General features: G+C 36.4%; 9 protein-coding genes, 1 non-coding gene and 3 pseudogenes across 20 annotated transcripts; 5 read left to right on the top strand and 8 right to left on the bottom strand.

Annotated features, from left to right (window-relative positions):
• Nucleotides 1-8894: 8894 nt before the first annotated feature.
• LOC149028228 (cytochrome P450 89A2 pseudogene) lies at nt 8895-10624 on the bottom strand (annotated as a pseudogene).
• A 10946-nt stretch (nt 10625-21570) lies between these two features.
• On the top strand, nt 21571-23396 carry LOC149028227 (phenylalanine N-monooxygenase-like; annotated as a pseudogene). The gene is made up of 2 exons (XR_016172129.1): nt 21571-22621; nt 22709-23396. The product of XR_016172129.1 is annotated as a phenylalanine N-monooxygenase-like (transcript).
• Nucleotides 23397-34564: 11168 nt separating this feature from the next.
• LOC149028226 (non-specific phospholipase C1-like) lies at nt 34565-40778 on the top strand. Its single transcript, XM_089169499.1, has 4 exons — nt 34565-35829; nt 38375-38551; nt 39058-39427; nt 40393-40778. The coding sequence occupies exons 1-3, from the start codon at nt 34701-34703 to the stop codon at nt 39378-39380; spliced, it is 1629 nt and encodes a 542-aa protein (XP_089025625.1). The 5' UTR covers nt 34565-34700; the 3' UTR covers nt 39381-39427; nt 40393-40778.
• A 105-nt stretch (nt 40779-40883) lies between these two features.
• Nucleotides 40884-52335, top strand: LOC149028225 (arginyl-tRNA--protein transferase 2-like). 4 transcript variants are annotated; one of them, XM_089169480.1, is made up of 8 exons: nt 41500-41551; nt 43463-43501; nt 44323-44483; nt 44573-44628; nt 46127-46277; nt 48013-49158; nt 49644-49962; nt 50958-52335. In XM_089169480.1, exons 5-8 carry the CDS (start codon nt 46180-46182, stop codon nt 51072-51074), a joined length of 1680 nt encoding a protein of 559 aa, XP_089025606.1. In that variant the 5' UTR covers nt 41500-41551; nt 43463-43501; nt 44323-44483; nt 44573-44628; nt 46127-46179; the 3' UTR covers nt 51075-52335. The 4 variants fall into 4 exon arrangements, with proteins under 4 accessions (XP_089025589.1, XP_089025606.1, XP_089025598.1 ...); XM_089169472.1 differs by having other exon boundaries at nt 41525-41551; nt 44101-44483; XM_089169489.1 differs by lacking the exon at nt 44573-44628 and having other exon boundaries at nt 41525-41551; nt 44101-44483.
• A 454-nt stretch (nt 52336-52789) lies between these two features.
• On the bottom strand, nt 52790-56535 carry LOC149028224 (protein yippee-like). The gene is made up of 5 exons (XM_089169452.1): nt 56098-56535; nt 55071-55114; nt 54189-54297; nt 54051-54106; nt 52790-53959 (listed from the first exon to the last, which is right to left on the bottom strand). The coding sequence occupies exons 1-5, from the start codon at nt 56191-56193 to the stop codon at nt 53875-53877; spliced, it is 390 nt and encodes a 129-aa protein (XP_089025578.1). The 5' UTR covers nt 56194-56535; the 3' UTR covers nt 52790-53874.
• A 3028-nt stretch (nt 56536-59563) lies between these two features.
• On the bottom strand, nt 59564-75267 carry LOC149028223 (Peptidase S24/S26A/S26B/S26C family protein). The gene is made up of 5 exons (XM_089169442.1): nt 75054-75267; nt 71380-71593; nt 71178-71250; nt 63521-63686; nt 59564-60453 (listed from the first exon to the last, which is right to left on the bottom strand). Exons 2-5 carry the CDS (start codon nt 71543-71545, stop codon nt 60349-60351), a joined length of 510 nt encoding a protein of 169 aa, XP_089025568.1. The 5' UTR covers nt 71546-71593; nt 75054-75267; the 3' UTR covers nt 59564-60348.
• Nucleotides 75268-79525: 4258 nt separating this feature from the next.
• On the bottom strand, nt 79526-80804 carry LOC149028222 (chlorophyll a-b binding protein CP29.2, chloroplastic-like). Its single transcript, XM_089169429.1, has 2 exons — nt 80219-80804; nt 79526-80037 (listed from the first exon to the last, which is right to left on the bottom strand). The coding sequence occupies exons 1-2, from the start codon at nt 80714-80716 to the stop codon at nt 79678-79680; spliced, it is 858 nt and encodes a 285-aa protein (XP_089025555.1). The 5' UTR covers nt 80717-80804; the 3' UTR covers nt 79526-79677.
• A 238-nt stretch (nt 80805-81042) lies between these two features.
• LOC149028221 (ammonium transporter 1 member 3-like) lies at nt 81043-83048 on the top strand. Its single transcript, XM_089169417.1, has one exon. The coding sequence runs from the start codon at nt 81400-81402 to the stop codon at nt 82789-82791; it is 1392 nt and encodes a 463-aa protein (XP_089025543.1). The 5' UTR covers nt 81043-81399; the 3' UTR covers nt 82792-83048.
• A 3885-nt stretch (nt 83049-86933) lies between these two features.
• Nucleotides 86934-90026, bottom strand: LOC149028220 (E3 ubiquitin-protein ligase AIRP2-like). Of its 2 annotated transcripts, XM_089147938.1 has the most exons (6): nt 89808-90026; nt 89594-89681; nt 88950-89100; nt 88745-88811; nt 88324-88558; nt 86934-87619 (listed from the first exon to the last, which is right to left on the bottom strand). In XM_089147938.1, the coding sequence occupies exons 2-6, from the start codon at nt 89656-89658 to the stop codon at nt 87388-87390; spliced, it is 750 nt and encodes a 249-aa protein (XP_089004064.1). In that variant the 5' UTR covers nt 89659-89681; nt 89808-90026; the 3' UTR covers nt 86934-87387. The 2 variants fall into 2 exon arrangements, with proteins under 2 accessions (XP_089004064.1, XP_089004072.1); XM_089147946.1 differs by lacking the exon at nt 89594-89681 and having other exon boundaries at nt 89808-89889.
• Nucleotides 90027-93694: 3668 nt separating this feature from the next.
• Nucleotides 93695-106241, bottom strand: RUS5 (root UVB sensitive protein (Protein of unknown function, DUF647)). 5 transcript variants are annotated; one of them, XM_089169379.1, is made up of 15 exons: nt 105777-106241; nt 105628-105690; nt 103686-103837; nt 103141-103241; nt 101252-101310; nt 100530-100576; nt 100371-100449; nt 100208-100280; nt 99715-99804; nt 96875-96934; nt 96641-96775; nt 95446-95506; nt 95208-95326; nt 94640-94744; nt 93695-94555 (listed from the first exon to the last, which is right to left on the bottom strand). In XM_089169379.1, the coding sequence occupies exons 1-15, from the start codon at nt 105923-105925 to the stop codon at nt 94304-94306; spliced, it is 1545 nt and encodes a 514-aa protein (XP_089025505.1). In that variant the 5' UTR covers nt 105926-106241; the 3' UTR covers nt 93695-94303. The 5 variants fall into 5 exon arrangements, with proteins under 5 accessions (XP_089025505.1, XP_089025518.1, XP_089025510.1 ...); XM_089169392.1 differs by having other exon boundaries at nt 96641-96763; XM_089169384.1 differs by having other exon boundaries at nt 105628-105687; nt 105777-106240.
• Nucleotides 106242-106796: 555 nt separating this feature from the next.
• Nucleotides 106797-106869, top strand: TRNAK-CUU (transfer RNA lysine (anticodon CUU)). Its single transcript has one exon. It is a non-coding gene; the product is annotated as a tRNA-Lys (tRNA).
• Nucleotides 106870-116894: 10025 nt separating this feature from the next.
• LOC149028217 ((S)-8-oxocitronellyl enol synthase CYC2 pseudogene) lies at nt 116895-118436 on the bottom strand (annotated as a pseudogene).
• Nucleotides 118437-133205: 14769 nt separating this feature from the next.
• LOC149028216 (vacuolar cation/proton exchanger 3-like) lies at nt 133206-136740 on the bottom strand. 2 transcript variants are annotated; one of them, XM_089169360.1, is made up of 12 exons: nt 136289-136740; nt 135995-136062; nt 135853-135881; nt 135566-135762; nt 135241-135453; nt 134996-135124; nt 134565-134681; nt 134411-134464; nt 134195-134311; nt 134025-134114; nt 133838-133902; nt 133206-133741 (listed from the first exon to the last, which is right to left on the bottom strand). In XM_089169360.1, exons 1-11 carry the CDS (start codon nt 136556-136558, stop codon nt 133894-133896), a joined length of 1293 nt encoding a protein of 430 aa, XP_089025486.1. In that variant the 5' UTR covers nt 136559-136740; the 3' UTR covers nt 133206-133741; nt 133838-133893. The 2 variants fall into 2 exon arrangements, with proteins under 2 accessions (XP_089025486.1, XP_089025495.1); XM_089169369.1 differs by having other exon boundaries at nt 133206-133738.
• Nucleotides 136741-144179: the final 7439 nt, after the last annotated feature.

The following is a 144179-nucleotide window of genomic DNA, read 5'->3' as shown; positions in this document are numbered from 1 at the left end:
CTTTGGAACCGGGATGATGACAAAACTATCTGTCTCAGAAAATCATATCATACTACTAGTATAAAAGCATGAATTAAAAAGACGTGGCTATATTTCTCTTTTCCAAAATACCCTTGCTTATTTAATTCATTAGATCTTTAAATTATTTCAGGAAGATGTCTAAAATTGTAATTAGCATTCATAAATATAATATGAATTAACAAAAAAGTAATTAATTATTAATTGAGCACAAACTCAAATGACATGATTATATTTCTCTTTCCCAAAATACCATTGTCCATTCAATTCATTAGATCTTTAAATCATTTAAGAATGATGTTCATAATTATAATTATCACTCATAACGCAATATTAATTAATAAAAATAATATAATAATTATCATTAATTGATTGTTAATATATTTCTTTATATTTAAAAATCCCAATGTTTAAAACTACTTGAAGAATAGAGAGAGATTTGTTAATGAAATCTCTTATGAGTATGAACTTTGAATGCATTTAATTTTGGGTTGAAATTAGTTAAAATTTTAACATGTGAATGGGAACAAGTTGATCTTTAGTCTCCTCATTCTACTCATAAATCTCTATTCAAATCTCCACCCATCACTCAGTTACCACCTCCAGATGGTTAAGTCATTGTTATCTATGGGTCGGCCTTGATGATCGCGAGGAGTATCATTTAGTAGTTTGAGATCATAGCTAGGGGAGGGGTTTTGTTCGAATTTTTAGCTGCAAGCAGCCAACAGTCAAGATTCTACCATGTCATCAAATTTATATTTAATCGTCCAGATTAAAAACTCAAGGGTATTATAAGAAATTATAATTATTTTGTTTGCATTTTAAGGGTTTTAGAATTTATAAATTTACAAACTCAACCCCTGGGAGGTAGCCGAATCTAAACCCCAACAAAAGACTGATTCTCGCAATCGAAATCTCCGCCGGCAGCTGATACCCGACAAATGAGAATGCATTCCTCGTGAAGACTATCCACTACTCAAATGTAGGGTTTACGTGGTTAACATAATTAAAATGCATTCTTCATTAGACTATCCACTACTCTATTAATTTGTGGATCTGGACATATTGGACCACCCCCATTGATGATCCTACCTAGCAAAACCTGAATATCCTCAATCACAGGGGAAAGAAGGTTGGCCACCAACTTGAGAAGACATGGTTGAGTCGGCTTTGGCTATCAAGGACTACACTTAAAATTTGAGATGATTGACTTCACTTCTAATTGCTAGCCTCATCAAACCTTGGATTTTGCTTTAGCCCTGCGCAATAAATGCATAGGACACAGCCCAAAAAGTGCATTCATCGGATTGATTTCGGATTCTCGGTCAAGATTTTTTTATCTCACTCGTTGAAAAACAAGCAGTTAGATCGAGATCTGACAACAACAAATGGGGTTGGACAAGTTTTGCACATTTATTGTGTAGGATTGAAGCTCGATCCTCAAACCTTCTCCAAGTACTACTGACAAAATTTGGATCACCGTCCATCTTTTACTCTTGTGGTTGGAATACCTACAACAATCAACGTCGTGGTTGTAAGTGCTATCCAACCTGGTGGTTCCAAGTTGCTTCCTTTAGCATTGCATATTGTACCTCTATACTATTATTAGAGTTAGGCATATAGAGTTAGAGTTAGGTACTTCTCTTTTTAATGTATCATTTCTAGAGAAGTAGTTTTTCATTTGGATTCCCGGAGGTTTGGTACGTTCAAGTCATTTTTTTTTTCTTTTTGATAAATAGTTTAAAAAATTAATTAAGGACATATTATTAATTTTAAGATTAAAATACCTTAATAAATTTTCAATTTTCTTTTTTAAGTAATAGTATGCTAAATTATTGATACCTCATATTTCTGTTCAAAATCCAGAAAAAGTAAAGGGAAAGAAAACCAAAAGAATGTAAAGATATTTTCCTCATGAAAATGAAATTGTGTCTTTAAATCAAAAGAATAACCTATATCCTATCTGTTTGCTCATCCACCACATACTTAGAAATATCAACAAGCAACTTTCCATCCACCCGTGAATCAGGTGCCATGAGATGACTTCTCGCAAGGACAACAACGTTGTCATGCTGAAATAACCTTTGCCTAGTTGCTTTTCTTTTTCTTCCAATTATTAACGTGTCAACTAATTGTTTTTCCTTGTACACCCCTCCGTTCATATTGCTTCTTAATTACCATCTTGTGAAAGAAAAACCAATTAAGGGATGTGCATGGCACCGTAGCCTATGCCGTGTCACAGGCACAAACCTTGCATGCAAAACACGTTTGAAGTTAGGTAAGCAGTTGGTCTTCCTGCTCGAGAGCCACAACCGCACCACGGCGTACGAGACTTACTTTTTCCCCCTCAATTTGTAAATTCAACTTGCCGCCAGAAATACAGCAAACAAGCTTGCCGCTCAGGCATTTTAGACCTAAAAAAGAGAGAAACAAACATAAAGGAGTTAGGGAAGAGAGAAACGGAACCAAACACATCAAAAAGGTGGAAATAAAAAAACACACCTCAGGCTTTAGAATGAAAGAGAGACCGAAGGGTAGCAAGAAAGGCTACCTACAGTCTGTACCCTTGGCACTTGTAACCCATAAATAAAACATGTTATTTATCAAAAAAAATACATGCTATGAACCCATCTGTGGATTATGGTAACCAGAAATCTTAAAAGCACACGTCAATTAGCTCACCCTATAACTTGGATGTTGCACAATAATGAACAGTGTCCTAAAGCCTACGGTCAAGATTGAAACTTGCAGCTGAAGTTCGTCTCAACCACAAGTTTCGATCTACGACAGCATTGAAGCAATTCTATGCTATATATAGGGCGATTCTCCTCCTTTCATCCCTCACCACCCAAAGACCATCTTCAAGCTTTAGCATCTCCTTTAGAGTCATGGAAAACAACACCTCTAACATCTCCCCATTCCTTACCCTTCCATGGAGTGTTATTCCTGATTTGTACTAGTTTGGATTCGGTTTCTTGTTGTCACTTTGAGCTCATGTTGTAACTATTTTATCTTCTTTTCCTTTCAAACACCAAAAGAATGTGTCATGCACCCCTCATAGTCATATATATTATTATTTAGTAAAACCAGAGTGACTCCCGATAAAACCATAATGCTAAACAGTAATAATGAACTAACTAACTAGGTTTAGCACTTCAGCTTTTTAGGAGTTAGATCGACATAATTAGTTTGTATCTGGTTGGGTTTACGTACCAGATTTACTTCTCTCTATCAGCATGTAATCTTCTAAGTGAAAAACTTTAAGAGCTCCCGCACCAGCCTCCTCAGTCTTAGGGTTTTTTTTTTTTTTTTTTTTTGGCAAACACAGAAAAATAAAAGCATTCAAAGAAATAAGTCTGGGGAAATACTTCCAGTAGGAACATAATACAAAAGATCAAGTCCTCAAGGTGGTCGGATCCACCAAACCTTAGACATACCCAAACAAAGGGGCCCCCCAACCAAAAAATCTGCTGCAGTATTCTCTGCTCTAGAAATATGGAATACAACATAGTTATCAAACCCCAATAAAGAGTTCTTAATAAACTAAATTAAGTTGGAATAGTGCCAATCTAGAGCACTAAAATGATCATGTAGACTGGAGACCACAGCCTTACAATCAGAAAAGAGATTGATATTCTTGATCCCTATAGTAAAAGCCACTTGAAGGATGTCATATATCGCTTCCAACTCCACTTGCTGTGCAGATAAAGCCCAACCTGCTTTCATGCGAGCAGCTATAAAAGACCCAAAGGATGTCTTGATAAGCCCTCCACGACCACTACGAGAAGTTGTTGAATCCCATGAACCATTTGAGAAAATATGAAAGAAATTGATGTCATCAATATCTATCGTTTACGTATGCAAATGATTAAATAAAAGACTTGAAGCATGCAACATATGAGAGTCAATCACTCCAGTTGTGGCCAATGTCGAAGTAGTTTCGAAAAAACGACCATGAATATCCTGCACCAAACCATTTAGGGACCATAGAAACGTACTTAAACTAGGTGCAAACCCTTCAAACCAATAAACATTCATTGCCTTCCAAATTAGCCAAACTACTACACTCCAAATAGTATGCACCCATAAATTACCAGTAGTCCGATAAAAAAAAGTCAATGAAGTTCCACCAGTCCACAATGTCATGGCCTTGAAATAAATCTTAGGGTATTGTTGTACGAGGAAAAACAATGATGCGAATCTCTCTCTATCCAAATCAATATAGGAATATTTGATTGAATGAGTTATTTTAGTTTGTCGGTGGCTATCAGTAATTTCTCATAATCTTGTGCCTAAGCTTCTGAATCTCTTACATTTACATCCTTTATGTTTATAAATAATATGTTTACACCCCTTAACATTTATTCAATTATATTTTCACTTCTTATGTCTTGAATCATATAACCACTAGTTGTGCCCCCTACTTTTAGAATAATAGGGTTAGGCGATGAGTCAGCATGTATTGTATTTTTCAACTTTTCAATTTTACCCTTCTCTATTTCAAACCTTTAAATAAAAAAAATTAAAAAAAAATAAAAAAACCAAAAGTCTCCAATCTTTTACCAAAAAATTTCTTTCTCTAAGCAATTTCTTAAAAATTCTTTGAAAAAGGTGATTCACCCCAAAAATACTAACTTTTATATATTTATTTAAAACTTACATCAAGATTCACTAATGAAAATATGTCTTTTTATATTTAAAATAAGGGTGCTAGGCACAAGGGACGTTTGTAATACAATAAATTTCAAAGGGTGTAAATGTAATTGTCTACAATCACAAGAGATGAAGATGTAAATTGTTATTTTCTTAATAATGGCAATGATAATAAAATTGTTCAAAACTTTGAAGTCAGAATTGTTTTAAATAAATACATATATCGTGTAGAGTCCAAATCCTTTGTCCATTCAAGGTAACCATCGACGCCTCTCATCATACTTTTCTACTACACATTAAGAGGGAGGTCCATGAAGGAAACTTCTGTTGTGATGGGTAAAAGATCTAAACTTATGATTCTTTCTTCTTCTTCTTCTTTTTTTCTTTTTATTTTTCTTTCTTTCTTTTTTTCTTTTTCTTTTTTTTTCTTTTTTCTTTTCTTTCTTTCTTTCTTTTTTTCTCTTTTCTTTTCTTTCTTTCTTTCTTTCTTTCTTTCTTTTTTTCTTTCTTCCTTTTTGGGAGCCAATAAGGTTCATTCGGGCCAGCTTGTGAGCACCTTGACAATATCCTTAGGGGAGACGCCTTGGCAAGAGTAGAACCTATAACCTCTTTACTAAGAGGCATGAAACTTACTATTAGAGCAACTCTGCAATGAATCTAAACTCACAATTTATCATAAAAGAAAAGGGAAGAAGCTGGCTAATGAAAACTCCTACAATTTTTAGTTTTGGATAATTAAAAACTTTAACAACTATGAGTTCAGGGTGTGATATCTCGGTGAAGTTCGCCGGTTCACCCATTGGCGAACTTGGCAAAACCGGCGAATTTCGCCAACTTGTCGCCAATATTTCAGGTGGGAAATTCGGTTCGAGTGCCTTCTTCAGTTTCGCCTCATGAGGAGTTTGATCTGCAACATCGGCAACGTGAAATTCCAGCCGTCTTCTTCAGCTCCGGTGGACAGACGACTGTATTGGAAGATGACTCATCTTGCCCCCCTCATTCCCTGATGCTCACAGTGTATGGATCTAAGTAAGGCAAACAGATCTAGCAGAACAAGTTGTGGAGCCGAAACGGTAAAATGGAAAACAAGAGGACAAGAAAGGAAAAAAAAGCAGAGAGAAGAAGCAATCTCTCACAGTTCTTTCTTCCTCAAGTTCAGAAGTTGAACCAATTCTAGAGTTGGATTCCTGGAATGCTTCAATTCTCTATTTGATACGCAAACAGTGGGTTCAACTTGGGCGTGCCTTGTGCCTAGTTCGTTGATCCTCTGAGCCTGTTGGCATTTCGGTTGCCTAAACCACCGATTCAGACTCTCTTCTTTTTCTCACGCAGGATCACATCTTCTGCTGAAATGCTAAACTGGCGATGGCAGATTGTGCCGCCATAGATGGGGCAGCAAAGAATAGCGGAGGACAGTTCTTCTACATATGGTCTTACTATTGGATATGGGAGGGTTTAAATAGGAGTATTCATATCATTTTACTGCCTAAAGACATTATGATCATTTCTCAACTCACTTAATAGAATCTTAATTTTTTTATTAAAAAAATTAATAAAAGAATCTTAATTTAAAAACTAGCTATGAATAGCTTGTAATTTAGTAAGTAGGTGGTGACATGTAATTTAAGCCACTATGGTAAGAAATTCAAGTTTCACCCCTATTACAGTGGGTGACATGTAAAAACCTCAAAAAGTAACCCTAAAGAAGTATAATATTTCATATCTAAATGCATAGAAACCCGCTAGTTTTGCAGCTTCTCAAATTCAAATCTAAGAACGCCAGCGACAGTTTTTTTTCTTTTCTTTTTTAAATCCATACCCATCCATCATTGAATTCCCAGCCATTGATCTAACTCTCACAGTGACAATCTTTAGTTATTTTATTTTTTTAAGTTGATTTCAGTGGTTGAGAATATACACAATAGTTTGGTAGTTTAAGGACACCAATAACAAGTTTTTTTTTCTTTTCTTTTTTGAATTCATACTCATCCATTATTGAATTCCCAATACTATTTATCTAATTCTCATGGTGGCAATCTTTAGTTATTTTAATTACTAAGTTGATGTCAGTGGTTGAGAAGATACACAATAGTTGGTTGGGTAGTTTAAGTAGTAGGTTTGAGCTGAATGTAAACCAACTCAACTCAAAAGAAAATTGACTTGGTTTTAAAAAAAAAATCAAAAGTTTGAATTTTTGGAGGGTTTATGTGGAAGTCTGAGTAGATAATTTAAATAAATAAAGTAAAGTACAAAAAAGTGATAAAAAAATTATTCAATTAGTACGCCTATGACTTTGTGATTGTGATTCAAGAATGGTTCAATTTCAGTTTTGAAATCGACAACAACTTCCAAGTTACATCACAAGATTGCATGCGGTGCGGCGGCATAACTGCAATGGAACCTGATTTCTTGCAGAAATTTCTTTCTTTCTTTTTATTTTGATTTATTTCTAGTTCAAAATCTTTGACTTAATTCGTTATTCAATTTTTTTTCTTTTCCAGGTCAAATATCAGTTGTACAATTGGAGACTAATAAAAGTGAGTTTGGGGTTTTTGTTGGTCTAACATTATATACACCAAGTCAATGGTAAAATCTTAAAGAATCTATTCGAAGAAGAGAGATAATGAAGAATACATACAACAATATAGTGAGCTTAACTCTCTCTCTTTTTCGCTTTTTGCATTTTTCATTTTCTTTTTCACTTATTCTAGTATCTACAATCCTTTTTTTTTTTTTTTTTCTTTTCTTTATTAGTTAAAAAGTAAGAAAAAAATACTCAAAATAAAATATAAAAAAAATTCACCATTCTTTCAAAAGAGATTATAAGCATTTTCATTAGAGTTGGGAGATATAATTTTCAAATTTATTAATTGTTTCATATAGCCTGCACTCTCCTTAGATCTACAACATCAAAAGATATTCAGAAACGTATTCTAATTTTCTCTTTCTTTGTTTTCTTTCTCATTCATCTTAAACTTGAAATTCTCACATATTTTACATACAAAACCAGTCAAAGATTATTATGAAATGGGCATAAGAGTATTATGTCAGCAAGAAATATTTTTGTAATAGCTTCAATGATTGTAGACTCACCTCTTGGAAATTATGATGAAGGAGATTTAATATCTTTTCTACCCTGAATTAGTTTTCCATGGTGCCTTATCCTATTTGCTTATGAATATGCATGGTCAATGATTTGAAAAGGATATCTTTCCTTGAAGAGCTAATGACAAAACAACATTAGTAATCTCCTACCTGGTGACTCTACGATCCCAAGAAAAAGGGTTTAATAATAATAATCATAGAAACTTCATGTAGGTTACTATCTATTTAGAACCTTGATTAATCATATGGGGTTGAAATTTGACCACCTTATGTATTGAGACCTATATAAGATTAACATGTCACTTAAGTTTTTACAAAAATAATCATGCCATTTAAATTTTGTCTTTCTTTCTACAAAATTTAACCTCTAGTACGAATTTGTTTGATCAACTAAAAACTCACTAAGTTTGAATTCTTCCTTTTGAGAGGTTCTTCCAGTGAGTGGTTAATGAGTTATAGGATTCAATTACGTGATATATTTTACTCTAAGAGTACTCACTAAATTTATCCTAATCTTTAAATCAAACTACTTCAGATCGATAATTGAATTAGGGAGAGAGTCAATTTGTAATTATCAGCAAAGATAGACTCAATCAATAAAGAGCGACTATTCTAAGCTGGAATCATTTTTCTTTAGGATTGTCAAAATTAATAAAATTTGTTTCAATTAAACATAAAATCTGATTTCAATATCACTTGAAATTAATGAAAGTAACACATGAATTTCTAATGGAAGTAACACATTGAATTTCTCTCTAATTCCTATAAAGAATTTATGACATTCAAGGCATATTTGTAAGAGTCAATTCTCCACCATCTATTGGGTACTATAGGTGACGTTGTGACATTGATTTTGATACATAAAATGTCATTGAAGAAAATCTAAATCCTTAGCACAGTTGTGTTCATATGTTCACTTGCTATCGAGTTTTTGTCTCTCTTGTAAGGTAGGGCCCTGTCTTTAGACAGATTTATAAAAATAAAATTGTTCAATTTATTTATTGAGTTTGAAAAACATGATACAGCTAAAGTACAGACTTGGAGAAAGAAAATGATGACACTTATCCTTATGACTAACACTAGTACTACTCATACAAATTAAATTTGCATGTTGTGAGTCTTGTGACTAATAAAAACATTTATTTTAGGGTTTTGATGATTATTTGGATGGATTACGTAGTCCTGCGAGACAGACGAGCTCGCAATGGGGTTCTCATCACAGCTGTGAACTCCTGCTTCTCTTCCATGTCAAGCTCCTCTCCCTCCACAGGTTCCCATTTGTAATTCCAGATCATGTTTGCCACAAAGTACTCCAGATGGAGGGTCCCTAACCCTAGCCCAGGACAAATCCTTCTCCCTGCACTGAACGGCATCATCTTAATTCCCCTGCTCCCTGTGATATCAATTGCTTCTGCTCCATCACCCAAGTGCCTCTCTGGAATAAACTCCATGGAATCTTTCCAAGCTTCTGGGTCACGTCCCATGGCTGCCACCATAAAATTCACGACTGCATTCTTGGGTATGAGATAGCCATCCAAAACAATGTCTTCCGTGACGCTATGTGGCAGCACGTAGGGGCTTGGTGGGTGTAGCCTCAGGCCTTCCATTATCACAGCCTTTAGATATCTCATCTTGGGTAGATCTTCTTCTCTAACCTCTCCTGTTGAACTCATCACAACCTCTTTGATCTCAGAGTAGAGCTTTTCTTGGATTCTTTGGTCCTTCACGAGGTACGCCATGGTCCATTGTAACACTGTTGCCGTTGTGTCACTGCCTGCATCAAGAATCTCAGAGATGAGAGTCACCATTTCTTCATCCGTCACCTTCCTTCCTCCCTCTTCTTTGATTTCAAAGTCCAACAGTGCATCCATGTAGCAGACGAAATTGTCATCACGGTTTTGCTTCTTAATCATCTCTTGTCGTCGTCTACGATCTTTGATGAGAGGAAGTAGAGCGGATTTTTGTTGACGACGCATGTCATGCATTTGACGAAAACGTTTTCTAAAGATGAACTTCCCCAATCTAGGGAACAGACCAAACACAACAAATCTTCTGAAATTTGCCAACTTTTCCCTCTCCATGTTTTCAATGTCTTTGATCACCTTGTCATCAAGTTTCTCACCAAAACAAATGAAGAGCAACAAGCAAAACATGGCATATCGGAAGTGATCAACAACAGGGACTGGCTCGCCAGATTCAACATGGGATTGGAGCAGCGTGTCTAGTGTCTGAAACACCCACTTGCGAGTATGACCGAAAGACTTGTATCGAGAAGGGGCAAGAACCTCGGAGGCGAGGTTGCGGCGGAGGTAGCGCCAGCGGTTGCCGGAGGAGGAACCGACATCGGTATGGGTGTCGTCGAGGATGGAGCTTGGGGTGACAGCTCCTGGGCGGAAGCTAAAAGCTGCACCATTTTGGATGAGAGCTTTATGGGCTAATGAAGGGCTTCTAATGAATATGTTGACGCTGGAGCCAACACGGAAGGTGATAATGGGGCCATATTTGTTCACAAGGTCACGGAGAAGTGTCTCAAAATCACATTTCATTAGCTTAATGAATATGAAGATGTTGCCCAGCATGGGAACTGCAAGAGGGCCTGGTGGCAATGAAGGGGGTTGGTTCTTCTTGGTTTTGGCCAATTTGTTTCGAGACAAGAACAATTTGGTGGCTAAGGTACAAATGCACAAAGAGAGAAGGATCATCATAAACCATGATAACTCCATATTGGACTCAACAGATCGAAGAACTAGGAAATGGAACTTGTGTTGACAAGAGTACGTAGAATTAAGTTTAAACTTAAGAAAACAACACAAGGCAAAGATGGAAGAAGCTACTGCAGTAAATTAAGCTTTCCTTTAGATTGGTTGTGCATGGAAGTGCATTTCGATCTCGAGCATATTTATAGAATTCCTGCATGATTTGCAGCTAACCTCATTGCCTCCGCTTCTTCTCTGTTCACAGGTTTTGACTCTTCACTGGTTTGAATTGAATTCCACTCTGACGTGCATGAGATGAAGAAAAGTCTTCTACCCCAAAAAACAAGAGAGATGAAGAAAAGTCATAGATAGGTTACCTTAGCTAGCTAATCAGGGCAACACCATCTGTCCTCGATGAATTTAATAAAATACTCTAATGGCAGAGAAAGAGGATATGGGTGATGCAATCATGCAACATCGATTCAAAATGTTTGATTTTTTTTGTGTTGAAGTCCAAGTTTGCAGTCTTTTGAAACCAACTATTGACGAAGAGAAACTCATGCATGCATGGTCCCAACTATCGCTAACGCTCTACATTTATGTTTGGCTCCTCATGTTTATCCAACTCGCTATTTTCATTTATTCTCATAACCAACGAATGCTTGCTTATTCATATAAGTTTATAAAATCATATAGAATTTATTAATAGAAACTCATGCATGCTCCTGGTTTTCATTTATTAATAGAAACCTATGCCTTTCTACTGTCCTACATTCATGTTTGGCTCCTCATATTTATGGAAGCCACCGTTTTCATTTATGCTCATACTCAACGAATGCTTACTCATTTAAAGAGTAGTTTATTTATTTAATCATATAAATGTTTAAAACCATATAGAATTCACTATATTAACTTTGTGAGTATTTGTTATGGGTCTCAAACTTAGGAATTAAGACGAGGGTTGGCAATATCATGTCTATAGTTGACGTATATAAAAAAAAATCTAGGTAAACCACTTGTATATGAATTCAACAATTGTGCATGATTTTCTATATCATTCATGAAATATTTAGTGATGGATTCTTGAAATGTCACAAACTCTGAATAGGCATCTAAGTAGCTAGCGTAGTCGAACCTCCGCCAGCCCCATCTTTGACCATACTATCCATATATATATATATAGAATCTTTAGACCTCAAGGTCCATGATACTCTTAAACCTTTTCACAACAAAAGAAGAGTCAAAACTCAGCATATCAGTCCCTTGATACATGAACCATGAGGAGAATGATTCTACTCTCATTACATTACCTAATAAGTTGCTGGTTAATTAACATCTATCTAGACCTTTGGGTTCATTCATAATAGATTGAAGTTTTAAAAAAAAAAAAAAAAATGAACGTAAGTGCACCAAATTCAAATTAGTGGGTAATATATATTCTTCTAAATACTTATAATTGAATTTGAATTTGGACCTTTTAACATAATTGGAACAATCGTCACCAATAAATGGATTCAGACTAACACATCTATCAATTGTAATTTATTGAAAAGAAGAAAAAAAATCTCCAATGTATGAATACATTTTCTTATGTTTTATGAATTGAAAGAGTCCTGATGACCTAATTCTATAGTCAATTCTACCAAAAATAATAAAAATTCTATAGTCAATCACACTTCTCAATAAATGATGTACTTTTGATATGGAAGATAATTTTTTTATAAAAAAATAAAAAATTAAAGAATCATGTTTTAAGAATAGTAGAAGAAAGTCTCCACTTTCTGCCATTGTAGAATTGCAGGTTGTTCCGTTATAAATAAAAAATTTCTGCCATTGTAGAATTGCAGGTTGTTCTGTTATAAATAAAAAAAAAATTCTCTACATAGTATGTATCTTTACATCTTGAATTAAAAGTCTACTATCCTGCTTCTCCTCTCCCGTTAATCTTTGTCTCTCCACCAGATCTGCCGACGCACACCAGATCCGATCTCCACAGATTGGGTGTTTTCCTTTCTTTTTTAATTTTTCTGGTTCCCTACCTCCACTACTCACTTTCTTTTCTTTTTTTTCTTTTCTTTTTGCTGTTTCTCTTTCCTGTCTTGGCTTCAATCCGGATCTAGGGTTTCCCCTTGTTCGTTTGTTTGTTTTGTAGTTTCGTTCGGTCTTCCATAACAACTCCTTTGGTTGCGGCATTTCTTTGGTCCCACGTACTCCAACCTGGGTCAAGTTCTTCTGTCGGCTGCGTCCCTGCGGCGGCCGGTGGGGGTTCAACCTTCTCCGCCTTCGTTGCTCCATTGCCACCTGTGGAGTTTTTGTCCGCCCTTGCGGCGTTTGTTGTCCTCCTTGTGGGTGTTGTGTCCCCCTTGTGGGTGTTTTTGTTCTGGGTTTGTGGGCGTGTCCTTTGGGCTTGCCCCCCTTCCCTGGCTGGCCCCGTCTTTGCTGTCCGGTTTGGTCTTTGCGTCGGTCCGCCTTGTGTACTCATGCTTGTGTTTGTATTTTTTCTTCGTGGTCTGGTTCCAAAAAAAAGTCTACTATTACTGAATTAAAAAATTGAAAAAATATTTGAACTTAGACATTTTTTTTTCTTCTTTTCATAAGAACTTGCCATAGATTCATATGAGGACGAAATGCATTAATTTAGGATTGAAATTTATTAACAATTTTTTTTGGACCAAGGTAAAAATATTATAATATTAGAATGGAAAATAAATACCTAGAAAACTACGTACGAAAAGCAGTACTAAAAAGTAGTTTTGAGGCCATCAACATCAAGATGGAACTCCAATTTTGATATGAATGCGAACAAGTTGACCATTAGTTTGTTACTCAGCTAATAATAAGTCTCTATTCAAATCTCTCTTTAGCCATTTACCAACTTTATTTGCATTTTATTATATAACATAATAAACTCATAACGTTGTGTATGTGATCAAATCAAACTGAACTGAATAGTACATAAAGCCTATTTACTAATTTTTTCTCTCAATTGTAGCTACTTAGCATCCTTCTATTTACAATTAGGAATTGTAGATAGATATTCTTTATTTTCTGCCCAATTTCTTGGCTCCTTTTGATATATCAATGGCAGATCTTACACTCTTAAGCTGTTGTATGCAATTCTTTATCGAACAATTTGAATGTCTTTGGCTCCACCAGGTTATTGTTGCATCTGTAACATGGAAGACATTGAAAGCCATAAAATTCAGGGAGATCTTTATTCTACTCACATTCAATCCATCCTCCCGCAAGGTGTGAGTCACATCTAATAACAACCCTGTTTGTCTATTGTGCACGAGTATAGCTTTACACCCTGTTAGCACCAAACAAAGACAACCCTTTTAGTATTCCATCCACGATACAAATCATTGTAAATTCTTAATTTGAAAGGCAATTTTTTTTAAATAAGACATGATTCCATTACCTTTGCTACTCTTTTTTTTCACTAAAATGATCATTTGTATTAGAAAGCGAAAAGAAAATTTACAAACATACAATGAAAGAGTCATCCCTCAAACCCACAACATCAGTTGCCCCCAAATACACCCAACCTCACTAGATCCAACTCACATAATTATAAATAACAAATCAAAATCTGAAACGAGAACAATCAAAAGCCTCTAAATCAAGTTTACTCCTTATCAATGATGTCCAGGGTATATTTACAGTTGAAGAACCCCGTCTTGCCGCCCGATTTGCCAAGAAATCAGCCGCCTAATTATTTTCCCTATAACAATGTGATATTTCCAAGGACTACTGTCAAGAAAAAAATCAACACCTCTCCAGTGCTGCAAGAAAAATCATAGAATCTTCCTTTGCTTAATTAAAACCACAACTGCCACTGAATCACATTCTATCCATAAACGTTGAATATCTAACTTTATTGCCCACTCTATACCTTGCATCAGGGCCTCCATTTCAGCCTCAAAATCATTTTTGATACTTAAATAAGTGCTGAAATTTAACAGATCAGCTCATGATTCATCCCTAAACAAACCACCTGCCCCAGCTATACCAGGATTGCCCAACGAACAACCATCAACATTTAACTTAACCCACCCTACAGAAGGAGAGACCTAGAAAATTTCTTTAGGAGGAGAAGTATTCTTAATAGAAAATTTCAAACCCATCACTTGCGATTTAGCAAACACCACTAGAGGGACCTTTCTGCTATCAAGAACATAATCATGATAACTGAGATCAAAGGAAATCTGATGCAAAACTCAATCTTTAGACAAACGCATCTCCTCATATCGATATTTACAAGCAAACCACAGATAATATAATAGCAAGAAGCATCCATGAAACCACATATTACCCAAAGGCAACGACTTACCCTGCAGACACCACCACTTATAACTATCTTGAAGAGAAGAGGAGGGCTTCCAACGGAAACCGAACGAAGAACACAAAGCCTCCCAACAGCTGTGAGCAAAAGAGCAAATAATAAAAATATGCGAAATAACTTTGGGATCCTCTAGACACATACCACATCGTGAAACCAAAGAGATTCCTTTGGACATAACAATTGCATCAACAGGGATCTTTCCATGGAAAACCTCCAACAAAAAATCTACTAGCTAGGAAATAATTTCAATTTCCAAATCTTCTTCACCCAATCCACAACCACACCCTTTTTCCTGTGCATATCCCAGGTTGATTTCATTGAAAACTCTCCCTGAATAGTATCAATCCAATGACAAATATCTTCGTGAAAACTAGCAGGAAGGTGGATAAGACTGACAGACTCTAGAATTTCTTTTAAACGAGGAGATTGCACCCCTATAAAACACCACTGTTGATCAAGAAAGCAATCCGCCACTTTAAGGTTCAACTTGTCTGCCAAAAAGAGAGGAACCTCCAAATGAGCAGCAGCAGTAAAGTCTCCTAACCAAAGATCTTTCCAAAAATTTATTTTTGTCCCATCACCCACTGTCCATCTCTCATGAGAAGCAACAAAATGCCAAACATTTTTCAAACCAAAAAGAATTGAAGAACGAACCCTAGATTTCGCAAATTTCCCATTGATCAACTTTCCTCTCAAAAATCTTGAAAAGAGAATTTTAATATGTTTTATTTGCCAGGCCAACCGATAGAGACAAGCAAAATTGACATCTCGCAAACGACGAAGACCCAACCTGCCTTCACATTTCGGATTACACACAGATTCCCATTTGACAATAATTTTCTTTACTGACTCTATATTATCAGTCTAGATAAAGTTACGCATACATGCTTCAGCTTGCTTTATAATAGTTCTTGGCCACCAATATACTGAAAAATTATGATTAGGCATATTAGAGACAACTGAGAGAACAAGTTGCACTCTTCCTGCCATAGATAGGAGCTTCCCTTTCCAACCAAGAAGGCAACTTTTGATTTTATCAAGCACAGGCAGCAGCCTAGATCAAGTCACTTTCCCTTTAAAAATATCAACACCAAGATACTTTATAAAGAAATAAGTTGTTGCGACATGAAGAAATTTTGAAATTTTTTGCCTCCTATGAGAAGCAATTTTGCCAAGAAAGAGTTTACTTTGTCAAAGTTGAAATGTTGATCAGAGAAATCTTGGTATTTTCCAAAAAATCCACTAATACCTTGACATATCGCAAAGAAGCATTTGCAAAAATAAAAATATCATCAACATATAATCAAAAGGAAGGCACTTCCAAACCCCTAGGACCAGGCAAAGCCTTAAGTTGCCCTAACTTCATCATCATGCGAAGACCTCTACACAACACTTCTTCTGCTAAAAAAAAGAGAAAAGGGGAGATGAGATCACCTTGACGCAACCCCCTCTCAACACCAAAAAAATCTCACAGGACCCCCATTCAATAGAATAGAAATTCTAGAAGAGCACAACATCTCATGAATCCTGATGAGCACATTTATGTGTGAAATCTTAGGGCATAAAGCATGCATTTTATACATTTAAAGAAATTGAATCCTAAGTGGCATATCTCTCTGAGATCGACCCGTTAGCTACACGATACTGTGCGCTTGCGGTTACTTTATTTTGCTTTCTTTCTTTTTATCTTTGTTCAATTCTAACCTCTTTCACTGCTTACAGAATAGCATTCTTTTTTGTTTCTGTTATTGCTTTCTTCTAATTTTCTCCTTAGGGTGTGGAATTTTTCGTTAGGGGCTTGTAGTGCATCTACTTTGTTTTGATTGAGGAACCCATATCTAATTAGGGTTTTTTATTGAGGACCTTCTGTTACCGCAAATTGCAGTAGTCGATCTTTGGGAGAACAAAAGAATAGAAAAAAAATCCCAATCCCATTATTTTTTTTTTTTTTATCGGCTTTAATGGAGTTCCAACTTGGGATTTAATTTTGTAAATTTGACATGTTCAGATTCTTGAATGTAAAATAAAAGGTCGTAATTATAAGTATATTCGATCTTTTTATTAGAGCCGTTCAATCTAAGTTTTCCTACATAACGCAATCAAGGATATAAGGGTACATTGGTCATAAAAATAATAATTTGTCCTTGGTTGTTTTTTTTTGAAAATTACAGAGAAGGCAAATGCAAAATGCCATTTTTTTTCTCTCCCTCTCTTTCTTTCTTTCTTTTCTTTTTCTTTTTTTTTTTTTTAATAATTTAAATCAAACCTTAAGGGCTCTAAATGAAAACTATCCAAGATATTAACTTGGTTTTCGAAATCTGAATAGGAATCTGCCATGGTTGGTCTAGACATGGTGGAAAATGATCCAAAAACTAAGTTGATATTTACTGGATGGATAAAGCTAGCAGGTCACAAAATTACCCCCAAACAAGTTTTTTGTTACCAATTTAAGTGCTCAAATGAAATTTATCACATAAGACCCATCTCTAGTGCAAAGTAGATAGGGCGTAAACACATGATATATATGGAATCCAAGCCAAGACCAGCTTATGCATACCTCGATGACATTCTCAGCATAACTTTTGATATAATATAATTTAAATATACCATTAGTAAGAGTTGAGTCCATGACTTTTTCTAAATGAACAACACTTTGATGGTAATTATTTTTTGTTGTGAAGTTCTAGATATAACTATCAAGTTTTTATCATAAAGAAAAGTTTTAGATATAATTATAGATCGAAGCACATTCTGTGCTACAAATCCTGAGTCTTCTATGATTTTTGGGTGAAGAAGCTTTTCGATTTGGAAGGCGGTTCATTCTCCACCTTAGCTGTTGTAAAGGAGATAGAACTATTCCGACTGGTGATTGTAGGACTCTCTTCCTTTGACTTTATAGGTTGAAATTTCTTCGTCTTTGGAACCGAAATGCTGACAAAACTATCCGTCTCAAAAAATCATATCATACTACTATTATAAAAGCATGAATTAAAAAGACATTGCTATATTTCTCTTTTTCATAATACCCTTGCCTATTTAATTCATTAGATCTTTAAATTATTTAAGGAAGATGTCTAAAATTGTAATTAGCATTCATAAATATAATATGAATTAACAAAAAAAATAATTAATTATTAATTGAGCACAAACTCAAAGGACATGGTTATATTTCTCTTTCCCAAAATACCATTGTCCATTCAATTCATTAGATCTTTAAATCATTTAAGAATGATCTTCTTAATTGTAAGTATCACTCATAACGGAATATTAATTAATTGAAATAATATAATAATTATCATTAAATGATTGTTAATATATTTCTTTATATTAAAAATCCCAATGTTTAAAACTACTTAAAAAATAGAGAGAGATTTGTTAAGGGCCTGTTTGTCTAGAGTCATGGTTCGTAAAATTAACTGTTTGGTTAGTTTGAATTTTTGGAATGAAATTTCTAGATTTATCCCAAAAAAATATTTATTGAATTATGGTTCAAATCTTTAGCGCTTTGATAGTATGGGTGAAATCTCTGGATTTCATCTCATACCCATAAATCTACAGATTCATGTTTTTAGTGTAAAAATGTGAATCTCTAGATTTCATGAATCTAGAGATTCACACAACCAAACAGGTAAAAATCTCCCATTTGTGAATTCAGAGATTTGAAATCTCTGGATTCGCGTAACCAAACAGGCCCTAATGAAACCTCTTATGAGTATGAACTTTGAATGCATTTAATTTTGGGTTGAAATTAGTTAAAATTTTAACATGTGAATGGGAACAAGTTGATCTTTAGTCTCCTCATTCTACTCATAAATCACTATTCAAATCTCCACCCATCACCCAGTTACCACCTCCAGATGGTTAAGTCATTGTTATCTATGGGTCGGCCTTGATGATCGCGAGGAGTATCATTTAGTAGTTTGAGATCATAGCTAGGGGAGGGGTTTTGTTTGAATTTTTATTTGCAGCTGCTGCTGCAAGCAGCCAACAATCGAGATTCTGCCATGTCATCAAATTTATATTTAACAGTCCAGATTAAAAACTCAAGGATATTATAAGAAATTATAATTATTTTGTTTGCATTTTTAAGGGTTTTAGAGTTTATAAATTTACAAACTCAACCCCTGGGAGCAGGAGGTAGCCAAATCTAAACCCCAACAAAAGACTGATTCTTGCGATCGAAATCTCCACCGGCAGCTGATACCCGACAAATTAGAATGCATTCCTCGTGAGAGTATCCACTACTCAAATGTTGGTTTACATGATTAACATAATTAAAATGCATTCTTCATTAGTCTATCCACTACTCTATTTGCGGATTTGGACACATTGGACCACCCCATTGATGATCCTACCTAGCAAAACCTGAATATCCTCAATCACAAGGGAAAGGAGGTTGGCCACCAACTTGAGAGGACATGGTTGAGTCGGCTTTGGCTGCCAAGGACTATACTTAAAATCTGAGATGATTGACTTCACTTCTAATTGCTAGCCTCATCAAACCTTGGATTTTGCTTTAGCCCTGCGCAATAAATGCGTAGGACTATTCAGCCCTAAGTGCATTCATCGGATTGATCTCAGTGGAGATTTTTTTATCTCACTCGTTGAAAAACAAGAAGTTAGATTGAGATTTGACAACAACAAATTGCATTGAGCAGGTCTTGCACATTTATTGTGTAGGACTGAAGGTCGATCCTCAAACCTTCTCCGCCAAGTACTACTAACAAAATTTGGTCCACCGTCCATCCTTTACTCTTGTGGTTGGAATACCCACAACAGTCAATGTCGTGGTTGTAAGTTCTATCCAACCTGGTGGTTCCAAGTTGCTTACTTTAGCATTGCATATTGTACCTCTACACTGTTATTAGAGTTAGGCATATAGAATTAGAGTTAGGTACTTCTCTTTTTAATGTATCATTTCTAGAGAAGCATTTTTCATTTGGATTCCCGGAGGTTTGGTACGTTCAAGTCATTTTTTTTTCTTTTTGATGAATAGTTTAAAAAACTAAGGACATATTGTTAATACTATGATCAAAATATCTTAATAAATTTTCGATTTTCTTTTTTAACTAAAAATAGTATGTTGAGTTAGAAACTTATTCTAATATTAAATTATTAATACCTCATATTTCTGTTCAGAATCTGGGAAAAATAAAGAGAGAAAAAACCGAAAGAATGTAAAGATCGATATTTTCCTCGTGAAATAACCTAGCTTCTTATCTGGTTTTGCTCATCCACCACATACTTGAAATATCAACAAGCAACTTTCCGTCCACCCGTGAATTAGGTGCCATGAGATGACTTTCGCTAGGACTTCACTGTTGTCATGCTCAAATGACCTTTGCCAACTAGATGGTTTTGTTGGTAGTTCTTCTGCTTTTTAATAAAATATCTATTTACCAAAAAATAAAAATTCAATACCTGGCTTTCAGCCAGAAAACTCGGTTCAATTCCCAGCAATGGAATCTTAAAAGAATAATTTATTACCCTATCCATCCAGAAAGAATATTAATTCATCCAACAAAAAAGATAGAAAAGAGTAAATACAAAGCCGATCGATACATAGGATTACTCTGATCTTCATCCGTGTTAGAGGACAGAGGTGGGTAGTTATATAGTTAATTGTTGGGTTACTATACATAGTTAATTAACAAGATTATACTGCAACTGAAACCGAGCATGCCTAGGTTGGTTGAGATCAAAAAAAAAAAGGTGGTTGGCCACCAACTTGTGTGCAATTTGAGCTAAATTTATGGATGCTCTTGGGTCTAAGGGTAAAGTCTTGTATTATATTTAAATTATATATAATGGTTAGGGAAGGGGTAACGGGACGGCCGTGTTAACATGTTGGTTGGGCGTCCTATATTTTCAACCCTTGATTTTTTCAGTTTTAATCTGGTACATCGAATAAAAGATTTTTATTTTAAGAATAAGACACTCACACTCAGTAATTTTGACCCCCATACTTTTTTGCCCTTTTATGGGGATTTTTTTTTTTTTTCATTCGTGAAAGAGAAGAAGAAAAAAAATACTCCTATTACATCCACAATTTGATCGCACCATGTAGTAATAAGTGGATCCTACAATGTGGGGGGTGGGGCTGAGGGTGAGGGTGTCGGTGGTGGCCCTGTGCCGTGCCATGCCACACAACCTTGCATGCAAAACACGTTTGAAGTTAGGTAAGCAGTAGGTCTTCCTGCTCGAGAGCCACAACCGCACCACGGCGTACAAGCTTGCCGCTCAGGCATTTTAGCAATTCTTTTCAGTTACTTCAAGACCTAAAAAAGAGAGAAACAAACAGAAATGAGTAAGGGAAGAGAGAAACGGAACCAAACACATCAAAAAGGAGGACATAAAGAAACACACCTGAGGCTTTAGAATGAAAGAGACACTGAAGGGTACTAAGAAAGGCTACCTAACCCTTGGCACTTGTAACCCATAAATAAAACGTGTTATTTATCAAAAAAGATTAAAGAAAACATGCTATGAACCCATCTGTGATTATGGTAAACAGAAATCTTAAAAGGAGACGTCAATTAGCTCACCATGTAACTTGGATGTTGCACAATAAATGAGCAGTGTCATAAAGCCTACGGTCAAGATTGAAACTTCGCGCTGAAATTCGTCTCGGCCACAAGTTTCGATCTGGATGTAGGCTGCACAGTGCTACGGCAGCATTGAAGCAATTCTATACTATATATAGGACAATTCTGCTCCCCCCTCCTTTCATCCCTCACCACCCAAAGACCACCTTCAAGCTTTAGCATCTCCTTTAGAGTCATGGAAAACAACACCTCTAACATCTCCCCATTCCTTACCTTTCCATGGAGTGTTATTCCTGATAGGGTAACCACCACCCTAAGTGGAACCCTAGTAAGCTTCACCCACCCAACTAATGCACTTCTCATCCTTGTTTCCCTTCTTTTCATCGCCCAAATTTTGTCTGAGATTCATAAGAAGTCTAGGCAAGCTCCACTCCCACGGGGTCCTATTGCATGGCCTATAGTTGGTAGTATTCCAGAATTGTTCCTTAAGAAGCCGATATTCCGGTGGATTCTTGGGTTCATGAAGGAGAAGAATATCGAAATCGCATGTTTTCGATTTGGTGAGGTGCATGTAATCCCAGTTACTTGCCCGGAAATTGCAAGAGAGTTCTTGAAAAGACACGACTCTACGTTTGCTTCAAGACCCATTACAATGGCAACCGAGCATGCAACCCGTGGGTTTTTGTCCACTGCTATTACACCATGGGGTGATCAATGGAAGAAGATGAGAAAGGTGGTGGCTTCTCAGCTTATCAATCCCATGAGAATTAGATGGCTTCTAGAGAAAAGAACTGAAGAAGCTGATAACCTTGTCCTCTATGTATACAACCAATGCATTAGTGGTTCCATTGTGGATGTAAGAGTTGCAGCCAGGCATTACTGTGGAAATGTCATTAGAAAGATGATGTTCAACAAGAGATATTTTGGGAAAAGGAAGGAAGGATGGAGGGCCTGGTGTTGAAGAAGAAGAACATGTTGATGCACTCTTCACTGTGCTTTCTCACTTTTTCGCGTTTTGTGTATCGGACTACATTCCTAGTCTGAGGGGCCTTGATTTGAATGGACATGAGAAGATCATAAAGGAAAGTACAGGGATTGTCGACAAGTACCATGACCCCATAATCGATGAGAGGATCCAAGAATGGAGAGATGGGAAGAAGAAGAAGGAGCCTCAAGATCTTCTTGATATCTTCGTTTCCATAGAAGATTCAAATGGAAACCCGTTGTTATCATCGGAAGAGATCAAAGCTCAAATTGCAGTATGATTCTTACTGCATCATTCATTCTTTATTTCCTTAGTGATGCAGATGTTGAATTTATTAAATGTGAAATCATTTTTTTGGCAGGAATTAATGTATGCAACGGTGGACAATCCATCAAATGCAGTTGAATGGGCATTGGCAGAGATGATTAACAAGCCCGAGATGCTTCAAAAAGCTACTGAAGAAATTGATCGAGTTGTTGGAAAGGAAAGGCTAGTTCAAGAATCGGACATACCGCAACTCACTTATGTCAAAGCGTGTGCTAGGGAAGCCTTTCGACTACACCCGATTGCGCCTTTTAATGTTCCACATGTCTCCAATGCTGATACGATGGTTGCTGGTTATTTCATTCCTAAGGGGAGCCATGTCCTATTAAGTAGAACTGGGCTGGGCCGAAACCCTAAAGTTTGGGATGACCCACTTGAGTTCAAGCCCGAGCGACATTTGAAGGACCCCTCCATGGTGGTTGATCTGGTCGAACCAGAATTACGATTCATCTCATTTAGCACTGGGAGGCGTGGATGCATAGGGGTTGAGCTTGGCTCATCTATGACTGTTATGCTATTGGCTAGGCTTCTCCAAGGCTTCAACTGGGGACCAACCCATGGTGAGTCAAAGATTGAGCTCAATGAGTCAAAAACTGATCTTTTCTTGGCCAAACCATTGCTTGCACATGTTAAGCCTCGTCTGCCTCCTCATTCTTATCCTACGGACTAGAATAACTCTTCGAGCCAGAGTTGATTTTTAAATATTTAAGTACATACCAAATGTAGGTAGGGGTGTTATTAATGGGTCAATTTAGTCTGGTTCTGGTTTGGTTTCCTCGTTTCATCTTGGTTCTTAAGAATAATTGAAACCAACCTATTATTAAGGGAAGGGTTATTTGGTTTCAGTTTGGGTTTAGTTCAGATAAGTTTGGTTCTACTATGGTTCAGATTGAGTTAATGATTTGTACTAGTTTGGAGTCTGTTTCTTGTCATCACTTTGGGCTCAGTTTATGACTACTTCATCTTCTTTTCCTTTCAAACACCAAAAGATTGTATGTCACCCCTTATATTTTTATTTAGTAAACGTGTGAAACCATACTAAAGTGACTCCTGATAAAACCATAATGCTGATCGAACAGTAATAATGAATAAACAGAACATATAACTGGGCTCATCCAAGCAACCAATTCCTTACTAGCTAGGTTTAGCACTTCAGCTTTTAGGGTTTAGATCGATAATAGTTTGTATCGGGTTGGGTTTACGTACCAGATTTACTTCTCTATTTCGGCATGAAATCCTCTGTAAGTGAGAAACTTTAAGAGCTCCTGCACCAGCCTCCTCAATCTTTTTGTTATTTATAAACCATGCATGCATGGCTTAGGGTAGTGTTGTACAAGGAAAACCTGTGACGCGAATCTCTCTCTATCCAAATCAATATAGGAATATTTGACTGAATTATGAGTTATTCTAGTTTATCGGTGGCTATTAGTAATTTCTCACAAACTTGTGCTTAAGCTTTTTAATCTATTTCTATGAAGACCAAATTACATTTCAACCTTTATGTTTATAAATAATATGTTTGCATCCCTTGAAATTTGTTCAATTATTTTTACACCTCTTACGTTTGAATCATATAACAACTGTATGCACTCCTATTCTTAGGATAATATGGTTAAGCAATGAGTTAGCATGTATTGTATTTTTTAAAAATTTTCAATATTAGCTTTCTTTATTTCAAATCATACTACTATATAAAAGTAAAACCTCATCAGTTACGGTATGTTTTTTCACTAGACCAAAATATCATTTCCTAACCATAAACACCCCTTTCTAAAGTATACATATCCTTTCAAACATCTCAAATTCATATTCATAATCCATCCCTTGAAAGTACATATTTTCAATAATGCATCTCTTTAGCAAAAAAACCCAAAAAAAAAAATACTTAATTCTACAAATCTAAACGCCCTACTTTTCTCAAACGTCACATCTTTTAATAATAATAATAATAATTACCTACCATTTATCCAAAAAAGATAGTATTGCTTCTCAAAAATTACACTACTACAAATAAATATTATCATTTCAATAGCATGACAAAAGAAATTCAAAAAGAAGAATTTGTACCACTTGATTTACGGTTCATGTCATGAAATCTAATTCTCATAAATACCCCTACTTATTACTCTTAAGAGGCATAACCCTTTAGAGTACCCCCTCTTCAACCGATACATCTTCCCTCCACTATAAAGTCATCCCCTATGGGAGGCAATGGCTAGTAATTGTATCAAGTGTTATGGCACAAGTTTGCCTTGCCTTATTAAATAAATACAATTCACTCGACATGTGTATGTTGATCATATATGTACCCAAAGCTACATCTGCCAAACACACAAAAGTATGTGCTCTTTATATTCTCTTACACACCCACACTATGGAGAGAAAGAGCAAGACAAGTGATAGAGTATTTTCCTTTATCTTCTCTCTATTTTAATGGTTTGATTTCTCTTCTTCTTATTGAGGAGTGGAAGGGCTACGAGTTTATGTAATATGAGTGGAATAAGTCACATTACTGAAAATAAATATTATCATTTCAATAGCATGACAAGAGAAATTCAAAAGAAGAATTTGAACCATTTGATTTACAGTCCATGTCATGAAATCAAATTCCCATAAATAACCCTACTTATTACTTTTAAGAAGCATAACCCTTCAAAATACTCCTCCTTCAACCGATATATCTCCCCTCCACTATAAAATCATCCTATGGGAGGCAGTGACTGATGATTGTATCAAGTGTTATAACGCAAGTTTGTCTTTCCTTATTAAATAAATCTAATTCACTCGACATGCGTATGTTGATCTATATATATATATCAAGAGTTGCATCTGCCAAACACACAAAAGTATGTGCTCTTTGAATTCTCTTAACATAGAAACCCATAATTGGTGTCTCTTACACAACAAACTCAGCCACAACAACTGCTGGGATGCTCTGGTTAACCTCCAAATCTAGTGACTTCCCTACATAATGTTGTCTTGCTAATTTCTCATATTACAGATTTATGTTCAACTCATTGTTTCCTTCAAGTTTTATATTGTTTCTGTAGATCATTCACCCACCCCTTACTTACCTTTTGCCAAAGGGAATGGTTTATCCACTTATGTACACTAATGATGTTTCATTGTGCACCTCATCATTAAAACTGCATGGATTTGAGTATTTTGTTGAAATCAGAGAATAAAGAATTGTGGCACATAACATCTAAATGGTACGTACTTTATATTATAGTTCTCTACATTTTCATATTTGAGTTTTAGTGTTTTGTCATTGTCTTGGGTGTAGTTTACTCATTGCCACCAGAATAGCTAGGCTTCATTTCAACCTTATGGATATGTCCCCACTTAAATCACTTTTCATTTCTTGTTCTTCTACCTGGGTCTTAGGCTTCCTCCAAGAGGTTTCAACAGTTCATATTGTCTGGTATTTTCCCCATTTAAATTGTTTCATTTGTTGGTTCTCCCCCTTTTAAAATTTTCTCTAAATTTCTCTCTTGATCTTTTTTCTACTCCATCTATTTTTTTACTAATTAATTGCACACAGAATATGACTCTTCATTAGTCTTTCCCACTCTCCATTTAAATCTCCTAGAATATTATTCCACTTAATCATTTGAAACCTCTCTTACATGGGGATTTTGGTATATGAAAAAACATATTTCCCTAAAGAACCCCAAGTACTATTCTTTTTTCCTTTTTTTTCCCCTGATATTGAACGAAAATTATAGAATGTACTCCAGGTACCTCACTCTAAGGGCATCAGTTGGTTTGGTACTAGGATATTTGGTTCACTTTCGGTTCAATCACAAACAATAATTATATAACCCAAATTCAATCCAAGATTCAAGTCCATCCTAGAATTGGATCCAAATCCTAATCAACTTGGTTCCAGTTTAGTGGCAGATCAAATTCGGCTCTACAGTTAGGCTCCAAATTTGTCCTAAACATGGTTATAATTCGGTTCATACACCTTAGATACTATATGGTATGGTTAACAGGTTGGAGCTTAATTTTAAATGTCAACAACTATTGATTTACCCAACTAAAGGAAACCAGCGGGAAAAAAAAATTCAATTGAAGGGTTCCAATAAATAAAAGAAAAACATCATTGGGTAGGGTCGATGTGGGTTAAACATTACACAATAAGTTAACTCATTTTCTTATTAACAAACAAGTAAAAGATAAACAAATAAATAGAAGTCATGGAACTATAGAAGTAAACTACTCAAACTAAAAGATAAAATGACAAGTTTCCTGCTAATTGTAAAATAAAAGATATATAGAGATTCGAACTGCCTTTGTTTTAGAGTAGTCTCGTTTAAAATTTATAAAAGCTAAAAAATTTAGAAAATTCACAATATACTAAATTAGAATTGTCTCAATATTTATCTAAAAAATATAATTCTCTCTCAATATGAAACAAACATTTAACCTCTCAGTTGGTATCTAAAAAATATAATCTCTCTCAGTATGAAACAAACATTTAACCTCTCAGTAACCAAACGATTGTTGGTCATTTTGAATTTTCTAAACTATAAAATCACCATAAATTATTTTACAATGAACTCTCAAACGGATGTTAAATTATTTCTGAAAATAGGAAAAAAATTAAAAAATTTAACCACGTGCGTAGTTTTCTGGTACTGGTGCTTTTTTAATACTGGAAATTAAATGCCCGCAAGAATCAAACCCAAGACCTCTCCACTAAGAAGCATGGTTTTTTTTTTTTTTTTTTTTTTTTTTTTTTGGTTTGCCAACCCCGGTTTTATAAACCGGTGGTTCGACTCGCGTCGCACACCTAGCTGTGGTGGGTGAGTCTCCCAACGGGGATTTTTTGCATCCACAAGGATTCGATACGGAACCTTGCTTAAGCGAACCAAGCTGCTTACCACTTGGACCAACCCCCGTTGGTAGAAGCATGGTTTTTACCACTTAACCACGTGCGTAGTTTTGCTAGTTGTGATAAAAAGTAACCGTTTGTTTGCTGGAATAAAGATGGGGTGGGGAAAAAGGGATGGGAAAATTCTTGAAAAAATTGTAGATTTCTCACTTTTCCTTTAAATCCCAAAATGGTAGATTGTTTGGTTGCTTGGGGTGGGAAAGTAGGAGACAAGTTTCCTTGAATCAAGGAAACTTGTCTGCTGATGTAGCAGCCCAACTTTCCCACCCCATGCCATTTTAAAACCCCATATATTTTGTGGGACTTTGTAGGAAAGTTGGGAAAAGTAAAAAGTGGGACCCACCCTATCACTTTTCCACAAAACCATTTCATTTCCTTCTCCCTCACCCCACTACACATGGGACCCACATGTTTTTTTTTCCCACCCCTTTTTTCCCCACCCCCACCTTTGCAAACAAACGCAGCTTTTTAAAGAAAAGAACCAAAAGTCTCCTATTTCTAGAAAAATTAAAATACTAACTTTAAAAAATAATATATATAATATATATTATAATATATATATAAATATATATATATATGTTTTTTTTTTTTTTTTTTTTTTTTTTTTATATATATATATATATATATATATATATATATATATATATATATATATATATATATATAAAATAAATTCCATTGTTTGCAAACATAAGAAATGTAAAAGTAAATTGTTCTTTTTTTAATATTGACAATGATAATAAAAATGTTCAAAAACTTTAAATTCAAAATTGTTTACATACACATAGAGTTTGGATCATCTCCTCTAACAGGAGCACTCTATGCTTTCCAAACAAAGTTACAACCACAAATTATGTGGGATCCACAAGTAAAAAAACATAAAAATATTAATTTAAAAAAAAAAAAAAAAACCATCACCCTAACCCTAGGGGGCCCTCTGTAATTCGTGGTCAACAACCGTCGGAGAAGCACAAAGTTCTTCCCCGTCAGGAGAGACGATTCGGACTCATATACATATATCATGTAGAGTCCAGATCCTTTACCCATCAAGATAGTTGTCTATGCTCTCATCATACTTTTCTATTCCATATTAAGAGAAGGGTCCAAGAAGGATCTACTTAAGTCCCACCTTCGATTCATTTTGTAAGAACTCAAAGGTAAGCCCCCCTTCTAGTATGTGGTGAAGATGTATGAAGAAAGGATAAACCTCTCTGTGACAGGTAGAAGATTTAGACTCACGATTTTTTTTATTTTTTTGGAGCTAAGGTTCATCTGGACCCGCTTGTGAGTACTTCGACTACATCCTCAGGTGAGACGCCTCGACGAGAGTCGAACCTACAATATCTTCACCATGAGGCATGGGTCTTACTACTAAAGCAACTCTACAATAAATCTAAATTTACATTTATCATAAAAATAAAAATAAAAATAGAAAGGTAGCTTATGAAAACTTCAACATTTTTTTTGGGTTAGTAAAAACTTCAATAACTATGAGTATTTAAGAATTGACTTTCTTTCTACCAAATAACAAAATACAACTACATGTAAAGTCAGCCGTTCTTTTTCCAGTGAATGCTTGTTACCTTTTCAGATAGTAAATTAAAGTGCATTCAAAACAAAACGATAGCCTGATTTCGTCTATGACTTATGGGATTTTGTTTTATATTAGTGAAAGGTTCATCACGGAGTCACTGCTGGTTTTTGAGTTCATCTATGATCTATGACCAAAAAAATTTAAGACAAATCGTTGACTTCCTAAAACCTTGTTTTTCTTCTCTTTTAGTCACCAATGACGGCTACACGAAGGCTACATTGTTGAATTTTGTACATGCATAAAATTGATGGTTACTGAAGTTTTTTTTTTTTTTTTATAAAAAGAAAAACTTGCATTTATGTTACGGTTGATAACAGTTACAGATATTGTGAATTATTCTATTACAGTTATCCTGTAAGGTGGCTGTTATACTAGCGGACAAACTTGGACTCTTCAGGGACTACCAATTCTAATAGAGTTGGCAACATCAACAAAACTGATGGAATATAAATTTTTCCCAAACCCAGTGCTCTAGGCATTTTTTGAGGGGTATGCTATGTTCGGATTGTTTGTCCATATTTCCTCTATTTTAAACCCTTCTCTTGCTGCATCTTTAATCTCCTGTTGCAAACCTATTATCATATTCTCCAGGATCCCAATTTTGTTTCCTCTTCCAAAAATGATCGACCTTAGATGTCCATCTTTGCATGTTCCCGTGCTCCATCCAACCGTTCCTAGGTGTCGGTTAAAAATCCCTACACATAGAAGAATATTTTTGGAGTTCTTACTGAAGTTTATTTGTATTAGTTTACTTGCACCTCAATTATATCTTCAAAGTATTTTTTATAACTACATAAATTATAAATATATGGCAAGACCACACCCTAGTTCTAAAGAAATTCTAACTCTTAGCCTCGTGCTAAAAGGAATGTTATTGCCAACTGAGTCAAACCTTTGAGGTTTGGATCGATGCATTGATTTTTTTTGTCTTTTTTCGTACAAAAGCGCTTTTTAAATTTTTATATGTAGGGAATTTTTTTATTTTTTTATTATTATTTTTTTTTTTTTGTAAGAAGAAAATCTTCATTCATTGAGCTTAAATGAATACATAAACACACAAAAAAAAATACAGAAACATAAATGCATGAAAACACAAGATTTAAATAGAAATATTCGAAACTAAGGAGAGGAATTTAACAAAATTGTCATACATACAATAGACAGGGTTGCTAGGCTAAGTATTTAACAATCCCAATAAGAAATAAAACTGTAAATACAATAGCAACAAATAAGTTCAAAAGATGTGAAATAAGCATTCTCCATCACAAGCACCCAAATAGGTGAAAACACGTGGTATTGGGCCTAAAGTCTTGTTTGTCCACTAAGTGACCAATATTATATGTTGTCCAATTTGATGAACTTGAAATGTTACAAAAAAAAGAAAAGAAAAAAATTCCAACGCTAGTTTTTAACATCTTGACTATAATTTTAAAATTGTTAAAACCTAAATGCCCCTTACTTATTAACAACCATCTGAAGACCACAGAGTGTGCTCTAATTCTCCTCCACTTGTGCTCCTAGAGAAGAATCAAGTGAGCATCCAAGTGGGTTCAGAGGATCAGAGATGGGTTATTCAGGTGAATCAAGTGAAAATAGAGTTTTTTTTAAATTTAAACATGAAATTTTGTAAATAAAAAAAATTATATTTTCCTTTACCCAATGGGCAAAATGATAATTTAAAAGTCAAAAGTTAACGAAAAACTAGTGTTAGATTTTTTTGTAATATTCCAACTTCACCAAATTAGACAACATGTAGTATTGGCCATTAAGTGGGTAAGCAAGATTTTAGGCCCAATTTCTTTGTTGGGTCCGAATTTTAGGCCCAACTTAACTGGACAAAATATAAAAAACTGTATATTTTAACAATAGTTTCTTCATGTGCAATAATAGGAGACTTTTTTTTTTTTTTTGTTGAATAATATTATGAGATACTTCCTCGCATGGTTGGTAGAGTGGTAAGATTCATACTTCTCAGTGAAGATGTCATGGGTTTAACCATTGCGGACAACAAAACTCCTTCTGAGAATGTAATCGAGGTGCGTGCAAATTGGCCTGAATGTACCTTAGACACCAAATGATTGCAATAAAGAAACCCTATAACTACAAAATAAGGATGGGTTGTGCCAAGCTTTTCAAACCTCAACCCCTGTCCTGAATACTCCTAGTTAACTCGGTTCTGACCCTGACTTATGGCCTAAAATTCTTGTTCCTAATCCTGAACCCTAACCAACCAATCCAACCTCAATCTTATCATGATTGTCCCTGATTAGGCCAAATCAGGACGTGTTGGCCCTTTCCTCTCCATCCAAAAAGAATATTAATTTCATCCAAAAAAAATCTGGTGCTTCATTTGAATAATTTGGGATAAAAAGATAAAGAAATGGATTTTTCTTTTAATGATAGAAAAAGAGTAAATACGAAGCCGTTCAATACATAGGATTATCCTGATCTTCATCCACGTTAGATGACAGATTTAGCTAGTTTTATAGTTAATTGTTGGGTTACACATTTAATTAACAAGATTAGATTGCAACTGAGGTTGGCCACCAACTTATGACCAATTTGAGCTAACTTTATGGGCTGGTCAAGGTTGGATTTTCCTGACCATGAGAATTAGAGTGAGATTTTGGATCCAGACCCAAGTAAAGAAAGTTAGGGCTGGACTAGAGTTCTACAAGTTTAGGCCCCATTCCCTATTTCAGCCCAACTGCCATATCTAATGGATAATTTTTCGAGTTAGTAAATTTTTATTGATAAGGTAAAGTGCCGAACATCGACGAGCTTCTACCGAAAGAAAAAGAACGTCGATGAAGACCCACTAAAGACTTGCGGTGCTGAAACTTTTGTGGATACTCTTGGGCCTAGGGGTAAAGTCTTCCGTTATTTAGGGAGGGGATAGCGAGAATATATATAAATGTAAACATGAAAGTTTTATTTTACATTCTATAATGTTAACGTTTTAAATTTACAACTTGGGACCCTAAAACTCAATGAAACCCCCTTGCCTCTTGTTCTTTCCTCATAATATCAATTACACATGCCTATATAATAAATCCAATTATCAGGACAACAATTCATCAATCAAGTAAATATTACAGTAAGGGATTAGTCTGTATTTCAAATAAGAAACCTAATCAATAAAACACAGAATCAATGTATACATTACAGATAAACTCACTTTTGGACAATCTATTTTCACTTGAAAATATAGATTTCAGAGTGGGGTGGGGCTTAGGGCATGAGGGGTGAGGGTGTGCGTGGTGGCCCTATGTCGTGTGTGTTGGGTGGGTGCTTAGCATGGTGTTCATAGAGGCATTTTATCGAGCACCATGCATGCACCAAGTGTGGGGTGCTAGCTTGCCTGATAATGCTCAACGTGGCCAACCATGGTGGTCAGAGAAGCTCATGAAGGTGTGATAAACATTTCAAAGCATTTGTGTGTGTGATTTGGCGTAACAAAAAAAAATAGTACTAATCTTATTGCGCTTTGATGTAGTGGTGGTGAGTGTTGCAAAGTTGAAGTGACGAATTATTCAGTGGATGCAATTCCTTCACTGAGTTGCATTAATGGAGTTGATGGAATCAAGACAAGTTGCAAGGGCTACGTTACTAGAGTCAATGGAATCGCACTAACTTTGGTGAGTGTTGTGAGATTTGCAGTGGTGGGTGTTGTGGCTGAAGAGATGTCTCGCACAATGGAGAGTTGTAGAGGAGCCATTGAAAAAGATGGGTTGCAGACAACACTATTTAGGGCCCTGATGAGTTAAGTTGGGGTATTTTGGTAATTTTTCTGTCAAAAAGTCATTTACGTAGTTTGAATTTATTTTGATTGGCTAAATTGGGGGTAAGGGTATTAATGTCATTTGCTTAATCAAATTTGGGGCAATATTGACATTTTCATGTCCAAAGGGCATTTGAGTAATTTGAATTTGAAATTTGAAATGATTTAAATAAGAGTGAAGACATTTAGGTAATTTTACTCATCATTTAACAACAAAACTTATCCGTAGATAACTTGTAATTATTCATATATATATATATGTCATATAATTTAGAAAATAATAATAAATGATCAACAGTTTTATCCAAAAAATAGTAGGTAACGAATAATTTTTTCAAGAAAAAAATACACTTGAAAGAGAGAATGTACCCATGATTTCTCATTGAAACTGTTCTTCAAATCGGCAATTTAAAAAATTTAGCACAACAATTACAAATGAGTAGAGAAGCATTTCAGAGTTGAAAAACTTTGATGGGCCAAGTTGAAAGGAGTGACTTGTGCCAAAAAATAAAGAAATAAGGGAAGTAAACAATAGAGAAAGTGAAACAGTTGCAACTAATTCCCCATAAAATTAAATGTCCAAACTATGTATGTGGTTGCAGTCAAAGCGTACATAAATGGAACATTTTTTTTTTTGTATCCGAGGTTCATCGGGGGGCCTTGATTACATTCTCAGGGAGATGCTTGTCGTCCGCAAGAGTCGAACCCATAACCTTTACACTAAAAAGTATGAATCTTACCACTCTACCAACCCTACATTAACATACATAAATGAAACTTAATCAACTTGATCATCTATTTTTTTCTGGATGAAAGACACATGTTTATATTTTTCATCGAGAAAGAAATGAATAGTCAATTTATTTGTCAGAAATGGACCTGATAAAATTTTGCACTTAAAAGCAAAAATATCAGATTGAAAAGAAAACAACAAACATTTACTGATGCCCACTTCACAAGTTTACCCTTAAACAAAAAAAAAAAAAAAAAAACTTTACAAATTTGCCACGTCTTCCTTCTTTGTCTGAACCCTTCCATTTGAAGCTTTGTTGTGCATCCAGGTATACGATTTTCTTGCTGCAAAGCGTTGCAACGTTGCATACCTCATTGAGTGATTTCTTACCAAGGACCACATTGATCTGAAACCTCTTACGATTATTTTGTTTTTTTTGTTTGTTTATTTATTTTTTTTTATCCATAAACACCTCCCACGATTGTTGTGGTGAAAAAAGGGTAATTTTCAATGCATGCTCTAAGTTACCTACAAAAAGACCACCCTTGAGTTATTTGATGTTAAAAATAAAAAGCAAATTTTTAGCATTATCCTCTAAGTTATCGATAAAATAAATATTAGTTTCTAAATTATCTAATTTATTAATCAAATTCACTATAAAAAAATATATCAATAACACTTTTTATTATTAAAAAAATTGCAAATAAGTACTGATATAAATAAATTAAATTTAAAAAAAATAAAAAAAATGTCCTTAAAGGAAAAACCCTATGAGCAACTTAAATCACCAACGTATATTTGCAGAAATGGACTTTATCCCAACATATAAAATCACCAATTTAAAAAAATAATAAAAAACAAATAAACAAACCAAAGGCGTTGGTTTTACTCTACCGTTGCCCTTCCGCGCTGATTCTTTTGAAGCTTTCCGTGACACAACAGCAAGAAGCTAAATTCTTCTTTGCGAGTAGATAAGGGAGCTTAATCTTTCTTGGATTCTCTGGTTTTCTTTCGCCGGCGAATGAGTTATCTCTCCTTACCGGCCAAGATGTTCGGCCGTCGACGTGTACTTGTTACACTCTTCCTCCTCCACCTACTGGTTTTCTCTGAATCCCACAGTTTCCAAAACCTCCACCGGAAGAAAAAAATCAAAGGCCCTATCAAAACCCTAGTGGTTCTAGTCATGGAAAATCGCTCCTTCGATCACATATTAGGCTGGCTGAAATCTGCTCGGCCGGAAATCGATGGTCTCACCGGTAAAGAGTCGAATCGTCTCTCCGTCAGTGATCCTAGTTCGCCGGAAATTTTCGTCTCTGATGATGCTCTCTTCGTCGATTCCGACCCCGGTCACTCGTTCCAAGCAATTCGAGAGCAGATTTTCGGGTCGGAGAACACCTCCGTCAACCCTGCTCCCATGAATGGCTTTGCTCAACAAGCAGCCAGTATGGGCCAAGACATGCCCAGAACGGTTATGAGTGGTTTCAAGCCCGAGCTTGTGCCGGTTACCACCGCTTTGGCCAACGAGTTTGCGGTGTTCGATCGGTGGTTCGCTTCTGTACCTACTTCCACACAGCCGAATCGGTTTTATGTCCACTCGGCCACTTCTCATGGATGCCAGAGCAATGTAAGGAAGGACCTGATCCATGGTTTCCCTCAGAAGACTATTTTCGACTCGTTGGAAGAGAATGGGCTTAGTTTTGGGATTTATTACCAGAATATCCCTGCAACGCTCTTCTTCAAGAGCTTGAGGAAACTTAAGCACGTAGTTAAGTTCCACGATTACAACTTGAAGTTCAAATTACATGCCAGGTTGGGTAGGCTTCCCAATTATGTGGTGTTGGAACAGAGGTACTTTGATGTGAACTTTTTCCCTGCTAACGATGATCATCCATCCCATGACGTTGCACTGGGGCAGAAGTTCGTGAAGGAGGTTTATGAGACGCTGAGGAAAAGTCCCCAGTGGAATGAATTGGCTCTGTTGATCACTTATGACGAGCATGGTGGCTTCTATGATCATGTGCCTACGCCGGTTACTGGTGTCCCCAGTCCTGATGGGATCCTTGGGCCTGACCCATTTTACTTCAGGTTCAATAGGCTGGGTGTTCGTGTACCAACGATACTAATCTCACCTTGGATTGATAAGGGAATGGGTCAGTTTCTGCTTCATGTTTTTTCCGTAGTTTTTGGCTTATGTGTTTTCGTTAACTGATGATGTTGCTCTTTTAATTACCTTAAATTTTGATCTCTGATGCATAATTCATTCTGAAATCAATAAATTTTGCAGCAATAGTCTATTAATTCATCAAATCATGAGCTTTTCCATTTTGTATTGAGTTAATAATGTTGACTGTTTTGAATTGATGGGTAACAGGAAGACCAGCCCTGTTTTGGCGTGATGGGTGTGCTTTATTGTTTATTTTCTTTCCTCATTTTTTATTTCTTAGATAGTTGTTGTTTCTATCTTGTTTTGGATTAACTGGCAAAGTTGTGATTGACGTTCGGTTTCCATAATATTGATTGTTACAAAAGAGTATGGTTGTGTTAGGTTTCTCATTTGCCAAGTCTGAATTGTAGCCTATTATTATTTTCATTGAAATAATGGGGAAGAAAAAGCAAAAGAAGCAAGTAGGAAAGAAAATAATTATTTACACAGTCTGAATTATAGCCTGTTATTATTCTCATTGAAATAATGGGGAAGAGAAAGCAAAGAAGCAAGTAGTAAAGAAAAAGAATTATGGCATGCATTATTGGTCATTTATCCAGTGCAGTTGCATTGGACTAGTTGGATAAATATGATCCTATATGGAGGTATAAGTGCAAGAGATGTTGGTGGTGGTCTGGTGGATGAAAGACAAGCTTTTGGGTTATATTATAGGCTGGCCTTCTATTTGCCTGGGTTTTTGCCTAATTTTTTTGCCCTACATATGGGAGTCCATTTCTGGGTACAGGATTACCAGTAGTGACTCTTGGTTTCCTAAGTTAAAACATTTGAGTTAGTTTAGGATAGTTAGTAGGCTTTCAGAGTTCTGTTTTGAGGCTCTTAGTCAGTACAAGAGAGTGGTTATGAGTCCTTTCATGAACCATTTTAAGAAATATAAAAGTTTTTTTTTGTATACAACCCCTATCAATTGGACATATTTTGAGATATGTCAACTTGATCAGGTTAGGTGTCTTTTATAGCTGGGCAGTGTTGAAATTTTGGTTGTACCAAAGATCTGGGTCCAAGATCTTGGCCTAACTGAGTCAGGGTAATGTTGCATTTTGACCAATATTTTGTCTCTACTATCTTGAAAAGGTGGGATATCTCCTGAAATCTTGGCAAGTTCAGTAACTCCTTGGATACATCAAGAAAACCTTAGTCTTCCCATCACAATCCAAAAGTTTGATAATGGAATGTCTTGTGGGTCCAGTTCAGTCATCACTCATCACACATCAGAAACTCTCCTGAATCTGACTGTGTCTCCTTGAGGGTATCTATGTACTTCTCTGGCTCCTTACTCTACTAAAGTAGAAAGGCATTCATCAACTCATAAGCTGCAGGTCCTTCACTCCCTCCCTAGTGTTGCATATAGTGTCTAGCATGTCTTAATGGTGAGATCTTCTTAGTAGCATGGGTTGGGATTTTGCGATAACCATTCTGGCACAGCATCTCCCACTTTACCTTTCCAATCATGCCACACTTACATCAACTTTTGTTGGTTGTTTGGTTAACCCTGTTCAAAGAAAAGTAAGAAGGGAAATGAGGTAATGGCACAAACAGATGAGGATTCTCTCCAACTCCCTGCCCAGCCTAAGTTAGGGCCCTAGGATCATGACGCGGAGGAGAGAGAAGGAATTGCCATGGCCACCTGCTGGTTTTTGAGTTATAAATAGGGGGGAGTGGTCAGGAGGCATCAGATGTTTTGTGAGTGGTTTTGGGCATTCTCTGGCTGAGGGCAGTATTTGCTGTGGGAGTGACTGGCACTATTGTAACCAGGTTTATCTGTCACTGAGTTTGTTCTTGCTTATTGGTAATTAAATCTTATTAATTTTCGTATTCAATTCGTGGGTTCCTAACACCGAACTCCACCCAACCTCACATAGGGGGAACTGACAGACCTGCCTAAGGTTGGGAGGAGTTGAGAGACAGGGAGTTGGATATTATCCAGATCCCCCCCCCCCTTCTCTTTCTCTCTCTCACACATACACACGCACACACATCTTGGGGAACCAATCTCAACTTCTATATTACCATTGTATTCTATCTTCAATCATTGGAAGGCCTTGCATATTTAGTGCTGTTAAAACATAAAGGAATCTGAGGCAACTCCAAAACAACGGTAGAGTTTGATACAAATTCTTTACCTATTGTCTATGGACTTGCTAAACGGACAAAAATTTAAAAATATTAAATGACGAATATAAGTGCAAAAATTAACCGTACCAACCCCTGTGACCATTAATCCCTTTGAGACCCATTTGTTGCAGTCTGGGTTTCCAGATTTACTCATGCCGGTCCAGCCAAGATATTGCTATTGCATCATGAATTGGTGTATCCTACTAGCCAGGATTTTTGGCTTATGTTAAACCGGGTTTTGGTTGATAAATTGTTTGATGACTCTTTTGTCTTTCAATGTTCTTTTATTATTTGGTTGATTGGTTCTTGCTTTCTGTCCTTTTCTTGTCTGTGGATTGATTCTTGAGTATCTGGTACAGTTATCCATGAGCCCAGTGGGCCAACCCAATATTCACAGTTTGAACATTCTTCTATCCCTGCAACTGTAAAGAAGCTCTTCGATCTGAAATCCAATTTCCTGACAAAAAGAGATGCATGGGCTGGGACTTTCGAGAATTATTTCCATCTCCGTGACAGTCCACGAGATGATTGTCCAGGTTTGTGTCTATTCCTTCGTTATTACTAAAAATAAATTGCATATCCTTAATTGTTTGTGGGAATTAATTCTTTTGCATTCATTCATGGTAATAAACATGCTTCGGATGGAGGGATGGTATAATGTATCAATTCTTGCCTCTCTAGACACCTGACTCTGGCTGTAGTTTTTTACTGGATGATTGTGCTTGGAGTCATTCATTTTGAGCTCTTACTGAGAATTGAAACATATTATTCTCTAGTTTGCTACAGGAGTCACCAATTTGAGACATGAAATCATTGACTTTCTTTTGGGTGGTCAATGGTTTGGTCTGTAAAATATTCTTTTAAGTCTATAGCCAGTCATCCAGCTGATGCAAATCGTGGGTGCATACTTGGTGTTGGAGTCTTGAGGGGGCAAGGCCCTTTTTATTGTCTTCTTCACTTTGGAGGAATCGTTTCTGAGTACCCCTGATTCATTTTTGAGTAATCGTTTCGAGTTCCCCTGAAATGTAATATTATTTTGCAGAAAAGTTGCCAGAAGTAAAGATTTCATTGAGGCCTGGGGGACCGAAGGAGGACAAGAGCCTTTCAGAGTTCCAGTTGGAGTTGATTCAACTTGCATCCCAGCTCAATGGTGACCACGTTTTGAATGGTTACCCAGACATTGGAAAAAGCATGACAGTAGCTGAAGCCAACCGGTATGCTGAGGATGCAGTGGCAAGGTTTTTGGAAGCTGGAAGAGCTGCCTTAGGGGCTGGAGCTAATGAATCTGCCATTGTTACAATGCGACCTTCCCTTACAAGTCGAGCTAGTGGAGGAGTCTATAGGTCACAGATTCAAAGTCATTGATGACCACACAATTACCACCTTTTATTGGATGCAGATATGATAGACAAGTAAGCACACAGTTCTGTGTTATATTTGAAAGTTCTTCTTTTGTGTTGCTATTGAATAAAGAGACTGCTCAGCTTGAGCGGCTAGCATCCTACTGTGTCTTCCACTGTAACGATGCTGTGGTTGATCAGCATATGGTCTGCTGCAATGGCCATGAGAACGGGTGAAAATTTTGTCATCAGAATGTTTTAGATTACTGCTGTGCCTCAACTTTTTCCACTTAGTTTCAGTGGAGTTGTCATCTCCAGCAATAACCATGCTAAGGGTTTCCACTGTTGATTTGAGTTCAACTTTTTTGCAATTGAAACACAAAAGAAGCACATTATCAGTTGCATAACCCTTAGCACTAGAGGAGATAGCACTACAAGCCAGGTTAGAGAAGAGGAACATTGTTAGCACATCTATGCCCACAATTTTTTTAAAGAGTATGCTCTTTCTCTTCAACCCAGTCCTTGCTTGTCCTTGTAAAGGATCCTCTCTCTTTTTTTTTCTCCCTGTTTTGGTTGAAGGTGTTTTTTTTGGATATTATTGTATGAAGGTCTACTGGTTGCCTCCATTTTTGGGAAAATGGATGAGTAACCAGTGTTAGTTTTTGTCAAAATAGTGGGTTTTCATCTATTTCTTGGATGCAGTTGGGTGCAGCAGTGTGGCTGGTCCTCTCGGGTTGAATGTCCATTTGCTCTGGATGAACTCTGTCATGGAGGTTGACCAAAAAAAAAACTCTGTCATGGATTTTTGTCTAAAATTGTGTAGGCAGCATAATTGGAACATCATAACTCTTGGGTTTTTTAATGCTGTCTTCATAACTTATCATCTTGTTTGGATTACATGTAATCAGGTTCCACTGGAACACATTACTCCCAATCCAACTAATCCCATCAAGTCTATTTTCTTTTGGGTGTCACAGATCGAACAAGCAGTTAAAGATGTTCAATCTAATCCAGGTCTTATGCCATTGTAATTGCAGGACTTTCGACTGGAAACTGACTCCTTAGTGGATGGATTTTTGGACTTGTACATGGAAGATGTTTGAAGATTCAAATGGGAGTAACGAGTTACCAGCAACAGGTGGAGGCAGCACCAAATTCCCCCCCCCCCCTCTGTTTTGTGGTTTCTAACTTCCCAGATTGGGATCTCTATCTTCTGGTTCCCAGGCATATATGGCCTCTTCTTCATCTAGTATCTCTTCTACTAAATGCATCTTAGACTATGTCTGAAGTCTAAAGATCTTGTTAACTTTTTGTAATTATCCCAGGATTGTATGTTTTCTTCTCAATCTGATACTCTTAGAACCACAAACAGGTTATAAACTCCGGTTGTAATCGAAGAACATCAGCAAATATGAACTCTGGATGACTTGATTTAAGTTTATTTTTTATATTTTATTTTTTTTCCTTCTTTATCAGAAATCAGAAAGAAAAAAAAAAGAGAAAACACTTTCAACTGATATTACCTCAAAAAATTCAAATTAAACATTTTATCTCTTCTTATGATATAATTAAACAAATTACCGCCGGTATTCTAGGCTATTTGGTTCCACCGAGGGAAAAGGTTCTTGTGTTCTTTTAATGAAAGGGTATGATAGGTATTTAACATTAGAGAAGGAGAAAGGTAAGGGTATCATAGTCACTTCACTTAACGGTGACGTTTACAGTTTACTCGTTTAGACAGTGTTTAGATTTAGAATATCGATCAAAGAAGAAAGAGAATTACGATAAAGCCTACGTTTTGCTGCAAAATCTAATTTCTGCTCAGCGTATTGCGTTTATTTATTTTCTTGAGATTTTTCGCATAAGCGTTTTGTCGTCGTTGTGTTGGTTGACGATTCTCAACTTTCTCTGAGACACTATAACCGAAGCGAGACCACGGAGAGCGATCAGCAGCTCTTCTTTTTTTCTCGGGCAATTAAATTCATCAAATCCAATACGGAAGTCTTCTTTTATTAACATTGAGTGCTGGTGAGCATTCGAATAAAGGCCTGAAAATGGCGAGGAACAACGAGGCCAGCAGTAGTGCCGGTGGAAGCCGAAGCAGCAATATAGGTGAAAGTATCGTTGCTGATGTTGGCAAGTGTAGGAGTTCTTGCGGTTATTGCAAATCTGGTGGACGAACCAGTGTTTCTCACGGTACCAGCTCATACTATTCCCTTTTTGATCGGCTGATTGATCAGAACCTGATTTTGTTCATTTGATTGCGAATTTGAACTGGGTTTCACTTGTTTATATGCTATTGCTCTAGGATTTCGATGGTATCTGAAAATCAATAGGGAGATTATTTTTGGTTCATTTCTTTTCGAATTTCATGATTGTTACCTAAGTTCAATGCGTGGTGGGGAACTAACTATATTTTCACTTTCTGTCAAGAAATTATGTTATGATCTGTTTAATAATATATCTGTATTTGCAATTGAATCTGAGCATAAGTGTATCCCTGAACATGATTCACCGATGTATGGAATTTGATCCTGGCCTCTAATTGAGTTCTCGTACTGCAAATTCGGTTTGTGGGTAACTCTATAATTTTAACCAGATGAACAGTTGTACTTGATAGCTATTCTTCCAATTACTAATCCCGACTTGCTTGTACAGAGGCGTCATTTGAGACATGTTGAAGATCTTATGTTTTACTTTACGGGGATGTCTTATATTTTTTCTGTTTTGCCGACAAATTGTGCTGCATCAGAGTGTTTCTTACATTTCTTTTCTGATAAGAGCACAATACACATTAGTTGTCATTTGTCAAAGGTCTTCGCTGGGCATCTCTAGTTACAGTACAACTAATTGGTGATTTCGTGGGGTTGCATCTTTAGATCCTCATCCGAAAGATGAACTGATGGAGTCCCAACTTGTATAAGATAGTCTATTGACTTTATGTCTGCATTTCTATCATCTCTAGCTCTCAATGTTGCCTAAAATACTCTAATCAGTTTTGTGCAAATTCAATGCTGAAAATTAATGTGAAGTTTCTGAGAAGCTGTTGAGAGATGTAACAGCTGTGATTGGCCCTAGTTGATTGTGATAATCTTATCTTCTGTTCCTCTTCTCTATCCTCTCACCTCTTTTTTCCCATCTCTCTCTGTCCCATTCTTTTTCTTTTCATTTTTCTTGTCAAAACTCAATTTCCCCTTCTATTACATGTTTAGGTCCAGGTAGCCTACCCTATTAAGTTGGTACAAGGCTGAGTTTGTTGTTGTATTTCTGTAGTTGTTCCATGTCCATTTACTGTCATATTGTGGATAATCTCTATTTGCCTTCCTCTGTCTCTTCCTCCCTGGTTAAGTTCCTGCCCTATTAGTTTTTGATAAATGCGATAATATACCTTGTCATTCACATAGCTCTTGACTCAAATCAATTAAATATTGAACTTCCCTTGATGCATTGACTTAGCTACTTTGATGGATTGGTCTTATGATGCAGCAGCTAAATAAGTGTGTTAATGGTCAGATAAACAACCTTAGTAAGCCTGAACCCAATCACTCATGATTAGCTAGATGAATGAGATTCAACTCTTTTGCTAAATTTCTGTCAAGTTATGATCTATTTTTCCCAACTATTTGTACCTACCACCAGTATTCTTTTTCTAACTAGGTTTAGGTGACCTTGCATCAATGTCCACCATACGCCCTTTCTCCTGCAAAGATAGTCCTCCTTCCTATCTTTGGCTGTCCCATATTTGTTTTCCATCAATGAATAACTATCACGATTGCTAGTTAAATAGATAATGGATATTCTTTCTTTCTTTCTTTCTTTTTTTTTTTTTTTTTTTTTTTGGGGGGGGGGGGGTGTGTGTTCTATTTGACTGAAAGGATGCAGGATGCTAACTAAACAGGTGCAACATTTCACATTTCATTGTCCACTAGGACACTAGAGGATGGGCATTTGAGATCTGATAGGACTTCCTTATCTCTAATTTTGTTCTATTTATATATTGCAGATAGACTTTAATCACCTTGACTTAGGATCAAATATTTACTTTTTTCATTTGGCTCTTTTTCTTTTTTTCCACTTATTTGTTCTTTCTGTTTGAAAAATTTTCAGGTTTATGGGCCCATAGCATTACTATTAATGACTACCAAGGTTGGTATTTTAAGGCTTCAATTTTTTTCCCCCGGGTGAATTAAAGCTGTGAGTTATTGCATTTGTATTATCAAAAAAAGAGTTTCTATTTATGCTCTATATGTACAGGCAATAAGATGTTTATTCTACTATTGCTGTTGCATTTGAATATAAATAAGAAAGAAGAGTATAACTGATCCATAAAGAAACTCATCAAACCCAACGTCGCTTAGTCATTAGATTTTTATCGTAGTGACATCAAAATGCTCTCTGATCAATATATATATATATATATATATATATATATATATATATATATATATATATATATATATATATATATATATATATATATTTTTCTGGGTCTTATCTTCTTCCTAAATTGTTTATTTAGTCTACTCTCTTTTAATAGATTATATTACTTAACCTAATTTTCTGAAATCTTTATCTATGATTGGAGTTTTATTGTCAAAATGCTTTTGTCTCTAATTTGAACGTGATTCACTGATGGTTGGGACAATATTTCATGGAGATCCACTAACTTGTGAATTCAAAACCAAATGAGTTTAGGAATGCATGGAATCAAAGACTTGCATTTGGACATTTTTAACTGGCTTCAGGTTGGTCCAGCAAGAAAAGTTGTGGTTGCATATGGAGTGATTTGGGAGGGAAGTTATGAAATTCACCAGTTTCTTACTGAGATCCCTTTTTAAATAGTACATTTGGGAATCTTCAGTTTCCTATCTTCTACTAATCTAACATTTGGTACATTATACTGGATGATGAATTAAGAATGAATCTTGATGGTGCTGCATTAACTAATAGAACAAACTTCTTCACAGTCTGAACAGGAATAACTCCTTAACCATCACCTAAAAGGACTAGGATCTTCATCAACTGAACAGGATCAGCTCCTTAACACCCATCATCTGTCTTCAGCATGACAGCATCACACAAATGATCCTCGCCTACTGCTGAGTTTCAATTGATTTTTCCATTGATGGTACTAGTCATATCTATTCTGATTCTATCTGATATGGTCTTTATGGTTGTCCATCCTCAACTGTTCTCATTTTATGTAATGTGATGCAGCACAGCTGCACAGCCTTGGACTGATCCAAACTCACCTGGCTATCCAGATGGAGATGGTGGGTCCAATTAATATTTGGGCATCATATGATATTTTATTATTATTTTATTGCGATAATTCTGTGAGCAGATTTTTAATTTGGGTAGGGTATGTTTTGGTTTTAGTTTAGTTTAAGTTGTCAAGAGTTCTAGTTTATTGAAGTGTGTCTCTTATATTATTTAATTGCTTGTAATCAGCCTACTGAGCATGGAGTAGAAAAGAATGAATTAAAGGTTGAGTTGATGCATGCATGTGCACTCTTCTGCCCTTGCCCCCTCCTCTGCTTCTTCTTCATCTCAGATTTCTTCTCTTTCTTCCCCTGAAACTCTGCTTATTTCTGGTTTCCTCTCTCTCCCCTTCATCTTCTCCTTTCCTTGTTCAATCACTTGTCCGTACCTCATTAATTTGTAATGTTTTTGGCAGGACAGTTGGTTCCATTTACCATTACTAATCTTTTTTCCACCTATAAAACTTGTCTTCTTATAAAATTATCCTTTTGTTTCAGTGGAATATGTCGGTGGCAGCACACTCCACAACCTCTTTCCACTATATTTTTCAAACAATGGAAATTTAAATTTTGACCAAATTTCCTTGGAAATAATTTGTTTCATAAAAAACAAGTGGATACACCAAAGAATTTATTGCGAAATACAATGTATTAGAGGTGTTAGTAATGTGGTTACAATGGAACGGCATCATTGGTGTACCCTTTTTTTTTTCTTTTCTTTTTCCCCAGTCATTAGTACATTATCTCTTACATTTTGCCGTAAATAGAAAGAACTATTCTATTAATGTTAAAAAACTGGAACCAGACTTGAAGATATAGAAGTAATGGATTCTCCTATTCCTCCCTACCCCCCCCCCCCCCTGATGATAAGTAAAAGTGAAGTGATCTTGTTTTTCGCAAAGATTTTCTTTAGAAACATCCTCCCAAAGAGTAAAAACAATATTGCTGTCTGCTAAATGTCTTGCTTTTAGATGACTTGGATCTTCATTATGTCACCTCTCCAAGGTGGTCTGTTGAAAATTGAGGTTTTAGTTTTTCTTGTTGAGGAGGGGGAGGGGGCAAGGTTGAGTCAGATTCCAATTAAGCATGCTAGCTTGAGAATTTGAGACGGTGAAATCAAACTGGAAACTAATTGGAAGATATTCTAATCTTGTGTAATTCTCACAGTTATTACTTGGCTAGTTCACTGACTTTCTGTAGTGCTTCTCTGGGTTGCACAAGTGATTTAGTTTTTCCCAAGTTATTTAGACTCATTTGAAAAGGTTTCGAGGAATTTTGGCGCTGGTTGCCATCTGTTGGCTTGAACCTAACCCTTAAGTTTGTTTGGACTTTTGACTAGCTATGAAAAGGCTGTTCTCGTTCATCTGGGCTTCAGTTTACAAATGGAAAAAGGCTAAAAGTTCAGAAAAGAAAAAATACAAGAAAGATTTCATATGCTTTGCTTTGTAGTATGATGATTCTTATCATTTCCCATAATTTGCATTCTCTGCTTTTATATGATATTTGGCAGATCTTCTTGATCGAGGCTGGAGAAGATCTGGTTGTTTTTTGTACAAACCTGAGATGGAAAGGACATGCTGCCCCTCCTATACTATCCGTCTGAAAACAGGTGACTTTGTTCCTACAAAAGAGCTCCGCAGGACATCTAGAAGAATGCAGAGGTACCTTGGTTTATACACTTCTTTTAACCTCGTAATGTAACCTCCTTTACTTATTATGGTAGTAAACTCTGTTCCACTTCTACACCCCACCTGTTATTTTAAGTGTTTCAGATAATCAAATGAAAATTCTGTGGTCATTTAGTTTAGATGTTTGTTGTTTTCCTGTTGGTTAGATGCTTTTTATAGTCTACCAATTTACACATTTTCTGCCTTGTGCAACCAGGAGATCTATATTGAAATCAATGTTGCGAGTCTTGTGACCATATCCCTCAGTGGGCCTTTTTCCCTAAAATTTTGTTACTTCTTAAGAATTACTGTAGAGACTGCTAATACTAGCATATGATGCTCTTCATACACGAAGGAAATAGTTAGGTTTATTACTGAACCAAATTTGAACCCAAGCCAAGCCATGATAACGAATTTTCTTTTTAACTTCGAAGTACTTGTTTTTTGTATACGAGGTTTAGACAGAGTCAGATACATAAGAGAGTATCTAATTTCCTGTTTGAGACAAGTTTTTAGTTTCCTAAATAGAGTAGTTTTCTACTATTTTGTTTGAAAATTGCTTTATATATGCATGTAGACTGATGGAAATATAGAATGAGAACATTGAAGTCTGAGTTTAGAGTTAGAGGTTCTTCTTTACTCTGGTGCGATAGTTGATAACTGCTTCTACTTCATTTTTCTTCAACTCATCTCAGGTGTGTTCTTTCTCAATCCTCTTCTGGTCCCTTTTTTTCACTATTATTTTGTTTCTATTCTATTTCAGTTCTTTTGAATTGTTTCTACGGTGGTGTTATTTGTGCCAATCTAGCAGCCCTTCACTGTTATTTCTTGATCTTATTCTCATAGTTTCCATTGCCCACTAGGCCACTACTATGTGACCCGTATCTTATTCCCTCCTTTCGTGCACCCAGTGTGGCCTGTTGAAAAGTCTGGTTAGTTTCCTGTTTGCCACTCCCATTACATATAATTTAGGTACCTGTTGGGCCCTTAAACATCCCAAAACTGGGTTTCTGAACCTGGGATTGCAGAATGAAGTATTACTTCAATTCATTTTCTTTGGAACTCTTGTGCCTAGCCAGTGAAAGTGTTGGGATTTGGGAGACCTAGAATTTTGCTTGCATTGGGATCATATAGAGTGAACTCTTTTTCCTTGAACTGGGGTGTGGGTTATTCTTCTTAGGAAGATTATCTTGAGGAAGAAGACAGAGACCTTTTCATTCCTATGTAAGACCTTATTCTTCCAATATTAGCTGAAACCCTTGATTCCTCAGTTTTATTTCTGCCCTGACCTATTTCTATATTAAACTCCAGAATTGTCCTGGTCCCTTTCAATTGAATTTCTTTTTTGTCCCCTTTTCTGTTACCTTTGCTGTTGAGGGGTGACTTGTCTGAAAATTACAAACTGACAGTTCCCTTGTATACTTTGGAATCAGCTTTTCCATTACTTTAGTTATTATACACATGGGTGGGCCCATAGGCTATCTGAGATTCTGAGCCGGGGGTCTTGTTCCACAGTTTGCTAGTATATGATTATGCCATTAGCATTGAATTGATTTTCAATGCAATAGATTTCGTGGGCGGGAAGTGAAAACTTTGGTTTTGCAACACTCATGTGATGTTAAATTGTGATAATTATATTTAATGCTGCTTCTCTTTCTTTTCTTCAATTGTTTTTATTTTTATTTTTTTTCAATTTTAGTTTTTGATAAGGTTTTAAATAAATGTCTAGGTTTCTTGATGGCACATTAGATCTGAAAAGACCTGTATTGATAGATGAGAAAAATACTGCCAAGGCTTCATGCAGCTTGGGCAGTGATGAAGCTTCAAGTTATATAACCAAGACATCTTCTGCAAGTAATTTCAAGGAGAATGGTAAAGAAGAACAGTACATGCAATTTTTGGCAGACCAAATTGATAATGTGGTGCGTGCATGCATGCTGGGTGGGGATTTTCCTTCTGATATTCAACTACCTAAGGCTTCTATCAAAAAGGTCACAGAAGTCAAAAAGAAGGTGATTGAAGGTTCTGAAAATTTGTTGTACACTAGCAACATTTCGTTTCAGATAGCAGCAACCTTGAAGCGGTCTATACCAGTCGAGAAAGATAATGAATCAGGACCAATGAGAAATAGCAAATACCAAAATGGATGTACTGATGACATTTCACCAAAAACTATTGCAGAAAAGCTGGCATGCTCTTTAAATCAACTTGGAGAATTTTGTGGTTTGTCAATCAAAGCTTGCAATGGACACCTTAACTTTTATTCTGGTACAAGGCAAGCTTCTTTCAGTGAGGAGGCTGTGGTGGATAATGCCATTGGCCAATCACCTAGAGTCGGTGGAAGTAAACGTAGTTGTACAGAGAAAAACAGGGAATGCCCCCAGCCAAGACGGAAGATTGAGATCAGAATGAAAAGGTCTAGTTTCGATCCGGAAGAATATGCTTTGTACAGAAGATATCAAATTGAAGTTCATAAAGATTCACCTGATCAACTCATCGAAAGTTCATACAGAAGGTTTCTGGTTGATTCTCCCTTGATATTTGTTCCACCGTCTAGTGATGGTACAGTTCCACCTTGTGGGTTTGGCTCTTTCCATCAACAATATGTTATTGATGGGCGCCTTGTTGCAGTTGGTGTAGTGGATATCCTTCCAAGGTGTCTATCAAGTAAATATTTATTCTGGGACCCTGATCTTGCCTTTCTATCATTAGGTAAATACTCAGCCTTACAAGAAATAGGTTGGGTAAACGAGAATCAGCGTTATTGTCCTAACCTTCAATATTATTATCTTGGCTATTATATTCATTCATGCAACAAGATGAGATACAAGGCAGGATATCGTCCATCAGAGCTTCTTTGCCCTCTGCGCTACCAGTAAGTTCCAAGAAAATACTTACCAGCTGTCACTGGCACTTAAAATTAGGCGACTAATGTCCCAATAATATACACAATTTGAAAGGAATTGCGAGACTACATTTTTGTTTTACATCTTCGTTCTATCAGCAAGATTTCACTCTTAAAAGAAGTGTATTGAGGCTGTGGCCAAGTGATTGTATAATATGCATGTCCCTCTCTTGTGAATTGTGGACATGCCATCCAAAATAGTGAGTATGCATTGGCCTTTTCTATGACTAAGGAATCGGAAGTCTACAATTAATGTAGTTTGGTGATCTTCAATAGTATTATCTTTATATTTTCAACAAATGAAATTATTGATCATGTGAAAGGACAGTGCAAAGGCATGGTATCCTTTCTAGAAGTTCCGATAAGAAACTATTTCTTCTTAGACAACTATGTAGTCTTGAGTAGTATAATATTTGTACAGGTGTTTGTGACGGAAACTCGAATATGTTGTGCAGGTGGGTTCCATTTGATGTTGCAAGACCATTACTTGATAAAAAGCCATACGTTGTGTTGTCAGATATTGATACTACACAAAATAATGGGTTTCGGCATCTTCTCCCAGAGAATTCTGTTGAACTACATCCAGATCTTGATAAAGAAAACCAGAGTGACATTGGCAGTGATGAAGATGTAGCAATGGCTGAACCTGCATTTGATGGCGCTGATAATGACACAGACCCTGAAGAAAATGAACTGACTTCAGATGATGAACTGAAAGATGCTGACCTCAGCAATGTTCTGTTAGGGTTGAAGGGGTCACGTCTGAGATTCAAGGTATCCATATCTGTCATATGTCCTACATGATGATGCCTGTAACTGGGAAAAATCAGTTACTGTTTCTGTAACCTTACTGATTGTAGTAGGGTTTTTCTTAGAACAGTAGGATGACCATACTAGAAGCTTATCTCAGTGCACTTGCACCACATGGTATCCCCCTATTTTGATTTCCTTCTTTTCAGTGACTTTTGATTCATTGAAGTTTAATCCAGAATGGAGTTCCTCTAGAGATGGCTGATTCAGGGTCATCAAAACATTGGCTCTCTTTCTGTTGGATAGATTTCTTGTTCATTACTTGCTTATTTTTTACCCTTGCTTCAAAACTTCCCTATCACAAAATTACAAGTCATACATGTTCTATTACTATGCTACAACTTCTACTACGAATCAGCCTTATCCCAACTAAATGGGGTCAGCTACATGGATCCTTGCCTTTCAACCAGATCTATTCAAGGTCATATTTGATATGTGGCTCAAGCCATTCATGTTTTTACTCACCACTTCTCCTAAAGTTATTTTAGGTTTACACCTTGCTCTTTTGGTTCCTAATCTAGATAAAATGACTCCTTTATGCTGGGACATTTAAAGGCATCCAATGAATATGGTTGTGCCACCTTATGACTTTTGTAACCTATCATGTGCCTAACCAACTCCCAAACCAATTCTAATATGATAATTCTTTACTTTATCCTTCCTAATGTTGCAACTCATTCTTCTCAACGCCCTCGTTTCTGCTAAACTTAGTTTATCATATAATGCATTTTTAACTGTCCGGCACTTTGCATCATACATGTTCCATCAGTCACGAGTCAAAAATGAAAAAGAAACCATAGTTTGATGAAAAGAACTGGGCTTCTTGTAGCTTGCCTAAGTAGTTATACTTGTTCTCATTGAATGTGTCGTCTAGAACCTTTTAACGAATTAAACTGAGATCATTAAGTCTGTGGGTTGTTATTCTAACTCTGACATTTGTCTCATTTCTTGCATGAAAGGATATTCAACGGGCATTGGATTCTGCTGATAAGAGATGCTTGGAGCTTGAGTTGCATAGATATGTGAGATTAGTAAGCCCCTCACTCTCGGAGCGAATGGTTTATTCACTTGGGTAACATGGCCTTCGTTTATACAGTGTACTGTTTTACAAGTTTAGGCGGAGACAGAGTGGATATGAGAGTGCTTCGGAATGTGATCATGCATGGGATCACTTTGAATGCTAAATGGTAAACATAGTAAAGATGTCATGTAACTTGAACTGTTGGGGATTCATTGTTTGATTTCACGTTTGAAATGAGGTATATATTCTCATCTATATTGGTGTCTGTTTTGATGACTAAAAGGTATCCTTATTTTCTTGTTTCTAGCCAATTCATGTCTGAATTGATTATGAGGGCTTGATCAGGATCAGGATCAGGATCAAGATCCATACCACATGACCCCCTCCAAGTTGATGGCCCGTGTGTATGTTTCATACAGGTTATCTGGTCATGTTTAGCCGAGTTTGCAGCAGTTCCTCAAGCCAAGGTAAATGGAGAATTTTCCTCATTGGTCGTATTAAAGGCGTTGCGAAGAATGTTACAGTTGGCAGACGAATATGTTTTTCTCCTTCCACCAGTGGAAGAGGGTGGTGGGAGAGTAATGAAGGCCTTGGATTTGCTGGTGAATTTACCTCCATGGGAGGTGGGAAATCTTTGTACTCCTCTGTGTAGCTGCTGTGCTATTTTCAATTGTTTCAGCTTGCCATGAGACCTCTTGGTTGACCAAGGAAAGTGTTGCAACATCAGAGCTTTGACACCCAAAAGGTTTTTCTTACGAAAACTGACCAGATGAAAGAGCATAGAGGTTTTATAAGATTTTCTGATCTCGATGTCAACTCAGTAACAATCGTATGGGTGAATATGAGTGTTCCCAAAGCAGGGTTCAGGAAAATGGTGTTGGAAGCGACTTCAGTGATGGTGCTTAATGAACCATGAACCATAAACCATATTGATTAATTTTCCCCTGTTTGCCAGGTACCCATCAACTATTTTCATTAACAGCCCCTGCAAATGTGGAATTTTTTAAACTTCCAAACAGTTAAGTTTCTGCTGGGTCAATACATATTTTCACACCTACCCAAGTTTTCCTGAATTGAACTCTCGAAAGCAGTTTTATTTAGCCAACTGAGGGGAGGTTGATCGATCGGGTTGAAATGAAAACATAAAACCATGAATTTGGGTTGAAGCCCAAAACTGCTAAATAATCATCCCATCGGTTTACCAAACCATTAAAATTCATGCAGATCAAGTTCTTAATTTTACTTGACTTAAAGCTGCAAAACCGACTAGTCTAGTCTATAAAGGTAAAGGAAAGATCTTGGAATGATATAGCCGTTACACCCTTCAATGCTGAGTGTTTCAGCTGTCTGATGCTTTTTTTTTTGCTTCTGTTTTCAGAGCCTCTGTTCTCTTTGGGAAGAGGAAGAGGGGGAGAGAGAAAGGTGACTTGTGGGTAGCCTCCAGCTTACATAGCAGTTGAAAGACTAGCAGTAATGTACTAAATTTTGTAAAATTTGCATTTTCTTAAGCCTACTACTGAGATGAAACATGATGATCTGAAACAAAATTAGAGTTACTTGACTGGATTGAAACAAAATTTCATCCAAGGGTATTTCATCACTATTTCAGTTAAATTTTGACAAAATTTCAGTAGGTTCGAAAATTTCAAGAGATTTTAATTGAGATATGATTATTTCTCAGTATTTGTTCTTGCATTTCAATGAAAATTATGATGTTCTATTATACATTCAAGATTAGAGTTGTGAAAATATATGATCCACTTTCTTCCACAAATAGCCGGACATGCGCAAGAAATCCAGTAAAAAAATGACACTGCCATTGGCTTTAAATTAGCTATGCACCAAGGGTCAGACAAAAAAACCATCTGAAATCCACAGATACATGGTACAACCGAAATTTTGAACTATGATAAAAAAAAATGTGACAAAGTCCATACATGGTGAGTCTAAATCCTTTACCGAAATTTTAAACTATGATAAGAGTATTGTGCTTCCGTCTCACCCTTCTACCATCCATTTAAGAGGAAATTAGGTGAATTAAGAATGAATCTTCTTCCTAAATATGTGGTGGAAAAAAATATGCGGAACGCACAGTTTCTTTTATCTGCGAGAATAAAAGATCCCTATTCATACTAGATGAGCCAAAAAAGAAAGAAGACCTATGTTTTGGGCTACATAAATTTCATTTTTCTTCCCTATTTCTGAGATGTCAATTCCATTACGTAGTTGGACTGCTGAGCTTCCCAACTTTCTCCGCGAGCCATAAAATTGAGACTAAAATTACAAACAAAACTAAAATACTAGAGGCAGCTTGTACAAGCAAACCCTGGATAAAGCAGAAGCGTTCTGTTCACACCTTCCTTGATGAAGATAGAGAACTATCAAATAATAAGATAAGAATGCCCAGAGCACATATTACTATTCAATTCATCAATTTAAATTACTCTCAAACAAAGATCTTCTCTTTTTAGTAATGGTGATTAAATGATGTTATCTTTAAACTGATTCACTAAAAAAAAGGATATCTTGCTTTAAGATTGGACACGTGTTGATAATCTAATCATGTAGATTGGAAAATTTCCTCTTCATGTGGATAGAAGATCCGGGACTCACAAATTAAATATCATAAGGGCCCCTAGCATGAAATGATCTCCACAATGGGACACAACATCTAATGCATCACTAGCTCAAATGAAACTTCATAATAACATTTGAGTGTAATAGAATTGTGTCACTAGACAGCTAAGATAGCTGCATTATCAGAAGTTGTCTAATTGAACATCGATTCAAGTTGAGAACTATGAGATATATACACATGTAACAACTGACCATTGCCTGTAAAATCATCGAAGCAATCACGCATCATCAGCATCACTTCCTCCAACCTGAGCTTCATGATTGACCCAATAATTGCTTCCATCAGGGCCTGATACTTTAAACCTGCAAAGCAACAAAGTCCCAACTTAAACTTTTGGGAACTTCACAATATCATGCCAGCAATCAAAATCTGAGAAACTTGTTCACTGCCTACCTCTCAAGGATAGATTTTCCTTCCTTGTACTTTTGACCCTTCTCATATGCAGCCTCCTGAAAAGCATCACCCCAATAGGTAACCAGTACAATATGAAAATGCACAAACCAGAAAGTCTTTAAGTCCTTCTGATCTTACATATTTCCATCCAACAATTGACCCACATCCTACACAGAAAATGTCAGCAACAGTGTGCAGTCCAGTCGTCATCATCCGATCTTCTTTCTCGCCAACTGTGATATTCACCCTGTCAAGAATTTTCACATGAAGACTAGTGTCAGTGCAATTTCCCATCAGTGTATATGTTAGTGCAATTTTTCCAAATATATAAAGAACAGGTGCTCTGTTAAAGATATGAGATGCGCTAATGCTAGTGAAGGAGAAGAAAAGTACACACTGATGGATATTCAAAACTCGACATCATCTTCAGCTCTATAAGCCTAGAAAACAAATCCTTCACTGGATTGGGTAGTGCTTGACATTCTAAATTTCACTGGGCAATAACTGAAAAGTTGTTCAAACCAGATCTGTAAATTCAAATTTATGTTTAGCACTGAGTAATAGTTCCAACAGTGAAAAAAAGCAAGCTGGTAACACCCTAGCAAGTGGCAACGGATAGGGTTCAAAAAGGCCGTCCCAGTACACAGGGCTCCTGCATTTAGCAGGGTCTGGGGAGGGTCAAATGTTTACAGCCTTGCCAATAATTCAGAGAGGCTGTTTTCCAATACTTGAACCCATGACCAAGCTTCAGCAAGTGAGCACCATCTCTAGCAACTGATAAGAGTTTATCCTCAAATAATGGTGTAGCCAGTAAATACAAACAAACACGGTCAAATTACTTAAGAAATATCTTGAACTTTTAATCGTTATCAAGACAATATCCTCCTTAGTCTTGTGCCTCTAGAAAATAAAGTGCAGTGGCAAAGTGATCCATGGACCAAAGTGAGAATAGCCATTATCCAAGATCCAAATTGCATGTTAATAGCTGGCGTAAAATTACAGAAAATAAAGAAAACTTACACCTTATTGAAGAGATAAGCTTTCCCATGCCTGCAGTGGAAAGACTGAATAAAAAAGTACATAAAGGCAAAATAATAAGTCAGAACAATTGCCCACAAACAGTCCTGACTAAATAAATTGTGACAACACAGAAAATTTTACAATTCAACATTTTGGAACCCTCATATTCTCAGCCTTTGTACATGAATAACTCAAACCAAAATTCAAAATTGAGTTAAATATAAAATTTTGCTCCAAAATATGTAGTCAAATTATTTTTAGTTAATACTAGAGAAGGATTTTGAAGTAGAAGAACGGACATTTGGTTGGTTAATAAGTGAAAAAGAATTCGTAGATTTTACTTCAATTTCATTCATTCATTTCTCACCATTTGGATAAAGAAAGAAACATTCCAGTTGAAAATAAACTTGACACTACCTATCACGAAGAAATAATTATTGGGTCGACTGTTTCAATTTCAGAACTAACAAGAAGCACTTGATTATCGAGTAGATTGATCCAACCAAAGTAAACAAACGTCAAGGATGCCCCTACTAACTGCTGCACCAGAAGATAAAATGAATCCACATTGATCATCTTAGAAAACATTAACAGTAGGTTCCTTACCTCAATAACGAACATCACTCTTTGGATCCTTCAGATCCAAATAAATCCTGAGTCTAAGGTTTGTACTTTGTCAAATCAACTGAACCCACATAACAGAAACAACGAAAAACTTACAACCAACACATGATCACCAGTTAAGCATCATGGAATGGTCAGTGAACCAGCCTAATTAGAGGTCCCATTGATCGCATGATCAAACATAGTATGGGACTATGATCCATTTGAATAGTTCACAAAATTGGCACAAAAAAACACTATTAAAATCCTTAAGAGGGATTTTCTACAAGATTCGAACATGAGAATAGCCGAACATCAAGAAACCAACAGTTCCAACAAAAAACCCACAAAAAACACATTCAAAGAGCCGATCGTCAATTAAATTGTTAGAGAAGAAACAAAGAATCCGAGTAGGAGATCAAACCTTAGAGAAGACGTCTTCGCATAAAGCGAGATGGGTTTGACAGTGCTTGCAGCTATAGATGTTGCCTTCCAAACTGACGACGAAAAGTCTACCCATGTCTCCTTTCTCACAATAGAACCTGTCTTCTCTTTCCTCTCTCCGTCTCTGTTTCCTTTTCCCCCTCTATTATCTCTATGCGTGTTACAACAAGTTATCCATGTCAACCTTCTTCATTCGCTTGCAAATAGAAAGGATTTCTTTCCGAAAAAAAGAAAAGAAAGAAAACCCAGAAGGGAAAAGAAACGATATCAGAAAAGCAATCAACTCTAGCAAATCAACCACAGAAATTATACACCATGTTCATAGATTCCAGAAAAGAAAATGAAGAAAGGAAGGTCGACTTTGTAGCAGAAACAAGTGATCTTAATTCTCACCTGCCCCTTTCAGACAAAAGTAAAATTATATATAAAAAAAATGGATACCGGTTCCGTATTTACAGGAAACAAATGAGAAAGACTCACAAATTGATACCTCACTCCTCACACGATACCGAGTTCTGAAAAAGTAATAGTGAAGATTCAAGAACGGGATGGAATCGGTTAATGAGGGCATTCCCAATCCCATTAAACCGAGTTTTTTCTCCCGGACCATCAATATTATCATTTTTTTTAAAAATTTTACAAAATCTTTTTTATATATAGAAAATTTTGGAATGGGAATATTATATATATATATATATATATATATATATATATGCTACCAGCAAGGGTTAAACTCACAAATTTCTTCACTAAGAATTGAGATTCTCAATCATTTCACTAATCCTCTATTGATTTTTTTGATAATTTTATTATAATGCTTTGTAGTATATGTAATAGTCTCTATTCTATAATATAAGTTATCATTGTAAAAATAATAATAATAATAATAATAATAATAAGGATAATTTTCATCTACACCCCCTAAGGTTTGGTCTATATCATTTTTAGTCTCAAAATATTAAGACTTTGCATCTGCCTCCTCTATACTATAAAAAATGCCAATTTAAGAACAAATTATTATTTTTATGATCAATTTGCCTTTTTTTACCCCTAAAGTTTGGTCTATTTCATTTTTAGTCCAAATAAACTGAGACTTTGCATTTATTTCCCCTATACTTAGGGGTATCAACAATGCAGTTTGGGGCAATTTTGGGCTGAGAAACACCTAACCCAAACATGGCCCATTAGCAAAATAACGGTTTCGGACAGGTTTTGATTTGGTGCGGTTTGGGTTCAGGTTGACTAACGGTTTGGGGTAATGGTTTAGACTCGGGTTGACTAACGGTTTATGGTGTGTAAGAAAAAGAACAAAAAGAAATAATTGAACATCCTACAACAAAAATTCAAAATTCAATGGAAAACAAAGTTGTTATTGGTCAATTTCCATTAAAAAAATCCATCAATTCTATAGAAATCAAGAATTTAGATATTAAGTAATAGAATGACTATTTGATTTTTGAATTCATGCTTAATTTTTTTAGTTGTTTTTACCAACAACCTAGTGGTAATATATTGATTCAAATACTATTTAATGTAAAATTACAAAATGGGTTGTAAAATGGGCTATAACGGGTTGGTGCAGGCTCTGCCACCCTCAGCCCAAACACAGCCCATTAAGGTTCGATTCGAGTCGGTTCGAGCTACAAACTGACACCCCAACCTATACTATAGAAAAGCCAATTAAATAACAAATTATCATTTTTATGATCAATTTACCCTTATTCTTTTTTTAATTTAAATTTCTTACATACACTTTACCTACCATGAAACTCGTGACTCCTATTTTTAGTCTAAAATTTACAGAAAAGTCCTAAAATTCAAATAAATTTCAAAATATGACCAAAATACCTTTATATATTAAAATGACTCAAGTGCCCCTTTATAAGGGTGTAAGCTAAGGGACACTTGAATCATTTTAACATATAAAGGTAATTTTGTTATATTTAAAAATTTATTTGAATTCTAGGATTTTTCTATAATTTTTTGACTAAAAAATGAGTCATGAGTTTCACGGCAGGTAGGGTGTGTATGTAAAAATTTTAAATAAAAAAAATAAGAATAAGAATAAGGGCAAATTGGTTATAAAAGTGATAATTTGTCCTTTAATTGGCTTTTTCTATAGTATAGAGGAGGCAGATGTAAAGTCTCAGTTTATTTGAACAAAAAATGACATAGACCAAACTTAAGGGGTCAGATGAAAATTACCTAAAAAAAAAAAAGAATTAAGGTAAATTGATCATAAATTGATAATTTGTCCTTAAATTGATTTTTTCTATAGCACAAGGAGGCAGATGCAAAGTTTCAATTTTTTTGGACTAAAAATGACAAACTCAGGGTTCAGATGAAAATTACCCTAATAATAATCACACATACACAAGTGGATTTTTGTATAAATGATCAAGGGAAATTTACATATACCTCCCTTGAGTCATGGTATAATTCCATCTTTACCCATCAAACTTTTGAAATTATATATACGGCTTATGTTTAAGTTTTAATACGAATTATTCTAGAAAATAAAGATGATATATTTAATTTTGAAAATTAACGGATAAAAGTAAATTATACCATTACCTCAAGGGAAGTATGTTTCAATTATAAATGATTTGAGACTACTTCAAGTCTACATGTTATCTTCAAATAAAAGGGTTGGAGTTCACTTGATATATATATTTTTTTATATTTTTATAATTATACATGTGATTTCTCCCAACTTTATACTCTACCATTTGCGATTATCTATACCCTTATTATTCTTATTTTTAAAATCCCAAAACTTTTTTTTTTTTTTTCTGTTAAAAGGTCTTTCTTTTTAATAAGAAGCAAGAAAATATATTACATCAAAAGCTTAATAAACATAACAAGAGCAGTCCTCCCCATGGTCGGAGAGGGATCACTAGTTTCCAACATCTTTAAGAACTTTATTATATTCTTAACCCCGAGAGGTGGCTCAGTTGGCAAAAGGCCAACGCTTCCACATAAAAAGTCAGAATTTGAATCCCTTCGGGGCCAAGGGCGAAGCCCCACCTATACTAATTATATAAAAGTACTGCTAGATTTATCTCACAATTGCAGTGAGAAATTTTTTATTCTATTATCTTTAAAGATCCTTAGGTCGCTCACCAATTTTGAAAAATCAACCATGATATCCAAAACCAAATTTTATCATATACATAATAGGAAAACTTCCAAAAATTAAATTGAGGAGAGAGAGAAAGGATAATCACATCAGCATGATCCTTTCTTATTATGTAATTTATTCTTTTCTTAACATCCAGAAAAAAACATCATCCAGTCAAAATAAAGAAATAGCTTTAAAATTATATTAAAAAGAAGAAGAAAAAACCAGAGTCTATAAGCATAATTAGATTAATATTTTACTAAATCTTATTAATACGTATATCCATTTATGCTCAAGGGTTCTAGTTCTGATTTTAGACTCTAGATCACCAATTAAGTCATTCATAATAGTTGTCTGGATCCAAATTCGAGAACTGGGCAGTCCACACAGGTAAGATCCTCTTTGTCACCTTGTATCAAGTTTCATTTTGAGTATAGAAAAGCCTTTTTCCAACTTGGAAAAATATAATAAGAAACTATGGATTAACCACAAATCTAGTTAAAGATTTAAACCTACAACATGGCTCACCTTCTGCAGCAATATTTTCTCTGTATTTCCAGCAATATAAATTCAGCTTTTTTTATACAATTTTCAACCTTAATCATGAGACACAGTGACCTTGATTTGGAACTGAAAGTATTGAAGAAACCTGCTATGGGTTTAAGATCTGGATAAAAATCCCTGATCCAGCATATATTCACTTGATCAAAAAAGAAGAAAAAAGAAAAACCTGTTGTCCACTCATATGATGGCTACGAATGCAAGTCTATTTCCAACTACCAAATGAAACTGTAAGACTGTTGCATCATGGGATCATCAAGGAAGCCAGAGAAGAGAAGATACTTGAGTTTTAAACCTGCACCGGATCCGAATGCCTCCAGGCAGAGCAGATGGAAGGGGGGGAAAACACACTTTGATGAGCTTTCAAGGCCACACATCACAAACTGAGACCCACAAAGTAACAATGGCGAAGTTCTGTAGCAATCATAGCTATTATTTCCATGCTAGTTACCAAAGTCAAAAAGGCCAAGAATCCCTCTTCAATCACTCAATTCAAGAATGCAGGACAATTCCCCCACAAAAAATTAAAAGCCCAAAAAAAAAAAAAATTTAGGATGCAAGTCTCCCTTGAGGAATGCTTCTCTTAACTTCACCAACTCTTTGAGGAGGCCAAATTATATGGGTCACCCTTCCGACTACTAGACCCAGAGGAATCTGCCGAAAAACAAAGCAATATTCTTTAAGGTGTGTAAATTAGCAGACCTGAATAAAAATTTCACTTTTTTCTCCACAAATATAAAAGCTATGATGTGCATTAATACCAAAAGAAATCCCAATTAGAAGAAGCAGGATCACTACAAAGCATATGAATGAAATTTCAGTAATAATGTTGGCACAATAAATGCATCCTCCAGTGTTTTCCCAAACTACTGTACGGTATTTCCATATGCCCAGAAGGTTAAAGTAACAAGGAGCAACCATGAGAGGAATATTTTAAGACCGAAAAGAAAATCTGTGCTGAAAATAAATGTATTAAGATGGGGGAAAATGATAGTGAAGCAAAGACAAACAATTCATAAATTAGACCACTTGCAAAGTATGTAATGACAGTGATGATCAATCGAAAGTAATAACTAGATGTTTGTGAACAGACAATATTTTCGATAATTACAAATAAAGAAGTGAAGATCCGTAAAAGCACTCGAAATTAATAAAGTCATTGTAACTGTCAATTGCCAAAACCACTGACCCCATTAGCTTTATGCTACAAGCATAAACCATGATTTTGCACACTGAGTTGGAGGAAATTTATATCCACTAAAACAACACAACAAAACATCCAACAAAATGGGTTGGCTACATGGACCCTTGCCTTCCAATCAGCTCAAGTTGAGGGCCATACTAGATACAAAGCCTAAACAATGCATATCTTTTCTTGCCTCTTCTCCAAAGGTTATTTTAGGTCTGCCCCAAGCTCCTTGGTTCCTTCAGTACAGATTAAATCACCACTCCATCCACAAGCACTTAAAGACCACCTCCTATGAACATGGTCATGCCACCTCAAACAACTTTCTTATAGCTTATCATTTATTGGACCTACTTCCTAAATTAGTTCTAATATGATCACTACTTACTTTATCCTCACTAGTTTTGTGACTCATCCGTCAGCATCCTCACTTTTGTTATACTAGATTTTATCTATATATGCCTCTTTTTGCCCAACACTTTACACCATAATCATAGTTGGACACAAGGGGTCCTATAGAATTCTTCTTTGAACTTTAAAGGAATACATCGATCACAGAAAATCCCAAATGCACCTCTTCACTTCATCTATCCTATATTAATTCTCTAGGAAACATCATCTATTATCACCTTCTTTATTTATATGATTGAACCAAGCTACATAAAATAGTTACTTTGTAGAATCTCCTTCTCATCCGGTTTCACCACTTCATTATCCACCTCATCATGACTAAGGTTACATGCTAGATATTCTGTATTCGTTCTACTTGGTTCTTTAGAATTTTCCTTTGAACATACAAGGTAGAATGCAATATGCCATTCTACCTCTGAAGAGCTGCCACATTCTCCTGGTGAGTTTGGTAATTCGACAAGTACAGTATTGTAGTTATAAGGAATAGTTATTATTTCAGTTTCAAGATAGATACAATTAAGGATCACCCAACTATGGTATTCGAGCAGATAGTGAGATTTATGGGAAGGATTAATGCAGTGCACTATCACTGCTTGACCAGCATGACCTAATCTAGAAATCTAGAGCAAGGCAAAACTGACCTTAACTAGGCTTTGACCTAACAAGGGTGGACATGGATTTATTCAATCACTTAGCAAAATCCTTATAGTTGTATTTTATTTTATTGCAGAGTTGGAAGTACTTAGAAGATTTAGCTTTAATAGTCTACAGTTTCAAGTTTCATTATTGGATTTGAATTGTTTTAGAAAGGCAAACTTTATAACCTTGTTGAGATAGAGATCAGAGTTGAATAGATTATAGAATTGCAATCAGCTCAAATGGTCGTGAGTTGGTTTACTGTTGTCCTCTCTTCTCTTTCTTGTTCTCTTTGGTTCAATCCTATCTTATTCCTCCCCAGATTATTTCCTGTTTCTTCTTCATCCCAATGTCTTTCCTTTCTTCTATCATATTTGCTCAGCTACTGACCTCATTTTGGGAAGGCAATTAGAACACATAAATAGTTAGTTGATCGACTTCATTGATAGTTCCTCCGTGCAAGAGATCTCACCTTAATATTCTGAGACTCAAATCCAACTATGGTGTTATATCTCACCCGGAAACCAAATATCACTCTGTAACTATTGCCCAACTTGATTTCAGGTCTTTATTACTAAAAATACTACCTAGCATTTGGGGTTATTGGACCTTGAAATCTTGAGAGTAGGGGATCACGATCATCACCCTAAATTCCCCAGTGACTTTGAGTTCTGGATGAGGGGCTGCAGCCATCAGAAGCTGGATCCTTTTCTACCCTTACTGCTCATATCCACAGGAAGAATTATTCTCCCTTAGCTGTTATTGAAGATTGTTATTTCAAGAAAAGGCCCCATGTCCTTGGTGTTCTTATATTTTATTCCTTCACTTCAATGGCCAGGAGGCTCTCATTTTCAAACATTCAGGACTGACCCTTCTCATAGAATTCAATTACTATCTCGCCAGTGGTTATGTTTATTCCTTCATAAGGGACGCTAGATATGTGAAAAAAATTGCTACTCAGCCATTAATATGAGATATTTACCAGTTAATGGACCATGGTGATCCCAATGCAAGGCTTGGGGACCCAAAGTATTACATGTTGAGTGATACGATATGGCCATTCCAATTATAGAATAGATAAGGAATCCACATATTTTGTCACCTACATCAACTATAAGGCTTACCATGTGTTGGATTTCTCCCCTATATTATCAGCAACAGATCATTTTTTCCAAAAGATGATTTTCTGGTCAGTTCGTCGAAAACCACTAAACATGCAACAGGTGAAGTCTACTACATATTGGTCTTTATCAGCTGCCATTTGAGTGGTCGTTACCTTAACCACAAGGAGGGGGATGCCGAAGGCAGGGCTAGACTGGAGTGAAGTATACATATATACATATATATATATATGAATTAATTTTCTACCATGCAATCAACTTAATTTAAAATATAGTATTTTGAGACATAGAGAATCCTCTCAGTATGGCATTATCCTAGAATTATACCATGTCATTTTTCAACTCAGATACAAATATAGAAAGATACCGGGCCAAAAGATCTTGAATCCAAGCTGGAAGCTGAGTTGTCTCCCTCCACCCAGCAGTGCCCTTCTGGAATTTTCAGTGCATCATATGAATGAGGAATTCTGATCCAGTCACCAGGCAATGCAATTATTCGCTTTATGTGTTTCTCCTTGTGATTACTTGTGGACCTGCAATTTCATTAAATATACAATGTAATGTTGTAATTTTTTGGGCACCATGTGATGTCACCATTTCAATAACTCATTGGAAAAACAGTTATTTGATTACACATCAAGCAAGCATATTGATTTGTAACAAGCATTCAAGAGCTCATATTATCAGGTTTACAGCTATAGAAAGACCATATATATGCAGCCTGTGGTCCTTAGGCAAGAACTCCAAGTTGTTCCTGAGATTTTTCACGCACAATCCTTTTTCAGGTTAAAAAGTGTTTCCACTCTTTAAACTCTTATTTTCTTTCCTTTCCTTGGCCTTTGCATACTAAAGAAGGCTCATACTTTTACCCACCCATTTCTTCCTCCAATGTTCAACAAAATGCCAGCAAGGAAGAGGAGTAAAGAGCTAGTAATGGGCACTGCTTAACAAGTAGATATGTAAAGAAAATCCATCACAAAAAACAGCACAACATGGTACTGTAGGATTCTACTAGGAGTTCAATTAGAATTTGTATAGGAGTTAAATTAGAGTTTGTATTCATGTAAAATTCTATTCCTTGTAATAGTGTACTTTCCTCTTAATTATAAATAGAGGGCTTGAGATCATTAATCAACAAGCCATTCTGCCAAACATTGTGTTTCTACATGGCATCAGAGCCTAAATACGATTAGGGAAGTGAGAAAAAAACCTACCTCCTGGCCTCTCTCTCGCTGTCGCAGAGTGTCGAACTATCTCTTTCAAAACCATCGCCTCTCTCCTGTCACAGCTCTTCAAACCCATCGAAAACCGATCGAAACCCATCGCCCCTTCTTTCTGGCTATTCTTCAGTACCACTGCTGCACTACGCTACTGCATACGGTGAGAAAAGAGCAATAACAGAGGAAAAAAAGGGAAAGAAGAAGAGCAGAAGAAGCCTACACTACCGCTGCCCTACCGCTGCTCCTGCAATCTTTTTTTCTCTGATTCTTCATCTGAAGCTTGCGATTCTAAAGCCTAGTTCTTCATTTGAAGCCTACGATTGAGGTTCTTCAATTGGGGTTCTGCGATTGAGGTTCTTCGATTGGGGTTGTTCATCTTAAGCCTGCGATTGAGGATTGATTCTTCATCTGAAGTGATTCGATTAGCCCAAACAAAATAGATGTTTGAGGGTTATTTTGGTAAATTTGCATTTGCAGGGACTTATATGTAAATTTGTATAAGTTTTGAGATTTATTTGCAAATTCAGATTTTTCAAGGACATGTTTGTCATTACTGAAGAAAAAGAAAAAAAAGAGAGAGAGAGAGGAAGGAGGTGAAGACATGGTGTTCCTTATATACACTCTTTAAATTGTGATTTGACTATTGACTTCTGCAACGTTTTAGTTGAAAGGTGAAGACTGAAGAACTACAGACAATTTTTTCAACATGGCAACTACAGAAGGTACTACTGCTCCCACCAGCTATGAACATTACCCCAATCCTCATCCTCTTTCGGTAAGATTTGATGGAACAAATTATTTGATCTAGTCTCGATCTGCTTACCTGACTATTGCTGGAAGATGACTTGTTGGACACATTACGGGCACCACGATCAAACCTACTACCACAGGTGTTTTACAAGATAAATGGATCTCGAACGACTCTCTTATTATGTCATTCCTTTTGAATTCCATGAATCCAACTCTTGCCCGTGGATACCTATTACTTGATACTGCAACCCAAATCTGGAAAGCTACTACTGAAACCAATGGACAGTTGGAGAATGATGCACATGTTTATGAGCTACGAAAGAAGCTTCATGAGATTACCCAAAAGGAACTGACTGTGGCCCAATATTATGCTGAATTGTGATCTCTTTGGCAAGAGTTGGATCATTATGGGGATTATCACCCCACTAATCCAGATGATGTGACTACTTATAGGAAACACATTGATAAGATTCGGGTACATGACTTCTTGGCAGGTTTGAATGTGGAGTATGATCAGATCAGAGTGCAAGTATTAAGTCGTTCTCCCTTTCCTACACTAGAACGGTCTTATGCTTCATACTCCTATTATGGAGAAATCAGCCTTACAGTCTGTTCGCACTAAATTTGATCCGGCTAAGGAGATTGTCAAGTGTGAGCACTGTCACAAACCATATCATACCGAGGCAAATTGTTGGAAATTGCATGGGAAGCTTGCTGATTTTGAGCAAAAACGAACACAAAGAAAGGGAAAACCAAAGGCTAAGCTTTTTTAGACAGTTTCCACCACACCCTCTGCAGATGTTGGTTTTTCACAGGAAGAGTTCGCTACTTTGCGACGTATTCTGCAGTCTTCTACTGCCGATACAGCCTCAACCACTGCTTCCTCTACTACCCATACCAACTCCTACCTTGCTACTTCAGGTAAAACTTTTACAGGCTTTCAAGTTTCTTCAGTTTCTACTGCTTGGATCATTGATATAGGAGCCACAGATCATATGACAGGTTTATCCTCCTCCTTCTTATAATATTCTCCAACTTCTAGAAAGGATAAAGTTCGAATTGTTGATGGCTCCTATTCTTCCATTGCTGGAAAAGGAACCATTCAGCATTCTCCATCATTTTCTTTGTCTAAAGTTTTACATATTCCCTCTTTCTCTTCTAACTTGCTCTCTATTAGTAGTCTCACACATGACTTGAATTGTAAAGTGATTTTTTTCCCATCTTACTGTGTCTTCCAAGATCTGGTCACGGGGAAGGAGATTGGACGTGGTAAACTAGACAATGGACTTTATTTGCTCGAGCCAATTGGAGGATCTGCTTCTGCTTTGACTACATCTTTTAATCCGGTCCATTCGATAATATCAGACCTTCATCACTAGCACCGTAGGCTAGGTCACCCCCTCTAGGAACTCTTAAGAAAATATTTCCTGATTTGGCTTCTTCTTGTAATGAGGATAATTTTTTTGGTGAAGCCTGCATTTTTGCGAAGCAGACTCGTTCTACTTATTTACCTTCTCTTCATAATAGAAAAACTATTCCTTTTATGCTAATTCATACTGATGTGTGGGGTCCTTGCTGACGTGTGTCTATTATTGGCCATAGGTACTTTGTTACTTTTATTGATTGTCACTCTCGTTCTACATGGATTTATCTTTTAAAACAAAAAAATGAGGTTTTTCGATGTTTTCGTGATTTTCATAATATGATTAAAACTCAGTTCAATGCCATTGTGAAGATCCTTCGCAGTGACAATGGCACAGAGTATATTGATGGTGAATTTCAGAGATATTTATCTGACTCTGGCATAATACATCATATCAGTTGCGTTGATATGACTGCCCAAAATGGGGTTGCAGAAAGGAAGACTTTGCATCTCTTAGAAATAGCCCGTTCCATTATGATTACTATGAATATACCTGACCAATACTGGAGTGATGATATATTCACTGCTTCTTACCTTATGAATAGGATGCTCAGTCGGATACTTGGTTTTAAATGTCCTAATGAGATTCTTCAGGGAGCCTTTTCTTTTGTTATTCCCCCAAAAGTTTTTTATGCGTGTGTTATGCCAAAATCACAACCCACCAGAGTAAGCTGGCTCCCCACGGCCTACAATGCATATTTTTTGGGTATTCTGCTACTCAGAAAGGGTACAAATGTTATCATCCTCCTTCTAGGAAAACCATTGTATCCATAGATGTAATTTTTAATGAGTCTTTCTCTTACTATACACCTCTCCAAGGGGAGAGTCCTAGAGGAGAGGTGTTCTTTCTGACTCTAGATCTTCCTATCACACACCAACACAACTTAATAGTCCAGAAGAGTTTCCTGACCAGGGGGAGACTTCGGCCAGTATACCTGAGGACTCTAACCCTCCCCCTTCGTTTTCTGAACCATGTGAAGAACCTAGCTAGAGAGAGACCACTCCTGTGAGACACACTGTTGGGGTCTTTCAAAACTAGATTGACCAGAATAAGGAGGTGCAGACTTATTAGAGGAAGAATTACAACCGACTAAAGCAGGTGGAGAAAGGTGAAACATTACCACTTCAGTCTCCTGCTCCATAATCAGATTTTACTGTTCCCCTTAAGGTATCTTCTTCCGATCTTCCTATTGCTGTTAGAAAAGAGGTTAGATCTTATACTCAACATCCCATAGCTAAATATGTTTCTTATAACGTTTTGTCTGACTCCTACCATACTTTTATATGCTCTCTGTCATCTGTATCTGTTCCTAAAAGTTGGCAGGAAGCCTATGTTGATAAGAGATGGAAGGCAGCTATGGTAGAGGAAATGCAAGCAATGAAGAAAAATGACACTTGGAAGCTGGTTACACTTCCTCCAGGAAAAAAACCAGTGGGTTGCAAATGGGTATTTGTGGTTAAACAAAATATGGATGGATAAGTCAGCAAGTTGAAAGCTAGACTAGTTGCAAAGGGGTTTACCCAGACCAATGGGATTGATTACCAAGAGACCTTTGCCCCAGTTGCGAAACTAAACACTGTTAGAGTTCTATTGTCTGTAGCTGTGAACAAAGACTGGAACTTGCACCAACTAGACGTAAAGAATGCCTTCTTACATAGGGAGTTAGCAGAAGAAGTATATATGGAAATCCCACATGGTTTCTCCGATGACAATACTGTAGGGAAAGTTTGTCGGTTGAAGAGGTCAATTTATGGGTTAAAACAGTCTCCTAGATGTTGGTTTGGACACCTCCTGAAGGCAATGACTTCTATTGGGTACAAGCAAAGCAATGCTGATCATACACTATTTGTCAAGAATACAGATACTAACATCACATTTCTCATAGTCTATGTAGACGATATTGTCATCACAGGGAACAAAAGTTGAAGGACTTTTCTGGCAGAGAGTTTGAAATTAAAGATCTAAGGAAGTTACAGTATTTCTTAGGGATTGAGGTGGCTCGATCAAAGAAAGGTATATTCCTATCCCAAAGAAAGTATGTCCTAGATCTATTATCAGAAGTGGGAATGTTGGGGTGTAAAGCGTTGATACCACTATTGAAGCTGGAGCTAAACTTAAAGAAAAAGAGGGAGAACCAATGGAAAGGAAGATACCAAAGGCTGGTAGGGAAGCCTATTTACTTGTCCCACACCAGGCCAGACATCGCTTATGTTGTAGGGATAGTGAGTCAATTCATGCAAGATCCATATTTATCTCATATGAAGGTTGTTACCAGAATACTACAGTATTTGAAGGGAATTCCTGGAAAAGGAATACTTCAGTCACCCACTGATAATCTAAAAGTAAAAGCATATACTGATGTAGACTGGGCTGGATCTCCAGACAGGAAGTCAATTTCAGGTTATTGTACCTTTGTTGGAGGAAATCTAGTTACTTGGAAAAGTAAGAAACAGAATGTGGTAGCTTTATCTAATACTGAAGCTTAATATAAAGCTATGGTCCATGGAGTTTGTGAGCTACTATGGTTGAAAGGTTTGCTGCAAAATATTGGAGTCCAAGTTCCAAAACCTATGATGTTATATTGTGACAATAAGGCTGTTATTAGTATTGCTAATAATCCAGTGCAACATGATCGAACTAAGCACATTGAAATTGACAGGTTTTTTGTCAAAGGAAAGTTGGAACAAGGGCTTATCTGCATGCCTTTTGTAAGATCTGGAGACCAAGTAGCAGATGTTTTCATTAAGGGTTTGAAAGAAAGAGATTTCCTTCCTATTGTAAGCAAGTTGGGCATGACTAATATCTATGCCTCAACTTGAGGGGGAGTGTAGGATTCTACTAGGAGTTCAATTATAGTTTGTATAGGAGTTAAATTAGAGTTTGTATTCATGTAAAATTCTATTCCTTGTAATAGTGTACTTTCCTCTTAATTATAAATAGAGGGCTTGAGATCATTGATCAACAAGCCATTCTGCCAAACATTGTGTTTCTACAGGTACCACACAGGAGACACAGTGACACATGACTATCAATCAAAGCTATCAAGTACTTGGTTGATTATACAAATGCCTAGTCCAAAAATTAATCTCAGCTAACGGGTTAAATTGTTAATAGAAGAGGGTGATCTGGACAAGAATAACAATTGGGCAAGTCTACAAATGAATCAGAAGTGGAAGAAAATAAAAAATGCAGAAGAACTCAATGATTATCAAGAGATGATTCCAACTAACAAAACACAATTTAAAGAGATTCAAATCATTGATTTCCTTCTACCAACCCACATCTTGGACGTAAGGAAGTTAGTTGTCGCTGTATTTGGGAGGAAGTTAGTTGTCGCTGTGTTTGGTCTTAAGATGCACTAGCAAATAATCATGGATGCCATTGAGTGGCCTCAACTCTCCCCTTCTATAAAACTTGACAACCTTTTCCAGCATCTGGGGAGCTGATTCACTTGAGGGTGTTCAGCTGGGCCAATTAGGCTTTGTGATACTTTGTTTGAACCCATAGGTTCTATGGCTTTTGGTTTGTCATCCTTTTAATTCAATTATAATTATAATTATGTAATTAGCCTCTTTTATATGAATATAAATAGAACTCAGAAATCATAATTCTTGAACTATCCTATTTTGATTAAGATTCTTCACTAGCTAGTTATCCAACCCTTCAATTGGCCCTAAGTTTTGGAACAATATTTTTCCACCTTGCTGATTTATTCATATCAAATTTCTCCTCAATTAGGGAAAGTGTTTGAATTGTGACCCTCTGAATTGTTGGGTTTCTAATACCTGACTTTAGGTGAATTCAAACCCCATTAGAGAAAGGGGGAGTTCCAAAAGTTCTTACTAAAAAGCTTCAGAAGGAGGCACCAGAGTGAACACCAAAATGACACTTTGGGGTTATTGACCATCAGATCTGCATCATGCAGGCCACCCTTTTGTGGAATGCTTTTACTCAAAAAGAAGAAAAGATATCTAACAATGGACACATTAAATGTCAAAACTAGCTATGCTGCATGGGTAATTGGGTGAATCATTTGAAGACATGCTCTCATGTTGGTGCTTACATACTTAAATGTCAGATCTTGAAAAGCATGGGACACTTTGACAATTAACTGAAGCTGGTAATTATGCATTTGGAATGCTCCTAATATTAAATAATTGGAGAACGTTTTAACAAAAATATTTGTGTTCACTAGAGCTTGAAGAAATATTCATGAACCAGACATTGAATTTTACCAGACATTTAGAAATCTAAAGTTAAATCCTTTAAAGTGATAGTGATTCATTGTAGACATAGTTAACAAGGCAGCAAGACATCACAGTGTCACAGAGGGTTTTAAAAATTATTTAAAAAAAAAAAAAGGCAGCACCAACACAACAGGAAGACGCCCAAGGCAGCAGGATGTCTAAGGGACATCTTGAAAGATATAATTTTTTATGTATTATGCAAAATATGATTGCTAAAGAGCTTGATAAGTATCAGATTATAAGAAGAAGAAGCACGTCATACATAGTGCATTCATGTAGAGCAGGAAGCCGTAGCTTCAAAAAATGATGGTTCTTAATGAAATTGTCAACTAACAGTGGAGGAAATAAAACTAAGATAAACAACCCATAAGAAGTAAATTTACCGAAAGATTATAACGTCTCCATTTGAAAATTTATACTTTTCAAGGCAAAACTTCTCCACTAAAACACGGTCACCTGTAAAAATAACAATGATTGGTGACTAGTGACTTGTGACACACTAGTTAAAAACTAAGGGTTTAGCCCTTTCTCCAAGCTTTCTCCAACTAGTATTGCCAAACCAAACATATGGATAAAGAGGATTACAAGTCAATGATCCCAAAAAGGTGGCGGTGCCTGGGTTGAATGTAGGATGCATGGAGAGACCTTGCACGGAGGCAATACTTGCATATCTATCTGAAATGGTAAGAGCTATCAATCCACCCGTTACAGACTTCTTTGTTAAATTCCATAGAAAACTGGGAGTTACCATATCCAGAATTCTTGAAGAAATTTAAAGTCATGTAAAATAACTGGCCATCTGCATAAATATAAGCCATTGAAGAAAACACATGAGGAACTTAAATACTATCAGTAGTATTACATAACAAGCTGCTATTTCTTCTGATGGGCAAAAAATATAATATGCAGTTCACTTTGCTCTATTAATTAAATTATAAATACAGGTATCCAATACAGACTTTACACTTAAAGGAATAAATTAAAGTGAGTCAATATTTGTTGGTCACACATTCAGTAACCCAAAAACAAATGTACTGTGCAACACAATAAAAAAAAGATATGCAGAAGATTCGATAGATAAGCCATATATAAAGTGTTGAGGAGAAACAAACATAAAACTAATAAAGGAGCAGCAAGGCTTTTTAGATTATCAGTAAGTAAACCTTTTTTAAAGAAGCCATTCATTTCTAAATTTTTTAAGAAAAACAAACATAATTAGGTACCAACAGCCACAAGTAGTAGAAGAGTTAGCAAGGCTTTTTATATTATTTGTAAGTGCTTTAAAAAAAATCCTAGCATAATCAAATTCTTTTGTCTTGTTTAAAATAAACTATACCGTAACATTTTTCCCTTAAGGTTTGATGCATATGGTAACTCCCATTCCATCTCTTAGTGACATTTATTTGATGTTATAGCCCCAGGTGCTTTAGATGGTATCCATTTTTAATTTACTGTGGCTTGTGACTAAATTAGAAGGAGCACTTTTTTATTTTCATAATTCTCATGGTCTGTAATATCAATGGCTGAGGATATTAGATCCTTGTGTTGACAATGGCTTGGGGAAAAAAAACTACATATTAGAAGAGTAAGATTTAAATACCAATGAAGATCCATTTGTGCGACAAAGCACATATTTATGACCTTGTAGATGTCCACCTCCTCTTTTTTTACTCGAGGGATCAGGTCTGTTCCCGTCTATCATTAGCTTATCATGCCTACTTGAATCAATAGCATTTCTTGCCCATCAATCGAAGGGGTAGGTGAAGAAATGAAGTTAAATGATACAAGAGAATTGAGGCAGAAACCAAAACCTTCTAAGAATCCAGAAGACAGGAACAAAAGCAAAGGTACAACTGCCAAATACGATAACACCTTAGTCATAGGCAGATCTAGAAAGTGTACTACTGTACTGTGGGAAGTTTTATATGCACTCCAGCACCTATTTCTAGGTTTAAATTGGCAACTAATACAGATGAGTCCTTTGAGAAGAGGCAAGCAAATGCAATAGAAGAAAAGTTACATCAGAGGCTAGAAATCAGAAGAATGACAGATTAGAAGGTTGATAAGTAGAGACTAGAAATCAAAAGAATGACAGACCAGAAGGTTGATAAGATTTTATTATTATTATTATCTGCCTGTTTCTTAGAGGCTTCTATGCACGGCAGCATCCTATTAAATCCATGAAAGCATGTTTTAGGGCCCAAGAAATCAGATTCAAGTGGATGGGACTTTATAGGTAAGGCAATTTCCATAGATGACAATTATCCGCCTATCACTCCTGCACCTCCTGGCTTCTAGCATCAACCACCAGATGGTGGCAAGTCGCAACTCGAGAGGAGCTGCAGTAATGACTTTATCATTTTTTAGGACATAAACATAAGCCCAAGATGGAATAGCCTTAGCCTGGCTGGCTCACATTACCTCTTTGGAGGGCCAAACCCAGGCCTAGTCCTAAACCTGTTGTCTGGTCTGGCAAGGGCAGGTAATGTAATTAGGAAGCAACATTTTCTTTAGTAGATTACTTAGGATCACTTAGGTGGTTTACCGTTCATGGAGACAGCTTAGTTTGCTAGTTTCTTATTCCAGTTTCTGTCTATTCCTATGCAAAGCTATTTCCTGTTTATGGTTAAGTTTCTATTCTATGAAAGGCTGTTTCCTATTTATTCATTGTAACCACAGAGTAAACCCAGACTGAAGATTTGATATATAATGAAATTTTATAGCAGATCACGACCTTGGTCTACATTATCCCATCTCCTTAGTGGAAGCTTAAAATTCTCATTGGAGTTTCCCTTTGATTTGTGTTCTGGTATTGGAATGTTAACAAAGAAGAATACCAGCATGGGTTGTACTTGGGTTCCTGTTTTCCATTTTTCTGTTAAGAATATTTTAGACTTCTCTTCAGTCCTTCCTTTTATCCTTTTCTATCATCTGACCTTTCTATTGCAAGTAGAGAAAATTTTCCATCCCCTCTTTCACAATTGTTGAACCTATTACAAGTACACAAATTGGTTATCAAACCCATATTTCTGAACATGCACAACTCTTACCATACCATTTGTTTGAGTTGACTATTTAAGGATCCCCAGGCTTCATCTAGGAAGAGAATTCAGCATCACAATTGTGTGATTGGAAATGACCTGTATTTCTCTATTCTTCATTCCAATCAGAACCTGCATAAGTCAGTTGTAGGTTCTCAATAGCACACTGACTTATTTACCTTTTTATGTTTCTTCTCTGTTTTGGTGACTTACCCCCCCCCCCCAAAAAAAAAAAAAGAAAAAGGGGGGGGGGGGTGTCTAGTCTTGGTGCCATAGACTCATTCTACTGTTTTTGTTTTCTATCCTTTGGGAAAAACTAAAATAATCCTAAAAGCATGGCCCTCTGTGTATCATATGCTATATAGCTCCTTGCTTAGTTGTCTGATCCACTAGACAGTTGACAGTCCTTGCTGTCCAAGTCCAACAGAGTGATGGACTGTAACAGTAAATGAACATGTTAAAGAACAGGTTTTAATGATGTGGTAAGCTAATGTTTAAAACCCCTTGCCGCCTGTTAGATAAAAAGAATTACAGAAGAATCCCTTCTATTTCTAGTTGCTAGAGCGTTAAAATAAAAGAATTTTCAAGAACATGAAAAAGAGAAGACACCATGGTTATCCGTCCTGAGCTTTCTTAAACTCGAGGGCCCAGGCTCTCATCCCAATTCAATTCAAAGGCATCCTCAAAGAGAACCAAATTCAAAATGTTGTCAATTGGAATTTAGCATGACATTTTAAGAACGGCAACCCAACCCAATACTAATCAATCCATCAATTTCAAATGAGAATGCTTGCGATCCCTGAAAATTCTGTTGTATTTCTATCTGAAGCACTCCATACCCACCACAAACACGTATACACATCCAATGTCCATGAACCAGACGATACGTACTCAATTTCAGCACTAACAAGAGAAATTCACATGGATGTCCTACGTTGATACAGTAATGTTCATTGGACACCATTCCGAAGCAAAGACCACCATGAATATTCAAAAATAAATGTCTGATTGGGTAAGAAAGTACCGAGACCACAAAATCAACTTAAGCTCAGAGATTTCGAATAAAGAGAGATTGAAATATCTCTTGCATGAACTTGCAACCTCTCTTTTCTGCGATTACCGAATCGAAGTCCCGCACTTTGTCATAAAGTTGAAGGAAGTATCCAAGCAAGGAATGAAAGGGGAGAAAGGAATGGGGTTCCAGGAGGTCCAGCTTACCTGAAATAGCGACACAACGGAGACTGCGAGTTCAAGTCTTCAAACTCCACTTCACACTTGCTTAATAGAGAATGGCTGAGCAGAAAACCGCCGAGCTGAACGCTGAAGTCTCAGGGAGAAAGATGACCTTTATTCGTCGGAAAGTCGCAACCACGGACACGCTACAGGGACTTTTCGCATATTGGGGATAAAATGGCAAATTACTTTTTGTTCAAGGAAACTTCAGGGATTAACTTCTCAGTGTAAATACGGTACCGAAACCGTTTCAAATTCTATATGTATGCATCGAAACCATTTTCTAGAATTTGATATGGTACGGTTTCGGTTTCTGACAGTGTACTGTCGGTACATACATATACCGTATCCAAATACCATTTTTTACTATATTTAAAGTTAGTTTTGTAATTTTATTTTAAAGTTTAAACCCGAGTAAGTTATAACCCTAAGTCCCAAAATCCTTATTGCAATATCTTTCGAAACTTTATATTAGTCTTACTTTGAGCTGAATCTGTGGAATCCTGAAATTCAATTTCTTACACTGAAAAAGCTAAAATTACAACCACCATCACTCATCGTTTTCTCACATACGAAATCCCAGTTGAGATCCTCTAGGCTTCAGTATTTGAGCTAGCACCTTCGTTTTCCCTTTGATGGTTGATTGTTGAACCAATGCGTTGAAAGCAATCCGTCCTGTCGTTTGCCCATCAGCTTATCTGATTTTAGTTCATCAATTCCGTATGCCATTCTTTGAAGGATCTCAAAAGCACTTGTGGATTTGTCCTATGGAAGAATCAATAGGGCAAAGATCTGAATCGCAAGTTTTTGAGTTCTCTTTCCTTGTTACCTTATTTCTTTTTGAAAGGATTCAATGATATTCTTTGGTTTCATGGTCTGCATCTAATTTCTGTGATTCAGGTTCATTCCCCTATTTTAGCTAGATTACTATAATCAATCATAGATTCAAGAACTTGACCTGTTCAGTGGTTGAATTAAGCTCTGTGATCTTGGTATGTGGATTTGAATATTCACAAGTCCCTTAACTACCCAAGTAGAAGCTGATCTGTCATTTGCAGTATCTTTAGATGTTTCTTCTGGTGGCTCATTTTTATCTTGGATCTCAAATCCATCATCCACAATGTCAAAATCTTAAAGGTAAGTAGTTGGGTTTAAGTGAATATTTCAACGTCACAATTAACAATGCTAGCAACTTTGTGGAAGATTGATATATTCAAAGTTTTAGGGAATGTCTTTATTCTTTTACAAATTAGAAGATTATAAGAATGGGTGTTTTATATAGAAATCATACCGTACCATATATTGAACTGTTCCATTGTTTGTCGTACCGATTTTATACCGAAATCATACTAAACCATTTTCAAAATACTGTTTTCATACCGTACCGTACGGTATGACGGTTTGAAATGCGGTATTGACTTGTATTGTACCGAATTACCAATACTATACCGTATTGATATTGATAAGTTTCCCAAATGGTAAATTCTCTTTTATATTCTTGCATTTTTTAAATATAAAAAAATAATATATATTTTTTAAAATTGATCACGTGTCATGAATCTTATAATAAGGTTTAGGATTCGTCGCCAAGTAAAGTCATGAGCTAATCATCAAAGACCATAAACCAAAAACTCTTCAAACATTTACCCATGACCGATAGACGAAGCGATTAAAAGTTTTAACAAGAATCTACCTCGTTAGGAGTTTTCAGAGAGCTACCAATCTAAACTGAAAGCACTCCAACATATCCGTAGCTGATGTTATAGAACATAGAAGACAGAAAGAAAGAAAAAAAACCACGAAAGTGAGTGAAGCATTATAAGTGGAATATCATCTGAGCTAAGATCACAATGACAATATTGATACAAAATGAGAAAATCAAACCCACCAAGCAAAACGTTCCCACATTTTTTCAAAAGCAAAAGAAGAATGGTTAAAACACCAAAAATTGTTGGAAATCAGAACATGGGCAGGAAGTATAAGACTACATAATTAATTGTCCTATGGAGCTAAACTTAAAATTGAATAATGAAGATGGCGAACTTATTCCTTCTCCAACAAAATATAGAAGACTTGCTGGAAGATTGATTTATCTCACAGTCACTAGATCTAATATTGTTTATGTTGTGCAAGTTCTAAGTCAATTTATGGAAAAACCCAGAAAGCCTCACTTAGATGCTGCATTTCGAATTTTACGCTATTTAAAATCTTGTCAACGGAAAGGCATTTTGTTATTTTCTGCTAGTGACCTACACATCAATGCCTATTGTGACTCCGATTGGCCAAGCTGTGCCACTTCTTGTTGTTCTACTACTGACTATTGTGTTTTCATTGGATCAAGTTTTATCTCTTGGAAGAATAAAAAGCAATCTATTGTTTCCCGGTCTTCTGCTGAAGCGGAATACAGATCAATGGCCATGACAACTTGTGAATTGACTTGGTTGCGTTATTTACTTAAGGATTTAGGAGTTTTGCATCTGGAACCTATGGATCTATTTTGTGACAATAAAGCGGCTATACACATCGCTGCAAATCCAGTCTTCCATGAGCGAACAAAGCATATTGAGATTGATTGTCATGTGATTCGTGAAAAACTTCAGGCTCGGCAAATTCAAATAGTTTATGTTCCTTCTAAGCATCAAGTGGCAGATATTTTTACTAAAACTTTGAGTCAAGAACAATATCATTTTCTTCTTAGCAAGTTGGGCTTTCATGATATTCATACTCCAACTTGAGGGGGAGTGTTAAATTATATTGGGTCAGGTCATAACCCGTACCCAGGTAGAGAGGGTAAGACGGTGGAGATAAGCCTATAAATTGTGGATCATTGTAAAACCCTAAAACTTAATGAAAACAGTAGCCTCCTTTCTCCCGTGGACGTAGGCCTCTGACTAAACCATGTAATCTCCTCTTGTTCCTTCTAGATCTTACATATTCTTCATTGATTTTATATTGATTATACAATTAACAGTAAGGCTGCAAGGCGGTGGATCTCATGTCCGTGCTCTCCGTTCGGGTTCCGATGACATCACCGGTGAAGTTCTTGGCCAGGTTATGGTCCAACGAGTCGTAATATCAGTGCAAAGTATTAAAAATGATAAAATAACACTTAATAGTCAACTAGTCAAGTCATTTTCACGTTTAGTCATTTTTTACTCTTTCTTTTTTCCTACCAATTTCGTGATTCTATCAGAATGCCAAACATAATCTCATAGTCATCCACTCATCCTTTTGAAAAATGCCAAAAATTCATCTTCATCTTCTTCACTTGGGTAGTTTGGTGGTGGAAGGCAAAACTGCAAAAGATACTTTTTATTTGTCAGATAAGAAAAACGATTGTGAGAGACTGTTGATGGCACTCATCTTCTTCTTCTTCAAACTTCAGAGGAAGGATTTGGATCTCACCAACAAGCTCAACATAGAGACGAGCTGCACTCGATGCCCTAGCCTTGAAAGAGTAAACTGATATTCGTGCAACGGCAAACAAATACTTTCTTAATGTTGGGTGCGATTGCAAGAAGCAGAACAATCAAGTGGGTGAAATAAGATCGATTTTCCCCCTTTTGATTCTTGGTTGATTTTTTGGAATTTGAGGTTGATCTTTCTATAATGGTTTCTACAAAGTTAATGGTGTATGAGTGTATCTTGTGCCATCTCCCACAACATTTCTCAAGTTCGACATGATTATGGTTGATATTATCCTAGTTACGCCATTTTCCAATGATTTTTGGCTAAATTGAGTAATTTTGCTTCTTGGTGAGTGTTTCAGTTTGCTACTCACCGAACCAGGCGAATTTTGCCAAAATGTTTTATCGTGGTTGAGATACCCCGATTGATTTGCCTATGATATAAAAACAAGAGCCCAGGATGGAAAAAAAACCAAGAGGCCCGGATGGAACAAGCTCTGGTGGCAGTTTGACTAGGTCTTGAGCCAGAGACTATTAAGGAAATAATCGCCCATCCGGGCATGACACAATTCCTTGGCGAGACTCAAGAGTGACAACTCACGTAAAGCTGACCTGACTACTTGCCTAATTAGTGAGGCATATTCTCTCAAAGGAAAGGAGTCATATCCACTAGCTAGGATTACCAGGTCAGCAAGACTCGAAGCCTTGCAAGTACGATAAATTCACTTCACTACACTATTGTAGTTTGATTACTCACGTTCGGGGCATTCATTGTTGTGTCTTGACTAATTTGATCGTTGGAGGCAGCTCCGACCTACCTCAGGTCAATTCGTCCGCACCAACTCTTCTGTGAGCGCAGGTCAGGATACTTGATCGTGAGATGCATTGGCTTTTGGACAGAACAATACCCAATGATGCCAATGATGGGTTAGTAAAGCGGTTAAAGGCCCAACCTCCCTAAGGGAGGTCTTGGGTTTGCACCCATTCGGCTGGAGCTTGAGGATGTAATCATGATGCACGCAAGCTCGCCCGATGAACCTCATATCCAAAAAAAAAATGATGTCACCTCAGCTTGGTGTCAAATATAAAATATTATATACTTTTTACATCATGGGAACATAACTAACAACTTGACTTGGCTAAAATGTCACTAGGGAAAAACACGGTACAAATACAATAGAGAAAGATGAAGATTGAGAAACTTAAGAAGAGAAGGTGTCAAAGATTGTTGTGTGAAGGGGGTCACTCAAATGAGTAGCCCAGTTGTTGAGTGGGCCTTTGCCAGTTGCAGCAGCTTGGACGGCAAAGCCAAGGAAGGCGATCATGGCGAGACGAGCATGCTTGATCTCAGCCAGCTGAAGTGTAGCTTTTTTCTCAGGGTCAGACGCCAAACCAAGAGGATCAAAGAACTTGCCTCCAGGGTACAACCTCTTCTCTGGGTCAAGCTCTGCATTTCTTTGGAATTCAATGTATCCAATTACAAGAACCTCAATCACTATCAATGCTGTCATCGAGAATGGAAGAGGCTGGCCAAGGTATGACGACCCCTCTATCAACTCTACCTGCATATATATATAGTCATCATAAGCATCACCACTCGATTCAGCTTATTTATTAATTGAATCCCACCCACCATGTATTTGATGAAACTCCAATAAGAGATGAGATATATAGCTAGGTTAGAAGACCTAATTAAATAACACATTCCATATATACTAGAGCTCTGACTGAAGGATTACATACCTTCCCAGCATCTTGCCAAGTTACACCGGTGAGCGACTCAACGGCGAGAGCTCCGAGTGTAGCCAACATAGCCCACCTTCCATGGATGAGTTCACACTCCCTGAACCTCTGCAACCCAAAAACTTCATCGTAAGGCTGCAAGGCGGTGGATCTCAAGTCTGCGCTCTCGGTACGGGTTCCGATGATGTCACCGGCCAAGTTCTTGGCCAGGTTCTGGTCCAACGAGTCGTAATCGAACTGCAAGTACTCAGCTGGCTTGCCCAAACCAAAGGGATCAAATCCATAATCCCCGACTAAACTCCCGTCAAGCCATTCCGGAGCCTTGGCACCTGGGTACCAAAGAGGCCGGCTCTGGATGGACTGTCTTGTGACGGTCTTCTTTGGGGCCGCCTTCTTGCCGAAGCCGAACCGGGCTTGGAATTTCCCCGAGTTAGATTGAACGTCAAGAAGGCGAGTTCCGATGAACGATGATGTAGCAGCACCTGTGCTAGTGGCCATGGCTCTAGTTCTGATTGTGCGAGAGTGAGTGAGAGAGAGCTTAGTTCTTGTTGATGTTGTTGTCAGGTTTCGGTCACCGGTGACGGGTGGTACCATATATTATATCATAGATACGGTGATTGGTATATCCTCAAGAGTGATTTTTGGTCGTTGGATGGATGACGGTATCCATCTGACGGTCGTAAGCTTCTCCCCTTATCCTCTTATCCACTTGGCATGCCACGTAATTTGATAGATTATATGTGGTTTTTTTTTTTTTTTTTGGTAAATATTATATGTGGTCAAGACTAACAAACAAACTCTGCAGAATATCTTTCATTATTGAGTGAAGGAGGTCCACAAATTTTCTCATTTGGCCTTCTTTTCCCTCGTTGTTGTGACTTTGTTGTCATTTGAAGGTCTTCTTTGTTGAACCAGATTCCGGCCCATTTCGGTTGAGCCGGAGTGGTTTGCAAAACTGGGTTGATGGCTAGGCCGACTTTGATTCAGACCATCAAGTTATCCTATAACTAACCAAGAGGTCACGGGGCAGCCCAGCTACCACTCAACGTACCTACTGTCACCCTTTCTCTCTCTCCTCTGACCATACAGCTAAGCTTCTTTCTAGCTTTAGCTCCTGATCGATTGGATTCTCCGCTTTCCTGAGTTCTTCTTTCCTTTGTTAATCTCTCTCTGAGACAACCATGGCGGTGTCATGGGAAGACAGCGTGACAGAGTCGATCAATACCATCTACCTCCTCTTCTCTGCTTACCTGGTCTTCATAATGCAGCTTGGTTTCGCCATGCTCTGTGCTGGTTCAGTCAGAGCTAAGAACACCATGAACATAATGCTCACCAACGTTGTTGATGCTGTCGTCGGTAGCATCTCCTACTACCTCTTTGGTTTCGCTTTCGCCTTCGGCACTGGCTCCGATTCTAATCCTTTTATAGGTTCTCGCTTCTTCGCCCTTAAAGATATCCCCAACGACACCTACGACTACAGCTTCTTCCTCTACCAGTGGGCTTTCGCGATTGCCGTTGCCGGAATCACCAGTGGCTCCATAGCTGAACGGACCCAGTTCACTTCCTATCTTATTTTCTCCTTCTTCCTTACTGGGTTTGTATACCCAGTTGTCGCTCACTGGGTCTGGTCATCCACCGGTTGGCTAAGCCCGAGTTCGAGCGAGTTACTGTTCAGTTCAGGCGCAATTGACTTTGCCGGAAGTGGTGTGGTTCATTTGGTTGGTGGAATGGCCGGTTTGTGGGGAGCACTCATTGAAGGCCCCCGAGTTGGACGATTTGATGCGTTTGGTAATGCTGTACCAATGCGTGGCCACAATGCCACTCTTGTCGTACTGGGGACATTCTTGCTGTGGTTTGGGTGGTTCGGCTTCAATCCCGGTTCGTTTGATAAGATACTGGTTTCCTATCCAAACACAACCGATCAGGGGAATTGGACCAGCGTCGGGAGAACTGCGGTCACGACAACGCTAGCCGGTTCGATGGCCGGCATTGTCACCTTATTCGCCCGGCGGTTGCTAGTGGGTCATTGGAATGCATTGGATGTATGCAATGGGGTGTTAGGCGGGTTCGTCGCAATCACATCCGGTTGCTCGGTGGTTGAACCATGGGCAGCAATTGTTTGTGGGTCTTTTGCTGCCCTGGTCTTGATTGGGCTCAACATGTTGGCCCTTAAACTGAAGTTTGATGACCCATTGGAGGCAACCCAGTTGCATGGAGGTTGTGGAGCTTGGGGACTTATATTTACCGGTCTGTTTGCCAAAGAGGAATTTGTGATTCAAGCTTATAACTCTGGGGAGAGTGGTGTGGTTCGCCCATATGGTCTGTTAATGGGAGGTGGGTGGGGTTTGTTTGTTTCACAAGTGATTGAAGTTTTGGTGATTGTTGGTTGGGTTAGTGTGACCATGGGTCCCCTCTTTTATTGTCTCCATAAGCTCAGGCTGCTGAGGACATCTGCTGATGATGAAATTGCAGGGCTTGACATCTCCAGCCATGGAGGATATGCATACACGGCCAATCTAGATGAGAACAACCCTCGTTTTTATGCTGATTACATAAGGATGCAAGCAGAATGAATTGAGATTAATAAATTTTAGAAGCTCCCTTCTTTGGGTGGAGGTGTGATTGTGATTAATTTGTTGCTTTTTGGTTATTATTTATAGTCAATTTGTTCCATGGTTCTTTGAATTATGTGGCCTCCTTGCTTGATTATTGGATGTACAGATTGAACCAATCTAAGGAAAGTAGGAATTAACAACATATAAATACATTATGTGCCATTATAAGGGGTTTAAAACATCCCCCTCTTTTGGGGTGATGGGGAAGGTGTAAAAAAGGGGTTTAAAACTTTGAATAATATTAATTGATGTTTAAGAAATTTAAAAGCATAATTGTAAAGAATCCGAATCTCTTACTCATCACGGTAGAGGTCTGTGCTCTCTTCACCTCTTCATCATATATTAGGAGTGAATCTATGTGAGGTTTCTTAAGGGTTTCATCTCTAATTTATTATAGGCTTTATAGCATAACTTAGAGGTAGATTTTTGTCTTAATATGTGATAGAGAGATGTGAAAAGAGCATATATATTTATCCTAATCGATAGAAGATCCAAGCTCAATTGTACGCATAAAACTATTGCTAACCATTAAAATTCGTCTTTACTAGAGAAAAAGAAAATTACTATGTAGCTACAACGATTACTAAATATTTATCAGCTACTACAAGTGTTTTTTAATTATCAGCTATTACAAGTGTGATTTCAACATCCTGGCAGATGAATGCTATACGAGCAGATCTAGATATAGATTCTACAACTTGTGTGGGAGGCCTGGTTTAGATTAAGGGTAGTGTTTATCTGATTGTTTGGATCGACTCTACTTTTTTCATTCTTTAATTTATGCAATGGAGCTTTGCCTACGAAACAGGTAATTTAAATGGTCAAACTTAGAAGGTAAAGATGATGTAGGATACGCTGATGTGTGAAACTTTGATACTGACAACATTAAAGGGGAGTCCGGATCATCTCCTCTGATAGGGAGCACTTTATGCTTTCTGAACATTTTTCAGCCACAAAATTGAGTGGAGCCCATAAGTAAAAATAATTTTAAAAATTTAAGAGGGATGAGACCTAAAACAGTACCCTGTGGCCCCTCATATTCTATGGCCAGAAAGTGCCCGGGGAGCAAAAAGTGCTCCCCTAACGGATTGCCAATCCGGACTCATTAAAGGATATCCACTGTTAGTTGTTCAGTGAAGTTTCCAATCATTGGTGATTAGGTGGTGAGAGTTGGGATATTTTATCACGACAGTAGAGTATTGGGTTTTTCTTACATTTTTTCATCATACATTTAGGATGACGTTAGCATTTTATAAATGTATGATGAAAGCATATAAAAAAATACAATCATTTATTCTTGTAAATAGAAAATCCAATCTATCTAGACTTAGAATAATCTTGTCTCTATAATTTAATTTTTGAATTATTGAATTCTCACGTCTTTAATAAAAATTTAGAGGGTGGTTTGATTTAATTTTAAGTAATTATAATTTTTATTTTTTTGATAAAGTATTTTAATTTTAATTAGTTATCAGGAAAGAGGTTCCATATATACTTCCATGAACATGCAAAGCATTTTCCTTCGTTTCTTTCTTTTTTCTGGTAAAAAGCAATATCCAAACTTTCACATCAATTAAATATACGCAATTAATTAACTAATTTTTATTAAAGAACTCAAATTAAATTTTTAAGTAAAGTCTGCAAGAAAACATAGGAAGGAAGCGTGTGGTCCTGAACTCTATCTCCTCTTATACTTAGGAGTTAGGACCAACACAAGGCATTCCAAGAGTACTGTAATTTAATGAAAGTTGAATAATTCTCATAAATAAAAAAATAGAGAACAGCTACTATTTGTTCAATATGAAAACGAAGGCATCAAGGTGCATGAATACAAGGTTGAAGCTTTACTTAATTCTCTCTCTCTCTCTCTCTCTCTCTCTCTCTCTCTCTCTCTCTCTCTTTGTTTCAAGTGTTCGGAGTTTAAAATCAGTTCTGTGCTGGAGGCTCTCGAAGACTAGAGTGAGAAACCAGTCGCGCAGAGAGAGAGAGAGAGATGGAAGTGATACGTATGGCTGCAAATGATTTTTACGAAGGTGGTCCAATTGAGCTGAAGCAGTATGCTGTAGACATGTTTAGAAGAATGGATTCGAATGGAGATGGGTGGATAAGTATAGAAGAATTTCAACATTTTCTGATCAACATTATTGGGTACACTTATTTTAATCCCTACATGTTCTTCGTGTTCGATATGGATCAAAACGGTTTTTTAGATTTTGATGAATTCAAGGTCTTCTTCTACGTCACTGAAAGAAGGGAGGAGGTTTGGCCTAATCCTTATTATAGAACTACCACCCACCACCACCTGCTGCAGCAGCTGCAGCAGCCACGGCATCACTACCACCAGCTACAGCCACACCATCACTACCACCACCACCACCACCAGCAGCATCCACTGCACCACCATCACTCGCAGCAACCACAGGTGCGACGCTTCTTCTCTCTCTCTCTCTTCTGAGTCTTCTCCCATTGAGGCTTATATATGCATGCGTTATATATATGTGATCGATCACTCTTTCTGTTTAATTAATAGGATTCTACTGGTGCCGGAAACGAGTTCCAGCAAATGATGGAATGGGCGAATCGTGGGTTGGATATAGGATCAATGGCTACATCGACCGCTACAAACCTGGGTCTTTGTAGCATTATGTGATGTATGACGTATTATCTATCTCAACCAAGCTCCAAGTTCCAACAATGGATTTTGAGAAGCATTTTGATGAAGATGATCGATCGATCCCTACGTATGTACCTAAGGTGCATCAACATAATCAGTTTATTCATATGTGGAATTATGAGAACTTGGCCACTTATATCGTGATTTTGTTTAGGCCGGAATTGTTTTATTTGTAGCAGTGTGTGTGTGTGAGAGAGAGAAGATGTTGCCCAAGAGGAATTTGTTGATCTTATGCGCTATGGCAAAGTCGATTTTATATCTCCTCCAATCTTGGGGTTGTCAGTCATTGTGTTAGGTCTTTGTTTTTCTTTTTTTCTTCCGTTTTTTTCCTCTCGTATTTAGTGTTGCTTATTTGTTGATTTATTTATAATAACTTTTAATTTGACCGGAACATCAAGGGTTTCCTTTATTGACAAAAAAAAAACCACCTCTACATTACATGATTTTTTTTTTTTGTAATAAAAAGAGGGGATGCAGTAGCCGTAACTTAACACCCTATGCAATGTTCGGATTTTTTATCGAATACAACTTATACAAGCATTAGCAGTGTGCACTACCAGCGTAAGCACTTGCCCCCGTTAGTAGAGCCCCACCAGAGGCCTAGTATAGTCTATAGAAGCCGGTGGCGCCCATGCCCAGGCCAAAGAACACACAACTGTTAATGCAAGAAACAGAGGAGTAGAAACAATTTGAACCTAAGACATGAGATTTATCAAACTACTTGGGAGTGAGCTTGGGACCACTAAACCACCACTCTCGATGGTCCACATAACATGAGGTTAAGAGCTCAAATTCTCCTAAACTAGGGGCAAACCCCCACCATATATTTAAATTATATATAATAATGATTCCCCCTAACGATGTAGTCAAAGTAAAGATAAATTGGCCCCAGCAAGCTTCAGATTGAAAAAAAAAAAATCAATTTGACCTCCTCTTAGGGTTAGTTAATTTAATTTTAATTTCTAAAAAAAATTTAAATTAATAAGTAGGTGAAGAGATTCTACATTCACCGATCTTCCCCAAATCAACCCACTATGATAACTATTGGGATTAAAATGTTTGGCTCTTCTTCGATCGCTGAAAACTGTTGAGAAACAGCTTCATTGGTTTCATCTCCATCTTTATGTGATATCAAATAATGAATTACAATTTGGATTCTAGTTTCCTACAATAACAGTCCGACCAAATCACTGAAAAATATTGCATTGGTGGCGCTTGAAATGTCCAGAAATGAATGAATTTAGATGAGTGAACTCCAAAATCTACCCAAGATAACCAAAACGACACTGTGACTAAAACCACCCTGCTGTTGCTGTTAGAGCAATAAATGAGAAACATAAAGATCTTAAATTCAAATACAGTAGCTCCAAAGGAGTTTTGGACCATTTCCCAAACTGTAGATCAATCAATGTCAGGACACGAATTGCTTATAGCTGTTGCTACACTTCCACAACAAGAAAGAAAGTGTGCTTCAACACTCCAGATTTTCCAAAATGTAATTGGAGCTTTTTCAATTAAAATTACTTCTAGCGTCACGCAACTAGTTCTCTTCAATAGATAAAGAATATATAATGAAAGAAATATCCAAACTGTAATGCCCACCCTAAGTCCCTGACCCATCCACCCACCTTTCAATCTTTTGTGCTTTCAGGGTCATGGCAAGTCTCATCACATTAGCTCTCTACACCACCACAAACAATCCAAGGTATTTTGGAACTCATTAAAATCTATTCCAATTACAATGACCCAATAAAGAAGGAATTAGACCATAAAGCCTGACTGAAAAATAACCAACATTTACAGTTTCCAGAGGAAGACAATTCTATATAACCAGGCTTCTATGTACAACAGTGTGTTACCAGCATCCAAAACCAAAGCCCTCAACCGATGTGATAATCATGTGTGGCAAGGATCACATCATGTGTGGCAAAGACAGGATCCGGAACTACTGTAGGCAGTTTATCTATGTACATGATCAATCTCTTTAAGTTTTCCCTGCAGATTGCAGACATGTCAGCAGCCTCATGACTCTCAGTATAGATCCAAAGGTCCCAAGAGTTCACCCTCTTGAGGCTATCCCGACAGAAAGGGCACGATCTAGACCGCGCTTGCCTGGAAAATCCAAGAAACAGCTCATGAGATCCTATTCATTCAGTACTTAAATTAGCAATTACTATGTTTCAGCAGCAGCAGTATGATAGAAATCTATAGCAGAAAAACTTCAAGATTGGCCTAGAAAAGGCTATTTGTGGTCCATGTTGAGAGGTATAACCTCCAAATAACCCCTCTACCTCCCCCCACAAAACAACAATTGACATCCTACAGCAAAACTCGGACCCAATTGATGCAGTGACAACCTACATATGCACTTGCTGCTGCAACACTGCAACAAAGGTATGATCGACTTGGGTATACATACCATTTTGAACTCAAAAGTGTTCAGGTACTCTGTAAATGTTAAACCAGAGGAAAGTAGTAGGGGAGTCTTGACATCTGATACACTTGGCACCATCAAGAGGAAGAATAAATCCACCACATAAGTGCCCTTTGTGGCATGACAACATATACTCAGTCTCCAATTGAAGTAGGTGGAGAAGATCTGTTCATTCTCACACGTTCCCCAAATAAGACCCTCAATGACCAAAAAAAAAAAAAAAGGAAAAAACCCAACATAGTAAACTAAGATTAGAACCAAACTTCAACTCAAGGGTCAACATAAGAATATGAAATTATTATTGTCTTAGTAAAAGGAAGTAGAGATGAATATGGCTGATGCTCTTCAACAGCAAAATGAAACAAGCAAAGAAGTTGCCTACCAATCCCGAAAGCACTTCATGCACAAAGCGTGGCTGCAATTGGGCAAGACAACTTTACTGCTTATCTCCATGCAAATCCCACACTCCTCCTCCCTCTCTACATCAATCTCTGACATTTTACCTTTGTCCATCTCATCCCTTTTCCTGTATCTCGTGGAACAGAGATCTTTTTGTTTCTGATCATCCACATCTGTGATTCCTCTTTGAAGTTGCAGTAAAGAGGGGAATATTACGGCTGTCAATGAACAAAGCCAACTTCAAATGATGAAAATGAGCTGGTAACATTTAAAGCAAAATGGTTTTTTCTTTTTCCAAACAATAAAAGATATCCAAAAGAAACAATTGCTTTAAATTTTCAAAAAAAGAAAAACATTGAACTAAATGAACAAGAAGTTAGAATCAACATTTAAATTCAACACACCATAAAATTCTTTAAAGGTGGCTTTCCTTTCTTCAATATACATGGTGCTTTTGCCATCAGCATAAGCCTGCAGCAGATGACCATAAACATCAAAAGCAGGTTCCAAAGGAATCAAACACAATGCCAAACAAGGGAAAGTAGGCTCAAACATGTTGATATACACAAGAACTAACATCAAATTCATGAATATTTCATCAACAATTACCTTGTAAATAAGTATTCTAAGCAATCCAAGGGCACCAGCAAGGTGACAATCAGCCCACCGAACCAGAAAAAGAAACAAATGCGCAGCAGGGCTATAAGACAATCTCATCTGAAAGCATCCTCCATCATATTCCCTGGGATAATCCGAAGCCCTGTAACAAAGCGAAACCAAAAAACAAATTACACACTGATAACATGGAAGGAGGAGGAACTCAAAGAGGAAATCAAATTACAAACTAATAACAAATCTTATCTGTTATCCATAGTTTCCAAATTTTATTTAGTAACTTCCCACAATAAACTATCCACAACAAGAAGGAAAATTTAGGAACAGAAGGCATTACAAAAGTGAAGCCCATCACAGAATTGAACATAAAAGGGCGAACCCAGAGCAGAACATGCAGAGGGACCGAACAATTACCAATAATTAAAAGGTCAAGCAAAACTTTAAACAGAAAAGGGGAAAAGAAAGGAAATTAATCTTTCACAAATTTCCAATTTAACAGAGAAAAGGCTTTTCTTTTTGTGCGTGAATGTGTGTGAAGGGTGACAATTAGACTTTCAGAATTTCTTGAACAAGAATGCTATAGGGACGAAGAAGAAGAAAAAAAAAGCTTAACAGAAGGATTGAGAAGAGGAATTTACAGAGTATTCGCATACTGAATATCTGCTTCAAGTGATTTAAGGGAATCCTTGAATGACTTCCGCATGGCCAACCTCTTCCTTCTTGCAACTAAATCCCATCCAACAAACAGATTCACCACAACAAAATCAAAAACCAACCCAAACCCAATTCCCTTCTCCAGTTCAAATAAAAAAAGAAGAAGAAGAAAAAGAAAAAGAAAAAGAAATTCCTCACCAGAGAATTTGAAAAACCCACAAAGAGAACTCTCTTTCTGAGCTCCTCCGACAGTCCTGTTGAAAACCCCCCAAAACACCTATTCTCTCTCAATCTCATTTGGCAGTTAAAGCGGGTTTTTCGACTTCACACACAGCAGAGGTGAGAAGTAATCTAAAAGGGCCAAAGCTGCCTTGGACTCTACTCTTCCATGGAATTTCTAATTTTAGAAATATTTTACCGCTCTCTCTTCCAACTTCCAAGTTCCAAGTACCAATTCGTCCGGCGACTAAGACTTATTAGAGTTCAGAAGTTAAATTACTACAATATGACAAACATACCCTTCTACTTTTGTAACAATTCTAATCTATTCTTATGTACTATAATGGAATTTCCAAGGGGTTAACCCTCATAGATGCTCTGTCTCGTAATACACACGCGTGACGGATACGAAAAGACACTTGAGAGTTGAGATCACAGGGAAGGAATCCTAGCCGTCGCTATCGCTGCCTTCATTAGCTTAACTGAATCTCCCTTTTTAATTTTTTTTATTTATAATTATTATAAATAATTTTTATTTAAAACAAGTACAAATCCCACAAGAATCAGGAGATTACACGCAAGCTCCTATATTTTTGATAAACCAAAATTCATTCTAAACTAGAAGAAAACGCTAACTTTGAGTTACACAAATTCTAAGATGATTGAGATCTTGAAATTGGTCCAACATTGTTCTCTACATTCTTAGAGTTTACCTTGTACTATGGATATTTTTGGAATTTTCTTTTTTTGGTATCTAAGATTCATCTGGCCAGCTTGTGCATGCCTCGATTATATTCTCGGGGTGAGCTTTGTCGTTTCGCAATGGTAGACCCATGACCTCTCCACTGAGAAGTATAGATCTTACCACTCTACTAACTCTGTATTTACATCAAGCCGACAATCAGATCGAAATTGCGGTCAAAATTTCGATCTCAACCTGAACATTCATGTTATCCCATTATTTTAAGAGATAGGGATGGGGATGACTTTTTAATGGATACCATGTTAAGCAGCTAATTCTTGGTCTGAAATATAGTTCATTTTTTTTTTAATTAAAAATCATTTTGAGATAAAATACAAAATCATATGCACTGCAGCACTAGCTCCTTAGTGCCTAATAAGATAGTTTACATTTAGTAAGATTTCTTTGAATACGTTACCAAATCACAATAAATATCAATTGCCACATTACTAAATTAAAAGGACAATTTTACCCCCAAAAAATGTATTGGATATTTTTTTTGTGGGCAAACTCATTGGGCACATTTATATTTAGAATGCACTTTTTTTTTTGTCAACCCCGGATCCACATCCTCTGCAATTCCTTTCCCTGCAATTCCCTACAATTCCCTCATAGGATTGTGCCATGTGGCATTTAAGTAATCCAACGGTCACCCAACAAACTAGAGTTTAAATAAAATTCAAATTTATGGGTGGGTTTAATTACAATTCAAATTTAGTTTGAATTAGGTAACCGTTGGTTTACTTAAATGCTACATGGCACAATCCTAGAAGGGAATTGTAGGGAATTGCAGGGAAAGGAATTACAGAGGATGTGAATCCGAGTCTCCCAACGGGGATTTTTTGCATCCACAAGATTTCGATACCGAAACCTTGCTTAAGCGGACCAAGCTACTTACCACTTGAACCAACCCCCATTGATTTTAGAATACACTTTTAAGAGGGGAAGAAGATGGAAGGAAACATTAGTTAATAAACCTAACCGTTGTAAAATGCAATTTGAATTTTTTCAAATTTTCAATTCAAATTTTAAATGTATTTCTAACTTGTTCAAATTCTATACTCGACCTGTTACAATATAGGTAGAGTTTGGCATAAGATCAAATTCTTTTGTAAACATGCATAGGTTAAGCTTTCTCCCAAATCTTTTGCAACTTTACATCCATAATTTTTTTTTTTTTTTGGTATCTGAGGTTCATCTTGGCCAACTTGCGCGGAGTCGATTACATCCTCAAGGGGGAGCTTTGTTGTCCACAAGGGTCCATCCTATGGTCTCTCCACTAAGAAGTATAGATCTTACCGCCCTACCAACCTTGCATTGACAACTTTACATCTACAATTCGAAACACAACAAGCTTGTACAATCTCGTATGTGACGAACCATGAAATTACCCTTGAAAAAAAAAAATAAAAAATTAAACCCTAACAATGTGAACCCACTTTTAAACTTAAATTTACAAAGAGATGAAATATTTACTTTTGTGTGGGGCAGTTCCGTGTTTAAATTAAAATTAGGATTCTACCGTGGGTAATCTTGAGATACCTAAGTGAAGGAATCCGGATCTTCTCCCCGTCGGGGGAGCATAGAGGCTTCCTAACCACAAACAGCAGTGGGTCCCACTGGTGAAAAAAAAACTTTTGTTTATTTTTTTCAAAAAGTGTTTTTTACTGTGGGCCCCACTGATGTTTGTGGTCAGGAAGTGTGGGGGGAAAGTGCTCCCCGTACGTGTCGTTGATCCGGACTTATCAGTTCAGTTCAAATGGCATTACCAAATTGCAAAAAAAAAAAAAAAAAAAAAGAAAAGAAAAGAAAAAGAAAAAGAAAAAGTAACGAAGATTTGTTTTGTTTTTTGGGGAAGAAAAAGTAATGAAGATTCATTACTATTAAGAGTGAAAATATCTGTTGTCACATCTGATAAGTATTTTTTATTCATAAAAGCAGCAATCTCTTGGAATCTGACGCACTGTCTTCTTCTCTCTTTCTTTTTTTTTTTTTTTTTTTTTTTTTTTTTCAGAAAAAAGAGGGAATGCAGTAACTTAGGTCGCCTGCTACACAATGTTTGGACTTTTTATCGAATGCGACCTATACAAGCATTAGCCTTGTGCACTACTAGCACAAGCACTAATCCAGTAAATAGAGCCCCACCGGAGGCCAAGTATAGTCCACAGAAGTCGGTAGCACTCATGCTCAAGCCAAAAAGCACACAACTGTCCAATACAAGAAATAGAGCAGTAAAGGGAATTCAAACCTAGGACATGAAGATTACCAAACCACATGGAATGAGCTTGTGACCACCATACCACCAATGTCACTCATGAACATTTTATTTCTCCGAAGTTATTGAATGTTAATATTTACAAAAAATATTCTAGTCCCAAAGCCTTACAACTTTATGAAAAATTATATAATTGGTTTTTTTTAAAACAAAAATAGTTATTTAGTATTTCAATTAATAAACCCAACTAAAATTGATTTGAATTCACAAAACTAACTAAAATATTGATTTTTCATCTCTTTAAATATTTTTATCACCACCACAAAAGCTGAAAAATAAATAAAACAATAGAGAATTTAGAGTTCTAATAAAAAAATGAATGCGTACCACAGGGGTTGGTCTAAGTGGTAAGCAGCTTGGTTCGCTTAAATAATGTTCCGGTATCGAATCCTTGTGGATGCAAAAAATCCCCGTTGAAAGACTCACCCACCACAGCCATGTGTGCAACGCGGGTTGAACACCAGTTTATAAACCGGAGTTGGCAAACCAAAAAATAATAATAAAAAAAATGAATGCCAAATCTCTAAATTCACAAATGAGAAATGTATTACCCATTTAGTTGTGTCGTGTGAATCCTTGAATTTATGAAATCTAAGTATTCACTTATTTACACTAAAAACATAAATCTATAAATTTATGGATATAAAGTAAAATCTAGAAATTCACCCTTACCATACAAAAGTGCTAAACAGAACCATAACTCCATAGACATTTTTTTAAGATGAAGATTTCATTCTAAAGATTCAAGCTAACCAAACAATTAATTTTATGAACCATGACTCAATGAATTTGAAATCTCTAAATTTTTAAAATATCAAAACTCAAATAACCTTACAAACTCTTAATTAATTTTGTAAACTCAAAGTCAACTTTAACTAATTGTATTAATAAAAACATCAAGTGACTACTTTAATAAAAAGAAACCTAAAGATAGATAATCATATAAATAATATTCCCAAAACTTTTCCCCATCCTTCTTTTAAGTTTTTCCTCCGCTTTGGGATTTGGGATGGGATGTGTTTTTGATTGTATGCTTTGGGAGAGAGGGGAATCGGATGTGATGTGAAATTAAAAGGAAGGGTGTAAACTAAAAGAGGAGGAATTAAACACAAACAGAAGTGGAAAGGGAACCAAACCATCCACATTACCTAACACGTCTACCTAGAATAGACAGGGAGATTCTTCTTCTTTCTTCTTTATTTTTTCAGTAGAAACAGAGCTTCTTCAACCCATCAAATGGATGCATCAGGCAATTCCGTTCAGCAGAGATGTGAGGGCCCACCCACTGAAGTATCCAACTTAGACATGATAATCTGATCAAATTACTGCAAGGTGGGCAGTTCTTGGCAGATGAGTTCATCTCTTGGGTTCCATCAAATGATGGTCCACAGCCCTTATCCTCGTTTAAGTTCCTTTTAGAACAGAGATAGACTTGATCCTCAAGAATTAAATTCATGCTCAATAAGAATCACTGATCACCTCTTTAGGAACCACTTCTTCAATAACAATTTTCCTCGGAACCTTGAGATTTATCTGGTTAAGATCCCATCCAGCTCCCACTAATTGCTCAAGGAAATTGTCAAATCTCTGATTCAGTACAATAAGGCTCTGCTTTAGCTTATCAAAGACATTATCTGATCCTCCCCAGTGTTCATACAGCCAGTAACTCTGCCATATGCTTCGCAAGACTGACAAATTTGTAGCTTGAACCTGCAGTGGAGTGGTACAGAATGTAAAAAGAGAAATTCTTTTCAGTGAGTCCTGTCTAAAGTTCAACCATGACAAAGCCTATACCTTGAATGAAACTAAGAATTCAATTTCCTCACGGTCTTGGTTTACACAGAGAACATATTCTTCTCTTGCATAGAACTTCAGAAGCATCTTCACCTGTTCCCAGTTCTGTAGGTTTTTGAACATCAAGTAACAAGAATATTTTATTGCCATAGTAGGACAGTATACAACACCAGAAAACAGGGAGATTGAGACAATCAGAAATGCAGCCAGTGCAAACGCATGCAGCAGAAACTGTAAACCACAATGAGACAGAATACCAGTTACTATCTTGGATGGGCATTTGGCAAGATTTAGTCCAACATGGTCTTTTGGCTGACCGAGTTGGGCTTCGAAGCTCAGTCCTCAAACCATGTTGTGATGAACCAAGAAGTATTCAGAGGGTAATTACATGTCTGCCTTGGGAAAGTAACCAAACACCATCAGTGCTGTAAGGTACCAACCAAGGACTTTCTTCTCTGGTTCTCAATTCAACTTAAACAAATTTGCCAACTTTACTTGGAAACCATTGCAGATGCACTGGATGGAAACTCATTAACGAATGGCAGTAATAGTGGAAGAAGTGAAATACCTGGGTACTAGATCCCTCCAACTGAAGCATTTCCACTAAGGGAGTACCAAAGGTGATGCGTGGCTTTATGAATCTTTGCCAAGATAAAATATTTTCTTTCCTATTGCATTCGGCACACTCTGTATCAGCAAATTCAATCACAGGTAGAATGGTTTTTATAAAAATCAACTCTCCACAAGAAAAAGGGAAAGGGGGGGGGGGGGGGGGACCTAGACCATTAACTGTATCAAAAACACACCTAGAACAGTAGAATGAAGAACATGCGATTTTACAAGCAGGCGGGCACGCTTAAAATTTATCTGGAAGAAACATAAAGAGAGATGTTGAGACAATCGATTATGATAGAATGGTTTAATAGATCAGTATGATCTCAAGCCCTTTATTTATAAGAAGGTGAAAAGAGAAATAGAAAATTAATCTTAATTGGATAACAAGAAATAGAAAATTACATGAACTAAAACTCTAACAGAATTGAACTCCTAGAAGAACTCAACCAACAAGAGAGGACAACAAAATCAGCAAGCAAAATATTTAGCTCAATGCTGCTTTTCTCAAGTCTTCAAATATTTACCCATTTTTTCCTGCTCAATAACCCCCCCCCCCAAAAAAAAAAAAAAAAAAAAAGTCGCACCATTTTAGGTGGGATTTTGTGGAGAACTTAAAATAAACTAGTAGAGCCCATATATTATACTTTATATTTCTATACTTTTCCATCCCTTCACCCCACTTCATATGGGTCCCACACACTTTTTAACTATCCCACCTCTTTATCTCCTACAAACAAACGGTCTCCAAGTGTCAGGTTCGAGGATAACTATCTTTTCAATACAAACCTGACGACTACTGCTGAGAATGTAAGAATGTCTTTCTTATTTGAATCTTACCCCTTCTGGATAGAGGAAGAAAGTACCAATCACACTTTATAATTTAGTGCCACCTGCAAATTACTGAAAAAACTCAGAGAACACAAATTAAGTCCAATGACCATGGAGTTTATCCTGTTTTCTGAACGAATTGATTCAGTAGTTTATTTGCAGGGAACGTTAGGAGCTGGTTTAGCTTCTTCTCTCTGGCCACGAAGGGTAAAATTCAAATAAGAGATCCTCTGTTAACATTCCCAGCAATAATTCTCAGACATCCTTTTCACAAGACAACTTGTCTGAAATTGAAGGCAATTTAGATAATTTTTTCAAATGGTGCAAATTTGGATAACTTCTTTCTCCAATTAGCATATATTCCCATAATTTTATGGGTTATGTGAATCCCAGTTTGAACTGTGAAAATCTATTTGCAGACAGTATCTGTTAGTATTGCAGAAACTTCGTAAACGTTAAGAACTACAAAAACTCAATCCAATTACTATGTACAAGAAATAAAGGTGGACATTCAATACTCAATTTAAACTTGCATCCAGATAAATCTATTAATTTTACCGTGTTGAGTTTAAGAACTGCAAGTGACTGATAACGCAGCCAAAGGTGCAGAAGCCTCATGCTCAACCACGTAAATGTCAGCGCAGAATATGATGTTACAAGGCCAGGTGTATCCTGTGATGACTGTGAGCTTAGCTGATTATTGAAAGACCAATAGCTAAGGAATGCATGATACTTAAAGGAACCATGTGTTTGGGAAAATAAGAGCAGTCAACCTCTACTAGCTGCACATACCAACACCAGAATGCCAAGAGCCAGACCAACCAACTGAGCTGCAACCTCCCAAACCTCCTCCTGACATAATTGATTCAACTGATTCTTTGAGACAAGGCTAAAAAAAACAAAAAACAAAAAAACCAAAAAAAAAAAAAAAAAACAAAAAGAGGAACTTCATCTTGTTGATATCAAATCTCAATAAAGCAGGTTTACCCAGTGGTAAATCTAATGTCATATGCTATCATTATAAGGGAGAGTAGAAAAGGAAGAAGAGAGAGAGCATTGCAATATATACAGTAAAAAAGTTCATATATCAAAACAAAATGTGAAAGTAGTAGGGAGCAGATCTTCTACATCAAAATCTAATAGAACTGAAGCAAAATATGACAGGTAGTTTGCAAAACACTACTATAGCATATAATCACAAACAAGCTTCCTGAAAAGGTAGCATTGCTCAAGTTGTACTAAAGAAATTGATGAGGCCAAAATGAACTTGCTCTTGGTCAGATAGAAACTGTCCACCAATGACTTTATTACAGTCATGAAAATGACTTTCTGACATAGCAGAAAAATGTATGGTATAGTGCCAGAAAGTCTATCAAATGGCCATGGTAATGCAGAGCCTTCCAACTAATTAACATAAAATTAGTTTTAAGTTAGATATGATCTTCTTATCATACCTGTTATTAGATATCCTTTCAGCTTGTGTTCAGTCTTCATTGTTCTATTGCTGGAGAACTACCATAGCAGCTTTTTCTTGATAGTTGATGATTGCATTTAATATCTTGGGTTCAATATGGATTCCAACAGCAAGAAAAGTAAAAATTAAATTAGACTTGCATCAGGTTTCTTAGGAACCTATGTGCCTCTACTGAGACAACAAGGCTGTGATAAGCATTGCCCTCATGATCCCATAAAACGTGGCCATACTAAATCCATTGAGGTTGATGGGCACTTCATCAAGAATCCAGCTTTTCTTTGATGAAATGCCCATCAACCTCCAGGTCATATTTGTACTTCATTTGTAAATACAGGTGATTAAGTGCAGACACCTTCACTAAGGGTATCATTCCTAACCAATTCAATATCCAGTTATACAAACTGGAAGGCCCATATAATATCAAGGGTCATCATTAATGAAAGAAATAGATGAGAGAGGTTTGTGCTCTCTCACAATCAATTCCCTCAAGTCTCTTTTCTTCCCTTCTTCTTCCTCATCTGGACTCTTGTTGCTTTACCTGAACCCTGATCCATTTCTAATTTATAACATAGTGTTCTTAAAAATCTCTCTCAAGTTATGGTTTTGCAAGAAATAGAAATTTTGATCCATCAAACCGCAAAAATATTGTTGAGAACTATTGGCGACACTAGGGGTATTTATATCCCAGTGTCGCATCATGTTTAAGTCTTTTTATGTCTTTAGATTATCATGTACTTCTGCCGCCAACTTACCAGGGGCAGATTTGTCTTTTTATTTATTTTGAAATGCAACAAATAAGAGGTCTGTGATTAGGAGAATTAATCAACCTAAATGCAGGCTGCTCCTTTGGCTTGTGACAGCTTCTCTGCTCATTTCCTTCTTAGTTTCTTCTTCTTTCTCAATTCTTGGGCTGGTTATAGGGTCATGGGTTCTAAACAAATATAATCAGCCCTCAAAACAGTATTCACAACTGACATCTTGACTAATCAGGAGGATGATAAAATCAGAAGTACGAAGATATACCACAGAAAGGAAACTATCATGTGCATGGAGAAAATATCCAGCACGAAGATAAAAACTGCAAACAGAAAGGCATCTTTAAGTGGATTTTTCCCTTCATAAAACACAGACCATCAGTCATCCAGTTATCACACAATTAGTAACAATGAAACCATAGTTGGGTGTGTTAAAACTAGGGTTCTACCAAACAAATAACAGCATAGGTCGCCACACACCACATTGCTGGAAAAAACAATAAGAAACGCTCAAAACAAAAATAATAGGGTAACACAGGTACTGAATCAATCCTTTGATATCATGTATTAGTATTGATCATTACCTGCACATGAAGAAAGATGAGAGGATAGAGTGGAGAGACAACACCCATCGATAAGAAATAATTACAAGTAGGCTAGGGAGATACCTCTATTATCGTGGGTGGAGTGGAGAGATTTTATATTAATAATAAAACGTCAAATTTACAAGTAAGGTTAGGGGATATAAGTTATAAGTAATTTACACACAAAGACAGAATTTCAAACTTAATAGTCAAAGATACTGATTCTGACACTAGTACTCTTAAAAGATACATATAAATATCTACTTTTGTCTAACAGGAGAGTCAGAATACATTCCAACTTTTAGTTTAAATCTCAGAAGGAAAATACTTAACATCTCCCTACATCACCTATTCTGGTGGTACTTATATGACTTTGATCTCCTAGTTGAAAGAATAAGCAATTGAAGGCCTTTTGGAGAAATTTCTGATAAATATCAATCATACAAAATAAATTTTAGATGAGATTACCTCCAAGGACTTTGTTCTATGACTCAAAGTTATATTAAAAAGGGGCATGAACCCATTAACGCACTTTCAGGATGAATGAAAAGAAATCTCCAATCATAAATGCCTTTAATTAAAAAAAAAAAAATGCCAGCATGACAATGAAAATGCTCCAGAAATATTCCATATGATTAACTATCAAAAACTCAAATGCACAACATTCTATATGGTTGCATGCAGTGATAAAACTCTTCAGAAGAACAAAGAATCCACACAGGAAAAGGGAGATATCTTACCTTAGGGGCTAGCATACCCCTATCACTTCAAAGATAATATCTAGTGGAAGATAAAGAAAAAGCATTTGTACTATTATACCTTTGCTGCAACTTCTCCTAGATTTCCTGAGATAGCAAAGTGATTTTGGATCACACGAAATGAAGGATCCTTCAGCCCTCTAGCTACTGCCTGTTTATAGTCAGCTCCAATTAAAACTAGTGCTCTTTGAATGCCCTATCTCCTAAACAAACATTTTGAACTGAACTAGGAATTAATTTTCTTCTTGTTTCTTTGTCATTAGTATAAGAGAAGAATACACAGGTCATATGACAAATTATTATTCAAATGATAAACCAGTATCATTATTTAAAACAAATACCTAGATGTATCCCTAAAAAAGCCTAACCAATTGGAATTAAAAATTTTAATTAACCAATAATATCAGCATGGGGGGCATAGGGGTTAAAGAGTAGTTGGATTTTATAACGTATAGAATCAACAGAAATATACAGAAAACACTTCTCTAAACAAGGACTCACAAATAACTCATCTCTACCAATACATACACAGATGAACCTGTGTTACATTATACCTTAGCAAGATTGCCAAAAGAAGCTAGTGGGAGGAAATATGCTGGATACAACTGCGTACTGAGATCAAATATACTGCACAATGGATCATCAGTGAATTGCTTGCACTGCTTTCAAAAACAATCTAGCCTAATTTTTTTTAAACAGATTAGATTGTGTGAAAACCTTCCAGCACTGCCAATGAAATCTGCATACATCCGCCATTGTTTTGGGTCATCGTCAAAAATAGTTCCAAACCGCCCACCTGGAGGAAAACAACAAATTCTCAACTGAATTAAATTCAACATACCCTTCATTTTAAGCTTTTCAAGATGATTGCCACACCAATAAATAGGCGTCCCACAGAACCAATGCCATCCTTCGATACCCATCTAAAAAACAACCCAAAGAAAATATGCTTTAGTCCAATTTATGTAGCGATTCCATGATCAACAGGAAAGCTATTCATGTTGTTATTATCAAAAGCATATATGATTAGGCAAGAACAGCATAACATAAATTTCAACACAAAATTTCAGGAAGCAAAGGAAAACTCTAAAACCAAATTTTGAATGTAGCATCCCCCACCACTTATTACATGGAAAACATAGGAAGATCCCAACTGATAAGAGGACCCATTCCCTCTCACTGATCAGGTTTAGGATTAAAACAAGCAGAGACCATCAAAAACTGCATCCAAAGTGAGAAGAATTTCATTATTTTGTTATGGGATTCTTGTAGTTCATGAAACTCCATAGTTCAAGCTACCAACCAATTGCATGTTTTTTTGCGGGCCAAAATTCTCAGTGAGATTCGTCTGGGTCCCTGTATCAGATGGACAAGCCCGTGTATGTCCATGTATGAGATGCAGCAATAAATCGTGGCATTACAATGATTACTAAAAAAAACCATTTAGATTCACAGCCAAAAAGAATTAAAAAGAAAGAGGAACTCAATTTGATGCCACTTCATTATTCGTAAAACCCCTCCACGGGGGAAAAAAGAGGAGATTGTGATGTCTGTAAAAGGAATACAAAACTTAAGGTCATTATAACAGGATACTTTACCTGATGGCAGCAGCTGTGGCTGCAGCACTAGTTCCTGAAAAAGATCCTACTCCCACGGCCTGGTAAGAGTAACTCAATTTTGATTACTTTCTTCAAACAAAATGTTGATCAGATGAGAAGAAGCTTCTATTATATTGAAAGAAATGCAGGTTGACAGCCACAATGAGCTCCAACCCTGCATTTTTTGGACAATAATGAGGCACCAACTCCAATGCAATTAAAACAACTTAAGGAAAGCAAATCACATAAGAGATAGATCTCAACACAAGACGCAAATAAACTTGGAGTTGCTCATCTGTTAATACAATGGCTGCTCCTGGCATATTATAATTGAAGCAAATTACATATAGACTCCTTGGATTTGCAATCAATTATATCCACTACCCCTGGAAGAAAGAAAGAAAAAAAGCAATCACAAACGCACCCCTACTTTTAAGGATTAAAGTTAAATAATGATGTCATCACTAAATAAATATTTGAACTACCATTTTACCCTCACTCCTCTATTCTTCTCTCTCTCTCTCTCTCTCTCTCTCTCTCACTTGACTCTAGTTCTTCAGCCTTCTCCTTCCTTGGCTCCGATAGCACCGGTCTCACCACCAGCACTTAACTTTTCTGCATCAACCCTGATGTGAAGATGACATAACAGGATTTCCTTAAACCAAGGAGTATTTTCAGATTAAATAATAAAGAGCAAATTGCACTGGCACCCCAAAATGGAGGCCTTAAAGCACTGACACCCCACTTTATGTTTAAAAAGCACAGAGACCCCAAAATTGGATTTTCATTGGATATATTTGTCCAATTTATCACTGAAAACCTTTCAGACACTATTTATTACAGGGATTTTTTTAAAAATAAACAGTAATTTAACTCTTTTCAGTGATAAATTTGACAAATATATCTAATAAAAATCCAATTTTGGGGTCTATGTGCTTTTTAAACATAAAGTGGGGTGTCAGTGCTTTAAGGCCTCCATTTTGGGGTGCTAGTGCAATTTGCTCAATAATAAACTATTTAAAGTTCTTCCTACCTGCCTGTTGGACTAAATTTCTAGTCTTAATAGGGGAAAACCAAAAGGTTCCAGTGTTTAAGAAGTGCCCAATCTATGGATTAAAGATTTCAGAGAACCTGAGAACAGGATCATAACCGTGTAAGAATGAAGAAGTAACACAATATTTTAATTACTTTCTTCAAACAAAATGTTGATTAGATGAGAAGAAGATTCTATTATATCACAGAAATATGCAGATAATTGACAGCCATGATGAGCTCACAACCCTGCATTTTTTGGACAATAAAGAAGGCACCAATTTCAATGCAATTAGAACAAGTTATTGAAAGCAAACCACATACAAGATAGATCTCAACAAAAGATGCAAATAAACTAGGAGTTTGCTCATCTGTTAAACAATGGCTGCTCCTGGCATATTATAATTTGTTAAATCATACACAATTCTCTTTTACCCAAAAAGAAAAAAAAGAAAAAAAAATCCTAACTCCTATTTGATTAAACCATATAAAGAACTTAATTAGATTGAAACAAAAAAAGTTGGGGCAAAATAAACTTTCCACATGATGCTAACTTTGCTTGAATAAAAAAATTGAAAAAAAAAATGAAACAACTGATTTCTTGATTGTATTAAAGCTATATCTTCTATTTCATGATATTTATATGATCAATAAAAGAAAAGTGACTGTGTTATATTGACATTTCCAATAAACTAAATAATAACTGAAGAGGACAAGTGTAAAGTTAAAAAAGAAATCTTCAGCCACATCATAAATTAATACAATAAATTCCACAGCTTTGTCTGCAACAATCTGCTTCTTGGTTTTTCTGCAACTCGATAAAAGTTACATATTATGGCTTGTAGTAATGAAGTTACCTTTAGCAGGCTTGATGTGACTAATGTGTGGCAAATCCATGCTGTTACATTAGTGGGGAACTGCAGAAGCATGTACTCCAAATAATCATCTGAAACTGATCCTGTATCATAAATGAAGCAGGAATAAAAGAAGAAAAATTAATTGGCAACTAGACAAACCATAGGCAGATCATGAAATAATTTAGGGCTAAAATGAATCCACTAGGCTTCAGAAAGAAAATCAAACCAAGATAAATGAGGTATCATAATACAAGAATTACTTTCCCTGGTCAAGTGACAGCAATAAGAGGTTTATGCATTCTTAGTATTGGAGATGGAAATTATAACCTATGAGCCAGAATGTAAGAAAATGATAAACTACTCAGTGAGAAACAACAAAACTGAATGATATTAATAATCTAGTTTATTGAAGTTTTTTTGGAATAAAAAAGCTAACAATATGCAAGCATATACCAAATAGGGTCAGTAAATCAATTTCATCCCTCTTTCTTTCAACCACTTACATATAAATAAAATCCTGAAGAAGGAAAGGGAAAAAAGAACACCTGGAAACCCCGCAGGCAATATAAAATCCTTCACAATATCAGGAAGCCAGGATAGTTTCATGTGCATGGTAGTTGAAGCTTTGGACTCGCTTGCAACAGCTGCATGTTGCTCCAAACAGTTTTGGACCTGCAAATCATTGCCAAGCACATACCTGTTCGCAAAGGAATTTCATGAAGATTTTGCAACACAAAAGATTAGACTTTGGCTTTCTAGATACTACAACAAGACATGTCCTTCAGATGCACTTCTGTAATTTTTTTTTGGTGAACTGCAACTGTATTGTGGTCTACACATAAATGAGAGTCACTTTTCGGTTTCATTTTTTCAAAAATAAGTCTTACACGTCCAATAACAATAAATACTACTTAAACCGTATCCCAACTGATTGGGGCTGGCTAATTGGATGCTGCTCGATCAACTCTATTCAAAGTCGTACTTGATCCTGAAGCTATGCATGTCTCTCGTCACTATTGTACATCGAGAACTCAATTTTGGGACCCAACTTGGTCAGCCAAAAAAAAAAGTTGGATCGAGGTCTCACTGAGTTGGTGCACTTTTCTTTGGTTGAGTGGAAACCAGGTTTTGGTGGAACACATACAACTACAGAAAAATACTAAGATCTCACCAAGATACTGATCTATTGTCAAGATACCCGAGATTAACTAGTATACCATCTCATGTTGGAATCCAAAACAGAGGCGATATAAATCAAGATCTTCACAAGTTCTTGAGTTAAGCTCACCACCTCTCCTGGTTTTTGGTACCTTCCATCTGAATAAAATCGCTTCTCTAAACTAGGGCTTCAACAGGGTTCCCACTCATGTCCATGCCACTTCAATCAACACCCATCTCCTCTTCTTAGCACACGCCAACCCAGTGAATCCAATGACTGGTACGCTGGGCAGTGGGCACACATCCCAACAGGAGTTCATGTTACACCTGCCATTGGATACCTTATTGGGACTCATTAGATTGGTGTGTTCCAAGGAGAAAAGAGCTAGACACCCTCTAACAACTTTAATTCTCTTGGGAACATCATCAACTATATCACTGTCATAGTCCATGAACAAGCATAGCTATCTAAAATAATCACATTAAGTGGGTCTTCTTCCCATTGATATCCACCAACTCAACCACACTAGTGTGACTAAAGTTACACACCATGCAATCTCTCTTCGTTCTACTTATCTTCAAGACCTTCCTATTTTGAGGTTGATCTCCATAAGTACTCCAACAAGACATTATTCTCTACTAAGTCTTATCCACCAAAACAATGTAACCAACACAAAGAATACATCTCGGGCCTCATTTTTTATGCCTATAGGCCTAAAGCAAATTCTTGACGTAACCCAATTGTTACATCTTGACCCCACTATTCTAATGTTTGTCACCTCACCAGCATACATTTCTTTAATTAGTTCCACATTTCAGACCCTCTTCTCTACGTATGTTAAATTGCCTTGGTTAATGAAGACCATACAGAGATCCTACTTGCCCTCCATGTCTTTCCTTCAACCTCCTAACTAGGAAGTAGCTCCCACCGAGGATCTTCTAAGCATACAACGGAATTGGACTTGTAGTTTCCTTTCTCAGGCGGGTAATCGGTTTCAATAACCCTCTCCCATGACTTCATTGATGACTCATGAGTTATACACCTCCATGGTTTTTGCAGTTTCAAGTAGTCCCCACCCCCACCCCACCCCCGAGGTGATCACAATACTTCTCTGCCAATCATCTGGTGTTCTGTTAGAGATCATAATCTTATTAAACGGTTTGGCTAGCCAAGATAAACCGCAAAATCCTACAAGGCATGTTCCCTAATTATAAATTCCACTATAAGCATTGATCAAGTGACCATGTAAAATAGTCTCAAATATTTCTAAAGGAATAAAGTAACAAGAAGATATGGAGTCGGCAACATAACCAAAGTAAAGTGCAGACCTCTTCGCAGTACCATTACTATATCTTTCCACTAGCACCACAAACGGTTGGCCTTCAATTCTGCTATTACAACGTACAGAGCATAAAAACTTGTGCACAGTAAGAAAAAAACAAATTTGAAACAGTGAGCCTAGGGCACGAATAGGTACCTCCTCTCCTTAGCATCTTCAGGTCCTCCCTTTGTACCGGGCAGTGGAGAAGAACAGAGGACTCGAATATGGTAATTTCCTCTTCTGGAGCTTTCTTTTGAAGGTTTTAAAGCAAATGTAGGAAAGGAAAACTGTAGAGACGCAGGCATAACGATAAATGATTATATTGCGTTAGGTTTTCCGGTGATTTTCGATTCTTCACGTTGAGGATAGCAGCTGCTGCTCTTGTTACCGATAGCGGTGCCTCGTCTTCTGCTGTGTCTGCTCATTTCTGTTGTCTCTTCTGAGAGGCGGCGGAGAACATCTATCCGGGTACCCGGCAACCCGAGCAAACAACAACCTCACGTACGGTTCCTCACATTGGTGCGCAAACGCTCGCTGCCGCCTTGGCAGCCTTGCGACCATTTTTATGGGATTATGCTTCAGGCAGGACGGTCCTGCCGACCGCAGGATTTGGTCGAAATTTCGACCGATTGGTCGATTTTGATTTTTGCGGGACCGTCCAGTGCCATTATGGAGCAGATCTGAAGCAAAGTTCATTTTTATGAATTGGGTACGGTACTTAGCGGATTCCTTGGCAACCTGGCACTCTCATAGAGTTCCTTATTGCTTTTGTCCAATCAATGGCTTCCGGCCAGAATTCTCTACCCAACAGGATAGAGGTAAATGCTTACCTCACACCTCTCCAAGCAGCTCCAATGGACCTCTTTCAATGAAAAAGTGTGAGGGTATTCGAGGATACAATACGATACTAGCCAATAAAATGCATTGGCCAATACGATAAAATATTCGATACGAGATAATACGTTTCTTAAAGTTACCTGACCGATTTCATATAAGTATCAGTATTAAGTATCGTATCAGTCATGATTTTAAGAGATGTATTATCTTGTATTGAGTATTGTATTATACTAACAAATGCACTTTGGTTTACCAAAAAAAAAAAAAAAAAAAAAATGCACTTTAGTGCAATCGAATAAAATGGTGATGTATTGAAATATATAGCATTATAAAATATAAGCCCGTCTAGCTCAGTTGGTAGAGCGCAAGGCTCTTAACCTTGTGGTCGTGGGTTCGAGCCCCACGGTGGGCGTTAATTTTGCGTATAGCCAAAATTTTGGCTTTTTGTTCTCATCAAATATGGTTTCATTGCAATGGGGTTTTTACTGCATCATCCTTTTTATTCTATTTTTTTTGTGAACTCTGGCTAAATGCTAAATGACCTAGGTCTCAATGGACATTAACATTAAGCATTCTTTAATAAAATCTGTTAAGCCCTTTGTTGACTATTATGAGTTTGGATTCTATAAGTTATATTGTTCTAAGCATTCGTCTCAATGGGAAACCCAATAGTGGATTCCTTGACTACCTCTGAATATCACAATTCTTGAATCATTCCACCCTGCTGCATTCGGGGGGAACCCATTGACTGGATGACTGTGCTGGTGAGGAAGGTCTTCACACATAAAGAGGATTAGTGCAACCATAGTGGCACATGCACTTGCAATAACCTAGAATTTGGCCTAAGAACTGGAAGTTTATTAGATTTCTGCCCATCTATATTTGATTCAATTAAACAATTTAGAGGAAATCGCTCAAGCAATGAAGCAAGGGCCATGGCTAGTTAGAAACACCTTGATGATCTTCAGATTGTGGGATGCAGAGGACCCTATAGACTTAGGCATAGTTTGATGACTTTGATATTGTTAGCTACTTGACTAGTGCTCCAAAAGCTCTGGCACTCTAGTCCCTCAATTTTATTTTTAATTTTTTATATTTTTTTGAATAGAAGATAACCCTTTCTTAGCAACTTTCACTCTACTCTAGGTAGCCCTTTCTGGGATTTGAATCTCGATGTGGTGTCAGCTCTAATACCAAATGTTAAGTACTTGACTAGTGCGCCAAAAGCTCTAAAGCTAATGGAACGAATCAAGCCTTATAACCTAGCTATCTCATACTAGGCTAGACCAATCTAGTACACATACACCAAATTGGGTTCCATTAAGCACATAACAGATATTTAAGTTCAAATAATAAACATGCTTCATGTTTGCACTCGCAAGAAATGGCGCAGACGTTTTGCATAGTGAGGTTGCCTACAAAATTACGCGACATTGGCCGACCATTGGCCATTAGAATTACAAAGCAAGTGGCTACCCTATTTTCAGCCAGTACTGCGGATTAATAGAGAGGGTGGGAACTTGATTTGGATTAATATTCAATACACAAAATTGCTGACATTATGTTTTTATTGTGGGATTGATTGGTCATATCCAATGGAGGAAGGCAACAAGCTTCCAACAATTGACTCCCTGGCTCTTGAAATATTGTCCCAACTAAGTGAGGATTTGTTTGGTGATTGGATTCGCATTGGTTCCCCAAGCCCCAGACCGCCGGTGACCTATGTTAGGCAACTCTTGGGGAAGACATTACAAATTAGTGCAAGGGTTTTGTGTAACTACTACAGCCCAGACATTCAAGGTCGATTGGCTCATTGGAGATAAGGACAATCGGCTAGGGTTTTTCAATTCACAAAATCTGTGGCTAGGTTTTTGGGTGTCATTTGGTGAATTCGATTGCTATTGGGGTTGTCTTTTGTAAATTTTAGAGATTTTTTTTCTTTCTCATTTTGCGCACTTAAGTTGGGCTCAAGTGAAACTCTTGTTTGCCCACTTAAGCAGCCAATATTTTAGTTTGCCCAATTTGGTGAACTTGAAATATTACAAAAAACCCAACGTTATATTTTTAACCTTGACAAATAAGTTTTCAAAATTTTAAATGTGTTAAACCTATGAAAGTGGATGACCACGAAGAAGACCCATCCACTCTAATGGAGTTTAGGAAGAGAGAGAAAGTCAGTCCTAAATGCATTCAAAGAAGATTGTGACATGCTAAGAAATCGATGCTAGAGGACTCAAATGTCAAGGTAAACTATACCAATGATTAGGCCTTAAAATGAGCTTTCTACCCTCCAAAGCCCATCAAAATTGGCCTTCGCATGAAGGAGATAGAGAGTCGATCGATTGGGGCCTATTGCACGGCTGGATCGACCGCCCCCTACCCAGTTCGGTGCCGTTTTTGGGATTTTAGGTTTAAAACCTTATTTTATGTCTCTTATACCTCATAAACGCATTGTTTATGATAGAAGGAGACTGAGAGCTTGGGAGTGGTGAAGACCTCGAAGTTTGGTGAGATTCTTACCAGTGGAGAAGTGCTGAAGCGCGATTCATCGTGGTAAACACATGTAAAGGTAAGACACTGATGAAACCCTCTTTTCCAACAACTTTTGAAGGTAAAAAAACCCATTCTTCTAATCTTCTTCACTTACAACCAAAGAGTGTTTATGGTATTGGTCATGTAATATGGTCTTTTAGTTAATATTTTAACTATTAGATTTACAATATATGAAGAAGAAGAACAATATACTTATATTCTTCATACAATATATTTTCAATCTAAGCTTTCTTAGTTTGAAGTCTATTTTTCTTTTTCTCTTAACAGTTGGGCCAAACCCAAGAGTAATGCCAAGATGCACAGAACCTTAAATTGGGCCCAACCTAGGAGTAATGTCAAGGTGGACCGGGCCTTAAATTGGGCCCAACCCAACGTAGATATAAGGGTGTCAAATTTGGTATGATAATTTCGGTATACGGTATTCAGCACATACTGATAGTATGCTACCTAAAACTAAAACGTACCTTACAGAATTCCAAAAAATGATTTAGGTACATACCATACCGAATTTGAAAACAGGGCGATTTGAACAACGTGATTCAGTATGATAAAACGGTATCGGTACACAATTGACACCCTTAATGTTGGGTAGTAATGAATACTCAATCTTGTCTCCATTTGTCTCCCAACCCTTTTGAATGTTGGTTCATGCAACCCTTTGCATTTGAGACCGATTGAACCTCTCTAAGATGCCCGTGAGCAACTCTCTGAGAGCCAAATTGAGGCTTTTTGTTTGGGGACTCGTTGGGATGATCGAATGGTGTTTTTTTGGACAATACCAGTGTCCCATTGAAGTCCCAAAAGCCCCCAAGTGAGTTGATTTCAAGAAGGGTTCGAAATCGACCAACTTGGTCGCAGCCCTAGGGTGGGCAGTCAATCGGCCCTGAGAGGCCTATCCAATCATCTCGTGGTCTGGGTGTGTGTTTTGGTCCCTTTAATTATCGATTAATCCCCAATTGATACATGTTTTGATCTTCAAGTTTATAGGGTTATTTTGGGTCATTTGCACTCTCAATTTGTGGAATTCTTGGACACTAGAGTTTATAATTATCGTTAACAGGTGGGGGATGCATTTTCATATATCGTATAGTTAATTTGATTTTATTGCTTGTTATTATATTTTGAGGAAATTCATTGTCATATCTTGAGTATTTGACTTATTCTAAATTCTCAATTATGTTGATGTTTTATATTCATTATGAAATGCCTGACACTTTGTACAAACGGAAGGTAATGTGATGTATATGTTTATTTACTATTCAAATTACCTGAATGATGATTGTGAACATGATGTGTTTGGATTGGATGGTAGGAAAGTGTCCACTTATCCTTGTATACTAACTGGGGTTGTGGGTTCTCCCGTCACCCTGGTGACTGTACATTCACTCAAACCTACTAGGTGCATGGTCGATAAGTGTCTAGATGTGTTGGATAGAGAACCCTTGAGTGCTACTGTTCTTTCAGAATGGGTATTGACGTCGAGTGACTGGTGGTGGCAGTGGCTGGGTCCTGTGTGCATCAAGCAAGTCCATTATCATCATATAATGGTAGAGTTGCATATGTTAGGGTTGAGCTCATGAGGCGTCCAAAAGACGACTTGAGTGTCGTGAGGAGACATGAGAAGCATCCGCCCCAATATATGTGGATGACCATAGGGTTAAAGAATGGGGTTCAACAGACACCTCTTGTTGAGGATACCATGCTTAGCTGGAGAACGATACTGGACCAAAATGGCACTAGGCATGAGGGAAGGTATCTGGATCACATGTAGTACAATACTTTATGACCTTGCATTGGCCTAGGTTTATCCTTGACACGTGCCAGTTCTTAGACCAATGGTGATGTGAGATAATGGTGACCAAATCTCCAGCCACGGTTTGATGTGACTTGACCCAACTACCTTAGAGAACCCAAGATATGTCTCATGTTGAGGGAGAGTGACGAGATCACCTAGAGGAGGCTGATGTGTAACTTAATGCCTGTATACCATAGAGACTTTACTGTTAGAGTTAAGAGCATGCTTACATACTCATTCATTTATATATATACATAAATTGCTCGAAGGGCATGGTAATTTCCTGTTCAACCAAAAGAGGAGAAGCACGACTCTGTTTCTCCTTGGTTTCCAAAAAGTTTGATTTATAAAGAAATGTGACCTGTGTTTGTTAGGTGTGCTTATTTCAGAGAGAATTCTGAAACCCACATTAGAAATTAGCAAACAAAGAGATGAAGAAACCTTGTTGAAAAGAGGGAAAAATGAAAAACAACACAGGAAGCCGGAAATACACCAAAATACTAGCAAATAACAAACCCTTCTTTCATCAGAATAGGTTTCATCCTTGCAGGCTACAACAAGGAAGACGAAGATAGCATCAACTTGAAAGAAAGAAGGAAGATGATAACCCAAATCGGATTTTACAGGGAGTTCTTTTGTAAATTTAAATAAGTTAAATACAGTTTTGTAAAAAAATTAAAAAAAAAAAATCCCTTCACCCCCATAGGCAAAATGATAATTTCAAAGTCAAAGTTAACAGAAAGCTAACGTGGGGTTTTTTTTGTGTAATATTTCAAGTTCATTAGATTGGGCAAATTGAAATATTGACCACTTAAGTAGGCAAACAAGAGTTTGGGCCCACTTAAGTGGAAAAAATGAAGAAAAAAAAACTCTAAATTTTAGAATTTTTTTAACTGGACCGAGTTAATTACCCCACTACCCCTTCTTATTACTATTAGACTAAAACTTGACAGATATTGAAAGATTGCAACCTACGGAGATGATACCCACGGAGTTTGGATCCTCCACCCACATAGAGACGTAAAATTCCAATCTGCATGGTAGGATACATGTTCGATCTGAAAACAAAATCATCTCTTTTAGGAAAATTCCAAAAATTTTGAAATCCAAATCTTCTCTCTTCTTTCCTAAAAAAGAGGCTTTTATTTTTTTGATTGAAGATGTGTCCAAAATCCAACCATGTGGATTGGAATTCTCCCTCTCTATGTGGGTGGAGGATTTAGACTCATATCTCTGCGGCAGTGTGAATGAAAATCCTTGGTAATCTTGGGTTTTATAAAAGAGCGGGTGTTAGGTTAAATGGATTTCACTCAAGGGTTTCCACACTTAAAAAGTTGTTATTCTACTATTAGCCATTGCTTAGGTATTTTTCAGGTATCGCCTTGTGGATGCACTGCTATACATATCAAATAGATTTGCACAACAAAGGATTTTGATCCGCTTTTTACATGCATCCCCTCACAAATTAGACCCCAGTTGTGGTAACCTCCGAAAATCTCATCTTACATTTGAGTCTCTCGAAACTGATGTTAAAAATATGTCAAAATGTCATCATTTGCCCTTACTACTAACTACTAAGAGAACCATTGTGAAATGAACTTGTTGCCCCTTAACATCATCTTTTAGTCCCTCATTCAACCCAATTCTAGGGTTTGAATATGCAAGTTCTAGGTGTTAGGTTTTGAAAATTCGCTTAGTACCATTGTGAAATGAACTTGTTGCCCCTTAACATCATCTTTTAGTCCCTCATTCAATCCAATTCTAGGGTTTGAATATGCAAGTTCTAGGTGTTAAGATTTGAAAATTCTTAAGAGAGCTCTACGGTGTTGAATTTTGATGCTTCATTGTTGGCGTTGCATGCGTGATCAATGACCAATTTGTAGAGATGGGCTTCACAAGCATTTAGGTAGAGGAGAAATGCAGCCAAGAATGTGGTGAGGGGGGATTGGGGCTGGAAATGGAGCTACGATTTTAACAATTGTATCTACAACAATTGAGTTTTGCTACTTAATTCATTGGTGGCTCTGCACGGGAGATTGGACTAATACTTTGGAGAGAGTTTATATATGTAAGGGAGAAGCCCCAATTCCTAGGAAATATGAACTCTTAATTTTTTTATGAGGTGTTGGTTTTTACCAACTAAAACACTTCATTAAAAATTATGATGAATGAGACCTATTTTTAGTAAGACCATATGTGAAAACTCTAAATAAGATTAGTCGCCCTCAACCCATTGCAGCCCTGAAGAAAAAAGAAAAAAAGAAAAAAAAAGAAAGTGAGGTAAAAGAAATTCTCTCAACAAGTCCCAAAGTTCTCTACGAAAAGAAGAGAAAAAACCCCAAGCCCTTGAGGGCCCCACTTCCCACCAACTCCATTTGAAATTCCTCAAAGGATAAAAGAGCATGAACTGAAAATAATGATTAAAACAAAGCTCCCTAGCTTTCATCCCACCCAGCTGCATAAGCTTTTACTGTTGATGATAAAGGCGCATAAGAAGGCCCAAAAAAGAAATGGCTTGATGGAGGCACGCAAACTTTGTAGAAATGTTACTTTCTTAGATTTGACAAGAATGATTAAACCCAGTCCACTACACATGCATTACTGATGATATGAAGGTGAGGAGAGTTTTAGAAAAGGAACGAAGTCAGAAAGGTTGATACTTGAGAGAGAAATGGCGTTGACAATGGAAAGTTCAGTTGAGAATGAAGCAATCAATTACTCCTTGTTGTACAGTTAAAGGAGTCTTAAGACTCTAGGAACCAACCACATCAAATCCACCATGGAACTCATGACAGTGGAATGAGTTTTCAATGGAAGATTTTTGATTTTTGAAAAGTCTTCATGAAGATCCTTGTACAACAACATGATCGAGATTCGTTAATAAAGAACTTGATAGATGACGATTGATCTCCCTTCTTAGAAGCATCATCGAAACCTGAGTCTTCTTTGAGCTTTAATTCGAAATCTGTCATCTACACAAGTCTCTAAATAATAAATGGTAGAACAAAACGTGTAGGTCTTCTCCAACCCAAAAGAATATTGACTCAACAACTTATAGTTGAATATGATTTATAAGAGTTTATTCAGCACATTAATTCTTTTATTTGCCTTAAGTTCCCACCTGAGATGATTTTCTTAGACATTTTTTGTCTCAAGGATGCTTTTGAATAAGTTGTGTTTAATTTAAATCCAATGGGTTCCAACTCTTTGACAAATTCCTTATCTAGGTTTATCTTTTCGGTGGAGCTTCTTAAGAGTTTGGCATATGTCCAATCCTTGGCTTCTGAATTGTTATAATACAGAGGCCATTGCTTGTAATAACTCTTTTATTGAATGGATTTCTTCTTTCAAAAAAAAAAAAAAATAGCAGACTGTGATGCCAATTCAACGAAGGAATCTGCCACAGATTTGCTTCACAAAGATAGTGAGATACCATCAACCTAATGGTCTCAGGAAATTGTAGGGCTAACTAGCTACTACTACCATTTGAACCAAGGAACTAGTTTCTTGGAAACCAAGATTAATTACCACTGAAGTGAATCACATTCTATCCAGATTTTCTTAACTTGAGATGGATAACTCATTCAACCCCAAAATTGAGAACTCAGCTAGAAAATTAGTGAAATACCTAACTAGGGAAGCTCTAGAAGAGGGGATTACCTTGACATTGCAGACTTGCAGGCCCTAATCACTCCACCTGCACCGATCTTTACATTGTCATTTTCTGTTTGTCTTTGTAACGCGGTTACACACCAGAGAGAATGAGTTTCAACTTTTAATATCTTAGCTCCTAACAAGGCTACATCAATTTGAATGATATTCAATTCTAGGCTCCTATGATCTGATTAAGTCCAAATGAAGCACTGATTTTCCAAGAGGGCCATAAATGCTACATGCTTATGTTGTCTTATTCCACCTAATCAATACATAAACTAAAGATTCCAGTTAGAGGATTTAACAAAACATTTTCAGTTCAAGCAGTTGATCTGATGTCTACTTCAGCTCTCAAATAGATCCTCCTAGTGCCCATAGAACCTATTTATATTTCAACCATTGTCGGTGACAAATACTGCAAGTCTTTATAATTAATTCTGGACTATTCCTGCAAGTCTTCGTTTCAAACTTTGGCCTCTGAAGAGCTAATTTCATGGGTCATTACAAGCTCTAAAAATGCTGTCATATTTGACCTAGGTTCTAGGTGACCCATATTCAATCTTTCATGCTTTTTGTTGCTTCCCTTGTTTTTGTTACAGTGAATTTTCTATAATTGTTTACCAGAAAATTAAGGAAAGCAAACACTAAAAATAATTTTTAGTTGTGGGTATCATATATTATATTCATCATCGTCAAGTTGGCAAGTGAATGAACATGGTTGGATGTCATGGACTTTAATAATGAGAAAGCTTAAAATTACACATATATTCTATAGAATAAATTAAAATTCCTTTGGCAGTGGTTTTCTACTATTAATTTTCTCCCTCATTTTCCAGTCTTATAGTCCCACTTGCTACAGTAAAGAGGACCAACATTACAATTAGTAGTTCAATCGAGCCAGCCCACAGAAATTAGAAACTATGGAGGAATTTTCAGCTTGAATTTTGAGGTAATCATAAGTGTGTTGACCTGCTAAAACTTGGACATCCCCTCAGCTGATGAAACCCTAGTTAGGAATCTATAGTTTGAATGACTTATCTAAGTTGATTTATTCAAAAAATAATAAACATTATAAATTAACCGTTGTTATACGAATAAAAGTTATTAGATTGTGTGATTTATACATTTTGATGAGATTTGTTTCACTACTAATCAAAGATAGGCTTTCGTTTTCGTATCACTTTTAGAGCGGATACCAAAAAGATAGCCGTTACATACCCTCTATAAGCTGATTCTTAGTGGATTTGACAAGGGATGTGACAAATTAATGCTATTATGATCGCAAATTAAAAACTACTAAGTCAAATACATAGAGCCTATAGAGTTCACTTGAAATACATGTATAGCACTAAAACAGTAGTCTTTGTTTAACAAAGATAAACCTTGACCCCTAAAAAAAATGATGAACGTAAGGTGAATCGTTTCTTCTAGGGTTCGGTGCTTTAGCCCACATCTTCTTGAAGTATGCTATCCTACTAATTCATATGAGAAAATACAAGAAATCGTATTTCCAACATATGAACTATGGTTGTAGTCTTTAGAGGAAAACAAAATATATCTTCTCTGTAAACAGCATAATCCAACTCTCGACATGGCTTTCCCAAAACAGACATACAGGCTGGAGAGAATCAACCCTGTCTACCCTAATAATAAACACATAAAACCACACACAATACAAAGAATCTAACCATCTTAATTATCATAACTAAACCATACGATAATGGAGATCACGTGAAGTGATCATTGAAAATGTGCAAAGAAAAAAAAAATTTCAGAAAATGGAAAAGAAGGTGATCCTAGAATTCCAAAATATATTTTCAGTTCTTCATTTTTATTTTTTTCTTCTAATTATTATCAACAAAGTTGATGAATCCATGGTCTCAATTCTCAAATAATCTGCAAATCATTTGATCCCACGTGATTTTCTATCACTTAGATCTCTTCCTGAGGGCATGCAGGCGTATCTCACTTCTCTTATTAGATCCCTTTTGCTTATTTAAGATCATTTTAGCTAGTGGATCATGCTGCATATATAGGTATAATCATCAGTGCAGGAGTACTTTTGAAGCAAATTGGTTGGAGAGAGTGAGAAAGGAGATCAGAATTCAGAAATTCAGGGGACTTTGCCCTTTGAACCAAGATGCAAAAGGGTCCTTAGCAATTCCCAAAGGCCACATTACCTAGGCAGCTCTTTCTGTACTTGATGAGCCTTTCTGGTAAGGACGTGAGCTTTCCACATGGGACTCTCTGCTTGCCATTACCAATGGTGCAAAGGGTCCTTTCTCTCTCTTTTCAAAAAAAAGTTTTCATGAAAAGAATGCTAGAAAGATTCAATGAACTCCATTAATGGACAAGTTGAGCAACCCCTGATCCTGGTGGATCAGATAACAATTGTAAAAAAGAAGAAGAAAATGGTTCTATATAGATAAGGTTTTTGGTAATATAAGCTGACCCATATTACAGAAAATAAGAGGAGACCTTGTGAAAAAACAAGCCATCGAATCTCTTTATTCAATTGGCCAATGGAAGGGAAAAAAATTGAAAAATAGGGTATAGAGAGAGAGAGAGAGAGAGAGAGCACTTCTTCATCGTTAACTTAAAATAAACACGACAAAACAAAGAGCAATTAGACATGGAAAACAGCTATTTTATTCTGTTTAGCTGCCAGTTTGTGGTGCTCCACTACTGATGATCATGAGCTCATGGGAGGGTCGTTCTTCTTTGCAAGTTTCGATTCGTTTGAGTTGGCCAAGGTTTAGGAATGAATCTCTCTTCTCTCATGCAATCGATCCAATACAAGATCGATTCAAGGGTTTGGTAAGTCATAGTGAAACCAAGCTGATCAGATTTGTCTCTTGACAACAACAATTTATGTGGACATCCGAATAAGATATCCATGAAAGGCCAGTTAGCAAGCTCTTCCATCTTGGTTTGGCGCAGGCCTTCCTTCTTCACAATCTCTTCCCAGATACTTCCCTTGTCAGCCATGAAATCTGTATACCGTAAATCTGATGAGAACATTTCTTCTTCCATCGACGATTGCAATCCAAATTTGACTGCAATTGCCGGCCAGATTTCCTTCCAAGTGAAGCTTGGACCATTTATGGCATTGAATGCTTGGCCTTTGGTTGATGAGACACGTTCATTTGTTGATGCCCAGATATGTTGTTCGGCAACAAGCCTTGCATCTGCACCATCAATGTAAACCTCTTCCCAACACTCCCTTGAACCTCCGAACAGGAACGGAAGGTTGAGATGTTTACATGTTGAAGCATAGACGCAAAGCCCTCCAATGAAGTTATAAAAAGTCCTATGAGAGACCCCAAGAAGCAATCCTGGACGGTGCACTGACCATGCCACCCTGCCTCGTAGTCTCTCCATAAGCAAATCCTCAAGTGTGTAGTAGAAGTTGTGACAAGCAACTCTTGGGCTATCTTCATTGTAAAGAACTGGTTTTCTGTTCAAATGGCTGCTAAGATCGACATAATGCTTACCTCCAGTCTGTAGGGAGACATGCTTTAATGCTTTGGCATTAGGAAGGATAGCATTCAAGGCATTGGACATCATGGCTTTGTTCACCTCACTACACTCTGGGGAATCCGATTGGTATTGGCTTGCCCAGGTGATCCAGTAAACATGGGTTACATCATCGAGCAAAGAGACCTTCTGTGTGGTCTGTATAGGGTCTAAGAGGTCACATGAGATGAAGTGATAGTTAGAACTTGCAATTTGGAGTTCATCATCTTTACGAGCTATGCCATACACCTTCCATCCTCTAGCTGCTAGGGTCCTTGCAAGCTCCTTACCAACAACCCCAGTTACACCAAAGATGAGAGCAACATTGAGAGCTAAGGCTTCTGCAGTTTTTTTCCCTTGGATTGCCATCAATCAGAGTAGCTGATCGATCTAATGAGGCTAAGTTGTGGTAGTGAATCCTATGTACTATCGAGGCTTTAATAAAGTGGCATATATATATATATATATATATATATAAAGTGGCCCATGTGTGTATATATATATATTCTTTTTATTTTTTTATTTCTTATTTTTTTCTGGTAGTATATGTATATATATTAATATGAAGGGAAAAAAGAGTTCTCTAAGCCGAGCACAGAGGGTATCTCTTTCTACCCAAAAAAAAATATATATATATATATATTTATTTTTTTTTTTTCTTATTTTTTTTCTGATAGTATATGTATATATATTAATATGAAGGGAAAAAAGAGTTCTCTAAGCCGAGCACAGAGGGTATCTCTTTCTACCCAAAAAAAAAAAAGCACAGAGGCTATCTCTCTTAAGCCTGTTCAGATGCAATCACAAATTTGACCATCTATATATGAAACCATATGGTTGCTCTTCTTCATATTTTTCCTTCTTCATTAATGTTCTTTCAGGCTCAATCTCTATGCTGCTTGTTCATAGAACCATCTCCCTTAAATTATGTAGAAAAAAAAATAAAAATTGCTCTTCTTCATATTTTCCCTTCTTCATTAGTGTTCTTTCAAGCTTGTTCTCTATGCTGCTTGTTCATAGAACCATCTCCCTTAAATTATGTGGAAAAAAAAAAAAAACTCCATATGATAGTTTGGTCCCCTATTTCAGACATAAGATGAGTGAAATGACTGCCACATCCCTAATGAAACTAAATTATTGATTATCCCTATCAATTCTTCCACGTATGCTCTGGCAAGAAAAATAATCACACTTCTAGCTGGATGGAAAATGCACAGACAAACGCGTTCCCTACCTCCCTTGTGTGGATATGAATAGTTGAAGAGTTATTTTTATCAACTTGGGTTTACAAAGTTTTTGTTTTAGAGAGCTAGGGTTTGCTACCTTGCCTACCCATAGACTTCATGAAGAAGAGGACCACTTGCAGTTTTCTGGAGTAGCGAATTCTCTATTGGAAAAAAGAAATGATGTCAGCTTGACATTCTTTATAGAGATTAAGTGGAGCTCATCACACAGGCTTCTTGTCAATCTGGCATACATAGTTAGTTGGATAGCAGTTTGTGCCGCCATACAGGGATGACAACATTAGGGCTGTAGCCTGTAGCCACCAAGGAAACTCTCTCTATGTAGCTAGCTAGATTCTCATTAATTTAAACAGATCCTTATTGTAGTTGGTTGCAACCCTAAACCCAAGAGATGTAAGCCTTGATGTTGTTTATTATTATTTTTTTTAACGTTCGTACTTTTATGTGAGACATTCAAATCAACCTCTCTGCAAAGCAAAGGTAAGGCTGCCTAGAAAGTCCCTTCCCCACACCCAGTGTGGGAGCTTTGGCACTGGGTGCGTACTTTTATGTGAGACAGTAATAAAATGAGGGATCAAGTATTGCCATCATCCAATATTCATCGATTCAATTGATTAGAATGATTATGAGGAGATATATATCCAATCCTAATTGAAACTTATAATTTTCTCTTTTTAAATCTTCTTCATAATATAGATTAGTGTAAAGTTCAATAAAAAGAATTCAGTATGTAGATGAGTTCTTTTAGTTCGGTGAGGGACCCGTGACATCAACGCGGTTTTATTCTAAAGAAGCAAGACTCACTCGACCAAGTACCATTGTATAATACACATTTACAACTTTTTTGTACTTTAAACACATTTTTAATTATATTTTTTATTTATCCATAAAACATTAAGTTATAGTGATCCATTATATTTCTTTTAATTTTTTTTTTAATGGTTTCAATCAAAAGCTAATGATTGTCTCTAGATTATGAATACTATCTTATTACAAACTATCAAAAACAAGAAATTAAATCTTATTGATTAAGTATATCCAATCAAAATAAAAAAGAATACTCCTACCGAATGAGATTGTAAGGTTATAGAATTGCAATTGTTCTACACTATCTAGAAGAGAAGCTCTTAATTATATTGGTGTTTGTAGTTCATGAAGTTTCATTTATTTAGTTGTTTACTTATAGTAGGGCACTACTAGTACCAAGACCACATTTTATTACATAAAATAAAAAAATAGTTAAATAAAATTTTTAATTGCGGGACCAAAGCAGGTAGGATTTCACATTCAATTTATATAAAATTCATTAAGATTGATGTCTCTATCAGGGAAAATTAAATGAGTTTCAGATATTTTCTTTTTTCTTTTCATCACCTAAAAAGTGTTGTACAGCAACAGGCCCGTTCTATAAAAAACAATCATGCTAGGAATTTTTTTTTATAATTTCATACAGAAAAATATAATATTGATGAGATTTTAGTTTTTAAAAGCTACTTTATTTAAAGGAATCCACAAAAAAAAATTTAAAATTACACTAAATTTATCTTCTGAAGAGAATAACAAAACAAAAACCCAAAAAGAAAAGTTTTGTTAGCCTATAAATTTTAGAGATACATAAAAACAAAATTTTGATCTTTATTATAATCAATGATATTTTTTGAGGTAAACATTATCACCAATGGTTAATCAACACTTCCTTACTTTTGAGCATGAAAATAATAATAAATTTTTTTAAAAATAATAACTAATGGTATATAATTAAGAGGTATGTGTTTATCTTCATGAGTTGGAGATTATATAAAAATATATAATGATTTTCCTTCTTTTTCTTTTTCTGCATAAAATTATTTTCTAGATGCTAAATAGATTTTGTAAGTATTTATTAGAAGTAAATATAACACCCACAAACTTTTATTGAGTAATATACTATTCAGTAGACATAAGAAGTATTAGTATAATTGTGGGGATCAACTTGGTTACATAAAAAAAATTTATCAAATATTCAAGGTTGTAGTTAATGAAATATTTTTTTGAGGAAGTAGTTAATGAAATATTATTAAAAGAAACATAAATTTATCAACTTTAAATGCTACCAATCAACCTAAATCTTTAATTTTTTTTAGAAAAAAAAAAGAGATTATCTGAACTGTTAGCCTAAGCCACTAAGGTACACTAAAACCTTCATTGTTTTTTTCCTACATGAAAATGCCTTGTTGTCCTCAAATACGTGATGCAGTTTTATCACACCTTTATAAGTGTGCCTCTTTATTCTATTCGCTTAGAATTCTCTTTGTTTTGTTATTTTTGAAATATTAACTATCTAAATTATTAAGTTATTATATTTTCTATCATCGAAGTAAAAATGTATAATTCCTTACCTCTTGCCCATTTATTGTTTCTTCTTTGATTTCTCTAATATGCTGGGGAGTTACTAGATGTTTGATCATGGGTCCAAGTCTTAAAACAAAAGTAAGGTTGCATACAACCTTTTTTTATACAGATGCTAATTTATTTACCATCATTCTATCTTCAGTCTCATCTATTTTTCATTCTTCTAGAATCTGCCTCGTCTTCATTATATCTAAATTTTAGAAAATTTCTCTTTTCATTTTGATTTGATTTTATTTTATTTCTTATGAATATGTCGCAATCAAATTGTTTTTCTTATTAATACTTTTCTAGTGTTTTGTATAATATTACAAGTTAAGTGGTCTAGATATAGATATTTGGTTCACCTAAACTCATTTTCAATTAGTAGTTTGATTTTATTGCTCTTTAAAATTTAAAACTTGATTGTAAATAAGAGGACTTAAAGGTTTTGAACACATCTAATACTCTTGCTTAGCATATGCAACAAACATTATAGTTGGTGATAAGTGTTGATCATTTTTTATTCTAGTTAGGATGAATAAACCATTTCTCCTCCAGGAACTTGCATATCATCAAAAACAAAAAGAAAAAATAAATGAACTAGTGGATGGAACCATGCACCTTCATTGTGTTATCTCACAATATTCTTTATTGCTGAAAATCTTCCATTTCTGACTTTTAAAGAAAAAATCATGAAGCAAATAAAAAAGAAACAGTAACTAGAAAGCATAATAAGAAAAGAAAAACAATATATATATTGATATCAAAGCTTCTTTTAAATAAAACCCTAGGTCGAGGCATTTCTCCCAAATTTTTGTCTGATGCTAAAAGAAAAACAAAAGAGCTAAGATCTACACAAGTCTAGAAAATCTTTACTCCATTAGTTAAAAGACAAGGCAAAAACATTTTGTCATTACAAAATCTTCTATGAAACTCAACAAATAATAAATTTTCTTAACAGAATAGAACTAATCAACTTTTTAAAGGAGAGAGCCAACCAAACACGTTATAATGTGAGAATAGAAGGTATAATGGGATGTACAAAACTTTTCTTTCCAAAACTTTTCTTCTTTTGCTTGAAATTATGTAATCAAACACAACACGATCACAATCACAGCATCTCAAATTGAGGACTTGATCATTCCTCAAAACTCAAAAATCAGCCATCAAATATTAAGAATTTATATGTTCTTAGTTCGATTCAATCATATCAAATCCACTTCGGCATGATTGTTTCATACTAAGAAGTCCCGATTCTGTAGCGCTCAGGCCCCTTTGAGATCTATAGAATAAGTCTTAAAGACTCACATAATAGAGAGAAAGAGATAGAAAGGAGGAGCAAGCTTATCAATTTTTAGACATAAAAATCAAATTAGATCATTGTTCCTAGCAGTGGTTAAACAATACTAGATGTAACCCTTCATCAAGTCCCCTCCTATTCTTCGCCCAAGAGAGATAGTGGTTAAACAATACCAGACCCCCCTGATTTCTGCTCGTAGTTTTGGGGTTGAAAAAATTTCCTAAAACCTATCTGCGGTCTCTATTAAATTAAACCGTTAAGGTTGGGGTGCTTCACAACCCACTTGTTAGAAAAGAAAATAAGAAAAGTATGTTATTGGATGTCATGAATACAAATCATGTCATCCCATACAATTGAACATACTTTAATTCTTCAGAGAGAACTGGATTGTGGAGAGAGTTCAAAATAAAGGTTTCTCTTTTTTTTTTTTTTTTCTTTTCAGAATTTGAAGAACAGGATTGGAGGCATTTATAACCTGTCCTCCCAAACAGTGACTTGTGAAAGAGTACAAGCATGGGTGGATTATATTGTTTTGGGGTTCAACAAAGACATTCAAGATCAGGCTAATAGATTAGTAGGATGAATAAGTTAGATTTTAGGTTTATGAATTCTTTTCTGTATTTTCTAACCTCTGAAGGGTGAGAGGAGCAAGATGGAAGACCTCACTCCATGAGTTATCAAGCTTTCTTAGAGGATCTTCTCGATTTTATACTTGCTTTGCCCGATTATAACACTCTTTCAATCATTACCGTATAATCATGGCTCCTCCTTGAAGACGCCATTGACCATCTTCCTTTATCTTTCAATCGAACCCGACTAACATTGGTTTGACCTATAACCCTGGATATCTTGAGCCTTACAACAAATACTAATTTTCTTGATGATATGTTTATGACTTCTCCCCTCATTCTTAACTCTACCTGCATTGCTGATGTGCCTAATGAGGCAAAGATTAAATCTACCATTTTTTCTATTAAAGCTCCAGGTTTTTATGGTTTCCAAGCAATTTTTTTTTTCTAGAAATATTGGGAACTTGTAAAAAATGAAACTATAGATTTTGTGCAGAATTTCTTTTGTTGTGCTCCTCCTTACATTTTGGTGTTAATCACACCTTGTTGTGTTTTATCTCGAAAAAAGATGATCCCTTGGAAGTGACTGACTTCAGACCCATTAGCTTGTACAATATGTCCTATAAGATTTTAGCTAAAATACTAGCTCATAGATTGAGACCTTTTCTAGGTGACTTCATCTCTCCTTTTTAGGGCATGCATTTGTTTCCACTAGATAGATTCATGATAACATTATGATTGAAAATGAAAATTTTCATTTCATGTCACACACTAGGGAAAAGCAGAGTTATATGGCCCTCAAGCTTGATATGTCTAAGGCCTATGATAGAGTTGAGTGGAACTCTTTTTTGAAAATAATGCAATGCTTATGCTTTAATTCCAAGTGATTTGACCTTATCTCTGCTCTGATATCTTTTGCTACTTTTTCAATCAAAATTAATGGTTGTCCATTTTCTTGGTTCTCCGATAACAGAGGACTCCGACAAGGGTGTCCCTTAAGCCCATATGTGTTCCTCCTTATCATGGAGGATCTATCCAGATTACTCTCCAGTTTTAGAAGTGTCAATGCCTTTTAAAGTTTAAGGATTGACAGGAATGCCCTTGAGACCTCTCACTTGTTTTTTGTTGATGATACATTCTTGTTTTGTAGAGCCAATGTGGAAGATGCATGCATGTTTCAAGTTTTCCTTGATTTATTTTCTAACATTACATGACATGTTATTAATTTGGAGAAGAGTGAAATCTTTTTTAGCAGGAACATGAATCATCATACGTACTAAGGATAAACTTGTTGGTATTTTGGGAATTAAGTAGTCTGGCAAAAAAGTTTCCTACCTTGGCACTAACATTTTCCATTCTAGATCTAGAATCAAGGATCTGCAACCTCTCCTAACCAAAATGCAGAGAAAATTGGGTGGCTGGAAAGCTAGCTCTTTATGTTATGTTGGGAGACAAATCATTGTGCAATTTGTGTTAGTTACTTTGCCTATTTATCACATGTAGTAATCACTGTTTCCCAAAGAAGTCTACAGAAAAATGGATTCTTTGTGTCACAAGTTTTGGCTTGGGCTATTGATTCAAGTAAACACCTCACACTTATAGTTTGGGATGAATGTTGTATGCCTAAAGAGGATGGGGGCTTAGGGTTCAAAACAACTTAAGGATGTTAATCGTGCTCTACTTCTTAAACAAGGGTGGAAACTGATTAATAAACCTAAATCTATGTGGGCTAAATGTCTTAAAGTTAAGTACTTTCCAAAGACCTCTATCCTTGACGCAAAAAATTCTCAAAAAAATGGCTCTCTTGTTTGGAATGGGTTGAGAAAAGTTATTCCACATCTTGCAAGATTGGTGTTTAGGAAAGAGGGGAATGGACAAACCACTTCCTTTTGGTTTGATCCCTAGGCAGAATCAACACATAACCATACCATCAGTGAGTTCAACTCCCATTCCCAACCTAGGAATATTAGTTTAGCCAAGGTGATTCAACAAAGAATCTTCATTGATAGAAGAAATAAGGTCATCTTTCTCAACTCTATCTCGGGGTTAGCCATTGATCGTATCTCTCTTAATAGGGACCCAGACTGCTGGGTATCAAACTTCTCTATGAATGGTTGCTTCACCACTAAACTTGCTTACAATAAAATTTTTAATCAAAAGTATGCTATTTGTAGTTACCCCAATAAAGCTTGGTAGATCTTCTTGTGGAAATTACCCATTCACCCTAAATTTAAACTTTTCTTCTAGCGATGTTTGCATGCAGGAATCCCCATTAAGGCGATCATTGGTCGATGGATAACGATCCTACCTGATTGTTCTCTATGTGTCAAATGTGAGGAGATGCTTTGGCATGTGCCTATGGAATACGAATGGAGTAGACACCTCTGGGCATCTGGACCACTAGGCCTTTGAGTGGACTGTATCCATCACAATAATCTTTTGCAACTTTGCCTTTATTTTCTTCACTATGGACTGGATAAAACTACACTTAAGTGGTTTTTCAGCATTTTTATTCTCGCCTCTTATACCATATGGTCATTTCGTAATGATATTGTCTTTAATAATGTAAATCCAAACCCACTTAAAGCCATTGAGTTTATAAATAAATGGTCCTCAGATATGCAAATATACCCAATTAACACAAGAGGGGAAGATCTGGGAGGTCACGCTGACTTACCTCCAATTTTGTATCTATAAGTCCCTCCTCACTCATCAACAATGCAATGATTCAATTTTAATTTGTGTAGGGAAACGACGGCATACAGAAAAAAAGACTGGATGGTTATGGGGACTACTTGAGAGAGGCATGATCACATCCCTAGAATGGGGAAGCATAGAATGGGGAAGCATGGACAGCGTCGTGGATACAACAAAGGCAATATTAGAGGGCATGACTCGTGGACTGAACCTAATGTCCAAGAAAAAGATAAAGATTCACTCAATTTAGAACAACAATAAGCAAACGGATCACATTATTTTGTGTCCAATCTTGACACCATGACATATACAACATATTGCTCAGATTGTTATCAGTTTAGAACAGTTAGGAGACACAAAAATCACACCTTTCCAGGACCACAACATACAACTTTGGGTAAAAGCAATTGCGACAACATGACCCAAATGTACAACTTTAGGGACAAAGCTTATATCACCGCAACATTGTATTTGTAATACTATCATTTAATGTTTCAATTCTATTGTTTCTTCCATAAAAATAAAAATAAAATTATTATATTCTATAATAAGTTGGCTTTTTCTGCAATGAACTGTGGTGGCACAGAAGGCAGGTTTGAAGCAAAAGTCAGGAAGCTTCTCCAGAGGATCTAAGGAGGACTGTTCTAGATTTCAAATCCCTAGAAGTGTGGATGGATTCACAAGATTTGGTTCAGACAATTCCTAGGTCACCAACCAGCAGCTGGCCACAGGTTATGGAAGAATTTTAAATTTTTGTTTGATATTGACTTATCTGTTTTAAACTGTTTTAACACTGTCAGCCTGAAGAAACAATCAGACATGTGTGCAAATGCAGCTGTCTGTGTTTTTCTAGATACTAAAAGGACAAGGAGTGGTAGGTTAGGGGAATAATTCCCAGGGTGTTATGGATGTTTTATATTATCTTCTCTTGGTTTTATTTTCATATTTATCAGGAAAAAAGTACAAAAAAAACAAATGCAAGAAATCCAAATTCAAATCGGGAGTTCAACAGTTCAACAGCAAACTCAGGATTCAATAACTTGCTTATATAGTTAATAATCATTATGAAATGAGTATTTCAAGTTTCAAAGACCTTACCAGCTCTTAATTTCACCAGCAGACAGTGGTGAAAACCTTTACAAGGATAATCCTTCAATAAACTCACTGACTTTGAATAAACAAGATTTTCTGTTGCACTTTTAAGTACTGAACCTGAAACAAGTAAAGCCATCCAAAAAAATGGTGAAATGGTTAACCAACAACTACAATAAATGAAGAAAGTTTCTTGTTGACATCTTTAATTGCTCTCTAGCAAAACAGGGCTTTGTTTAAAGAATGTACAGATATTAGACCATGGGTCCTGAATGAGATATGGTTTTGGGTTGAATTTTGATTCAAATATGCTTGTGGATAGTAAGTGCATAGGACACAATTGGTCTCTCAGTATCTGTCCCTTACTGAAAAGAAAAACTATAAGAGAAACTATAAATTGGATTATCATGGCTAAGCAACTTAAAATGAATGCCAAGCCCAATACTTATGGCTGTTATAAATATACCAATGTATTTCCACTGCCCAAAAGTGATAAAGGAAGTAATCAAACAACAATTGTTAGATATCAGAAAGAAGCAAAGAGATATTTACTTTCGGCAACAACACCAAAGAACAGTATAAAGACATGATCACAATCAAACATAAAAGTAAGTCACTTTTTTCTGAAATGCAACTACCATTAATTCATGCCTAATATTAATGTTAAGCACCATACACTTGTAACCTATACTAAGAAATAGCCTAGAGTATCTTTGCATCAATGAAATCTGAAACTAAGACTCCAAGTTCCAGAGGACCTGCAAAGCTGAAGTCATGCATGAAAACTGCTACAGGAGTCGTATCCCAGATCTGGGCACCACAATTTCCTCAAGATTGATGGGATATCAGGAAACCCCATCTACAGACTTGATTCCAATGCCTCACCAAAAAATTGGCATAGGCAACAACATGAACCAACCTTTGGGAACCAGTCATGTACAAGTACTCTAGTTAGCTGGCAGTTTCCTCCATGATTCTCCAGAACTCTTCCTCATAGACCACTCAGATCTTTAACAGTACCAAAGTTGTCACCTTCATACTGAAGGGGGCAAATAGAAAATCTCATCAGTTAATAAACCAGGAGATATCCAGGCAAAAAGGGTAGAGTGTGCTAGCAAAAGGCCATGAATCCAACAAAATGCATCTCAACCAACCATAAAGGTTGATTCCATGAATCCAATTAATATCCAGAATGTTAAACAAAAAGGGCAATTACCCACATCCCACTATTGCAGGGTCTTATCTTTTACTTTTAAGTATTTTTACACTAAATGGACACCAACAGGCTTAAACCTATCTTCACACTGGCAGGCTAAGTTTTTCACTATCATACCTAGTAACAGCCCTCTCCCTCTCTCTGTTGTTTAAGTGACCCAAAAAATGAACAAGAAAGAAGTCAACTGGTTCCCCATTTGTCAATAACAGTAAATGCAAAAAGGACTTTGCTGAGTAAAACAGTGAAGCTGAACTACAATTAATCCAGCAACCATGCCTTTTTCTTTTCTTTTCTTTTCTTTTTGGGTTGGGGGGAACCTGTATAGTGAAATGAAAGCATTCAATTCAACTCAACTTAGCCTTATCCCAACTAAATAAGGTTCTTTACATGGATCTTATTTCTGCAATCAGCTCTATTCAAAGCCACACATGTTTCTCGTCTGAATCCACACATGCTTTTAGACCCATATCTCAAGTTCTTTTAGTTTCTTCACTTTGAAATTAATCACTTCATATTGGGGCATTCAAAGGCCAACATTTCAATGTCTACCCACTCGAATGAGTCTCTCGCAATTTATCCTGAATAAGGGTAGCACCCAGGTTTGCTACAATTTCTTCATTGATTGTTTTCTCTTTTCTTGTTTTACATCTCATCTACCGCCAACATCCTCTATCAACCACATTTTAACTTATTTTCTTTAATGCTGAACATGCAGCCTCATACATAACTATGTGAACAGAGAAGATCATGGCTCAAAAAGACTACGAGGTTTAAAGATTTGAAAGAAGTACTAATGTCACATAATGTCCTGAAGTTCACAATCCACTTGAAACCATAAGGAACAAATAAATAAAAAATGTAGATCTAGAAACATTGCTCACCTCAATGAAACCAATTCCTTGGCAAGCTTAGCCAACAACCAATGAATCTGAGAATAGATGAATGCGATGGAAATCACTAAGCCACATTTCCAAAATTAGAGTCAAGAAAGAGGTTAGGAACTATAAACACGCTTCACCGAGCCACATCTTTGCTGCATGTGATGCGTCCAGACTTACTGTGATTTATGACCATCAATCAATCTGTTTTTGGGCTCTCAATGGGCCCCCACCCCACTCTCTTGATTGAGTGGGCCTGGGCCTCTTTTTAGTTTGTAGTTTGGTTCGGGCAATCATATCAGGACCAATCTTTATTCACGAATCACAAAGAAAAATTTTCGTTCTTTAATAAAGACACAAACTAAATAGATAATGTAGGAAAGAGAATTGGGCATGTTGCCAATTTTCAGTAACAGTTTGCAAACACCAATTCATCATTGGGAGAACTCTAAGGCTTCAAGTGAAAATGACTTAAGTCCTCCCATCTTTCCTCCCCTCCTCACACGAGTTGGGTTTGGGTGTCTTGTATTCTGTGGGTCCATGTAATTATGGTTTTAGCTGTATTTGTAATTAAAACAGGGTTTGGGTCAATTATTAATACTGGGATAAAATTGTAATTACATTGGGATTAGGGTTTTAAGTTTTCCTATAAATAGTCTCTGTAGGATAACTTATAGGCATTAATCTCGGTGGGAGATTGGGGCATCAATCTCTGTAGGGGATTGGAAAACCCATCATGAGGATAAAGATTGGGGGCAAGCAAAGGGTAGCATTTTGTGGGTGTGAGAGTGGTGTGTGGTTTCCTGAAAATAGTGAAACTTTTTTTTCTCTCTGGTGGACGTAGGTAGGGTTTTGCCGAACCACATTAAATTTCCCTTGTGTGTTTTGCTTGTGTTCTTCGCTGTTCGTGGTTGTACATCCATTATTCCTAACATTAAATGCCCAGATAATCGTTCATCATTACCACCCAACTTTGAGATATGGGAAAGACATGCAACAATAGCACAAGTGGCAGTGTTAGCAGCACAAATGGAAATATCAAGAGCACAAGTGGCTACATCAAGTCTATACCTTCACAGGGAATTAACTTCTCCCCTAAATCTACATCTTTCTCATCTTTTCAATTTTAACCTCTCGGATGATGATGACTCTTGGATGTCTCTTATTTCAAACAATGGAGAATTTTTAGTCAAAATGGCTGGGAAAACCTTGTTACAAATAAGAATGACATCTCAACCTGCTACTCACACCATATGGTGGAAATGTTTTTGGAAATTACCTTTCCACCCTAAATTTAAGATTTTTTTCTGGCGTTTTCTGAATGCAGGGCTACTAGTCAAGGCAACACTTGCTTAATGGACACTAATACCATTAGAATGTGAATTTTGTGGAAATATCGCAGAATCCATCTGGCACATTTTTCTCTCGTACGAATGGACAAAGAGAATATAGGTGGCAAGTCCTCTTGGACTTCGAACAGAAGGAATTACACAGACATCCATCATTGATTTATGCCACTCCTTCGTAACAAATACGGATTTGGACAAAAAATCTAAACGATGGCTGGTGTCTATCTTCATACTCACATGATACTTTGTTTGGAAAGAAAGAACTAACAAAGTCTTCAATAAACAATCCCCCAACCCCCTAAGAGTTTTAAATAATGTCTCAAACTAGATTAACGATTTAAAACTCACAACACAGGAAACACAACAACCTACACACAATATAACACAAGCACAATTTTTTAAACCTTATATTTGCTTTTGTACTTAACTCAGACTTGAGTAGCACCTGATGGAGTGTGAGGCTGATTTAGGGTGTACAACTAAAATACATCAACTCAGGAGGAATAGGGAAAATGAATATCATGGAGGCGCTTTTGTTGGGTTTACAAAACGGATTAGAACAAACTAAAGTCCTCAATATCCAAATTTCTAAGATTTGGTGCAACGAGGAAGAAACACTTGATCTACTCTCACAATTGAAACACAAGAAATGACCGATAGATTATGTCCCGATTTTGCTACACCTAACTTTTTGTATAAACAATATTAACCATAGCAAGTTTAACCATCCCACACTACTACAATGGTTTATATATTTTGCTTCTAAATCCTCCGTGGAATATAAAAATGGTGTAAGTGTGCTAGACACTAATAGCCTATGTAATTGCTACCTAAAGTAATATTAATCTTTTTTTCGCATAGAAAAGAAAAAGTTTGCAAACACCATACACCAATACACCAAAACACCAACCAATATCAATGAGTTGAACACATGATGGCACGATAGTTTGAAAGAAGATTTAAAAAAAATGCAACAGGTCTCATTTTTTCCCCTAAATAAATCATTAAAATTTTAGCCTCCCTACCATTAATACTAATTGACCTAGGATGCATTGGTGCTGGTCATTTTTGTCGACACCTTACTGTAAACTGCTTTCTCAAAGATACATGATCTTTTAAATCTAATTGTAGTTGCAAAAGCCTACCTTCCACACTTTTCCTATCTCTAATTCAACCACATGGTGACAAATGTGGAAATAGATTTATGCCTACCCACTCAAAATTAGGCATCAGAATCTATCCGATGTCACAAAGATAAGGATTCGTCAACAATTGATATCCTAAAAGTCAAAAAATATTTGTCACTTACCTAAAAAATCTCTGATTATTTTTTATATTATTATCAAAAGTGATTACCTTCCTTCTACTAGATTCATCACTATTGGAGGCGGAGTCAGAATTGAACACTGAAGGGGGTGGGGGATTGAATAACGAGTTTGAATTGCCTCCCTATCAAGCACTAACGTCTTTTCACCACACATGTTGTGTGGACACGTGTAGAACCTACCTCTGAATCATTTTATCATATTCAAATGTAAAATTTACAATAAAAATATAGATAAATTAATATGAGAATTAAAATATAGATAACACAATTATAGGTAAATTATTAAAAATATAGTGAAATAAAGTATTGAGGCTAAAATTGTACAATTAGATTTATTAACATTTAAAACTTCAACGAATCATGAAAAAAAAGGTAAGAGATATTTTTTAAGATAAATTGTAGGAGAAAATGGAGACTTGAAGTCTATTAGCTAAATATGAGGCAAAGAGTCAATTTCATAAATAAAGTAAATAATAATAATAATAATTCAAAGATTATGATTGTATTTGATAAAATCAATGGCTGAAACTTTAGATGTCCACTTAATAAAACTAAAAATTGAAATTATTATTCATCAATGCAGGGTTGGTAGAATGGTAAGATTCATACTTCTCAGTTGAGAGACAAAGCTCCCCCCTGAGGATGTAATCAAGATGCGCACAAGCTAGGCATTAATGAACCTCAGATACCTTGGGGAAAAAAATTGAAATTGTTATTAAAGAAATTGAAATTTTTTAAAAAAAGTTTAGGATTCTTAGGAAATGTTCATATACTATATCACAGATAGAAAGAGAAAATTAAGAAAGAAATGAAAAGAATACGAAAACTTTTAAAAAAAAATCGAAGGAAACCATCGACCTATCTCAGCCCCTCTATCTATGCATTTCAAATTTACTAGTTGGTATAATTTGGAAAGCAAACACATGAGCATGTAACAGCTTTGCTATGGTTTATTATTATAATGTAATCTAAACCAATTTATCTTATTTTATTATTATTATATAGTTTTGTGGTACAACCAACCAATTTATCTTTAACCCATTCTTACAATAATGAAAAAAATTAAACAACAAATACTATCTTAGACATATTGGCTTCTACGTGCAGTGAGACAGAAAAACATATGCATGAAAATGAAGAAAATCCCACCATAAACATCCAGGCTTAGAAGCACAAAGCAATGACATCTTTCCGCAGCAAATAATACAGTTTGGCTTGGCCCCAGAAAGCTTGTACAAGAAAAAGCCAAGAAGCCAAGCAGCACTGATGGTGACCCTTCGCTGCTGCCTCTATTAACTATAATCCAGTACAAACAAATAAAGATTCCTACCCAGAAAATAAAAATGAAAAATATAAAGCAATAAAAGAAAAAACTAAGTTCCCTTATGCATTAATTATTGATCTTTTCCCATTACCATGTAATAATATAAATAAAACAACTCTATTTATTGTCGACAATTACAATCTCTTTTGAGGGTTTCTGCTCCTCCAAAGCTTCAAGGTGATCACATCTTTCATTCGGTAATACAATCCATCTACTCTCAACTTGCTTTTGATTCACAGCTTTAAGTCCTCAATCGATATGCAGAATTAATGTGTTTTATTAAGTTGTTCTGAACTGGTAAAACCCATTTCATCATTTAAATGGAGATGCATCCACCATGGTTTTAAACTCCAGCTCCAGTTATTTGTTGGGTATCAACTCCAATATTGGTCTTGGCCTGCTGCATCAACATTATTTTATTGCACATATCAGCATTTTATTTCAACTTTTTAACAATTTTAAATGAAATTAAAAAATGTAAGACTTGATTTCTCACCAATTAAGCAGCCAAACCTCCTCCAATTGATGACTGAACTCCTAGGTTTAGAGCATTCACTTTGTCTGGCATCAGAAAGAAAATACAGAATAAGTTTTGGTGACAAAGAGATCGAATAATCTCCTTAGAAATATAGTATGTTCTTAAAAAAATAAAAATAAAAATAAAAAAACAGTAAGTTACTTACGAAGGGGAGTTGTTTGAACAAAAAGCATGCTCCAATAACAAAATAGCACAGCAAGAGAACAAATCCTTTCATGTAATGTGATGTCCCATCCTGCGAGTGAGTAATTGTTATTTCAAAGATTATTCGATTTTCATCAATGTTATATATATATATATTTTTGGCTTATATACCTGTAAAGTGAAGGCTGTGACAATGATGGACAAAGCAAGAGAACCAGTCTCAAGGAGGTTGAAGTCAAGGTTCATTTTAACACCCATGATCCATGCAACCAATACAGTCAAAGGAACCTGAACCATACAAAATATATGTTAGCTGAGTGATTAAAATAGCTTTTGTTGGGTGAGTCTGAAAGAGATTGATAGACATTTAAAGATTATTAATCTTACCACAAAGATAGAAATTTGTGTTGCAGACCCTAGAGCAACACCCAAAGATATGTCCTGCATCATGTCCAAAACCAAGTCAAGTTAAATCAACGATCAACTAAGAATTTGATCTCAAACTAATAATTCTTAAGAAATCTGCAATCACTTCACTCACCAACTTGTTCTTGAAAGCAAATATGATTGCTCCTGCATGTTCTGCTGCATTTCCAACAATTGGTAGCAAAATTATGCTGATGAAGCTCACTGACAGACCCCATGTTTCTGATGCATCCTGATTATTATGAACAACCCACATTATTCACAAATCCCGTATGTATTTTTCAGCTTTCAAAGAATGAATTCTATTCAGATCTCAAGTCCTAACCCAACACATGATCATTTACCATTTTAACCTTTCTCTGTGTGTATGTGTGCTTTCCGGTTTTACCTTCTTTTTTTTTTTTTTTTTTTGGTACAAAGGGACTTTATTAAGCCAGGGATGAGGATATTAATATGCCTCAACGAGAGTCAAACCTATGACCTCTTTCACTAAGAGGTGTTGGTTTTAACCACTAGAACAGCTTTGCGTTGGCTATACGGTTTTACCTCTATGGTGCCCACAACATATTCTGAGAGCAGAGCTATGACAACAGTCATTCCCACCAACCAAGCAAATGCACTCCAGAAACTGATCACAGCCTCTTCTTCTGAACTCACTTCATCACTATCTTCTTCCTGTTCCAATTCCACAGGGAACCACTTTCATGATCAGAGTAGAACAAGTTAAGGAACCGCCAAATTGAGAAAATGGAAATGATAATTAATATGGAAGTTGAGGCAGTTAAAAAGACCTCTGGGGCTTCAAATAACTGGCGATGGGTCTTCAATTGGAAGAAGAGATAAGCAGAATATGCAATCATCATGATGATACTGCTCACTCTCGACAATGTAAGAATGGAGCTTTCCATGAGTTCAGTAGAGCCACCTTTGATCTTGAACATGACAGGCAACATGTGACATAGAAGTCCCAGCAACAGCAGAAGGGAGTTCACATCTGCTTGCTTCTGTTTGATGGGGGGAGGAAGGGGAACAAAAAACAACAATATCTTAAAAACTCTTTTCTTTTCTGAATCTTTTATATTTGATTTTAGTACTGTTTTGCCATTCTCATCTTACCCTGTCATATTTCTGTTCCTTCTTGATATTGGCCAAGCCCCCACAGAAGAGAGAAGTCCCAAGAACAAGAAGAAGGTTTGAAAGCACTGAACCCAAAAGGGAGTACTTCACCACTGCTATCTTTTGCTGTTTAAGAGCAAACAATGCTATTATCAGCTCTGTTGCATTACCACATGTTGCATTAAGTAGCCCTCCCACTGCAAAATTCACATCAACTTTCAGATGAAAATCATATCTCTACAAGGGTTTGTGCGACCGTGTGTGTGTGAGAGAGAGGGAGATTATACCTGTGGGACCAGTGTAGAAAGCAATTTGTCTGCAATTTTTTTTGGAGACAAGGAAAAAGAAAGAAGAAATTTATTAACAACTTTTTCGCAATGGAATGGACTTAATCAAGCGATTTTTGCTAAGGATTTAAGAAATACTAACTCAGTGAGAAAGCTGACTCTTTCAGCAAGTGGGGTAAGCCCTAGCAAGCTCAGCGCGAACACCCATGGCTGTTACAGAAAGACAAAACATAAATTATTAAAAAAATAAAAAGACATGAATAGTAGACATTCTCTGTAATTCCTATACATTAAAAGGGAAAAAGTTAACCCAGATATGATGGTCAAGAGATTCAAGTCAAGGGTTACAGTAATATACTCTAGTAGTCAAAGAATTTTCAACGCCTGCAATTAATTAAAATATAAAAGATTAAAAAAGATAACACTTTCCACTCACCGTTCCGAAGTTGTAAACGGAAGCGAGAATGGCAAGCGGAACGGCAGGGAAGAGCACAGCGAGCTTGGTACCCAAGATGACCTCTTGAAGATTGGTCAAGAGATTCCTGAGAAGCCCACATCGAACCTTTGAGACAAGGGAAAGATCAGATTTCTTCCGCAGTGATGAGGAAGACATGTTGTGTGCGGTTCGCCCGTGCTTAATTTCCTTGCTGGAACCCTTGAGATTTCCTCCGTTCTCCAGCATCCAAGGCTCCTGTTGTGACGCCATTACTGCAATTTGGAGTTTCTACTACTAATATTACGCGAATACCCAGGAAAGTTCTTTGTTCAAATAACTGATAGCTTCCTGTTGCAGAGAAACGACAACACCGCTTACTGCAAATTGCTTGTTTCTCGGTTTTGTGAGAGGTGGAGCTAAATGCTGCCAGTATTAATACTCTCTTGAAGGCAGCTTCCTAGGCAGCTTCCTGGAAGCTTCATTAGCTCTCATATGTATATATATGTATATATCTTAAATATCCATGTTCGTCATGGGGTCGCAAACAGAGAAAATCAATTATGGATGATTAATAATTCTTCTGGTGTCAAGATATGATCTCCATTGCATGGTATCCCCACACCCCAAAAAATATATCTTTCTTGATTCGAGAATCTGAAAAGAGAAACACAAAGAAGTTGATTTACCCACTCGATTTTAATATGATGTTCTCTCCCATTCTTACCTCATGGTTTTTATTTATTTATTATTATAATGAAATAGGATCTAATTCAGAGTAAGTAATGGTACCACAAATTCATAATGTTGAATTCTAAAAGAAAAAATGAGAAAAAGTTCTATCATAGTGCATGCAAACATTTAAACGAATTCAATTTACCTTAGATACACTACTTTCCGTATTCAAATCCAATAAATAAAATTGCAATTCGAATTCAATTAGATATGTAGCAAAAATTTAAAAAAATATCCAAATTTGTATTCGAAACTTTGTCGGTTATCCAATAATTATCTCATCAGATAAACAATTGATTATATTTTTTCAATTTCTATTTTTTTATCTCCGGTTTCTATCCAGTTTTTGAGAAAAAGTTGTTTGACCTAATGGTTTTTCAAAAGTGGCCAATTGACTATAGATAATTGATGGGTTTTAGGAAGTACAACCTAATCACTAGGTTTATCGGTTCAACCTTAGTAAATGTCAAAATGTCAGTTGATAATATATCATTTAAACATCTTACCGTAATCGGATAAAATTTCAACCAGAAACTTACCTCTACCCAACTGTATTGAAATTCCAAGAATTTTTTTTTTTTTAAAATATAGAGTTAGATATTAACCCTAACTAACAAAAAGAATATGAACAGCCAACGCAGAGTTGTTTTAGTGGTTGAAATCAACACTTCTTAGTGAAGAGGTCGTGGGTTCGACTCTCGCTGAGGCATATTAATAATATCCCCATCCCTAGACTTAATAAAGCATCTTTATACAAATAAATAAATAAATAATATAAACAATATCAAATGTAATAAATGAACATCATAAATAAAAAATATATATATTAATAACAACCAAAATAACAAGATAAGAGATATAAACTTATGTTGAAGGTGCATCACAAGGTAACTTAGATAAAGCCACCCATTTGAGAATGCAGTAGAAGTGGAGCCATACTAGCTCGGACGAACCTCATTTTTCTTTTTTCTTGTTGAAAAAAAGGGTATAACCCTGACATGTAATAATAAAATAATTAAGAAAAAAACTCAAAAAATTTTGTAAGCAAACATGATAAATCGTTATAAAAAAGGTTGTACTTTTAGCTAATGCACGAGGTCTAGATGTTTAATAGCGTTCATAATTAAACATGGTCTTCTTGAAGAAATATAAGGGGCAGTGCTAAAAAATTTACAGTAGGAGACTTTAGTTCTTGTTTGGTTAGATGAGTCTAGAGATTTCAAATATTTAGAGATTTCATAAAAATAACTATTTGGTTAATCTGAATATACGTAATGAAATTTGTGGATTTGTCCTGAAAAATTTGGTCAACATGATTTTTTGTGAATGTGCAAATATTTAGCATTTTTATAGTAAGAATGAAAATCAGAAATTTCACCACATACCCATAAATCTATAGATTCACGTTTTTAATGTAAAAAGATAAATAAATTTAATAAATCCAAAAATTTTCACTACCAAACGGATATAAATTTTAAATTTATGAATCCAAAGATTTCATATAATCAGACGGACCCTTCAATAGCATTGATGGCTATGCGCAGTCACCTTCAACAGCATTTGTTTCGAAGAGAGATGACTTATGAATTATAAACATTGTGAAGATAAGAAGTTTCAAATTATTCAGAGAGGAAAAAGCTTAGTTTTTCAGTGACAAAGTGATCACTACCTCAAATTTGATTGATTTGAACGGCATCGAACAAATTTCTAATTGGTTTGATTTGACGGGCAATATCAACTTGCTGGACAACTTGGCTCATTTCCTCATGTTAGTTGTAACCACAAATGCCTCTACCGTTGAGGGTTAAATGATAATGTCATTCTTTAACAAATATATTAGATACTAATTTTACTTATTTTTTCTTTTCTTTTTTAATTATCATTTTTATCGCTTCATGTTTTTCTCTTCCTTAAAATCATTTTAACCTAAAACGATGGGTTCTACACATAGAAGCCAAAATGGTCGGTGGATTTTTTTCCCTCTTGCACTTTTGTAATCAATCATTCGATTAATTTAATCTATGAAAATTTAATGAAATTTTGAGTTCTCTTAGTCATTTCTTCAAATACTTCCGGGGCAAAGCGGCATTCGCGATGGGGATAGATTCAGGGATAGGTAGGGCAGTTTGCCACTACTTCACAAAGGAGGGTGCAACTGTGACGTTCCATACATGCAAGGACAAGGGGACAAGGATGCCCAAGACACCCTGCAAATGATTACACAATCCAAAACCCAGGAAGCCCAAAACCCCTTGGTCATCGCTGCAAACTTGGGTTTCGATGAAAATTGCAAACGAGTGGGTTGACGAAGTGGTTAAAGCTTATAGAAAAGTTGACATTTTGGTTAACAATCAGTAGAACAATACAACTTGTAGCAAAGGATCTCCCTCAACTAGTAGTGGAGACAAGATCTTGGGGTTCCTCTTGGCCCTTTTATGCATTCTTGTGCATAGAGCCTTTCTGCTATTACTTTTATAGTTATGTGATTTTGTATCATGTCCATCGCTACTCCTTCAACTCTTGTTATAAAAATAGTCAACAAATGCAAAAGAACTTGGGAATGCATCGAGAATACAGAAAATGGGAGGCGAGACAAACCTGAATGCGTTGACCCGAAAGAAAGAAAGGTAAAATTAACATTTAATATATTTGTTAATCGATTAGCATCATCATTTAACTCCACCCCTTAATGGCAAGGGGGCATTTATAATTTTTTTTTCTTTCAAGAATAGTAGATATAATTAATTCAAAATTCAGGGATCCATACGTAATTTGCCTTAGCTACAAAGTTTGTTATCCTCCGCTAGCTTCTCAAGTAAAAAAATTATGTCATTTTCAATTAACTTTCGAAGTGTAACTTTTTGTGTGGAGATTTCACCACAAAAGAATTGTAAGATTTTTTTTTTTTTTTGGTATTTTATTTGAGTGGTGTGTGATCTTGTTACCTATTTGTTTTTCATGTGGTCATTACATAAAACCACCATTAGGCTTAGGTTTTTAATGACAAATTCTTTAGGGGGGAGAGGTAAAGGTGTGGCAGTGACAGATGTTCAAATTTTCTAAATAATAATGTGCAGCCCATAGTTTAAATTAAAATTTGTGATTGAGATTGACCATTTATTTCGCAGTTAAACTTTATAAAAAAGTTCACCTACACAAAGTGAATAGTTAAGATTTTGTCTCGACTACAAATTTCGATCTAGATTGTAGGTTGCACGACATTGCGCAACACTTTAAAATAATTTTGTGACTACCATCACAGTGTTAATTAAAAGCACAAACGACAATGATGAGCATGCTGTTTGGAAAATTACCCAAAAGAAAGAGATAAATTAAAAAAAATAAAAAAAAAAAAACAAACCAACAAACTTTGCTTGCCGTTTGGAAAGAAGGGAACGAAAAGTTATAGTCTTAGTTGATCATTTAATGACGGAAAAAAAAAAATCAGTTAGTATATGAAAAACATATCGTCGTCCGTACTTATCAGCAAGAACTTTCCAGGAAGCTTCCATCCTTGATCGTTCCGTATTGACACTTGTCAGCTACTCACTGGGACAAGTCACAAGTCGCTCTCTTTCTTCCTTCATTATCTTATGGTCTCTGTTTTCTCTGAGAAGCTACCAAGAAATTTCCTCCAACTACAAATCACTACTGCTTTCGCTTTCCATGAACAATAATTGAAAATTGTCCTTATCCATTGTTTGGCTAGACACTACAACCATGAATCAAACCTGTGGCACAAAAACATTCACGTACGTACAGAGCTGAAATTATCAAACGGCTATAAATAAACCAGAGATATATATATATATATATATATCCAGTAAACTGTCGTTGTGGTGGTGGGTATTATCCGAACCACCTGTCTTCCCATTTCTTGAAAGCCTCTGCTCTCCTATCTCCATCAAGAATCCTGCATGCACGGAAGGTTATATATATAAGATTACTGATAAAATTAGGTATTGGTTATCATTTATTTTATTATTCATGCAGTAGCTATCATAGAGTGAGTGATGATAAATCAATAAATTTCCAAGAAGCTTCGCATGTCCAAATCAAAGTAGTGAAGTGGAGTTTTTAAGGCAGGCAGGCAGGCAATCTCCATGACAAATGTTCGGTGTCTCTTGCTTACGTGCATGACCTTTAAATTGATTTAAAAGCATAATGTACCGTACTAGATAGTACTGGGTAGTCATGCGGCTTTGAATAATTCTCATGAGCGTGAAAATCATGCTCTGCATTTGTTTGTAGCATATCATGAATGGAATACCAAAAAACTTCAAGTGGAATTGTCTTTGATTGTGTATTGTTCATGCACGACTCAAAACTTTTGACTGGAGAAATATCATTGTCTGATTGTGCAACGCATGCTGTGATACCTTCCTCTGTGAGCCTAACTGTGCTTTCCATGGTTGATATTGGATCAATAATTTTGAGAATTTACATCTCATATTTATAATTTACTAGGCTTTATTGGTGGGTTTTTCTTTAATCCTAGTCATGCTACGTCAGGCATGAAATCAGGAGTGTTTTTTTTTGTAAAGATATGACTTTATTTAAAAAGAAACCTCTATGATACAAGCTATACCAATAGCATCAAAATATAGAATTCCCTTCTCTAAGGGTGTGTTTGACTATCAGAGAATCGAACCTCAAGGAGAATCTAAAGATGTCATGAATTAAATGATTGATCTTCCAAGGTGGAGCCTCAGATCTGTTGTATATCATTTGAACTATAGCTTCCCTCAGATTATGAGCAACCGCTATTTTTATACCTTCTCTGATGGCAGTAGCTTCCATTTGAATTGCTTGTGCATTTCCTCCTTTGAAATAAAAACAGAATAAAATTTGTCCCAAGTGATCACGCGCAACTCCACCTAAACCAGCTCGAAATGTGTTGTTTCCTCTGTTTAAAGATGCCCCCATCTACATTGATTTTGATAAAATGAAGAGGAGGAGTAGTCCATTTGATATTTTTGAGGTTTTTCTTTGAGCTGTTTTGATGTGAGGACGCCATCTGTTCTGCTATTAAAGTCTGAGCTAATCTCCAGATTTGAGCAGGGTTCTTGAATGGTCTTGAGTGACTTGCATTATTGAATGTGAGCCAAATGAGCCACATAACAAATAAATGCAGAATGAGAGCCTTCATCTCCAAATGATTCTTTCTTGCTGACTTAATCCATGATGATATTTGATCAAGAATGTTGGATGAATGATTCCACCAACAAATTCTAAACTGTGCCCATACCTGTTTTGCATAGTTAATTACATTGAAGAAAGATGTGGTTTGTTGTTGCCCTTTCCTCACTATATAGTGAGCATAGTTCCCTGATTCTACATCTCCTTTCTAACAGTAACACAGGAATGGGGAGTTTATCATGAAGAACTTTCCAAACAAAATGAAGTACTTTAGGAGGAGGTGGAAGGTGCCAGAGTGTAAGCCATGGGTGATCATCACTTTGATAGTGATTCTTTGAAAAGAATCTGTGTGCTGATGCAACAAAGAGCATACCTGAAGATGTTTAATCCCACACAATCTTGTCTTGACCATCAGCTAATGGTAAGAGAATGTTAAGAATTTTTTCAGCCAAATCATTAGGCCACCATGTTTGCACTCTATTTTCATTCCAGGATGTTGTTAATTTCATCGTCAATAAAGAAAGAAACCCTTTGGGGGGGGGGGCGTGTCTCATCTTAAGGGGGAGAGGAGCTTGTAATGCTAGAGTACCTGGAATCCATCTGTCAAACCAGGGGCTAATTTGTTCACCATTACCTACCATCATTAAAATACCCTCCATCATTAAGTTTTTTGCTTTAATGATAGATTTCCAACCCCAAGAAGCATTGGATGGAGCCGTAGCATGGAGGAAACTACAGTTCTTGAAATATTTTTCTTTCATAAGTTTAAGCCACATTTAATTTTTTTCCTGTGGTGAGCTCCCAAGCTCTTTTTGCTAGTAAAGCCAAATTCCAGATTTCCATATTCTTAATATTCAAGCCACCATATCTCTTAGGTTTACAAATTGTATTCCAGTTAATAGTATGGATGTGAGATTTCTCCCCATTAGACCAATAGAATTTTCTATTGGCAGCATCAATCTCATTAAAAAAATTCTTTGGGAGGATAAAGCATGACATGAAGTGTGTGGGCATGGCTTGAGTGACTGATTGAATGAGTATTGTCTTTCTAGCAGAGCTTAATAGCTTAGCTTTCCAACCTTGTAATATAAGATTAGCCCTTTGGATTAGTCCATGACAATGATTTTGCTTGATCTTTCCACTAAAAAGAGGAATACCAAGGTGAATATCTGTTTCAGAGGTTGGAAGAATGTTAAATTTCTAAGCTAGGATGTTTCTGGTTTGGTTCAGGAGTCTCGATCATAGTCATTCATATAAGGTTTGTGATGTTTCTGTCACCTTGCACTCTTTATCTCTGTGCGTGGGGCTAGAAAGCGGGATGGTTGGGTTTATCATTCTTAGGAGTTGCTATACCCGTTTAGTCTCCACTTGTGTGCCAGGAAGCCTTTACAAACCCATACCATCACTAGATCATTCACACATCTTATGCTCTTGCTAAGGGGAAAAAAGAAAGAAAGTGGGCGGGACCAAGGTTAAAGAATCGGTCTGCATCGTTTTGTGTTGGCCGATACGTCTCTAAAAGTTCAGTTTTCTTTAACGTCTCCCCAATATCGCAATGTATCAGTTGATACAGATCGAAACGTTATGATATTGTGCTACATACTGGCTTTAATTTAAAAAAAGAGTTTTTTTTGCATGGTGCCCCCTTAAGTGGGCCCAAATTCCACGATGCCCGAAGTTCAAAATTCCAAGTTATCCCCCTTAATGGTCAAGGGTTTTGATCATTAACCAAGGTATGGAATTTTGCCCGAGTTTGCCGGTTAGCTACTTGGCGAACCGGCAAAATCTCACTGACATATACCCTGCAAATGTCAGTTCAAAATTTTAAAAAATATAAAACATATATGATATATGCTGCAAAATGTCAGTATAAAGTTCTAAAAAATGATAAAATAATACTTAATAATCAACTAGTCAAGTCATCTTTACGTTTAGTCATTTTTCACTTTTTGTTTTTACAATTCCATGGTTCTACTAGTACCATGCAAGTGTCTGGCTACAAATGCCAAAGGTAACTCAT

Source organism: Hakea prostrata, chromosome 1 (genome assembly GCF_041222555.1).
Source record: "Hakea prostrata isolate BN-2017 chromosome 1, UWA_Hpros_2, whole genome shotgun sequence".
In the NCBI taxonomy this organism is placed as follows: Eukaryota; Viridiplantae; Streptophyta; class Magnoliopsida; order Proteales; family Proteaceae; genus Hakea; species Hakea prostrata.
The sequence above is the reverse complement of the archived record's forward strand: the minus strand, read 5'-3'. Positions and strand labels throughout refer to the sequence as shown.

Excerpts from the sequence above, each read along its gene's own strand:
- RUS5 (XM_089169379.1), bottom strand. The coding sequence starts at position 105,925 with ATGCCTGCGTCTCTACAGTTTTCCTTTCCTACATTTGCTTTAAAACCT. Across the intron at positions 103,242-103,685 it reads ATTGCCTGCGGGGTTTCCAG|GATCAGTTTCAGATGATTAT; the intron begins GTGTTCTTTTTT and ends TTTATGATACAG. Across the intron at positions 96,776-96,874 it reads CTCTTGGCATTCTGGTGTTG|CTAAGCTCACAGTCATCACA; the intron begins GTATGTGCAGCT and ends TTCAATAATCAG.
- LOC149028220 (XM_089147938.1), bottom strand. The coding sequence starts at position 89,658 with ATGCGGAAGTCATTCAAGGATTCCCTTAAATCACTTGAAGCAGATATT. Across the intron at positions 88,812-88,949 it reads TTAGAATACTTATTTACAAG|GCTTATGCTGATGGCAAAAG; the intron begins GTAATTGTTGAT and ends CATCTGCTGCAG. Across the intron at positions 87,620-88,323 it reads ATGAAGTGCTTTCGGGATTG|GCAAGCGCGGTCTAGATCGT; the intron begins GTAGGCAACTTC and ends TGGATTTTCCAG.
- LOC149028221 (XM_089169417.1), top strand. The coding sequence starts at position 81,400 with ATGGCGGTGTCATGGGAAGACAGCGTGACAGAGTCGATCAATACCATC.
- LOC149028226 (XM_089169499.1), top strand. The coding sequence starts at position 34,701 with ATGAGTTATCTCTCCTTACCGGCCAAGATGTTCGGCCGTCGACGTGTA. Across the intron at positions 35,830-38,374 it reads TTGGATTGATAAGGGAATGG|TTATCCATGAGCCCAGTGGG; the intron begins GTCAGTTTCTGC and ends TATCTGGTACAG. Across the intron at positions 38,552-39,057 it reads TCCACGAGATGATTGTCCAG|AAAAGTTGCCAGAAGTAAAG; the intron begins GTTTGTGTCTAT and ends ATTATTTTGCAG.
- LOC149028216 (XM_089169360.1), bottom strand. The coding sequence starts at position 136,558 with ATGGCGTCACAACAGGAGCCTTGGATGCTGGAGAACGGAGGAAATCTC. Across the intron at positions 135,125-135,240 it reads AGTTATTTGAAGCCCCAGAG|GAAGAAGATAGTGATGAAGT; the intron begins GTCTTTTTAACT and ends GAATTGGAACAG. Across the intron at positions 134,312-134,410 it reads CACAAATTTCTATCTTTGTG|GTTCCTTTGACTGTATTGGT; the intron begins GTAAGATTAATA and ends TGTATGGTTCAG.
- LOC149028223 (XM_089169442.1), bottom strand. The coding sequence starts at position 71,545 with ATGGTAACTCCCAGTTTTCTATGGAATTTAACAAAGAAGTCTGTAACG. Across the intron at positions 71,251-71,379 it reads CTTTTTGGGATCATTGACTT|GTGACCGTGTTTTAGTGGAG; the intron begins GTAATCCTCTTT and ends TTATTTTTACAG. Across the intron at positions 63,687-71,177 it reads GGAGACGTTATAATCTTTCG|GTCCACAAGTAATCACAAGG; the intron begins GTAAATTTACTT and ends ATGAAATTGCAG.
- LOC149028224 (XM_089169452.1), bottom strand. The coding sequence starts at position 56,193 with ATGGGTAGACTTTTCGTCGTCAGTTTGGAAGGCAACATCTATAGCTGC. Across the intron at positions 54,298-55,070 it reads GCTTATCTCTTCAATAAGGT|GGTGAATATCACAGTTGGCG; the intron begins GTAAGTTTTCTT and ends AATTCTTGACAG. Across the intron at positions 53,960-54,050 it reads GGAAAATCTATCCTTGAGAG|GTTTAAAGTATCAGGCCCTG; the intron begins GTAGGCAGTGAA and ends GTTGCTTTGCAG.
- LOC149028225 (XM_089169463.1), top strand. The coding sequence starts at position 41,410 with ATGGCGAGGAACAACGAGGCCAGCAGTAGTGCCGGTGGAAGCCGAAGC. Across the intron at positions 46,278-48,012 it reads ACATCTAGAAGAATGCAGAG|GTTTCTTGATGGCACATTAG; the intron begins GTACCTTGGTTT and ends ATAAATGTCTAG. Across the intron at positions 49,159-49,643 it reads CTTTGCCCTCTGCGCTACCA|GTGGGTTCCATTTGATGTTG; the intron begins GTAAGTTCCAAG and ends TATGTTGTGCAG.
- LOC149028222 (XM_089169429.1), bottom strand. The coding sequence starts at position 80,716 with ATGGCCACTAGCACAGGTGCTGCTACATCATCGTTCATCGGAACTCGC. Across the intron at positions 80,038-80,218 it reads CTTGGCAAGATGCTGGGAAG|GTAGAGTTGATAGAGGGGTC; the intron begins GTATGTAATCCT and ends ATATATATGCAG.